The following is a 102689-nucleotide window of genomic DNA, read 5'->3' on the forward strand; positions in this document are numbered from 1 at the left end:
CAAGTTATATTTATTGTTGTCTTACTTCTGTTCATTTGTCTCATCTACTGCCATAAGTGGGAGTTCTCTAAAGGCAGGAAACTTTCCGAGGGTGGTAGGGTCTTCCGTGCTCAGTCTTAACCCTGCTGGTCAGGCTGCATCAGAATCTCTAGGGAGCTTGTTAGAAATGCAAGCTCCACCTCATTCCTGCAGAAATTGACCTGCATTTTAACAAGACATCCCAGTCATTTGTTTGCACATTACAGTCGAAAAGCACTGATCTAAACTATTCAGAATTGTCCACACTGATGCCACTAAATATTTGTGCTTATTAGAAAAATGGTAATCGGCTGGTCTTCAGCCAGTATTATATTTGGAGGGATATTTAAATCATTCGTGAAAAGCTCATCAATTGACTAATTAATCGTAATTTTATTTTATTTTCTTATTGACGTATAGTTGATTTACAATGTTGTGTTAGTTTCAGGTGTACAGCAAGGTGATTCAGCTATACATATATATGTATCATTTTTCAGATTCTTTTCCCATATAGGTTATCACAAGATATGGAATAGAGTTCCCTGTGCTATACAGTAGGTCCTTGTTGATTATCTATTTTATATATAGTAGTGTGTATGTTATTCTCAAACTCCTAATTTATCCGCTCTCCCAGCCCCTTCCCCCTTTGGTAACCATCAGTTTGTTTTCTATGTCCGTGAGTCTGTTTCTGTTTTGTAAATAAGTTCATTTGTCGTAATTTAAATTTGAGAAGTAGTGTATTGTTGTGAAAAGAGTGCTCCACTGAGACTAGAAAACCTGAATTTTTAATTCTTGATGCCATCCTTATTTTGTGCTAGAACTTTGGGCAAGCCATTCATTTTGTTAGGTTTCAGTTATTTTGTTTTTGTTGTTTCATTACTCTTCATCTAAATATATGAAACTAGGGTTTTCTACTTGTTGCTCTCAAACTGGGACCCACAGTCTCTTTGGAAGTTCACAAGAGTAGTGATCGGACCTCAAATGGTCTCTTGTATCTAAAGAGCTTGACGCTGAAGTCACACATCTAAGCCCAGTAGGGTCACCCAGAATTTACTCTTCGCCACAACATCTTCATGGCCTCCCAGGTTAATGTCAAGAGTTAAGCTGTCTCAGACATAGGAGAAATTCTCTCATTTTATAAGCCTTCTGGAATTACTATGGGACTGATATTTAACAGTCTCCACTGTAAAAGAACCTAAATCCTTCCATCCTTAAGCTGTAATTTGAGCCTGATTTCTCAGAGTCGTGGGGATTAGGGTCAGCAAGCCCCCTTCTCTGAACGGGGCCCTTCACAGATCCCTTACCCGGATTAGCTGGCCGTCAGGGGGCCAAGCCCTCGGGGACAGGCGCTTGCGGGGGGCGGGAGGTCACGGAAGGAGAACGGAGAATAAGACAAAAACGTGGTGCCCCACTTCACAGGGGTGCCCAAGGTCAGAGGCCTTCCAAATCAAAGACAAAAAGGAGGCTGGACCCAGGTCTTCTCGCTCCCGCTCTGTGGCTTGTCTGTCTTCCCTGGGATTTACCATGAATTGGAAGGCTTTTTTTTTTTTTTTTGGTCCAGCTTCAGTGATTTCATACAGTCACTACTTTGTAAAATCGAAAGCAGATCTGTCCCCAGTAGGGATACCTGAAAATGTTCCAGTCCCTCAGTGTTCTAGGGACTTGGGGCTATATTTAGACACCACACTGCATTTCAGAGAAAATGTGGTTTCCCTTGAAGGGTCTGTCACACAGCCTTTACTTAAAACAAACATACTTTCAAGTTAATAAAAGCTCTACCTGCCGAGGCAGCGAATCTGGCTATAATTAAAAGGGAGGAAGCATTTAACACAAGAAAATGTGTTATTTGGTTAAAGCATAAATACAAAAACCCATTAAAGGTGATAGCAAGATATAATTTGTATTGCTGTTTTTTATTTACCGAATAAGATGCTGGAAGAAAATTGTTTTAACTATTAACTTACTATATTCTAATAACTTTTTTAATGTTTCACATAGTGACTGCAGTGGAGCCTGTAAAAATAACTTTAAATTCCAATGTCAAGTGGAGCGTGAAGATTTGGTTTCATTTTCAAAACTGCTCTGTTGAGAAATACGCCCTAAAAAGCAATTCTCATTTTACCCCATCATAGCTCCGACAGCTGCAGGATGAATTATAAAATGTATTTAAACCAATCTGAAATTTAGAATTTTGATCTCTGAGGAAAGTATTTTTGAAGAATCTCACACATGCTAGAAAAAGGACTTAGAACTTTGATAAGGCTTCACAAAGAAAGAAGCACTGTGAAATTTTAACAAAGGGCACCTTTTTTATTTTACCAAGAATGCTTCAGATCTATACTATACAGTTTACTACTTTAGATACTGTATTCTATATGGATAAGTAATCCTTCATTCCTGAATCTGACACCCTCTGGACGCATTATATTATCATATACAAAAAGATACTTCACACAAACAAATTCAAACACTTGTTTGTTCACAAATAAGCAAATGTAACACACACACACACGCACACACACACACACACAGACTACATAGTCACATATATTTGTCTTCTGGCAATTCACCCATGAAAACCATGCTTTCAAACATCGTGTATCTTTTTGATGCTGCAGGCAGCTCTTTAAGGAGTTACCGTTAACAGGGACCCAGAGCCTTGGCGACTTTTCAGTGCCTACCCCAGGGGACATCACGGCCGTCCAAGGAATGAAGGAAGTGTCTGCAGCACCTCCTTTGTGTCCTGGCAGCCGTTACTCCAGCTGAGCATAGCTGCTGTTATGCCTGACATTGGCAGGTAGATACGGCTATTGTCAGACCTCGTCTTCACTCACTATGAAACTCATCATTGCCGTCATCTTTTTTGAAAAAAATCACAATGCAGCGTTTCAGCATCTGTTTCTCTGCAGCCGTTGTGCTCTTGATATTTGCACTAGGGGAAAATATACTTAAACAATTCTTACATTAATAAAAAATGTCCCACGTACTATCTCACTACTTTTCTCCTTTTACTTCATAAAAAGATATTTAATGAAATTTGTAAACACTACATTTCTGCCTGAATAAGTTATTATGCTTCTCAATATCTACATTTGAGTGAGAAACAAAATGTTTCTTACAAAAAGGTTGCAATACACACTGAGATCATTTGAACTGAAATATAGAAAAGCATATATGTCACAAAATACATGTGCACCATATAAATATACCTACAGTTTGTCTGATCTTTAATCATTTAATATTATAATATCCCTTTTCCTAACTTCTGTTCCATTTAGCCCATCTGATTCCATTTTAAATTTAACATTTTTAAATCAACACATATACTAACATCTTTATTAATCAATCAACCAAGAAATATGTATTATATGTTATTGGGAAAGCTACCAAAAACCTAGAAAACCTGTTACAAACTAGTCTATATTCTAACTGAAAAATAGGACAGATAACAGTAGAAGTCTCCATATTTCTTAATGTGTTCATATCAACTTCTTTACCAACAAGTATTTGAGGTATTTAAAGAAACATTAAAAGAGTGATTTATTTTTATTTTTTTTAGCAAGAAAGTATGGCTCACTGGCTCTCAACTCCTCAGCCCAGAGTAGACGCGAACCAGCTGCCCTGATGGAGCGCGGCCGGACCTGGTGGCCCAACGCCATCTCACCGCAGCTGCCTGCGTGCCCCCCGCAGAGGGAAACACTGGGGTCTGGCGGATCTATGAGGTTGTCTTTCCCACCACTGGGAACGCTAAGCTGGGAGGCTGGACTTGCTCCAAGATGCACCAGACCTGCTGTTCTCAAAGGAGAGGGTATACACCACGGATGACGCAGGAGCGAGATGTTAAAGCTCCCACGCGTCGTTTTATTTCAGTCCAACAAGAAGGTGGAAAGTCCCACAGTCCCTGTGAACGTGGTTCCGTGTTCCCCCTGCTTCTGCCTGGCTCTGCGATAAAAGCTGCCCTTCCCATCCCCCGGCGGCGGTGGGCTGGCTTTCTGGGCACGTGGGCGCAGAGCCGGGCTGGCTCGGTGACAGGTGGGACTCTACGTAAATGTCACGGTGGGAGTCCGGGCCACGCGGTCGGAAGGGCCGGTCGTGCGAGCTCCCCACTGTCTTCACGCCACCCCAGGCCCCAGCCGTGGGCTCACAGCTCAGCCACGCGGGACCGCGTGTAAGCAGCCGAGGGCAGCCACTGGCCCACAGAGACGCCACCAGCCAGCAGCCCTGCCAAGAGTCCGCCATCCTCACCGTCACCCCAGCAATCAGAGCAAACACGGCAGCCTCCGAGCCTTCCCGCCTGGGCTCAGCATTCACACCCTCTGTTTCCTGCTGCCTCTTCTCACTTGCCCCCCTGGCTCTGGACGGGTCTCCCACCCCAGCCCTCCTACTGAAGGCAAGTGGCCCTGCCAGCCCAGCCCTGAAAAACATCTCAGGCGCCCCAGGAGGCCCAGGGGACCCCCAAAGAGTAACGGCAAATCAGCCACTTGAGCTGGTGTGCAAGGTCAGAGGGCCCGGGGGAACCGGCAGGCCTGCCCCCCACCCCGTGGCTGTCTCCCTGAAGACAGGCCTCCACGGTCACCCCTTCCCCCAAGGAGCCCAGAAGCAGCCCCACCCTCCCCCTGTGTCAGCTCTTCTACAAACCAACGTCCCCGTCCTGAAGCCCACCCCCAAACAGGATGCTGCTCTGCACTTCTCTTCACACACTCGGGTTATTGGCTCAAATTCTGAAGCTGTCCCCCTGGCGTGGCCAGGGCTGCTGGCTCTCGAGAGCCACCCGGCTTCCGCCCAGCTCCTCTTAGCCTCGGTCAACAGCGTCCTGGCCCTACCCTCCCCCCAGCACCCAAAGGTCGCAGCTGAAGGCCTCACAACTGGCAGAGGTCACTGTGGTCACGGCCAGGAGGACATAGCCAGACGGAATCCCTCAAGGCCACCGGCGTCACATCCCTGCCTGCCAAGCAGGTCCCCGACATGCCCAGCCATCAGTCTGCTGTCTCACGGTGATTTACTGGAGGGTCACCTGTCCCCCAGACCCCACCCTCCCTGCCAGATCCGCAACAAGTCTCAGCACCTTGGGATCAGCATCATCTCGGGGGAACCACTGAATGGTGACCATCTCCGTGTGTTTTTCTGAGTCCCTGGAGCACAAAAGAAGCTCGGGAAACCACGACCGTTAGAGAGAGAAGCTTCTGGAGGGACCTGAGATTCCACTGTCAGATGACCGTCCTGCACCCTGCCGGCCTCCACTGGACAAGTCACCTTAGGCCACATGGTCACATAGCGTGGTAGCCTGAAGACAGAAAAAGAACAGATCTACCCTTGGGGGAAGGGAAAGCATAATGAAAATGAAATTTTTTTTATTGTGAAACAATGAAAGTAGTAAAGCTTTTGCACTAACTTAACGGCTTAGTTTTTTACACAGTTGAAGACATCTATGGTATTCTGGGTGCCTTGATCACATAAACAAATATCATGGACTTGGAAATTTCTGCTGAAATCTTGCGATCAAAGAACATCTCATTAGGTTTTTCATTCCATTTTCATTTCTTCCCTTGCTCATCTGGACAGACGTGCCATCTTCCTTAACTCTTCTCTAGTTACCATCTTTGATTTGCTTGAGATGTATGGTTTACAGTTGAAAAACGGCAGAGGAAAAAAAAGTGTTGATTTTCTTTCTTGGTGGAATATACAGAACTTTGGAGACATTATAAGTGATTTGAAAACAATCAAATATCCTGGACATGCACAGTCTGTTTCATAAATCTGCTCTCTGGAGAAAATCCTGCTTGCAACTTCAAACACTGTGCTATCACGCTTTCGTTAGTGCACTTCATCACACACACACAGCTCTCCCAGGGATGTGGAAGTGTGACACACGCTTGTACAACAAGACTTTTCACTCACTCTTCTTCTCTCCACTCCTTGGTGTCCCCTAACTTCCAAGCATTTTTTTCTCGGTGAAGTTTTGTGTGTTCATTGGATTACAAACATTATTAAGAAATACAAAACAGGGACTTCTCTGGTGGCGCAGTGGTTAAGAATCCACCTGCCAATGCAGGGGACACAGGTTTGAGCCCTGGTCCAGGAAGATACCACATGCCGCAGAGTAACTAAGCCCGTGCACCACGACTACTGAGCCTGCGCTCTAGAGCCCACGAGCCACAACTACTGAGCCCGCGTGCCACAACTACTGAAGCCTGCGTGCCTAGAGCCCGTGCTCCGCAACGAGAGAAGCCACTGCAATGAAAAGCCCGTGCACCACAACAAAGAGTAGTCCCCACTCGCTGCAACTAGAGAAAGCCTGCGCGCAGCAACGATGACCCAACACGGCCAAAAATAAATAAACAAAATTAATTTTTTTTAAAATTATTTTAAAAAAAGATTTTCTAAGTTAATGAAGCCAATTTAATCACACCGATCTCACTAAAATAATATTAACAGTTTTAGAGAGAGCAAAACATTCATTGCACCTTAAATAATAAAATTTAAATTTTATAAATACTATTTCATCTTTTATCTCACCATTTAAGTTTTTATTATGTGATTTTTAACATTTAGTTGTAAATGTGTAGATTTGGGAAAAAACATACACAAATGGGAGTAACACACTTTCACAAGTTCTAAGCGTAGGGGCACAATCCAATGTGTGGAGACCCCTGCCCATGACAGGGCACTGTGGCGGGGGGCTGTGTCTGCAACTCTAAGGGGTGGCACTCTGCTTGGCATGGATTCCACACTCAGTATTATTTGCCAAACGAAAAAAAAAAGCCACTCTGGAGTGGCATAGAGTGAGAATTTTAGAACTGGAAAAATAAACTGAAAGCAATCTCCTCATTTTCCAACCAGGAGACGGAGGTTTAGGAAGGTTAAATCGCACAGCTAATGGAAGTATGGTGAAAGAAATGTTTTAGGAAGATTGATCTGACATAGATCTATGGGCTGCTTCAGAGGAGAAAAAGAGTAGAAGCAACTGTCCGTGGTAAGAGACGACGGCGATCATCAAAGCCTGCAGTGACGAGAGCGTGAGCTGGGTGATGGGGAGGGAATGAGAAGCAGAGGAGGATCTGAAAGACGTTGAAAATGCAACTCTTGGCACTGCTTTTTCACTGTCAGGAAGATTTCATCTTGACCTATTTCTACACATGCTGGTATCAATCACGATACCCAGATATTTTTACCCATGGCCCCAAACTGCACAAAAAAGACATAATTAGCAATTCTTTTGACTCATCTAGGGCCTCTGAGGATGATTCATACCCTCTGCTACACAATTATCCACCATAAATATAGATTAACCTCTGTCTATTCCAAGCAATAGTTCTTTATAATGTCCATTCAAATACTGTTTATTACTACAGGACTGAGTCCAACATCTTTAATTTATCTTTTGAGACCCTCCATATTTTTTTCTCCTCCACCTAAGATAATCAATCTTAACACCCATTAATCTGTAATATAACAGTAAACAATCTTTCAGAATCAGGATAGCAATTTTTTTTACCTTCCCCACACATGCTAGGATTAAAGATGCATTTGAGTTAATAACTTCATCTTTTTAAATGGAGATACGATAGAATAAATGCCTTCAATAAGAAAAGCTAGGTGATCTCTTTTGTTCAAGACCAGCAACCCAGAGAAAATCAAAGTCAGGTTGTAGGCAGGAAGGAAGATAATTTAGAGAAGCCCATGGGACAGTGGGCGAGAAAGGCCAGGATAAAATCTGGACAGGTAGAAGACAATCACCGGGCAGAGAGGGTCTGAGCTGCAGAGGAGACCAGGCACGAGGTGGATGGGGATGCCAGAAAGGAGGCGTGAATACCCCAAAGACAAACGTGTAGAGGGGTCAAGAGAGCTGACAACCGGTCCATATATTGGTGGAGATCATTGCATGACCGTCTAGTGGCCCTCAAGCTACTCCAGGGCAGCCCTGAACCAGCCCTTTTGCTCCAAGCCATGGAAACACCCACCATATCTACCTCGCGCCCAGGCTGTCAACCCTAGTGTTCCTCCAGTCTTGGAGGATTCTACCTGTAGAAATCCTTCTGGCTTCCCAAGTTCTAGATCAAGTCTCCCTGCTTCCCTAGATGCCTTCCTCTCTATTCAAGCTCACCACACTCTTCCTCCTCTGTTCAGTACAATAGTTCAATGCCATCCTGCATTGTTTTGAAATTCAGGCTTGGTCTCTCCAGTGAAAGTAACACCCCTTGAGCACAGTTTTTCTTCCATATAACTTTTGTCCCTGCTACAGAAAAGGAGCACAGAGTAAGTGAACTAAGAATGATACTTTGAAACGATCAGTGTTTATATTCTGTCTTTCTCCAATCACCATTTAAAACAGCATAAATCTGATAGCTTTAGAAGCCGATCCTTATTTGGAGATTGGTTTATAAACTACATGGTTGAAAATACATCCCAGCCAGGGACTTTCTCTACAGCTGGTGAGGAAGAAATGAACAAAGCCGGAGCCTAAAAAGACCAATACATTCAATGTGTTCAGACAAATGTCAGCAGCTGCCAGGGAAGATTTCATACTTAGAATGGTTAGTCGGCTAGAGATTAGCTCTATTATAAGAATGTGTTTCCTTTGCAAAAGAAAAGTTGGAATGCATTAAGTCTTAATGAGAGTTCTAGAGGCCTGGGCACATAACGCAAAAAATAATAATAGTAATAATTACAAAGCACAGTTTTTCAAGTAGGTTCAAAGATTTTCAGCAAAAGAAAATAATTAAAAATGAGGCTTTTGTCTTGGAAAATAAATTACACAATAGTAATATTTCTGTATGTTTGATGCCCAGAGAATGGAAATCGGCACAGCAGTGCTTCATTTGTGCCGTCCCCACTTGGTGACATATTCACTCCTTCACTGAATGTCTAATATGTGCGGGGCATTGTGCTCAGAAAAATAAGATACCCTCGCCCACGAGGATGTCAAACTGTGGGAGAAATACAATGTTTTTAAAGACACCAAATGCTCTAATAGGAATATGCCCCTATTTGGGGCTTGGAACCATGACTACGTGATAGATGCCAGCTTTCATTAAATGCGTAGAGGAACTGTGAATTAGGCGGCATGTATACACACAACCACACAACTACATTTTGTAACTGTGGTTCCTGGAAATCAAGAATAAGCTTTGGGACTTTCCAGGTGGTCCAGTGGCTAAGACTCTGTGCTCCTAATGCAGGGAGCATGGGTTCGATCCCTGGTCGGGGAACCAAGATCCCGCATGCCAAAAAAAAAAAAAGAATAAGCTTTAAGGTAAGACATCCAGGATGTACAAACATGTCCTAGAAACCCTATAATCCCCAGGGACAGAAACGAGCTAGATGTCATTAACCCAGAAAAGCAGGACAGATGCCGAGAGCTACCAGAGTCAGCAGAGGTGGAAAACGGACCAGAGGTCTACAGGGTCAAGTCAGGTAGGAAAGAGCGGGAAGATCTCGGGTTAGACAGGCCAGCCTTCTGGACTCATTGGCATTCGGTCAAGCTCATCTGTGATCAGAAGGCAGCAGTGAGCCAAATCTTGAAGAGGGTAAGCTGACATCTGTGGTGAGTCTACAGGGCACTTGACTAGTCGCTTCCTGTGGGACATCTCATGTAATCCCCCAACCCCAAAGCCTGAGACAGTGTTTACAGTTGAGAAAATTCAGACTCGGAGAGTTTAAGTAATTTGCCCCTAATCACAGTGATCATCTCAGTAGAGGCAGGATGCAAACCCTGTGGTCTGGATCAGACAGCTGTGCACTGAGTCCCTCTACTTCCTGCCTGGGAAGGACACAGAAAGTGGTTCCAGCAGCTGGGAAAAGTGAGGAAGCTCCAACTGCAGATCAGTTTAGACAAGTTGGCTAAGGAAAGGGAGCAAGAACGAAGGGCGGATCATGACAAGAGGATCCAAGGGCTTAAGTGGTCAAAGCAGATTTAGTGTGGCACTTGTTCTTTGTTTTCGGTTTTTAGTTTGTTTTGCATAACTTCAAGATGGCAGTGATTATGTGATGAGGACTCTTGGCACCTTTGACATGGGCTGTAAGTTACTGCATGCCCCAGTAAAGCTTCTGATGGCTTAGGGAAATTTCAGAGGCTGAACCAAGTTTATTAAATAAATTTACTCTGAAAAGTAAAGACCAGCGAATGGAGGATCAGAGACTACAAAACAAAGCCAAGCCATCTGCCTCAGCTAAATCATTTCTTATAATCAGTGGAACGGCCAGGACTGAGGTGTTGCCCAAGCCTGCGCTGGGGAAAACACCTGGGTCCCTGATGCTAGAGACATGGGGAAGGTGTGCTGCTGCATCTGACTCGGGGCCAGGTGGGATAATAGACACCATCAAACACTTTATTAGAAGAGTTTAAAGCCAACACTCAGCAAATAGTGATTGCCTGAAATAAAGAGACTGAGTCGCTGAGTTCATTAAAAACTACTTCACAGGTTCAATCCCTGGTCCTGGAAGATCCCACATGCCACAGAGCAACTAAGCCCATGCACCACAACTACTGAGCCTGTGCCCTAAAGCCCGCGAGCCACAACTACTGAGCCCACGTGCCACAACTACTGAAGCCCACACGCCTAGAGCCCGTGCTCCGCAACAAGAGAAGCCACCGCAGTAAGAAGCCCACGCACTGCAACGAAGAGTAGCCCCCGCTCGCTGCAACTAGAGAAAGCCCGTGCACAGAAACGAGGACCCAATGCAGCCAAAAATTTAAAAAAATAAAAAATAAATAGAATAAATTTTTAAAAAACAGAAAATCTTATTTAAAAAAAAAAAACTACTTCGTCAAAGTTAGACGGCTGGGAGAGAACATGATTCAGCAAAAACCAAAGAGCAGCCGAGAATGTACGGACTGGAAGGATTTAAAAGACGGCGAAGACGCGTTTTTTTTTTAAGTTCGCCAGTTTTGCAAGACAAAAAACGTCCTGGAGATGATGGTGGTGATAGTTGCACAACGACGTGAATGTACTTGATGCCACCGAACTGTGAGCTAAAAAATGGTTAAGATGATAGTGTTATGTATATTTCACCACAATTGAAAAATACATTTTTAAAGAAGTTTGCTTAGCTGCCACAGTGAGACAATAGAATACAATTTTTTTAAACCAGGTTGTGTCCTCGAGGCCTGTGCGGAAGCCTGTAGAGCTTGAGCAGCTTTCTGACTCAGGTAAGTGATTCGGAACGCAGCCCGTAGGATGCAGAGCCGACCCGGTTCCTAGGACCCGCAGGGCGTGTCCGTCAGCGCCCAGCACCAGGGACCCGGTCGCACCGCCTTGATCACGCCCCCCGGGAAAGCGGCTCCCGGCTCACCGCGACCGCCGCCCGGCGCCAGCCAGCCAGCCGCCTCGCGCGACCCCGGCCCCAGGCCCTCGACCCCCGCCCGGCCCTGGCCCCACAGGCCACGCCCCCCTCACACGGCACGGCGATCCTCGTGCCATCCCCGGCGGCGTGCCCACTCTCTCCCGGCCACTGCATCCCGCCCCCGGCCAGGCCCCGCCCCCCGCCCCGAGGCCCCGCCCGCAGCACGGCGCGCGGGCTCGGGGGCGGGGCGGAGACCGCCCGGGTCTCGCGACACCGCGGCCGCGCGCGAGTTCTCGGGCCGCCGTGGGAAGCGACGCCGACGCGGCGACTGAACGCTTCCGCAAAAATGGCGGCGGCGGCGGCGGGCGGCGCGCGGCTGGCGGCCTGGGGCGGAAGGCTGCGGCGCGGGCTGGCTGCCGGCCGGCGGGCCTGGCCAAGCTCCGGGCCCGTGGCGGCGGCAGTGGTTGGCGTGGCCTTGGCGGGAGCAGGAGCAACGTGGTACCACGGCCGCGTGAACGTGGCGGCGCCCCAGGGCGGGCTCACCGTGGTAGCCCAGGTACGGGACGGGCCCCGTCCGGCAGCCCAGCCGTGCCCCTCAGTCCTCGGACGCCCGGGGGGTGGAGGGTGCGGGTGAGGAGTGGGGGACTGGGGCGGCCCCCGGCAGCCTGCGCCGCGGACCCGCGGGGACGGTAGGGGCGTGTCCCGTGCGCCCGGGCCCGCAGCTGCGCCCCGTGGTCCAGCTGTCCTAACAGGTGACCTTTTTAATAATAAACGAGGCAATCGGCTGGTCGATGCTTGCCAGGTTTGATGGTCAACTGTCAGGAACAGTATCACATGTCGTAAACCTTCATGTTTCCGCGGACTCTTGAGTACCACGCAAAAGACGTTTCTTTTAAAACTGTCGTGTTTGAAAGTAAAGGTCATGTTCCCTGGTTCAGTATCAAATTGTCACGTAAAACATTTGAACATTTGAAAAAGAGTACTACTTTTTAAATATTCAGAGGACATTTTAATTCTTTTAAGTTTGTGTATGAATATTTTTGAAAATTGAAAGCAGTATTCTTTTTCTGTTGGTTAGATTTACATTATGCTTTTCTAAGTGCCTTGAGTTCTGAAAAACTCAACGGTCAGATACAACAAAAGAGAGGAAAGCAGGCCTTGTGAATTAAAGTTAAGTATTGACATACAGTATTTTTACTTGTATTAATTTAAGATGCCACAAAGTTAAAACGGGCAATAACTCTCCCCCCATTCTCATACCATTTCTGATTACAGGTGGAAGGATCTATCTAACGGTGTTTTATAGTATTTTTGTTCATTTTGTGTGAAGCAGTTCAGTTTATTATCCATCTTTGGTTTCTCTGCCTCTGTTCTCAACCGCTTAATTCATCCTGTTTAGTTAATCTTCCCAAGAGTATCACTTTAACCACATAACGTACGCTTCTTCAGAAACCATTAGTGCCTCGTGCTCCTAGGATAAAATCCACATGTTTAAATTTTGTCATGCAGAGCCATCTGTAGTCACGCTCTGACCTAGTGCTACTCAGACACACCTTCTTTCAAAGGGGTTCACTCCGTGTGCCCAGAAATGGCTTCAGTTTTACCCCCTCAGCAATTTGTAGATTCCGGGTTCAGTCCATCTGTGTCACTGTGGTTTTGTGGCCCACTGCTAGCCTGTTTGTGTTTTCAATTCCTGACAGGACACTAAAACTTTACACCAGTGTGGTGTTGCCAGCTCCCTTCCCTCCCTGCAACCTTTGGTACTTTCAGACCAGCTAAAGTAATACAGAAACCATTGTATTATCAATGGGTTTACAAGGTCTGTTGACACAGCATTTGCTTGATCTGCTGTTGGACCACTTTTATTAAAACAGTGGTTTTCGTCCTTTTGCCACCCCAGTGGACTTGAAGATGACCTCACCTTCCTCTCAGCAGCAGTGGCTGAATCCAGCAGGAATTGAGGGGCCTGTAGTTTGAAAACTCCCTCCACCTCACTGACTGGGGTAACATTTCCCTAAGAGGGGGCCTGTCAATCCCGCCGCCGCCCCGGCCATCAGCACCACCGCCGCTTTGGAGTCATGTGTGCATGGTCGAGAACTACTGAGATAGATGTGCTCTTGATACACTTTTATGTATTATATAGTTATTTTACTTAGCATTTCAAGGTGGTACAGTCTTCCTGACACGGACTTAATAATAGTGATAATGTCCTTCATTTTCAGTCATCACAGTAAGTGATTTTTCCAATAAAAATAGTGAATTTATACTCACTGACTCATACACTTTTCAGATTTCCATTGTGACCAGTGCTTGCATTTGTGAGGGTCAGTCAGGAATTAAGGGTAGAATTCAAGGTCATGAAACAGCAAATATGTTGGCATTTCCCTTCTTTCTTTCTTTCTTCTTTCCACAATTATTGAAGTGCTACCTCTGTGCCAGGCAGTATGCAAGGAGTGGGGAATTCAAGACACGGTTCAAGTGCTTACAGTTCAGTGCGGGGGCAATTTTAATACAGGGCTATAGGGGTGGTAAGTGCTGGGTGCTCTGGGGGCACCTGGAAGAGCCCCTCCCACAAGCTTGGGTTCCTGAGCAATGACCTGTAAACTGACGCCTGTGGGATGAATGGAGTTTGCTGGGCAAAGAGAAGGGGAGGAATACTGCACGCCAGGGAACAATGTTGCAAAGGTCTGGAGGGAGGAGTTGGACTCAGTAGGATGAGAGCTGTACAAGATGAGGCTCAGAACGGGGAGGGGTGGCAGGGAATCGGGTCATGAAGAAGTTTTTATCCTGAGGACAGCAGGGAGCCATCGTAGGGCTTCTTAACCTTCATGGTCCCCCAAGAATACAGGCATAGAACTCAGGGAGTCTTTGAATTTAAATTGAAAAAGATTACATTTTTGTCTTCATTGACCTGTAACTTAACATTTTCTTTAATTGTGAATGTAAGCAACTAGCTACAGAAGTATTAACAGTAACCGACAGTATAACAACCTCAACCTCAGATCTTTTCCTATTCTGATACAGTTGTTACAGATATCTCAAAGTATCACTTCTTTGAAATTACAGTACTTATTAAACATGCCACCATATCATGTTATTTAAGGCATAAATCAAGAATTACACATATTACTATATTGCAGATTTGACTTGGACCTTTGGAAAGAGTATGGAGACTTTAGTGAAGGGAATGGATTGAAAGTGAGGTCGGGAGCTGTTGAAATAATTCAGGAGAGAGTTGGTGATGGCTAAATTAGTGGATGAATTTGAAAGAAGTTTAGAAGATAAATTTGCAGAGTCTAAGTTGCAGGAGTCTTGTGTAAAATGTAATTGTATTGTTTCAGAAAATATACAGGTTCTCCCCCCACTATCCAAAAGTAGAGCATTCCTATGAAACCTTTTGTAAGCCGAAATGGCATAAAGTGAAGGAGCAGTTAGGACGCGTCTTGCTAAGGGGAGCACAAAATAAATGGAGATGCAGCACAGATGCTCACAGACACAGTTCAGAGCTCTGGCATCTGATGCTGAGATGCTGAGTGCAGTTCCCGGGACCGCCCTTGCTGCCTGGGCTGTGCGCGGCCCCTGTGACGGCTCGCTGAAAAACAGAGGCTGAGCACTTTTGTCGATTTTTGCCTTTTTTCGTAAAAGCAAAAATCTTCTTCAGGTTTCTTTGGGTTAGCGGAAGGGGGTACTGTGTAGGTCTTTGGTGAACTTTGGTGAAAGCGAAGTGGCCTGAAGCGGGGGATCCCTACAGGAGTCCTGAACAAGTGATTACATCTGGACAACAACATCTTGCTCCTACAGATATCCTTTAGGGCGTGACTTGCTTTGGAGCATGTCAGCCTGTCAGTTACTTGTATGTAAGCTGCTTCCTCTGAAACACTTAAGTATATTTGAAAACTGTTCTAGATTTTAGTATTACTCTCTTTAAGTACTATTATATTTGATTCTGGCATAGTAAAATCAGATAAGAAATGATAGAAGGGAGAAGACAAAATTATTCTATTATTCCAGTCCATTCTGCTTTAAAAGGACAGCTGCATTCTTAATAAACCTTGATATATTAAAAAATATAGAAAGTTATTTCATGGAGAAACAGGAGCTCTAGAGTTTTCAAGTTGCAATGGCAAAATAATTTTCTTCCTGCAGGAATTTCAATACTGTGTAACAGTTTTTTTGCTATTGCTGTATTTTGTTATTGCAAGCTAGAAATAATATATTGGTAAACCAAAAACGGATGAAAACAAACATCTCCATATTACTAAGTAAATCCTCAATGGCATGGATGATCAGACTTAAAAGTAAAGCTTTTCTGAATCATTTTGATATTATAAATCCTTGTAAATAAGGCCTAAAACTGAGGGGGGGGAAAAGTAAAGAGAAAACCATAAAGCCAAAGTTAAATGCATTACAGTTTGCAGGTGACAGCAGCGATGATATTTTATTTGTTCTTATTAATTTGTTGAATGAGTATTTCATTTATTCTCTAAATTATTATAATTTTTGGCCTTATATTAATTTTCAAATTATATGTGATATTGAATATATGTTTCCCTGACTTCATAATAGGATTTTTTTGGTTTGCTTTTTAATGAAAAATTTGTCCACCATGTTTAAGGTAAAATTGTTTTGTATAACCTAGTCCATAATACTGTATAAATTTTTTATTTTATTTTATTTTATTTTATTTATTTATTTTTGGCTGCGTTGGGTCTTCGTTGCTGCACGTGGGCTTTCTCTAGTTGTGGCCAGCGGGGGCCACTCTTCGCTGCGGTGCACAGGCTTCTCATTGCGGTGGCCTCTCTTGTTGCGGAGCACAGGCTCTAGGCGCGCAGGCTTCAGTAGTTGTGGCACGTGGGCTCAGTAGTTGTGGCTCGCGGGCTCCAGAGCGCAGGCTCAGCAGCTGTGGCGCACGGGCTTAGCTGCTCTGTGGCATGTGGGATCTTCCCGGACCAGGGCTCGAACCCGTGTCCCCTGCATTGGCAGGCGGATTCCCAACCACTGCACCACCAGGGAAGTCCCTAAATGTTTTTTATTCTACATAAATCCAAATTTTTTATTCTGTAGATTCATAAGTATCAGATTCCCTTTGATATGTTTATTTATATTTGTATTTATAAATCTTTGGAAGCGTTTCTTAACATTTAATTTATTTTTCTTTTCTTTTGTAGAACTTATCACTCCCTGAAATTATTTTATCTACTTGTTTATTTTGTCTCCCCCCGAAGAATGGCCTCTTGTCTTTTTCATCTCATTCTTGGTGCCTGAAACATTCACAGTCACACAATGGCACATAATAAATGTTTATCCAAAGAGTAAATAAATGAACTGCACTATGTAATGAAGTGACCTTGTCTAACTTTGGTTTGATTAGTCTTCGTAGAAATAATAGACAGGCAGTTTCTAGAAATGTTCAGATTCAGCTCAGTTACTAAATGTCCTATGTATACTCGATTACACACTTAGAGTCATAGAGACATGCCATTTTCCCATTAGGAAACCTAAGTAAATAAGAAACCTTGCTCTTTTCTGCTATATCCCAAGAGCCTAGAAAAGTGTCTTGTGCATAGTAGGTGTACTAAGTATTTATTGAATGGGTAAATAAATTGATGAAATCTATAATGAAACAATAATTGGTATACCTTTGTCTCAGAAGTTTAAAGGTGGGTCCATTTCACCTATTACTGTGTATGAGATTTAATTTTTAATTCATATTCTTAATGTTTATATCTGTCTTTATGCAGCAAGCTTTTGTCCTGAGCTATCACATTAAAATATCAAAATTAATTTTAGAATAAAATTAATTGCATTTTCATTCCAATTATTGAGATTCTTCAACTTGTAAGCCTCAAGCCAATTAAATTATTTTTAAATTTGGAAAATAGTCCTGACATATGGCTAAAACCAACTGTATTAATAGACACTATGTTTTGATGTTGTAGTTAAATGCATGGCACACACTTTGTGTAGTATTGATTACACTGACTAAAGATTTAAATACAACAAGGTCTGTCTGTTAACAACTGGCTGAATTCCTCTTGGGGGAGAATGGTTTGGGTTTGCATGGCCAGTGTTTCCCGTGAAGAGTCAGCCCCCTAAGGACGTGAGTGTGGCTCGGGCTCCACCGGTGAGGGCCGGCTGCTTGCCTGAGGGCAGGAGAATTTGGAGCACGCAGGCAAGTCTGGGCGTAGAAACGGAAGGGAGAGAGGGGCGCGGGACTGCAAAGGATGTGTTCTCTTACAGCCTGTTGATCTCCCCACCTCCCACCCAGTCTAAAGTCTGGTATATTCTCAGGGCTTGGGCAGAGTTACACGCGGCTCCTGTGGTTTAAGCAGAGGTGGCATCGGATGGAGCGATGCCCAAGAGAGGCAGCTGGAGAATGCAGTCCCTCCCCTTCCCAGGTTTTTAGCAGCACTCCTGGAAGGGGTTTTTGTTTTGTTTATCCTTCGGTTTTATTGAGGTGTACTGTATATATTCAAGGTGTACAACTTGATGTTTTCTTTGTGTAACAAAGATCATCAACACAGTCAAGCTAATTAGCATCCATCACCTCATGAAGTTACCATTGTGGGGGGTGTGTGTGTGTGTATGTGTGTGTGGTTGGTGAGAACACCTAAGATCTACCCTCCTAGTAGACCTCAAGCATATGATATAGTATTGTATGTATGGTGTATATGTATAGTCATCGTGCTGTCCATTAGATCTCCAGGACTTAGTCATCCTGCGTAACTGACACTTCTACCCTTTGATCAGCATCTCCCCATGCCCCAGCCTCTGGCAACCACCATTCCACTTCGTTCTTCTGTGAGCTTGACTCTTCAGATTTCACAGATGAGTGAGCCATGTAGTATCTGTCTGTCTGTATCTGGCTTATTTCACTGAGCATAATGTCCTCCAGGTTCATCCATGTTGTTATAAATGGCAGAATTTCCTTTTTCAAGGCTGAATAGTGTTCCCTCTTGTGGGTAAGGGTGTGTATCGATATTGTCTTTATCCATTATCTGCTGATGGCAAACAGGTTCTTTCCATAGCTTGGCTCTTGTGAATAAAGCTGCAGTGGCCCTGGGAGTGCAGAGGTCTCCTAGAGATAGCGATTTCACTTCCTTTAGATACATACCCAGAAGCAGGACTGCTGGATCATACGGTAGTTGTAGTGTTAATTTTTTGAGGGATTTTCCACAGTGGCTTCACCAGTTTCCACTCCCACCAACAGTGCATGAAGGTTGCCTTTTCTCCACATCCTCACCAGCACTTATCTCTTGTCTTTTTGATAATAGCCATTCTGACAGGTGGGAGGTGATACCTCATTGTGGTCCTGATTTGCATTTCCCTGATGGTTCGTGATTGTCAGCACTGTTTCATATATCTGTTGGTCTTTTGTATGTCTTCTTTTTAAAAATGCTAATCAGATCCTTTGCCCATTTTTTAATCAGGGTTTTTTGGTTTTGTTTTTTGTTTTTTTGCCGTCAACTTGACTTCCCTATATATTTTGGATATTAACCTCTTATCAGATGTATGGTTTGTAAATATTTTCTCCCATTCCATAGGTTGTCTTTCACTCTGTTGATTGTTTCCTTTGCTGTGCAGAAGCTTTTTAGTTTGATGTAGTCTTGAGAATTTTTGCTTTTGTCCCCTGTGTTTTTGGTGTCATATCCAAAAAAAAAAAAAAAAGATCATTGCCCAGACCAATGTCAAGAAGCTTTCCCTATATTTTCATCTCATAGTTTTACTGTTTTGGTTCTTACATTTAAGTCTTTAACCCATTTTGAGTTAATTTTTGTATAAGGTGTGAGATGAGGGTCCAGTTCATTCTTCTGCATGTGGCTGTCCAGTTTTCCCAACACCATTTTTCGAAGAGACTGTCCTTTACCCATTGTGTGCTCTAGGCACCCTTATTGAAGATCAGTTGACTGTAAATGCATGAATTTACTTCTGGTCTCTTTTTCTGTTCCATTGGTCCGTATATCTGTTTTTATTCCAGTACCATACTTTTCAGCACCTGCTACTTCTGGTTTTATTACTGTAGCTTTGTAATAGATTTTGAAATCAGGAAGTGTGATGCCTCCAGATTTGTTCTTCTCACTCAAGATTGCTTTGACTCTTCAGGGTCTTTTGTGGCTCCATATGAATTTTAGGATTTTTTTTCTATTTCCATAAGAAAATGTCATTGGGATTTTGATAAGGATTGCTTCGAATCTGTAACTCACTTAAGTCTGTTGCTACTGAGAGGGTGAGGACAGACAGTTGAGCTTTGGGTGTGGCAGTAGGGGAGTTGTTGGTAACCTTGACAAAAGGCGTTTCAGTGAAATACTGGGGGCAAATTTAATTGGAATGTGTTGAGGAGAGGCTGAAGTAAGGAAGCAAAGAAAGCGAATAGAGATGCTTCTTTCTAGAAGTGTTGCTGTAAAGGGTATTAAAAGAGACACTGGCTGGGAGAATGATATAATAAGGAGGCAAAAATTGGTCCAGCTCTGTGGGGATGATTATAGGTGGAAGTCTTTGAGGAAGGAGGTTACCTGGAGTCAGACCCCAGGTAGAAGGTTGGGCTTTGAGACTAACAAGTTTTCCTCCTTCATCCTGACAGGAGTGAAAGCAGAGGGCATGGTTAACCCTAGCAGCTGGCTGTAGACAGGAGACCCTGATGGTGAGCTGCTCTGGAAAACTAGGAGGTAGAATCAGGGAAACGTGGGCGGGTCAGAAGGGTCAGAGCAGTAATGACTGCTGCCAGAGAGAAAACCCAGAGAGGGAGGTGGCGACGGGTTAATGCGTTCATGAAGAACGAGAGCTTCGAGACAGTAGTTAGGATGAATATAGGACCACTGGCCACAAACTTCTCATGGCTTGCTTTTGGTGAGTTTTTCCAACATAGCTAAAAAATATTACCTAACGAATTATTTTTAAGAAGCCTTGGGCTTCCCTGGTGGCGCAGTGGTTAAGAATCCGCCTGCCAATGCAGCGGACACGGGTTCGAGCCCTGGTCCGGGAAGATCCCACATGCCGCGGAGCAACTAAGCCTGTGTGCCACAACTACTGAGCCTGCACTCTAGAGCCCGCGAGCCACAACTACTGAGCCCACGTGCTGCAACTACTGAAGCCCACACGCCTAGAGCCCGTGCTCCGCAACAAGAGAAGCCACCACAATGAGAAGCCCGCGCACCGCAATGAAGAGTAGCCCCTGCTCGCCACAACTAGAGAAAGCCCGCGCACAGCAACGAAGACCCAATGCAGCCAAAGATTAATTAATTAATTAATTAATTTTTTTTAATGTCTAAAACAAAAGAAGCCTTGGTATTATGAATTTAATGAGAAGAATATATTGCATCGTGGCATTAAATTTTAAAATTCTAAAATAGTAAGAGAACATCAAATATGGTGTTTCTTTGATATTATTTAAATTCACATTTTGAACTCATATTTTGTGAGTACAACCTGACTAAAACAAGTGGTGGTCACAAATTTTAAATAAATAAAAGCAAGGAATGTGGATCATCATGTTTAAATAGTCAAACAGAAATATGTTAACTGGGAAAGCGATTTTGCAAGTGTCATTAGATGCAGGACTCTCTTTTTCTATTGCATATCAATGAATATTTTAAAAGCTCAAATAATGTATTTAATGAGATGGAGCTATTTTAATTTGCTATAAGAGCCCTAAACAATTCATAAAATTAAGTTGGCATTGCTTTCTTTCATTTCGAGTTATCTGAGTATATTTGTGGTCATTATTTCTGTGAAAAGGGGAGGAAAGGACATTAGTAAGACATTAGCAAGAGTAAAACAATAATATATTGGAGTCTACTTGGTTGCAGTGTATTTGTGTGCAGTGCATTGGGTTTAATGATAGTACATTTAAAATTGGTATGCCAAGGGCAATGAACTTTATAGCAACATACAGAAGTTTAATAACCGTGGAACATTGTAAGCCTAATGAAGACTAAAGCTTTCTTGCAGCAGTAAAGCAAGAATGCAAAGAAGTTTTTATACCTTATTGCCTCAGGTAAAAATGTCTCTAGAAACACGTAATTGATGACAAAGCTTTGATGTTAATAAACCCAAATGGAAGTCAAAAATCAAAGTGTGTAAATGGCCAGATTATGAAAAAAAAGATGACAAAGTTATACCCTCTAATTAGATGTAATTTGTGCTTTTGGCATAGCTATTTGTCCTGCATGAATGAGAGGTTGTCTTACTTTCCTTCCTTGTGTGATAGGACACTCTTTCTGTATCTTACTGCAAATCTGTGGAGGTGCTTTTTGGGGAGGGGGGACAAGGGGGCCAAGAAGGGAAGAAAAACAAATTGTAATGGAAAAGCAGAAGCATTTTTTAATCTGTCCTTTTGCAATTATATTTATTTAGCTGAACCTGAGTAAAAAATTACTCTTTACTCTTATTCTATAAAGCATATGTTCTGGTAGATAATGCATTCAAATTAATGGTTTTGTTACTGTGAGTTTTGGAGTTTTATGAATTATAACAGTGCATAAACATATCCTAAGCCATCAATAGTAGCAGTATATGAACTTAAAATTTACAGTTTAAAAAGTGGTAAATATTTGGTAAAGTAAGCCATAGCAGACATCTTCTCTTAATGTGCTCTCCATAAAAAAGATTGTTAAATGTTTCAGATTATAAATAATTTCAATATAGAAATAATACTTAATGGATCCTGTGTTTAAGCACAGCCTGGTCTGTACAGAAACTTTTCACTGACATCTGTGAAAGTTTCATGAATGTGTGGAATGCAGAATAAAAGTTGTGATTACTCTCCATTAAGAAATACAGCCTTATAAAATCTTCAGTTTATCCACATGTGTGCTGTATGGTTGATGTGCCTGTGCTAGCAGTTGCGCAGCTTCAGTGCTTCCTGCTACACAAGCATAGTTCCAGGCGGCTCCCTCCTCTGTCCTCATCGCTTGGCTGCTGTGTGCCCTAGGCATGCAAACCATTTTTAAAATTAGACAAAATGAACCTTAACTAAGAAAGCACAGTGTTTTTTCACAAATTGTTTTATCAGTAGATATTCCAAAGCAAAATATGATTGGCTTAGTCGATCTGCTATTTGGGAATATCAGTCATTTTTCTCATCTGCTAGTATGCACAATTAGAAGATTATACATAATAAGAAATTATAAATGGGTTAGTTTCTGTGTTTTTGAGTGTGTGCAGTGTATAAATACCAAGAGATTAAATCACACTATTAGGTGTTTTAAAGACAAAATCTTTTTCAGTTTAAATTTGGTCATAGTTGACCAATTAAGAGCCAGCTCAGATCGGAAGCAGATCCCTAGTAGGGCTTCTGCCTCTGTTCAGACCCACATTGGTGGGGAGTTCTGGAATGCTTGGATTTGCTCCAGGGCTGAAGTCAGGGTCAGGAGCCTGCTGCTGTGGTACATCCTGCTCTGAGTGTGTGGCTTCGGCAGCCGCCGAGGAGACACAGTGAACAGCTGAACGCCTCCTAACGCTCCTCCCGTGACAGTCGCGCTGGCGCTGAGGTATGATGTGAAGGGCTCAGCTCGTCTCGTGGTTCTCGCTCTCCGACTCCCCGAGTGGGCTACTTTAGTGTGCAGCAGGAGGGAGTGGTGATAAGGGCACGGTGCGCTTTAACCAGGAACTGCTGCAGCAGAAAGCCGACAGTGAGGGTTATCCTGTGAGCCAGACACACTTTTCGTTCTTAAAAACTTAATACTAACCATATTTTATTTGTAACTGAAGCTTGACTTTATTTAATACTGCAACTGTTTTGGTTTTAAATTAGGACTTTGTATTTTATTAGTACTGCCATTAGGCAGTGATTAAATCTGTCTTCAATTACAGTCATGAAAAGATTGCTCCTTAAAGCACTAAAGAAATGCTGTTTTATTATGGTTATTGAAATTTCTTGAAATATATTAGGAAGGGAGTTCCAGCTGTTGGCTCTTTCTTAATTCTTAAAGATTACTTACTTATGTTGGCTTTTTTCTTATGGAGATATGTGTATATTATAGAAAATTTAGGAAAAGTGGCAAAAAGAAACACATAAGAACCATTTTGCCTCTTCATGACTTGAAGAGACTAGCCACTGTTAAAGTTTTGGGTGTTGTATCTTGAGTGAGAAGGTTTTTATTAAAACTTACTTAAAACTTTGCAAGGCAATGTTAAGGTATTAACAACTATCGTTCTCTCATGTTACAGAAATAAAGCCAATGGCTGTGAAGTTAAGAAATAAGTGTGGGGACTTCCCTGGTGGTGCAGTGGTTAAGAATCTGCCTGCCAAGATGGGAATAAAGACACAGACCTACTAGAGAATGGACTTGAGGATATGGGGAGGGGGAAGGGTAAGCTGTGACAAAGTGAGAGAGTGGCATGGACATATATACACTACCAAACGTAAAATAGCTAGCTAGTGGGAAGCAGCCGCATAGCACAGGGAGATCAGCTCGGTGCTTTGTGACCACCTAGAGGGGTGGGATAGGGAGGGTGGGAGGGAGGGAGACGCAAGAGGGAAGAGATATGGGAACATATGTATATGTATAACTGATTCACTTTGTTATAAAGCAGAAACTAACACACCATTGTAAAGCAATTATACTCCAATAAAGATGTTAAAAAAAAAAAAAGAATCCGCCTGCCAATGCAGAGGACACAGGTGCGAGCCCTGGTCCAGGAAGATCCCACATGCCGCGGAGTAACTAAGCCCGTGCGCCACAACTACTGGGCCTGCGCTCTAGAGCCCACAAGCCACAACTACTGAGCCCATGTGCTACAACTACTGAAGCCCTCACGCCTAGAGCCCGTGCTCCACAACAAGAGAAGCCACCACAATGAGAAGCCCGCGCACCGCAACGAAGAGTAGACCCCACTCGCCGCAACTAGAGAAAGCCCGCGCACAGCACTGAAGACCCAATGCAGCCAAAAAATAAATTAAATAAATAAATTTTTTTAAAAAAAGAAAGAAATAGGTGTGGTTCCAGAGAGGTCATTCTAGTGACAGTGAGCTGTCGCTGCCCTCTTGGAGACCACCTCTTGCCCCTGTCTCCTCGCTCTCCAGGCTCTTTTCGTCTGTATTGCTCTTTAGTTATTTCTCTGTTAGAGGCTGTGAGTATTTATTATGCTTGCTTATATAGGGCAGTGCCTGGTTTGGGGAAGGCAGCCTACGTGGCTTTAGCCCATATCAGCGAAAAGAGAAAGTGATGTGAAAATCAGAATTGTGCAGATACACATATAAGACTTTATTAAGACCAAGCTTTTATTCGAATTTTTTATACAACGATGATGTCCTTTAGTACTTGCTTTATTCTGGCTACACAGAAGTTGTGTATTTTTTATTTTAATTAATATGCTTTAGCTGGTGGAAAATGTAAGACATTTTTAAAGGACTTGGAATTAATTGTTTTCTCATTTTATATTTAGTCCTGCTGGAGAAAACTTTTTCTGTTCAATTTTAAGAGTCCTCTACAGCCATGTGTTGAGAATGGATCATCTCAGTTATTTAGAGCTAATTAACTCTGCGCTGTTCTAACATGAGCAGTGCTTAGAATTGGAGCTTTTTTTTTTTTTACTAATTGTTATTGTATTTTACCATATTATTACTCACGTTTGCTGATTCATCTTTGTCATTTATTCTTTTTTTTTTTTTAGCACGTTTAATTATTTATTTATTTATTTATTTATTTATTTATTTATTTATTTATTTGGCTGTGTTGGGTCTTCGTTTCTGTGCGAGGGCTTCCTCCAGCCGCGGCAAGCGGGGGCCACTCTTCACTGCGGTGCGCGGGCCTCTCACTATCGTGGCCTTTCTTGTTGCGGAGCACAGGCTCCAGACGCGCAGGCTCAGTAATTGTGGCTCACGGGCCCAGTTGCTCCGCGGCATGTGGAATCCTCCCAGACCAGGGCTCGAACCCGTGTCCCCCGCACTAGCAGGCAGACTCTCAACCACTGCGCCACCAGGGAAGCCCCCTATTCTTTTTTTTGTATTTATTTTATTTATTTTTATTTTTGGCTGCATTGGGTCTTAGTTGTGGCATGTGGGATCTTTTTGTTGTGGCGCGTGGGCTCTTCATTGCAGCGTGTGGGCTTCTCTCTAGTTGTGGCGCACGGGTTCCAGAGTGTGAGGGCTCTATAGTTTGCAGCGCGTGGGCTTAGTTGCCCCGCAGCATGTGGGATCTTAGTTCCCCAACCAGGGATCGAACGCATGTCCCCTGCATTGGAAGGCGGATTCTTAACCACTGGACCGCCAGGGAAGTCCCCTGTCATTTATTCTTTGAATAGGTTGAGAATATGATAAAAGTTATGTACTCTTTCCCAAAAAGCTCATACAGTGTTTTCACCTATAATTTCCAGGAGTCACAAGCACCAGGAAGCATTGTAGTGTGGGGTTATGAGGCTCTGCTCTAAATTTTTAGGTTATATTCTTGTCCCTTCTAGGTTCTTAATATTTGTCCTTCTTTACATTACAAAATGTTTCAGGTGTTATATCTAAAATTATTTTCAAGTAAACTGTTTTGATCCTGTCACCGTGTTACTCTTCGGTTTTGGATATTACCCTCAGATCAGATCATTTACAATAGTTACCTTTACTTTATGGTATTTACTCTTCCCTTTTACCAGTACTTCACTTCTGTTCTGACTGTACGTTCTCTTTTCTAGCCCAGTGTGCCTTCTGTTAGCCCTGTTGTACTAGCTTATCCTGTTTACACCTTTATAAATGTCACAGATGCCTTGGTCTATTACCATATCCCTCTCCTTTAAATCATAAAGATCCATTATCCAAGAAAGTGTCTTCAGGTTTATTCTCTTTACCCTCTAGCATGCGAGTGAGGTGGGTCATTCAAGAACTCAGAGCCTAAACTATGATTTCATAGTAACATTTTTAATATTGGTAATAACTATATAAAGTTTTTTTATTATAAGTTAAAAGAGTATCTAAACAACAGCCATGAATATTTAGAAACTAATTTTACACTAAACAAAGTAACAAAGTTCATCCAAGTCTTTAAATATTCAGAGTAACTCTTTGGGACTTCACTAGCAATTCAAGTTTGGAGATTAGGGTTGCCTGAATCATTTCAGAACTTCAGGCTCTATTTTAGCCTACAAATATCTGTTCCTTCTTTTTCCCTACTTTCTTTCCTAATCCTAGTTAAGGTTTAACTAGGATTATTCTCTTGATTATAAAGAGCACAGGAGTAAATTCACCACCAAACAAATTTTAAAAGGGAAAGATTACCCAAGTTCTCGTTCTGTCCATGCCAACCCTTAAATATGTATGTTACAACTTATCATAAACTGTAAGTTTTCACTGGTTTTGTTTCTCATATAAGATTCTAAAATTCTCAGGGGTCAAGATAAGGATTTTTCTGAAACATGCACCCAAAAACTTCGTATTTGGTACAGGCCTCACTGTTGCCTGGGCAAATGCTAACAATTCTGCTCACTTAGTATATGATTCACTGGCACAGTTTTATCCTGCTTCTGCCCTGTACGTGAAGGCTAGATGTGGAAACTCGTGTATCCTCGTTGGATACCACCTGTCTTTAAAGGCAGAGAAGGGTGGTGAAGTTGAAGGGAAAAGGAGCTGAACACTAGCAGTGCTGGCAGTAGAAGTGGGAAAGTGGGGATTCTCTTCAGCTTGTTTATTTAGCGGTGGTTTACTTTAGTTATGTTTGGTGCTACCTTAAAGCAAACAAACAAGCACACACAGTCTGTTTGGTTTTTCAGCCATTATATAGCAAATTCTATTATAGAATCTTTTAAAATCTTCACTGTTAAAGTATCTTCAGAAATTACTAAATGAGAGCATAGATGTCTTATGAGCGTGAAATATGTCCAAAGAATCAGGAAAAAGCAAAAAGGGAGGTTTTGGCAAGTCCTTGCCAGGTCTTAAATGATTTGTTCTGTGTTCATGTTTTACAGATACAAAGCAGAGCTTTATTGAACAATAAATTAGTTTGCCAAAATATGTAATCATATATGTGCATTACTTTCCTTTTTGTATCGTGTAATCTATGTATTACTTTATTTACTGGTGATTTAATTTATAAACATCAACAGAAATGACATGCATCTTAGTACCTTTTTGGTAAAAGTAGTATCTTTATGTGTTTTGTCAATGCTTGGTAAAATGTTCAGCTCATCCCCTGCTCATTTGCTACAAATACATTTTAATCAAAACTTTATTTTAGACATATTGTATTGTTATGTCCACGAACTCCAAGCGGAAGCTGAAAAAATCCATTACAGCCCAAACCAAACATGATATAAGGCCTGAAATCCATCAGATCATTCAGATTTACAGACAAAGTGCTCAGCAGCTGGTGCAGCGCGGTTTCAGAGCATCTGTTTCTGAGATTCCATGGCTTGTGGAATAGGCGCAAAATAAGCAATATCCTTTTGCTACAGTTAACACTGCCACCCCCTGTCCACAGCTTTGCCTCTGTGCTCCTGTTATGAAGGCATTTTTAAAATCTGAAGTAATTAACAGTATGCAGTAATTTGTGGTTGTAATAAGAGGAAATAATTGTGTGCACACTTGGGTGCACTTGTACATACCTAGCTACCTAAAGATATTTTAATAAATTATTAATAGGGTTTAAAATACATAAGCACAAAACCCTTTCGCATGTTGGTTCAAGGACTGAAATCTATTTTTAAATTGTTAATTTTTTAATATCACACTTCAAGTTTGGAATTGGTTCCCATTCATAAAGATTCACTCATTCCTGGCACACTTTTTTAACCATTTAACATATTAACCAAAGGAAGGCATGCCGGGGGCAGACAGATGCAGTGCAGAGTCTCCAGGGCTTTGGTAAGCGTTTACTGAGCCCTGTACACTCGCTCTAGGACACCCTAACCCAGAATGGGCGCTGGGGGAGGGCTCTTAGAGGAGGGAGTACCGGAACCCTAACAAATGAAAGGGCCAGAAGCAGCTAACTATCACACGCTTAGCTTCGTGAGGTTTAATTACCATCAGAAGCGGTAAGTGGTTATTTAATCTGTCTTCTGGAAAGATGTGCAGCAAAGGTTTATTAAAGCTCATCAGAGGTAGCAAGGTGAAAACTGAAGCTAAGGACGCACCAGCAAACCCAGTCAGTTTCAGGAAAATTATGTTAGCAAAGACCAAAACTAAGGTTGACATTTAAAATTAGTACCATATTTGTTTCGTACAAGACCGATTCATAAAAATAATAGTAACAATGGAATTTTAAAATAGAAATGTAATTTTTGTTTTTAATAGGAAATTGCATATCTGCCCCTTCATTCAAGCTTTCATTATTTTTCCATTTATCTGAAGGTTTTCAAAAAATTTGTTCTATTTTTGGGATAAAATTTGTATGCAAGCAGCATGTTGCTGTTTGGGGTTTTTTGTTCTTGTTGTTTTTTAACTAATTCCAGTCTTTGACCAAATTTTGTGTAGGGTTAGGGTGTGGGGCTTAAGGGACTTGGTGGTAGAGAGGCAAACTGCCATCAGTATTCAGCCACAAGCTTTAAAAAGCCATCCTCACTATGTGCTTCCTGTAAACCGAGGAAGCCTGTAGCGGGGACAGTCTTTTGCTGGGGGCTGGGGGTATGGAAGCCTGAGCGGGTCACGGAGAATGTGGGAGCATGGGGCGAAAGCAGTGCAAAATACTGTATGGATGAATCACTTTCCTTCTGGAATCCGAAACTATAAAATACATACAGCTACAGACTGCAGCTGTTGCCCGTGGAGCGATGGGAGAAAGGCGAGAAGGGATCCTTTAATCCATCCCCTCTTCGCTCCACACTGTGTGTGTTGTAGGATATAATATCCTAAATGTTGTTAACCCTCGTGGTAGCCTCTGTTTATGACTCAGCCCTTTGATAGCAGCACTTTCCCCGGGCATGCTTGAAGTTCTCAGTTCTGAGGAGACTTTTTTGCATGGGTTTGTAAGGGTCCTGAAATTAGATCATAGCTTATATCACAAAAGGCTCCTTGTTATGCTCTGCTGTACTTCTCAGTTGCCCGAAGAAGAGAGATCACAACCGAGATAAATTTGCTGATACCAGACCTGTTAGGAGTCTTCTATTTAAATTTAATTATATAATAATGAAAAATATTAGTTTGGTGCATCTCTGTCTCTTTTTTTTTTTTTTTAGTTCCCTGTGCTATACAGTAAACACTTGTTGTTTATCTATTTTATATATAGTGGTGTGTATCTGTTAATCCCATACTCCTAATTTATCCCTGCCCCCTTTCCACTTTTGCAACCATAAGTTCGTTTTCTATGTCTGTGAGTCTGGTTTTTTGTTGTTGTTTTTGGTTTTGTTTTTTATTTATTTTTGACTGCGTTGGGTCTTTGTTGCTGCATGTGGGCTTTCTCTAGTTGCGGTGAGCAGGGGCTACTCTTCCTTGCGGTGCGCGGGCTTCTCATTACGGTGGCTTCTCTTGTTGCGGTGCACGGGCTCTAGGCGCGCAGGCTTCAGTAGTTGTGGCTCACGGGCTTAGTTGCTCCGCGGCATGTGGGATCTTCCCGGACCAGGGCTCAAATCCGTGTCCCCCGCATTGGCAGGTGGATTCCTAACCACTGCGCCACCAGGGAAGTCCCTGTTTCTGTTTTGTAAACAAGTTCATTTGTGTCATTTTTTTAAGATTCCACATATAAATGGTGTCATATGATATTTGTCTGTCTCTGTCTGGCTTACTTCACTTAGTATGATAATCTCTAGGTCCATCCATGTTGCTGCAAATGGCATTATTTCATTCTTTTTTATGGCTGAATAATATTCCATTGTGTATATATACCACATCTTCTTTATCCATTCATCTGTGGATGGACACTTGGGTTGCTCCCATGTCTTGACTGTTGTGAATAGTGCTTCTATGAACATTGGAGTACGTGTACATATCTCTCATTTTGAAAAGAAAGAAGTCAAAATGTCATGGTTGATAAGTAACATTGGAAAAGTAACTATCAGAGATTGGAATTTATCGTTGTAGGACTTTTCACGTTTGCTAAATGCTGAGTGCTCCTTTCATACTTCTGTCTAGCATTCACCCACTTGTGTTATGCCTCCCCCCACTAGAAAGTGGGTGTCTGTTCATGTATCACTTTATACAGTGCTTGGTCATAGGAGACATGTAATATTTATTAAATAAGTTGATGTTGAATGGTTGTAGGAGGAGTTCACAGAGTAGTATTTCCCTTGCGAGTAGGGCAGTAGGCTAAAGCAACTCCGTCATTTCCCAGGAAAAGCTTTACTTAGTTGTGATTGCAGTGAGTGATACTGATGAAGCTTTAGGAAGGTACTGAGATTTTAAGTTAGGGCTCTAGTCTTTTTTTTAATCACTTGAAACCTAATTTAAACTTTCTGGTTAGAACATAAACAATAATGTATGTAGTTATGAGGTACCTCCTGAAAGTAGTTATGGAGGAAGGGAAATGAGTATTCTGCTCAGCGATCTCATCTGGAGAGAGAAAGCTGTTACCAGAAGAGAAGATGCTTCTTTCTTTACTCATCAGCATCCCTAACAGTGGCCACTCCTCTTCAGACAGATTACTGTGGTCCTAGGGGCTATTTTTAAATTCATATAGAGAGAGGCATATGTCATTTCATTTTACCGTGCTCATTTAAGAAAAGCCACACTAGCTTTCTTCCCGTCTCTGGAAGTCTAGGCTAGGCCATCACTTGATGAAATGATATCCAGAAGCCACAGAGAATAGTTTCCAGAGCTCCCAGTTTTCCCAGGAATGACTTTTGTCTCCCTCACTAATGCTCTGTCATTTTGTAGAATTTATCGTGAAGCATAGCTTATGCAGTGAATAGTTCTAATTTACTCTGGTAGTATTTTGTTTCATGTACAATAAAAACTCCCTGATTCAGAGTGAAATGGAAAAGTTCTGTCTAATGACTGAAAATTTCCAGTTGTAAAGTTCTCTTTTAAGAAGAAAAGATATTCTTTAATTACACCACAGAAAGTTCAAAGACAACAAAACAATTACATTTTATCCAGATTACTGCAAATTCCAAAATAAAAACCCCAAATGAATAGGTTTTACTACATTTTGCCTGATGCAATGTATATCTATTGGACATACTGAAAGCATTGTAAAGAAGGCCTTTTCTTTTCCCACTTTTTTCATGAGAAATGTAGAGACCAAAGAATGTTCAACAAAGAACAGAACACTTTTTCCAATTTGTCACTTCATGGATAAAAAGTAGAGACAGAATGGTGAAGCACCTGTTGCTTTAAAGGCAATAAACTAGTGAAATGTTTTAACAGAAGTCATCAGCTTTCAAAGATCTCTTTTATCCAGTTCATATCACTCATTGCTCTTAATTCCTTTGTCACATTTTTTACTGCATTACAAGTAATCCTTGAAAGCCATGGAGCATTTTACATTTAACCAGAACCATGTGGACGGTTCTCACATGTTGAGGATAGCTCCAATCCTAGCTTTTATTCTGCCCCTCCTTTCCCGTACATTTAGCTTTAGATGCAGGTTTGAGAAGCAAATCGAGTGGTACTGGGAGGGACTCATCCCCGCTCCCATCACTTTCCACCCAGTCCCGGTAGGTTTAGGGGTCGAGCCCCCAGCAGACCCTCAGCAGTGCTTTGATCTCCACAAGCACATTCCATAGGCTCCTCTTCTTCCTGAGGCCGACAGGGTTGAGTCCAAGTAACTTAGGATATCTCATTCAGATAAACATTAAGATTGGTACCGTTTAGTCCATTTCTACTGGAATAGTTCTCCTGCACTGCAATAAATAAGTTGGAGTGAAGAGGGGCAAAAAAAATTCTCCCCAGCCTTTCGGGTTGAATAGCTTGAGTATGTTACCCCCTCACGCTGCTTTCATTTCCTCACTTAGTATACAACAGTGATGTGTGTCTTTTAAGAATTATCTTAGAACTACATCTTGCTCAATCATTTACTGTGTCATTTTTTTGTATTATCTTCTCTGAGAACAGCTTTTAAGAGGTTGAATCCAGCAATAAGGGCATCATAGTTCTAACCTTACTTAGATTTTCTAACATCTGCCTTATTTAGGTTTTCTGAAAGAACTAAAACTGACCAATCTCCCCCGAGGTCTTCTAGGATTATTCAAACCTGAGTATATTCACATAGGGCAGTGGCAGATAGGGTAGTAAATTCAGGTCTTTGAGGGTTTCAGTGAGGTTTTCCCACTCTGTTTTTGAAATGATTGCTGATTTGTTCTCTGTCTTCCTGAAGTACAGCAGTTTTCATGTTGAACCCTTGGTGTCTGTCACACATGTGGAAATTCTTTTCCCTAAATGCTTTTCTCTGTGCTTTTCTTCTGCCTTCTGTGTGATTTTTTTTTCCTATCAGTAGTTTGTATATTTTCTGCAGCGTTGGTTCTAGTCTTCCTGTTTCTTAAAGCTTTTCATTTCATACCGGCATCTTTCGTCTCTGCTTCTTTTGTGTAGCTGGGCTGGCTCCCTTTCAGATGCCTCTGTCATCTTGCATCTTATCTTTGCTCTCTGATGTTTAAAGTCCATCGATCATGTCTTTTGTTTTCTGTGATTTTTTTCTGCTTGCTTTCAGAATTTGATTTTCATTGTTGTTCCCTATTGCTCTTCATTTTCCCAGAGAATTTGGATAGGCACAACATCAGGTTTTAAACAGATGGTCTAGCCAGCTATGTTATTTGCCAAGGGCAGTGTGAATGTATAAGCTTGACCCCTTTCCATCTTGAACAGAGCACTCTTTACCTTCACATCAGAACATTAGCTGCAGAGCAGGCTGTTCGCAGTTTCCATGGACTGTCGGTCAGTCTGCTGCCTGAGGGACCGGAGGGGCAGCGAGGCTGTGTCCTATGTCCTGGCTCTCCTCTGGGCGTTCTGCCTTCCTGCCACGCTGGAGGTTAGCGCATCCCCAGGGGTGGCCTTTGCGATTCACTCTGTCCCCCTGTTTGGGGTGCCTGCCCCTTTGGAGAAATGCCCTTGGACATGGTTGCTGGCTTTGTGGTCAGCGTGGTTGTGGACGCAGTACTTTCCTCTGCCCAGCCGTGCCCGGCATCCTCTGCTGATGCCAGCCCTCCTTTGACGGGACGCAGGAGGGGAAAGAGGCACGTGCTGGGCCTCGAGTGACGGCAGCGAGTGACGGGGGTTTCCGGGGGGACTCCCCACGGTCCTCTCTGGCCTGCACATCCCTGCCCTTGGGAGCTCTCGGTGACAGCGTTACCCCTGCAGGTTAGAGGAGGTCACCTTCCGCAGTGCACCTTCCTGCCGTCTGCTCCACAGCTGTCTGACGATGCCAGTGTGAGGGGGCCCCCGGAGGCGTGCGGTGCACTCACCCAGGCCCGGCTGCCCCATCCGCAAGGGATTCCAGAATCTCCTCCTCTCGTTCCATCACACTCTCGGGGAGGAAACTAGTTTTCATTCCTAGTATTGTCGTGCAGGTGGGTCAGCATTATCAGTTTCTATCAATAGAAGATCTTTCTAGAACAAATTTAGAGTGGGAGGTTAGGAGCTAGCATCAGCATGGCTGTCCTTACTTTCTGGTTTTCATTCTGGTTCTTTGTCAGGTTTTGGGACGGAGATTTCAAGAAGTTTTACTTACTGCTTTCTCATCAATTTATGGTTTTGTTTTTTTTTGTTTTTGTTGTTTTTCTTTTTGTTTTTTTTAATGACCCTTTGATTTTATTAAGAGTTAACTCAGGAAGGTACATTATACCTTTTTTTAGCATAGAGAAAGGACCTTCCCAAATTTTATTTGCAAGTGAATTATCATATAGATTGAGAGTGAAAACCAAAAATCCAAAGGGAAAAAGAAAACTTGTTTTTTGTAGCAGAGCCTATAAAAGCTGGAGGTTCCGGGACTTCTCTGGTGGTCCAGTGGGTAAGACTCCATGCTCCCAGTGCCGGGGCCTGTGTTCAGTCCCTGGTCGGGGAACGAGATCCCACATGCATGCCGCAACCAAGAGTCTGCATTCTGCAATTAAAAAAAAAATCCCACGGGCCGCAACTAAAGATCCCATGTGCTGCAACGAAGATCCCGCGTGCTGCAACTAAGACCCGATGCAGCCTAAATAAATAAATAAATACTTTTTTAAATTTAAAAATAATAAAAGCTGGAGGTTCCGAGTTCCTCCAGTGCTGGTATTCTCACCATACCCTTGAAACGGCCCCTGGAACTTAACAGATTTTTAGACGTGAATAGCAACGTTTATTTATATCCCATATAAATTACTTAAAATTATGGTTTGCCTTATGATACCTTTTATCTTTGAAAGGAATTGATTTAGCCCTAGGAGATGTCATTCAGATTTCTCTTGACATCCTGAAACCTAGGTGTCAGCACACTGAATTGCTATTTGTATAGATGCTTTTCCTGTGAGAGCTCATCATGACTAAGAATACACTAGTAGTAAGTTTTTTTTAAAAGAGACTGTTAACAGTGTTGGAAAGATGAAAAGATTTGTATCCTGTGGTCTAATTTTATTTGACATGTAATAGTATTTATGACGAGCCCAAACTATGTCTACTTGTATTTTTCTGAAAGACACTGTGCTTTTACTCATAGTTCTAATCATTTTCAGTTTATATAAACGTGGCCCTGGTATTTTTATATAACATACATTCTACAAAGTGCTTTGGATATATATAGTAGATTAGAGAGTAATGCTGAGTTTATACAGCATCAGTGGGGTGTGAGTTATGCCCTGTAAGTGAATCTTCCAGACAACTAGAATTACCCTCATAAGTAATAAAACATCTTTTTTTAATGCAAGATTTACATTAAAAACAGTTAAGCTACATTATACATTTTCCTACATTTTTAACATAATGTTCCCTACATAATTAGCAATTTGTAAGTGACTGAAGATCATCATCACATAAATAGACCTAGTGGCTATTTATTGGTCGTCATAACATTGATTGATCCAGACTATTGTGGCCAGGTCTGGCTTGTTTAATTTTTCTCTCCTGTCTCACTTTCAGGCTGTTAGATCTCCCTTCTGCCATTAGTATACTTGACTCTAGCATTTGTAATGTAATGTTTTTAATATGCTGGGATTTTGAGACTGAAAAGCCAAGCGTATTGGATGGATGTATAGACTAAGTGCTGAATCACGGTATGAGATATCCTGCAGCGTCAGCCGTGTACATTCCAGTGTCTTACATCTACGCTGGCTCTGTGTGAATTAAAAGAAAATGCCCACATCCAAGACGGTCTTCCTGGCGCACTGTGGCTGCCCTTCTCCCCTTCTGTCCATTTTTGTCGCGTCCCCCAGAGACCCTCTGCGCCCCGGACCTGCTGCCCGGACCTCAGGACGCTGTAGCGTGCTTTGCTCTACTGTTGCTCCCGGTCTTGGCGACTCCTCGCCGTTTGCAGCCCAGGTCCCGTTTCTCCTGGCCTGGGATGCCTTTGTTAAGTCTTCCAATTAACAAGGCAGTTCATTGGTCCTCTCTCTGCCTTCTCCTACAATTTTTTACATATTTCTGTTAGAACATGTGTTTAAATTACGACGATCATGATAGTAATGGCTGACCTTCCAGAGCACGTAGTATGTGTATTATTTCATTGAACACACGGTTTATAAAAGACCCTTTAAGTAGATACTACTGTCTTCTTCATTTTACAGATTAGTTAGGGAGAAGTCACAGTAGGAACTTGGCCAAGTGACAGAGCTGGGATTTAAGTCCAGGCAGCTTGATTCCTGTTTCCTCACTGTTCGTGAGTCAGCTGATAACTGGTCCAAGGTCACATACCTAGTGAGTGACAACTGGAATTTGCATCCCGGGTAGTTTGTCCTTGGAGCCAGTGCTCTGGATTGTTTGTTTGCTCTCCAGCACTCCCTTTTGTGAGCTCCTTAAAGGCCGAGACCTCACAGTGTCCGTCTGTATATCTGCAGAACAGTGACACATAACAGGTTCTTAAATGTTTGAAGATGAATTTGTGAACTTTTTCACTGCCTGACATGGAACAGTACTAACGGTACTGAGCTGGGCATCTGCCCTGGTGTTGTCTCAGACAGAATTGTAATACTTTAACCTTCGTTACGCCTCCCCGTCCTCTTCATCCAAACTGACCCTCTAACTGCACTTAACCAAACTCAAAAAGCCGTTGCCTGTGCCCAGACTCAGTTTACCAAGCACAGCTGACCACAGATACGCCACATGTACACGTATCTGTGAGAGAGAGACAGGAGAAACGAGAGAGAAGAATGAGTGCCCGAAACCATATGGTCAGTTCAAGGAATACGCAGACAGCAGCAACAGAGAAAAGGCACCTGAAACGTACGCGGGAAGGAGGGGAGGGGCAGGAGGCTGTGGGCAGAGAGAGCGTGCTCACGGGGAGCCGGAGAGCACCAGGGGAGAGGGTGGAAGCGTTGGGGGCGGAGAGACGTTGTTCATTCTTGATGTTAAATCCATCCAGGAAATCGGAGCGTTGATCATAGTGGTCGTGCATGTGAAGTATGGCAAGAATAAACTTTATAGATAAACAAAAGATTCAAAATGCCAAATTGATCTTCCAGATTCTGTGAAGTAAGCATAAATATATAATACAGATCAATTTGTGGTCCTTTAAAATTCGACTACTGTATGACAAAGGGGACTTAAAGAAAATTGATTTGTTGGTTCGTCAACTTGGAATTAGAAAGGCTCTGGCAATTTCAGAACAATACTCTTCTTTCCTCTGCGTAAATTTTGCTGTAGCAAAGAAATGTGTTCATAACATCCTACTTATTTTACATTTTATCGAACAAGGGAAGTAATACATATCATTTAGGAAATGGACAACTCTTAGCCCAGGTCTTAAGAGTGGCTAATTCTAGTTCTATTCTTTGTTATTCTCTAGAGCCTAACTTAAATCCCACTCTTTTTATGAAAACTTTCTCAATTGTCATTACCCACACTGCTTTCTCTATTTTCCTAGTTTATGTAATCCTTAGAGGAGCTGGCATAGGATAGTGGTTGAGCTGAGGTTGTCATATTGCCTCTATGCTATCCGCTGACTTGCCATGTTAACCCAGGCAAGCTGGTTAACCTTGACAAGCTTTGGTTTCTTCTTTTGTAAAATGAAGCTGATAAAATGAAGTCTCCTGTTAGGGTCATTGTGAAGATTGAGTGAGACCATGTATGTAAAGATTTTAGCACCGTACGTTGCATGTGTTTAATTCACATTAGCTATATTGTTAGTGTTTATTACTGTACTGTTGCCCCTTTGATTAGTATGTGTCCTGTCTCTTCCTGGAGTGCCCTCACACTAGTAGATGCTCGATTACGTATTTACTTGGGAGGTCAGCGGGTAGGAGTTAGGATGAAGTGAAAGACTCTAGTAGTAAGAGGTGGTGACTTGGGGGCTTCCGCTGTATATTGCATAAGGGAAATGGTGGGATTAGTATCTACACAGGTGATGGCCTCCAACCGATAGCTGTGTCCTCAGTAAGCAGTGTGAGAGGTGGTGGAAAAGATTAGAAAAAGGAGAGACATTGCTAGTGCTGGCAAAGGGAGTTGCAGGATTTGGGGGTAGTAGAATAGGTTTATTTATACCATGAAGTAGCAGAAATTAAAGGTACGACACCAGGTTGAGTTGTGAGGATGTTAGTAGGGGGTCGTTAGATAGTTTTATGCCACATCGCCTACTGGTAGAGAATCATGGTGGTGGGCAAATGTGGAGGTCATTTGTTTGTAAGTGACCTTCTAAATTCATGGTCTACAATTCATATGGCAGTTTCAAGCTCAGAAATCAACCCAGGGAAGGGAGCTTTAGTTTCGCCTCCTCTGCCTTTTCTTGTTCATTGGGGAGGATATTTAACCAAAATTGGAAGGGATGACAACCCAATCAACCATTATCTAAAATGGCACTTCCCAGGGGACTTCCCTGGTGGTCCAGTGGTTGGAACTTCACCTTCCATTTCAGGGGGTGCGGGTTCAGTCCCTGGTCGGGGAGCTAAGGTCCCACATGCCTTGCGGCCAAATAACCAAAACATAAAACAGAAGCAATATTGTAACAAATTCAGTAAAGACTTTAAAAATATTTTTAAAATAAAAATAAATGACACTTCCCAGAATAATTGACTCTTCTCAAGAATCTTCAGAAATGTTATGCTTATGCAAGTTATAGACGCATACAAGTATATAGAATATGGTAACCATGAGGTGGAGGAGTAGTTTTCATATCTTGCTGCAAGAGAGTGGGAGGTTTGTGTTTTTACTTCTTGGTCATTTTCAGTATAGGTTAGGGCCAGGAAAGAGGAAGATTGCCACAAGATAGAGGACAGCATGAAAACCAAAAGAGACATAGAATAACGATCCATCCTGTTAGGAGAGCACTTGAGGAGGATAAATGAGTAATTGGCCCCTTTTAGTTGGTTGAAGTTTAGAAAGAAGAATATGTTTGTTTGCATAAAAGGGATTAAGTGGTTGGTAAAAGGTATTTTTTTAACTAGTCATGAACAACTTAGATACAAGGTAGTATAAAAGAGCCAACATTGGGACTTCCTGGCGGTCCAGTGGTTAAGACTCCGCACTTCGACTGCAGAGGGCACGGGTTCAGTCCCTGGTGGGGGAACTAAGATCCCAGATGCCGTGTGGCATGGCCAATAAATAAATAAATAAATTTTTTTTTTAAGAACCGACATTTATTTAAAGATTTGGAAATACATAGACCTATTTCTGTATAGATTATTTACTTTTTAAAATCAAATAGACTATAAACATTAGTATAATAAACATAAATATTCTTTAAGCTAAGAATGTATATATCCGTGTTTAACTTCTTTAGCTCTTCAATGCACTGTATTACTCTTGTTTCTAGGACTTTGCCAGTGCTGTGACATTTACTGAGAAGACTCCTACCCCTCTCCCTTCCCTGTCCCATCTGTACACTTTCTGTAAATTCACTGCCAAGGCACTTAGTACATTCTAGTAGGAATTATTGTTTGTCTTGTTTACCACTGTTTTCCTACAAATACTCACTATCCATTTGATAATATATCAAATGATAATGTATCTACTTCATGTATAAAATATTCAGAAAATATTAATAAAATTCAATTTTCTGATGACTAAGAGTATGGACTCATATAATTAAGACACGCCCCTTGAGTTTTTTGGTTTTTTTTTTAAATAAATTTATTTATTTATTTATTTATTTTTGTCTTTGTTGGGTTTTCGTTGCTGTGCGAGGGCTTTCTCTAGTTGCAGTGAGCGGGGACCACTCTTCATCGCGGTGCGCGGGCCTCTCACTGTCGCGGCCTCTCTTGTTGCGGAGCACAGGCTCCAGACGCACAGGCTCAGTAGTTGTGGCTCACGGGCCCAGTTGCTCCGCGGCATGTGGGATCTTCCCAGACCAGGGCTCGAACCCGTGTCCCCTGCATTGGCAGGCAGATTCTCAACCCCTGTGCCACCAGGGAAGCCCTTGAGTTATTTTTATAGTAGTAATTTAAGGGGAAAGAAAAGGAAAGACATGAACAGGCAAGATCTGGGCACCATCAGTGCAGTGTTATTGAGTGTTCTGTATACGACCAGTATTCTGGTAGGCACTCAAGGAAGCCGGTTGTCAAATTGGGGAGAGAGAATCAATACTGGTTAGAGGACTGAGATCAGCTAAAAGGAGCTGTTGACGGCTTTGAATTTGGAGGTTTAAGCAACTGGAATTGCTGTCTTTCCCCATTTCAGTTCCACTCAGCACTTACTGAACATGACTTGTGTGTCAGCATGGAAAGGAAGCGATGTGTCCAGGAAGGATGTCGTGGTCTGAGTTAGCGCGTTACCTTCAGGAAAGCGATACCGAGTGCCAGTGTGCTCTTGGATTTCACAGATGACACGTTCTGAGTCAGGGTTCCTATTTTGACCTTGGCACGTGTGCTGACTGGTATGTCGTCTTCTTCCAGTCTGCCTGGGGCACAGTGCCCAGCCATGGGTAGGAGGATAGTTGTGGTAGTTAAGAGATTGAAACACTTTTGAGTCAGACACACCTGGTTTTTTATCCTGGCTCTGCCATTTACTTTACGGTTTTCATATCTACTGTAGTATCTACTGTTCAGTTGTTGTGAGGATTAACTAAATAATCCATGGAGAGTACTTAACTAGTACAGTGCCTAGCACATAGTAAGTGCTCCGTGAAAGGTTAGCAATAAATATTTCCGTATCGTCTCTATCAGCATTTGGGTCAAGGCCCAGGTCCCATTGTCTAAGGTACAGACTCTGACAGTAACAATATCTTAGCCGTTCTTGTTCTCTTAGCACTGTGCACCCATGATGTCAATATATTCCTAAAAGCAGGGCCACTGATCAGAATGGATGTACTTCATCTTTACATGATCTGCTGCCGTCCTGTCTCCCTGAGCTTCTCTTCCGCCACACCACCCTTGAGCACACCACGCTTGTTCCTGTACCATGGGCTGTATTCTTTCTTTACCTCCTCCTTGGAATGCTCTCCCTCCAGAGCCCAAGCCCACAAGGTGTGCCTCATTTAGTCTCGTTGAATGTCACCTGTTCGGAAAGGCTCTCCTTGTCCATCCCATTGAAATATTACTTTTTTAAAAGATTTATTTATTTTATTTATTTATTTTTGGCTGCGTTGGGTGTTCGTTGCTGCGCGCGGGCTTTCTCTAGTTGCTGCGAGCGGGGGCTACTCTTCGTTGCGGTGCGCGGGCTTCTCGTTGTGGTGGCTTCTCTTGTTGTGGAGCATGGGCTCTAGGCGTGCGAGATTCAGTAGTTGTGGCACACGGGTTCAGTAGTTGTGGCTCAAGGGCTCTAGAGCGCAGGTGCAGTAGTTGTGGCGCACGGGCTTAGTTGCTTCGCGGCATGTGGGATCTTCCCGGACCAGGGCTTGAACCCGTGTCCCCTGCATTGGCAGGCGGATTCTTAACCACTGCGCCACCAGGGAAGCCCCGAAATGTTACTAATCACTTTCTTATCCTGCTTTATATCTCTTCATGGCACTTCTTAGTGTCTTACGTTATTTTATACATTTATTCATTAATTGTCATTCCCCTGTTTGGGAATGTAGGTTCCTCAGGTTAGCCTCATCACTGCTCTGTCTTCAGTGCCTGTGCACTCCGTAAATATCTGTTCAGTAAATGACTTCAAAGTTTGGAGGTTGTTATACCTAAACACTAAAATTACTCTTTAAAGATTATTGTAGAAGTAGCTAAGTTGGGGAATGATACTGAAAAAAATCTGAAATTGCAATTTTTTTTTCTTTTAGAAAAGTGTGGACTCTGGAGAGATGAAAGGGAAACCGTCTCCTCGTAAACAGCGCTTCATGCAGTTTTCCTCACTGGAACACGGGGGAGAGTATTACATGACACCACGGGACTTCCTCTTCTCAGTAATGTTTGACCAAATTGAACGTAAGTTGTGTTTTTGTTTTTTAAGTTAAAAAAAATCAAATATTAGGGCTGAAAAACCTGTTTAGAATTGGTAACAGCTTTTCTTCATTTTAATTATCATCATTCTTTGTACCATGTGTTTACTTAATTATTTAGACTTTCAACCCTTGTGACAGTAAACTTTTATTTATTTATTTATTTATCTAAGAAATAGTTGCTTTGTATGTGGGTTTTTCTAAAGAGAGGAAAAAATAGCTAAGTTTTTAAATGTCACTAAATAAGTTCTTAATAGGGTAACTAATTCATCCAAGATGTTATGTTTTGGTGGTGTTGATGTTTTAAATTGGGCAAAAAAAAAAAACTAGGTTAGAGCAGTTAGGAGGGTCACACAGGGGGTGGGGCGGTGGTGGGATGAACGGGGCGATTGGGATTGACATGTATACACTGATGTGGATAAAATGGATTACTAATGAGAACCTGCTGTATTAAAAAAAATGTGATCAAATGTACTCTATTGGAAAGAAGCAAAAATAGACCATATTTACTGTCTAAAAATATATATATATATATATATTTGATCTTTGAAAAAAAAAATCAACAGAAATTAAAAATTCACCTTTGACCTTACTCAGACCTAGATCCCTCTCCTGAGTTAACTACTGGTTTATTATGTAGCTTTTAAAGACCTTTTCTAAGGCATTCATATGCTTCTGAATGTTTGAAATATTAAATATTATTTTGTTTTATTGAGGTGGGTCTTTTCATATGTATGGATACTATATATATTTCTGGAAATTGTTGAACACAGTTTTACTCTGTCTCAGATTGTATTTTAATCAATGCAAAAAGTTGAAATATTATAAGGAACAATGCTTGGAATACCAAAAAAATAATAATAATAAAGTTGAGAGAGAGAGGGAGACATACAAAGAGGGAGAGAGAACAGGAATCTTGTGTGGTCAAACTGGCTAAAAATTGAATTATTATTATAACAGTTTTAAAAATAAGCTTTAATACCTATACTGTACTTATATAAAACTAAAACTTAATTTTCTTTCATCTGCTAAAAAGAGAAAGCTTCATTGGACTAATGGTCTGCTCTTGATAAACTATTGTGAAAGGTTTCCGTTTTTAAGTAATCTGCCTAGAAAGTAACAATTTTGTGTTTTATCAAAATAATTTCCTGTGCTTCGTGTTATCTTTATCACCAGGTCTTTGATTACTTGAAAAAACCTAGTTTTCTCAATATTAAAGTTTTGCTCAGAACTAAAAAAAAGGAGGGTCATACAATGGAGTCATGATACCACTGGTTTAAAAAAAACCCTGAAAAAATAGAATGAGAAGCAAAAATCCAAAAGCTATAATTAAATAATTTTATTTCATAAACTGTCTACTCCCAGTTATCCCAAATTGTCAGAAATTCTTAGTTTTATTTATCTAAATCAGTCCCTTTCACTTTGCAGAGAGTAGATATGGCCTCGTCCTCTGTGCCCTATATTGCAGAAGTGTTCTTTGAAAAGTCCTTGGCTTCCTGACACCTTTCAAAGTGTGCCGACAGTCTTGCCCTGTGGTAGCTGCATATGGAACAGGTGGAATGGGACAGGGCAAGGTGAGCTGGAAGAAGTGTAGATTGAATTTGGGAAGACATTATTGATACTGAGGGATGGCTTGAGCAAAAACGAATGATCATGATGTGTTCTAGGGACAGTAAGTTCACCAATCACTAGCACCAAAGCATGGCGTTGGGGGGTAGTGAGAGATCAAATTGAAAAACAATAAGGGCCAAATGTACAGAGGATTTCGGTGACCCTGTGCAACCACCAGAGAAATGTGTATTTGGTGGAGATAAGGGGACGTCATCTTGAACCAGTGAGGGATCAGTGAAGGTTTATGAGAAGGAAAATAAGGTGGTAAAAATATATTTAGATTATTTTGGTACAGCTTCTGTTAATCTAAAACGCTGAAACAACCAGTTATTTTACCAGCAAAATGGTTTATTTGGGAGGAGCAAAGAATTGCAGTTCAGAACGTGCATCAGTGACAAACCACGTGCAAGTCCCTTAAAGCAAAGGAGAGAAAACTCTTTCATAAAAGAGAAGGGGAAATTGGGAGGGGCTGTTATAAATGAAAAGTGCACTGGAGGGAAGTGGGAGTTTGAAGTAGTGGCTTTTCATTGCCCGGCAAGGAGCACATGTTTCTCCCTCTTGCTGGAGATGCAGGGTGTGTCTCCCTGGGGGTCGCATTGAGCGCTGGAGGTGTGTGCACGAGCGCTGCCCTCCTGGCCTCCCAACTCCCTTGCAGTAACGTCTCCCTTTATTAGCTTTCACACTGTTTTGGAGGGAAGCTTAACAGTATATATCAGAAACCTTGAAAATATTTACTTATTTTGATGCAATAAGTTCCCTCCTAGAAAATTAGTCTAAGTAAATAATTGGAGAGATACAAAAAATTTTCTTTTAAAAAGTAGTTTAGGGCTTCCCTGATGGTGCAGTGGTTAAGAATCCGCCTGCCAGGGCTTCCCTGGTGGCGCAGTGGTTGAGAATCTGCCTGCCAATGCAGGGGACATGGGTTCAAGCCCTGGTCTGGGAAGATCCCACATGCCGCGGAGCAACTAGGCCCGTGAGCCACAACTACTGAGCCTGCGCGTTTGGAGCCTGTGCTCCGCAACAAGAGAGGCCGCGATAGTGAGAGGCCCGCGCACCGGCATGAAGAGTGGCCCCCACTCACCGCAACTAGAGAAAGCCCTTGCACAGAAACGAAGACCCAACACAGCCATAAATAAATAAATAAATAAATAAATTTATAAAAAAAAGAATCCGCCTGCCAATGCAGGGGATATGGGTTTGATCCCAGGCCTGGGAAGATCCCACATGCCATGGAGCAGCTAAACCCATGCGCCACAACTACTGAGCCTGCGCTCTAGAGCCCGCGAGCCACAGCTACTGAAGCCCACGTGCCTAGAGCCCGTGCTCTGCAACAAGAGAAGCCACGGCAATGAGAAGTCTGTGCACCGCAACAAAAAGTAGCCCCCGCTCTCAGCAATTAAAGAAAGCCCGCACGCAGCAACAAAGACCCAATGCAGCCAAAAATAAAAACAAATAAATAAACTTATTAAAAAAAAAAAAAAGTAGTTTAGCCTCTTCTGCATGTGAAGAGCTTGGACATTGTCACTCCTGTTCTCACAGCACAAAAGAAGCTGAAAGATTGAAAATCAACAGCTCTTCTCAGATCCATGAGAGAATTGAGACCACAGGGCACACAGAGTGAAAACTGGAGAAGGTAGACACAGAGGGAAGCCACCACTGGAGCCACCATCTGGCAGGAGTGTTTCAGGAGTTGCTAGAGCCTGAGCATGGGCTACCTTCAGAGATAAAAATTTGTGAAAATCCACCCTGAGGGCCCCACCAGTCCTCACAGTGAAGGTCTGAGAAAAATCCTCTCCTGCTTCCCCTCAAGGGGAGGAGAAAAGTAACCATTTTGAAATTCCCAGAGCCTTCTGTTCTCCTTAACAAAGGCCTGCACAAAAAGGAAGCTGTGTTACCGAAGTCTAACCCACAGCCTAACCAACCTGGGGAAATGGAAGAACCCAACTCCAGCCCCATATACCCCTCCTGCCTCACTTAAGGGGGAAAAACAAAAACAAAAAACTGAAAGCACTTGCGGAGATCACAGCCTAGGGACACGGGCTCACTAACAGACTGAGACCCATCATAGGATCTCCCCACACGTCACCACACACCATCAGTAGGGCTCCTATATAGCACGCAGATACAGCTGAAAGAACTATGCCTCTCAGACCTTACTTAAGAAGGCTCTAGGGAGGGCTTCCCTGGTGGCGCAGTGGTTGAGAATCTGCCTGCCAATGCAGGGAACACGGGTTCGACCCCTGGTCTGGGAAGATCCCACATGCCGCGGAGCAACTGGGCCCGTGAGCCACAACTACTGAGCCTGCGCGCCTGGAGCCTGTGCTCCGCAACAAGAGAGGCCGCGATAGTGAGAGGCCTGCGCACCGCGATGAAGAGTGGCCCCCGCTCGCCGCAACTACAGAAAGCCCTCGCACAGAAACGAAGATCCAACACAGCCAAAAATAAATAAATAAATAAATAAATAAATTTAAAATTGAAAAAAAAAAAAAAAGAAGGCTCTAGGGAGACAAAAACACAGCAGAGGAGACAAACCAGGACATTAGGAAATTTTAGCCGCTGACATCTACAACTACAGCAAACAGTGAACACAGCCTAATGCTAGCCAAGTAAACATAGAACCTCACACCAAAAGCCTATTTACTGCAGTAATGTTTACCCAGCACATCATATCTGGCTCTCAACAGTAAAATCAAGTGGCATGCTAAATGGCAAAAAGCGTCATGTGAAGAGGCAAAAGCAAACATCAGAACCTGATTCAAATATAGCAGATATTTTGGAATTGTCAGACCAGGAATTCTGAATAAACATAATTAATATACTGATGACTCTAAAAGAAAGGGTTCACAACATATAATAACAGATGGGTAATGTAAACCGAGATAGGGGAACTCTTAAAGTCAAAAGGAAATGTTAGAAATAAAAAACTCTGTAACAGAGATGAATAATGCCTTTGATGGTGTCATCAGAATAATCCTCTGGGCCCAGGAAATAATTGGTGATCTTGAAGATATGTCAGTCAAAACTTCCCAAACTGAAAAGAAAAAAGACTGGAAAAAACAATATTCAGAAACTGTGGGATAATTCAAAAAGTGTAACGTGCCTGTAATGGCAATACCAGAAAGAGAAGAAAGAACAGAAGAAATATTTGCAGTATTAACAGCTGAGAATTTTCCAAAATTATTAACAAACACCAAACCACAGATTCAAGAAACTCACAGAATACCAAGCAGGATTAATATAAAAATAAACTCAAAATGGATACCAAGCAGGATGAATACAAAAATAAACTCAAAAGACCTAAATGTGGGATTGATACTATGAAATTCCTAGAGGAAAATGTAGGCAGAACACTCTTTGACATAAATCACAGCAATATCTTTTTGGATTTGTCTCCTAGAGTAATGGAAATAAAAACAAAAATAAACAAATGGGACGTAATTAAACTTAATAGCTTTTGCACAGCAAAGGAAACCATAAACAAAAAAACAACCTACAGAATGAGAGAAGATATTTGCAAACAATATGACCGACAAGGAATTAATCTCCAAAATATACAAGCAGCTCATGCAGCTCAATATCAAAAAAACAAACAACCCAATCAAAAAATGGGCAGAAGATCTAAATAAACATTTCTCCAAAGAAGATATACAGATTGCCAACAAACACATGAAAAGATGCTCAACATCACTAGTCATTAGAGAAATGCAAATCAAAACTACAATGAGGTATCACCTCACACCAGTCAGAATAGCCATCATCAAAAAATCTACAAACAATAAATGCTGGAGAGGGTGTGGAGAAAAGGGAACCCTCTTGCACTGTTGGTGGGAATGTAAATTGGTGCAGCCACTATGGAGAACAGTAGGGAGGTTCCTCAGAAAACTGAAAATAGAGTTACCATATGATCCAGCAATTCCACTACTGGGCATACATCTGGAGAAAACTCTAATTCGAAAAGATACATGCACTCCAATGTTCATAGCAGCACTATATACAACAGCCAAGACATGGCAGCAACCCAAGTGTCCATCCACAGATGAATGGATAAAGATGTGGTCTATATATACAATGGAGTCTTAGCCATAAAAAAGAAAGAAATAATGCCATTTGCAGCAACATGGATGGACCTAGAGATTATCATACTAAGTGAAGTAAGCCAGACGAAGACAAATATCATATGATACCACTTACAGATGGAACCAAAAAAAAAAAAAAATACAAATGAACTTACATACAAAACAGAAATGGACCCACAGACATAGAAAACAAACTTTACCAGAGGGGAAAGTGGAGGGGAGGGATAAATTAGGAGTTTTAGATTAGCATATACACACTATTATATATAAAATAAATAACCAACAGGGACCTACTGTATAGCACAGGGAACTATACTCAGTATTTTGTATTAACCTATAAGGGAAAAGAATCTGAAAAAGAGCAGATATATATATGTGTAACCGAATCACTTTGCTGTGCACCTGAAACTAACACAACATTGTAAATCAACTATACTTCAATTTCTTAAAAAAGAAAGAAAAAGAAAATACTTTGAGATGAATGAAAATGAAGACATAATACATCAAAAGTTATAGAATGCAGCTAAAAGAGTGCTTAGAGGGCAGTTTACAGGTGTAAATACCTATATTAATAAAGAAAAAGGTCTCAAATCAGTAACCTAACCTGTCATCTTAAGGCACTGGAAAAAGAAGAGCAAACTAAACCTAAAGCAAGCAAAAGAAAGGAAATAACAAAGATTATAGATAAAGAAAATAGAGGCTAGAAAAAGTAGAGGAAAATCAGTGAAACTAAAAACTGATTCTTTGAAAAGAGGTGTCAAAAGTTGAAAAAAACTTTAGCTAAATTGACCAAGGAAGAAAAAAAAAAAACTCAAACTATTAGAAAACGGTGAAAGAGGGAGCATTACTAACAACATTAACAGAAGTCAAAAGGATCATAAAGGAATACATAAAGGATCATAAAGGAATCATAAGGATCCTAAAAGATCATAAAGGAACACAGTGAACAATTGTGTGCAAATAACTTAGATCATAAAGGATCATAAAGGAATACAGTGAACAATTGTATGCAAATAACTTAGATGAAATGGGCAAATTCCATTTTTCTCTCATTCTATGGATTATCGTTTCACTCTCTTCATAGCGTCCTTTGATGCACAAAAGTTTTTAATTTTGATGAAGTCATATGTATTTGTTTTACTTTTGTTGCCTATATTTTTAGTGTCATAGTTGAGAAAATATTGCCAAATACAAAGTCATAAAGATTTGCCCCTGTTTTATAGCTTTAACTATTGAGGTTAGGTCTTTGATTCATTTTAAGTTAATTTTTGTAAATGGTGTAAAGTAAAAGGGTGCAACCTCATTCTTTTGCATGTGGCTCTCTGTTTATTATTTATTATCTAATTATTTTTATCTATTATCTATTATCTAATTATCTAATGATCTAATTATTCATTTGTTGAAAAGAGTGTTGTTTCCCCCATTGAATTGTCCTGGCTTCCTTGTCAATATCCAACTGAGTATAAATGTACAGGTTTATTTCCAAACTCTCAATTCTGTTTTGTTGTTCTGTATGTGTATCCTTTGCTAGTACCACACAGGCCTGATTACTGTAGCTTTGTATTAGGGTTTGAAATCAGGAAGTCTGAATCCTCCAACTTTGTTCTTCTTTTTCAAGATTCTTTTGGCTATTCAAGGTCTCTTGAAATTCCATATGAATTTTAGGATGGCCTTTTCTGTTTCTTCAAAAAGCACCATTGGAATTGTGATAGGGATTGCAATGAATAGAAAGATTGCTTTTTGTGGTATTGTCATCCTAACAATATTAGGTCTTCCACTCCATTAACACAAGATGTCTTTCCATGTATCTAAATCTTTCATTCTTCCATCAAGTTTTATAGTTTTCACTGTGCAAGTTTTACACCTCTTTGGTTAAATTTATTCCCCAATATTTAATTCTTAGTGATGCTATTGCAAATGGAATTGTTTTCTTAATTTCATTTTGGGATTACTCATTGCTAGTATATAGAAATACAGCTGATTTATGTGTGTTGATTTTGTATGCTATAACTTTGATAAATTCACTCATTAGCTCTAACAGTTTTTTGTGAATTTCTTAAGATTTCCTGCATAATGAGATCATGTTTTCTATGAGCAGATTTAACTGGACTTGTTCCTTTCCTATTTGGAAGCTTTGTATTTCTTTTTCCTGCCTAATTACTCTGGCTAGAAGTTCTAGTCACATGTTAAATAGAAGTGGCGAAAGCAGCATCCTTTTCTTGTTCCTAATGTTTCTGTTAAAGCTCTCAGTCTTCATCATTGAGTATGATGTTAGCTCTCATATTACATATGTGTGTCCTTTATAATGTTAAGGAAGGTCTCTTCTATTCCTAGTTTATTGGGTGTTTTTACCATGAAAGGGTGTTAGATTTTGTCAGATGCTTCTTTTGCATCCATTGAGATGATCTTGTGGGGTTTTTCTTTCATTCTATTAATGTGGTCTATTGCATGGATTGATTTTCATATCTTGAACCACCCTTGCATTCCAGTGATAAATCCCATTTGCTCATGGTGTATAATGCTTTTAATGGGCTGTTGGATTCTGTTTGCTAGTATTTTTTTGAGAAATTTTACACCAATATTAATAAGAGATAGTAGCCTGTAGTAGTTTTCTTTCCTTGTTTGTGTCTAGCTTTGGTATCAGAGTAGTGCCGGTCTCTTAGAATGAGTTCACACATGTTACCTCCTCTTCAGATTTTGGAAGAGTTTGAGGAGGATTGGTGTTAATTCTTTAAATGTTTGGTAGGATTCACTAGTGAGACCATTGGCCCTGGGCTTTTCTTTGTTGGGAAGTTTTTGATTACTGATTCACACTCCATACCTGTTTGGATACATTCACATTTCCTATTTTTTACTGTGTTCCATAAGTTTCAGCATGTTGGTTTACAGTGTTGTTCGCATTCTCTAGTTGTTTACTAATCTTCTCTGTGGTGGTTCTGTCCATTGTTGAAAGTAGAGTAGTGAAATGTATTATTGTCGAACTGTCTTTTTTCCCTTCAAGTCTGTCAGTTAGGCAACTTTTTAAAAGCATATGAAGAGTGAGATCCCATTTTTTCCTTGTTTATATATATGTATAAGTAAAATACAGTCTGCGAGGATATTCACCACATTGCTAATAGTTCACTCTTTTGGAATTAACAGTTTTTGTATTTTCTTTTTGTCTTGTAATTTTCTAATTCATCAGCAACAAATATTTATTATTTGCATTAAAAAGAAAAAGTTAAAAATACTTCTTAAAGAAATCTACATTTAGAAGGTGAGTGAAGCAAGAAGAGCCAGCTACAGAGATTTTTTAAATAAGACCATTGGCCACGGATGAGAGTGCAGTGTCATGGGAACAGGAAGTGTTTGGTCAGTAGTGTGGGTGTCCAGAAAGATCCAGTAGGATGGGAATTGGGGAGAGGCTGTTGGATTTGGTCATCAGCATGGGTCACCAGGACCTTTGGTAGATCGGTGTCAAGAGAGTGGTGGACAGTTAAAGAAAGAATTAGAAAGAAATGAAAATGACAGGTACAGATTGCTTTTTCTAAAAATTTTTATCTGAAAGGTACAAAACAGAGAGGATGATATTATGAAAGAAAACAAAGGATAATGAAAGAATTTTTTAGAAATACTTAATAGCCAAACACTTCTTGTTTATCAGAAATGTCTGTGCTGTGACCTATATTGTAATTTGTTCTAATTTTTTCATTTAGGGTTTCAAGTGGAGGTTGTAAAAGCTTGATTAGCAGAATATTAACATATCATATACTTGTAAACAGTATGTGTTAATGTGTGTTTTCTCTTTACCTGACTCAGTGGTTCACTCCTTTGACTTCCTCTCACAAACATTTGTATTTTCTTCCTCATGTAACATGAGCTGTTTACTCTTGTGCTCAGTGTCATCAAAGAATTTTCCCCCGTTTTATGTTCTTTCAAGAATTTTCCTGGGAGTTCCCTGGTGACCTAGCGGTTAGGATTCTGGGCTTTCACTGCCATGGCCCAGGTTCAGTCCCTCATTGGGGAACTGAGATCCCACAAGCCATGCAGCACAGCCAAAAAAAAAAAAAAAAGAATTTTCTCCCATTTTATGTTCTTTCAATTGAATCTAAGTTTTACTTCGCTCTACTTTGTTTTAGCCATAGGCCCAGGTTCTTCTAATCAAGTTCAGAGTTTACATGGCTTTTTCTTTCTTTCATTGTTGTTGTTTTTATGCAACCCTTGATTCAACCAATTTAGGTTCTTACAATGTTTCCACTTTATTATTCATTGGAATGCAGTTAAACTCTATCAGAAGGCATTTAGCTAAATCAAGAATTGAGTAATTTTGAAGGCTGAATAATACATCCTTTATGCATATGATGTCCTTCATCTTCATTTTTCATCATGGATAAGAAGAAGAAGAATCTTGGTTGCATTCCTACGGATCATGATGAACAGCAAAACAAGGAAGAACGGAGCCAACCCAATGACCCGTGATCCTCAATGTGTAAACAGAAAGAAACAAAGCAGTCTGAAATGTATTAGCTCCTAAACTCATTTTTACCTGGTATTTATCTTCCTGGACTTTTTACAAATAATATACTTTATTAATAGTAATTGATGGGGCTTATTTGAACCGTTTCCCCACGCCTCTTTCAGGTGGATGCTGGCTGCTTGTTCTCCTTCATTATTTGTTAGGTTTGGGGGAGATCAGTGTCATCCTAATCCCTTATTGCACACTCAGAAAACCATAAAAACGTGCTCCTTTCAGAATTAGGTTATCTAGCTAAAACACCATCTTCCCTTATTTAAGTTCTTTTTATTGAATTCCAAGCTTTGATGCTGTTTTCTACTAAATGTCGTTAGCCTTACAGTCCTTAGTTCTCAATTTTAGTGACCTTTGTTCTTATCATTCACCTCCCATGTCCATTACCTAGAACTGCTCCAGTTTTGAAATCCCAAATGACAGAATCCCACTCTCTTGCAACAATTTAATTATCTTTCCACTTTACCCACTTTCTCAAACCCGGCATACCTATTCTTGACCTCATAAAAGCTTCTGCTCTCAGTTATCCCATTTTTCCCAAGTTCTCAGCTCCTTCTGGACCTTCTTCCTTCCCTGTAGCCGCATGGTTTGTCATTTTGTCACTCTTTAATAATTGCTTTCCAGTATCTTTCCCCTTTGTCCTTGTTGAACCTAGACTGCTGTGAACTGTTGGAGAAAATCCCATGATTATGCAGATTGGAGCCACTAAATTCACGTTCTTCAACTTGGCCTAGATTCTCCAAGGCATTTCCACATCGCTGCCTAGCCTTCTGCCAGTGGGGCTCCCTGCCCCGCTAAGACTCGTTCCTCCACCACCTGCTCTGCATCTCCTTCTGCCGTTCTCTCTGCCTCTGCCGTCCCGGTCTCTGAAGCTCACACATCCTCTGGTGTCTTCACTGCCTTGACGACCCCGGAACAGTCAGCCCCTCCAGCTGCACGCTTCCCGGCGGGCGGCCCCTGCGCTCGCGGCCCACGTGCTGCTCTCAGGTGCACCGCAGTCTGGCTTCCTGCCTCCCCTCTCTGCTGACTGTTCTCTCTGGAACGTCAGCGGTGGCCCCCAGATGGCCAAGGCGGGCGGCTGCTGTTCGCCTGACTCTTGACTGACCCTCTAGCAGCACTTGCTGCTGTGGATGTCTCTCCCTGGGCGCCTGTGGTTTTGTTCTCACCGATGTGTTCCTGCCGTCTGTTTCCTTCGTGCTTCCTCTTCCTACCAGCGCCTAAATGCTTCCTCCCTTCAGCGCCGCTCCCGTTAGACACAGTCCCGCAGGGGTTTATTGCTGCTCACGGCTTCACCGGCTTCGTGGTTGTCGCTTCAGGGTCGTTTTCGCGCTGTCTCAAGCTCTCCACTGGCCCTTAGAAGCTCTGGTCTCGCTGTGCATCAGGCACTTACACTCGTGCGTTATCCCCACAGGCATCTGGAACTCAGCGCATCCGAAACTGAAGCCCGCTTCCTCCCCATCATACCCTTTCCGGTGTTCTCTTTCCCTGCGGTGGCACTCCCCCAGCTCATCAGGCTGTGGGGAGTTTTCGTGGACATGTCCAGCTGCCTCATGTTTTGTATCTGCTCCGTCACCAAGAGCAGCTTGTTCTCCCTCCTCCACTTCTCTTCTCTGTCCTTCTCTGTGTCCTCTGTGTCTTTTGCTCAGGGTAGGCCCTCAGCACTTCTCCCCGGATTATTGCGATGGACTCCTTTCCTTCAGGCTGGACTCTTCAGTGGATTCATGAGAGCTGAGACTTCATGAGGTTGCAAAAGCGAGTTTAGATGGGAAAGGCGGGGGGAAGGAATGAGCTCTGGGATGACCCAGCATTTACAAGTTGGGGAGAGTAAGTGGGAGCAGCTAAAAGGTAGTGTGATTCCATTTATATGAAGTGTCCATCATAGGCAGATCTGTAGAGACAGAAAGTAGATTCGTGGTTGCCCACAAGTAGGGGAAGAGGAGTGACTGCTAATGGGTTTTCCGTTCTTTCGGCGGGTGATGAAAATGTTCTGAAAGTAGATGGTGGTGATGGTTGTACCACTCTGAATATACTAAAAACCATTGAACTATACAGTTTCAATGGACGGATTTTGTGATATATGAAGTATATCGCAATAAAGCTATAAAAACGTGTAAAAATACCAATCCTTGTTCCCAGTTGAAAATATTAATTTTAAAATTATTTTCATGGAAAAGACTCTGACAAGTACAGATTTCTGGTAACTGACTATACTGCTGAACTGAATGAATAAGCATTTTCAGAACTCTAATGGAAAACTGATGAATTCATAGAAGTGCTAACAAAAGATCAAGATAAAAAAAAATTAATTACATGGGACTGAGTGAACTGATGAGGATGATTATAATTTTTGTGACTTTCTGTTTGAATAAAAAAAAAAAAAATCCCACAAGGACTCAGAGGCAAAAAATATGCAAATCAGTTTTCACTGCAAAGTAAAGGAGCTGTTACAGTGGAGGATTACTGGACTGAATGTCAATATTATGACATAGTATGAGTGTGTTTCGTGCTTGGTAATTGCAATCATTGTTGCTTTTGTTGTGGTCATCCATTTACAGTGCTTGGTGTCAGTTTATCTCTTGTAAAAATAAAATACAGTGTGTGTGTGTGAAAAAAATGAATACAGTAAAAAAATAAATAAATAAATAAAATTATTATACTTTACAAAAAATAAATGGAGATGCTAAAATAATAAAAACATGACTCTTTATATGCATTTCCAACATCAGAGAACTCATTGTGGGTCTAAACCGAAACATATTCATCTAGGTCAATTCTAACAGAAAAGTGAACTGATTTGTAGGAGCCAACTCAGAAGTTTTAAAAGCACAGGTTGCTGATAAATTCATTTGCCAAAAAAATTAGCTGCTTAGGCTTCCAAGGACTCACTAAGCAGTCTCCTTCCCATCCCTGCAGTGAAACAGAAAATCAGTACGTGGGTAAGAGTGGGCCGTGAGCACACTCTGCCCTGGCAGCATCTGAGTGCTGACCCATCTCCACACGTAAATACTTTCTGCTCTCCCGGCCTTCTTGTAAACACACACATGCACACACGTACCTAAGATGGGGCGTGGTGAGCATATCCATAGTCGTCAGACTGCAGGGTGGCAAATACTTTGTCTGTCCCCTAGCTCATGACCCCGCACACTGACTGGGGAGGATGGATTTTCCTGTGTGAGAAGCACAGGTTTAAAGCCCACGGGCCATGCTTTTATTTCTTAAAGACAGATTTCTCCTCCTTGGAAGGATATTCAGGATGGTCAGTTTCCCTCTATCCTTATATTCTTTAGACATTCTTATGCTTTTAATCAGCTTACTTATTGTTGTTCTCTGAATGATATAAAAAGGAATCATTAAAAAGAAGGGATGAGTTAGAAATGAAATAAGATAATGAAATGAAATGATTAAAACATGGTTCTTTTCATAATCCAAACCCAAAGCACATTATTACTCTTCTGATAGCCTCTATAAAATCATTCTAAATATGAGATTCTTTGGAATTACATCCAATGTAAGCCTACTTTACGGGGCTTGTATACAACAAATAAAAAGTAAAACAAGATAAATTAAGACATTTAATTCTAAAATGATTCAACTTTTCATTCAGCATCCTGAGAAAAAAATTAAAACTTGGATTCTGTTTTCTAACATTCATATACATATGACTTCTGGCTTATTTTTGTGATTGTTGTCATAAGAAACTGGAAGAACTGTTCACTGTATGTATTTCAAAGGCCATTTATCAGCAGTTTGTGCGGTTTTGGGCTGTGGCGTCAAGAAGCATCAGCCTGAAAGGTTTATTCCCCAGTGCCAGGCCCGCGGTCCACACTGAAGCGCTGAGCTCTGGTCCCAGCTTCGTCCTGTGGCGTCTTGATCAAGTGGAGGCTGTGGCACGAGGAGCAACTTTAATCCCTCGTAAGGACAGCTGGTTTCCATGGTGTTTGGGGACATGGGGAACCTGACACACGGAGCAGCCCAGATCGGAACAGTCTGGTGTTTAACTTCACACCAAAATGAAAATCCTGGAGGATGTAAACAATAAATGTGACATGCACCCTCAGAGAGTCTCCGGTCTAGTCGTGGGGACAAAACTGATGCCCCCCTTAGGAGTTCTTCTTAAGCTTCCATCTTCAAGTCATCTTCTCTCCTCCTTGCCTTCTTCCTCGAGGACCTTGCCCCCATCAGTGACTTAGCTGTTCCCTGAACAGTGACTTTCATGTGTGTGTCTCCAGACCAGACCTCTCACCTGACCAGTTTCTCCTCTAGGAAGTGCCAGAGGCATCTCAAGTCAGCAACGGTAAACATGCTGCAGATGCTCTGCTCCTCCCCACACACCCTCCCAAGCCCACCCCACCCGCCGTCCCTCTGCTGATGAACAGCACCATCACGGTCTCGTGTTCGACCGTGTTCCCTGACTAGCACAGTGCCCTGCACAAATACTTATTAAATAGATTAATAAGTAAATATATCAACAAGTATTATACAATGAAATGATGAGTTATAATCCACACCTTTATTAAAAATTTTATTGGCTACACCTCATGTAAGAGGCACTGTGTTAGGCCTTGGGGATATAGTGGTAAATAAAACAGATATTAATAGAATTCACAATCTAGTGTAGAGTTGGGGTGATAGACTATCTAATGTGGTAGCTTCATCGGAGAGGTCAGGGAGGGCTGGAGGAATCATGACTTCACAAAGGGTGTGAGAAAAATGGATACATTTCCTTAAGCAAAAAACAAAAGGGAGAATATTCCCTATGAGGGGATAAATCTGTTAAGATGCTGCAGCAGGTTGTATTTCCAAAAATGGCTGCAACGGTATTTCTGGTCCCATATGCTCTTCCAGAACTTTGTCAGCCCCCATCAAGAGGTGGGACCTGTATCCCCTCTCCGTGACCTTTGCGACCTCCACTCCTAGAGATGCATGGATGTGACAGTGTGGCACTTTGAAGGCTAGGTCCTAAAAGGCCACGTGGACCTACAGCCAGTTGCTAGTATCGTTCTTTATAGTAAAAGATTAGATGCTTTGCCTCTGAGACCAGGGAGTAGGCAAGGCTGTCCACTCTCACGGCTTTTATTCACCATGCTACCGGAAGTAGCGGCCAGTGCAAAAAGGCAAGAAAAAGAAGTGAGACGTACAGATTTAAAAGGGAAAGGGAAGTTGTCTTTGTTCAGAGACATGATTATGTAGAAAATCCCAAAGCATCCACAAATAATAAGACTACTAAACTAGTAGGGGAGTTGTCAAGGTCATAGGACACAGCACCTCTGTATGAAAATCAGTTGTATTTCTGTACACCAGCATCTCTGCTGTGTCGTGGCCTTACACTTTGTCCTACACACTCCAGCAAAGGACCTGATCGCTGCTTGAAGAGAAAGTAGAGGTCATGAGATAGTAATACCCCCGCCACAACCATTGCGCTCTTCCTCCTCCTTATGGCGGGGGGACCGCAGGGCCTGCTGTGTTGGCAGAGGGTTCCAGCCCTTCCATCTCAGGCCCGATTCACCTGCTAGACCCGGAACGCTTTCAGCCCCACTTTTCTGGGCTAATTCCTGCTAATCTGTCAGGTCTTAACTTAAGCAGCTCTCATTTGGAAAAGCTTTTCCTCACCTTCCCTGCTCCCCATTGTTTAGTTTCTTAGCTTTCTATTTCCCCCTTTATATCAGTTTTCAAGCTGTAATTAAATAATTTGTTATGTATAATGTTCTTATTAATTATTTCACAGTGCTTAAGGTTGCAAAAAAGAAAGTCACATTTCTCGTTTTTCCATTCAAAAATGATGTAAATGTATTTCAAGAAGCGATTTAGCAAAGTTGGCAAGGAGGCCAGTTTTAGGCATTTTAGGACATCACATTTGTCTTCCTCTAGAAGAAATGCCAACCAGGGGTCATCTCTGGCTGTCACTATTTAAATATTCCAGCAAAATAAACAAGCCATATGCTTTGTTGAAAGAAAATAGCACCACTGAATTTGCCTTCCTTTTTTTCCTCCAGTTATCACTTTTATTAGTGATATTCGGGAGCTTAGTTGCTTTGCTAATGTGCTATTTTCTGCCTTGGTTTCCATCATACCTGAGACTGAATTCATGCAAGTGTATAATCAGCTCTTATACCAATTCTAATATTGATGCTAAGTTGTTCCATATATTTATGTAAGACGTGAAATGATGTAAATGTCTCTATTGTCTAATTTTTATGTGTCAGAAGTCCACTTATCTCTAGCAAAATGAAGTTGAATTAGATACTATTAGCAATGTTCTTATAGTTATGGTTATCAAATAACTTTATTTTGGCTACAGGCAAAGATTTATTTGACCTGTAACAACACTTTATATGTATTGTTGCAGTTTTACTTACTTTAAGTATTAAAATGGCTGTTTGCCTGTAACAAGATGTGCTTGTTCCTGGTTTTTAACTTCAGAAATCCTCTGTAAACAGTGAAAACCACGTGGTGGAATCTCCAGAGTAGGTGGAGACCTTTTAAAACACTCTACTTCTTGAGCCAAAATTCCATCATATTGTTGAAGATTTATCCCTTCCCCTACTGAGAAAAGCTACAATGTATTTTCCATCCTTTCATACTGGCACAGTGAAGCAAGGCAGCCTCAACTCTAGATCTGCCTTTTTTGCTGTTAAGTTTTTCCCGTTCTGTTATTTTTATATGACAGCATGAATGTATATGAAATAGCTATGAAAACAGTAAGAATGCATTTCTTATGTGTGTGAAAATATTTACAAATAATATGGCTGATTAGGGGTTAATACCCAAAATATATAAACAGCTCATTCAACTCAATCTCAAGAAAACAAAAGACACAATTAAAAAATGGGCAGGAGACCTGAATAGACATTTTTCCAGAGAAGACATACAGATGGCCAACAGGCACATGAAAAGATGCTTAACATTGCTAATCACCAGAGAAATGCAAACCAAAACTACAATGAGGTATCACCTTACACCAATCAGAGTGGCCATCCTCAAAAAGAACACAAATAACAAGTGTTGGTGGGGATATGGAGAAAAGGGAACCCTCCTACACTGTTGGTGGGAATGTAAATTGATGCAGACACTGTGGAAGACAGTATAGAGGTTCCTCAAAAAAATAAAAGAGGAACTACCATATGATCCAGCAATTCCACTCCTGGGTATGTATCCAAAGAAAACATTTGAAAAGATACATGCATCCAGATGTTCATAGCAGCACTATTTACAGTTGCCAAGATACGGAAGCAACCCAGGTGTCCATCAATAGATGAATGGATAAAGAAGATGTGGTTTATACATACAGTGGCATAGTACTCAGCCATAAAAGAGAATGAATTTTTGCCATTTGCAGCAATATAGATGGACCCAGAGGGCATTATGCTAAGTGAAGTAAGTCAGACAGAGAAAGACAAACACTATGTTATCACGTACATGTGGAATCTAAACAATACAACAAATGAATATAACAAAAAAGGGACAGACTCACAGATACAGAGAAAAAACTAGTGGTTACCAGTGGGGAAAGAGAAGAAGGGGAGGGGCAATATAGGGATAGGGGATTAAGAGATACAAACTACTCTGTGTAAAATAACCTACAACGATATACTCTACAGCAGTGGTCCCCAGCCCTTTTGGCACCAGGAACTGGTTTCGAGGAAGACAGTTTTTCCACGGACCGGGAGTGAGGGAGGGGGGGAATGGTTCAGGCGGTGACGCGAGCGGTGGGGGACGGCAGATGAAGCTTCGCGCCCTCACCCGCCGCTCACGTCCTGCCCTGCGGCCCGGTTCCTAACAGGCCGCGGGCCGATACCGGTCCGCAGCCCGGGGTTTGGGGACCCCTGCTACAGCACAGGGAATATAGCCAATATCTTATAATAACTATAAATGGAGTATAACCTATCAAAATTATTAATCACTATGTTTTGTATCTGAGACTAATATTGTACATCAACTCTACCTCAGTTTTTTAAAAAGTGGGGGGAAGAGGACTGGCAAAAAATGAATACATATATTTAAGTATATTTAATGTGTCTTTGTGTTGTTACTGTTGTCGGATGGACACAGGTCATGCCCCTCGTGTAGCCGACCAGACCGCACCCCTTTTAAATCTGACACTTGGGATCTCTCTCTCCTTGGGGTCTCTCTCCTTGGGGGAGCCCATAAACGTGTGGTCTAAAACCAGGGAGCCTGGGTGAGAGGCACTAGGAAACCCCAGCAGAGCATTCTGGGTTGGAAACACCACAATCCCCTCTCTTACTGAGAGAAGGGAAGTAAGAAAGACGAGGTGTTCTCCTAGGAGCTCTGCCTTGTCTTTTTTTTTAAACCTAAAAATGAATTTTCTGTAACAGAGGTACCCCAGACTTTATCAGCAAAGATAATTTATCATTTTCTAATTATTGATTCCATTTTGAAAAAAATTTTTTACAAGACAAGTTCATTAAGTACATGGTTTCTCCATTTTTGATAATCAAATACATATACAGGTGCCAGGCAGAACTTGTAGTCAACATGAAATAACCGGGTTACTTCTATCTATTTGATGATCTCATGTTATAATAGCACCTAACATTAGAATCGAGTTATTTGTCATTGGGTAACACTTAATAGTTTATCAGTGACAAACAATTTTTCCAAAATAGTAACCCCCAAGCTTACAAACATGGTCATAGATGTTTCTAAAAATTATATAGTCATGTTCACAATTAATGTTTTAATTATTAAAGCAAAAATAAAATCTTGATAATTTATTGACAGTAAATAATAGAATTTGTCCCCAGTAGATTTATAATCCAAATTTAAGCATCCCAAACTACAAAAAGCCACATCTAAAAGTATTCTTTTTTTTCAACCTGTCACCTGAATGTTCACACACCATGTAATTGCACTGAACGAACTTTATGGCTAATTTTGAGAGCAAGAAGGGAAGTTTGTGATGCATATGGCTTACATAAGAAATAAAATTTACAAAATATTTCTCAGTGTTCTAGATGTGTAAATGGCTTGAGGCTGTCTTCAGAAAAAGTCTCAACAAAAGAAGCAAGGTGATTGCTTTAGAATTACAGTGGATAAGAGGAAAATGAGGTCAGCCTAAAGAAGATGGCGGAAAGCCTGAAAGAATTTTAATCTGTTATCCAGTAGGAAATTGTTAAAAGTAACATCACTTTAGAATGAACAGCCATCTTGGCCAGCCTTTACTTTTATTTTTTTTTATTTATTTATTTGTTTATTTTATTTATTTTTGGCTGCATTGGGTCTTCGTTGCTGCGCACGGGCTTTCTCTAGTTGCGGCGAGCGGGGGCTACTCTTCGTTGCGGTGCGCGGGCTTCTCATTGCGGTGGCTTCTCTTGTTGGGGAGCATGGGGTCTAGGCGCCCGGGCTTCAGTAGTTGTGGCACATGAGCTCAGTAGTTGTGGCTCTCAGGCTCTAGCGCAGGCTCAGTAATTGTGGCTCGCGGGCTTAGTTGCTCCGCGGCATGTGGGATCTTCCCGTACCAGGGCTCGAACCCGTGTCCCCTGCATTGGCAGGCAGATTCTTAACCACTGCGCCACCAGGGAAGCCCCTGACCAGCCTTTTAGATCTGACTGCAGAGCTGTGACCTTAAGAACTTCTCAGGGTTAAAAAGGTAGCTTTCTGAAACATGAAAGCAAAAGGAGACAGATTTTAATAATCATGTAAAGAAAGAAATAATGTTTGGCACAAATTTATTTCTCTTAGACAGCTATGATGAGTCAGAGATGGTTAGAAGGTTCCATATTTCTGAAAGGGAGTGAGTGAAAGTGAAAATAGGTCTTACAAAGAACTACAGTGTTTGTGTTTACACTTAGAATTCTCTGGCTCATAACTTTTGTTTAAAGATATTAGCTAAAATTGCCAGACTTCTATTTTTTATAAATATTTAGTTATTTGTTTTGTCTTTTAAGTGATTTTCTTCTTAATGGAAGTTGAATTTTACCAAGGTATGTGGGTACTAAATAATATTTCTTCTTTGCTATAGGTAAAACTTCAGTCAAGAGGCTGACAAATAAGGTAAGCAATGGAGGTGAAGGTCTTTTTTCTTTTTCTTTTTTTTTAAGATAGAAAATCAACTATTATAAGTTAAATTGAAAGATTTTAATATGTGTATTCAAAGGATATTGAGGACATACTGGCAGGAATCAAAAGAGCTGGTTGTGGATCAACTTTTTTCAGAGACCTTGGCGATAAAGGTAATTTTTATTTGTTTTACTTGTGTCTTATTTAACCAAAGTATTATTAAGGAATTAAGTTATGAGGTTTGCAGCTGCATATTGAAGAACATACGTTAGAGAATCTACAGAGAGAATGTTATAACAGTACGTTATTTAATAGATGTTTTTAAATCATAATAAAATACTCATTACATTTGAAGCAACTTTTTCTTAAACTCTTTGAGCAATCACAGAAAAATTATTTAAACATTGATTTCAGTAAGCTTGGAGAGAAGGGTGAGGCAGAGCGTCTAGAATAAGGAGAGATGGGCTTCCTTGGTGGTGCAATGGTTGGGAATCCGCCTGCCAGTGCAGGGGGCGCGGGTTCAATCCCTCGTCCGGGAACTAAGATCCCACATGCTGCGGAGCAACTAAGCCCGTGTGCCACAACTACTGAGCCCGCGTGCCGCAACTACTGAAGCCCGTGCACCTAGAGCCCGTGCTCTGCAACAAAAGAAGCCACCACAGTGAGAAGCCCACACACCGCAACGAAGAGTAGCCCCCGCTCGCCACAACTAGAGAAAGCCCACGCGTAGCAACGAAGACCCAATGCAGCCATAAATAAATAAATAAATAAATTTATTTATAAAAGAAAAAAAAGAGAAGAGAAAGGACTTGGGACTTCCCTGGTGGTCCAGTGGTTAAGAATCCGCCTTCCAATGCAAGGGACTCAGGTTCGATGCCTGGTTGTGGAACTAAGATTCCACATGCTGCAGGGCAGCTAAGCCCACGCACCGCAACTAAGAGCCTGCACACTGAAACAAAAGATCCCGAGTGCCGCAACTAAGACCCGACGCAGCCAAATAAATAAATATTTTTAAAAAAAGAAGAAGAAGAGACAGGACTTCCCTGGCGGTCCGGTGGTTAAGACTCTGTGCTTCCACTGCAGGGGGCGCGGGTTTGATCCCTGGTCAGGGAAGTTCTGCATGCCGAGGGGTGCAGCCAAATAAGTAAGTAAGTAAGTAAAGTGATTATTCTAAAGTAAGAAGACAAAGCCTCAGAGATAACGCAGAGGACCCCAGCATTCACGGGAGCAGAGGAGGAGGAGGTGCCCGTGGAGGAGGGGAGGCAGAGGCAACAGCGGAGGCGAGGGAGTCACGGGAGCCTGGGAGGGAGGGAGCATCTGTGTACAGGGCCCGAGAAGGAAGGGGTCCGAACGTGGCTAGGACTGGCGGTGGGGAGGTGCTTCCGCGCATCAGCACGGGCAGGTGCGGTGCAGGGCGGGGCGGGTGTGAGCTGGAGGCCGGTCCTGTCGGTCTGTGTTGCACGAGGGGCTTTGAGCGCGCGTGTGGGTGTGAGGGGGCGGGGGGCGCACCCCTCAGCGGGGAGCTTTGCGTGGTACCGTGGGGAGGGGTGACGTGTGGGAGTTCACCGCACATGTTTGCAGAGGAGGGCTGAGAAGTTGAGGCGGGTTTGGGGGGTGGCTCTGATTCCTTCGTGAAGTGGAGGGTGTGGAGAGTAGGTGTGAAGTGGCGTCTGTGACCACTAAAGAGAGCCGACAGAGAAACGCAGGAAGATTTCTGGGAAGGCCAGAGGTCAGAAGAGAATGTGGGTGGTGAGGGAACGGCCAGCAGCTGCTTCTCCCCCGGCCGCGGGCAGGCGGGGCAGCGCACAGAGGCGTGCGGTTAGGGTGTTACTAGGCAAACGCAGGGAAGAAAGTCGTGCGCTAGGGGGTTAACGGTGTCGAGGGCAGCAGTTTTACTTAAAAACACGAGAGGCTTTAAGTAACAAGCCTTGGCGAGAAGAAAGTAAGATGGGAAGAGCGATGGAAAGAAAGTGGGACGTCAGGAGGGAGCGGCCAGTGAGGGTGGGGGCAGGCGAGCTGGGAACCCAGGAGCGGGGCCCACCGTGCGCTCAGAGCCGGGTCCGCGCTCCGGTTTGGAGCGGAAGCCGCTGCAGGTGCGCTCGGCCTCCGGTGCCGTCGTGGAATCGGCCGGCTGGAGCCGAGTGGGTGGCAGCGTGAACGTGCCAGAGGTGACCCCAGGTCTGAGAGTAGAGTGTGGCCCTGTGTGCTGGACGATGGACCAGGCGCTCAGGCCTCCAGCGACGGAAGGCTGAAGAGAGGGAGCTGGGTAGGTGACCGGGAAGAAAGTCGGAGGGGGTCAGCTCGACGGCATCAGCCTCGGAGTAACAGGTTTCTACGAGAGGTTGGGAGAGCAAAGGTCTGGGGTGAGCGTGGCGTGGGGAGAGGAGCCACCACCTGAGCCGTCTGCAAGGGTGCCGGCGTCCCGAGCGGAGAAGCCGCCGTCAGGTGCGGCAGGGCTCGGCCCACGGCGACTAGTGAGGAAGGGGATTCCGGAGAGCGTCGCAGAGCGTCGGGGAGAAGCAGAGGCATGGAGGTTGGTTGGCTCCGGAAGGATGAAGTGCAGACCAGCTGCGGGCGTGTCAACAGAGAGGACAGAGGCCGTTGGGAAAGCGGGCTGTGGCCGCTGAGGGCGGCTGGACGGAAGCCAGAGAGGTGAGCAGAGCCTCAGCCGAACGCACGCAGCGCGGAGGGCGTGTGCAGGAGCGCGGGCCGCGTCCTGAGAGCGGCGGGTTGCCGTGGGAGGGTTGTAAGAAGGCGACAGGTCAGATGAGAGAAACCCCCCACCCCCGGGCAGAGGGGGCCGAGGCGCCCGAGGAGGGCGCAGAAGAGGAGACGGCGGGCGGTTCCGCAGGGACTGCAGGGGCCACGCGCTGGGCGGCGCAGTGGACAGAGGCAGAGCGCACGCCACTCGTCAGCCCGGAAAAGCCGGGGGACACTCTGGTCTCACAGGAGACACCGAGGTTTAACAGCAAGATTTAACGAACTCTGAAGCAGGTGGGAGGCTCCCTGGCAAGTGCAGGGCAGTGTTTTTGAGGCCTCCTGTACGACGCGGGAGTGGAGGTTTCAGAGCAGCGAGCGGACCGTCGTGTCCTCGGCACGGAGATGACAGCGTGGAGTGGCCAGGCTTCCGGGCTCCGGGTTCGTGGAGCCCTGAATGCAGCGCTTCGACCTGAGGGGAAGTAGACAGTTAGTGCAGCTTCCAGAGCTGTGTCAGTTACAGCCGCAGCGCTTCAGACGGGCTGGGGGGCGGGGGCGGGGTTGTCCCTGGAGCTGCTCAGTTAGAGGCTCTGCTGGGCCGGGGCCATGTCCGCAGTCACGGTCTGGTCTCGGGAAGGAGGGTTGTGAATCTGTGTCGTTACCAGCTGTGCTGCTTCCATACCATAGGAGATACAGAGGATACTGAGAAAGATGGTTAGTAACTTCTTTTCTATTTACTGTCTTTAACTTTCAGTAACAGACACATATATGTCTCTGTATCTCTAGCTCTGTCTCTCCATCTGTATGTACCGCTGTCTAACCATAAGGAGACAAATCCGTCAGCCTACTCACACACTTTTCTCACTCGATAGTTCTCGTTCCCTGTTCTTTATGTAACTGGAGGACTATTTATATTCTCAAAATGAACAGGGGCATCACACAGATTTCTTAAAGAATAAAAGGTCAGTATTTCTGGATGACGGGGGAGAAGGCCCTTAGTGACGGACTGTTCGAAAAATAAACAGAAGATGGAAGTCCACAGCAGAAAGTTGATTTTTTTCCCCCTCTTTAGGCAAATCTATAAGGATATTAGTAGGAGAAATAGAGGAAAGAGAGACTTTAAGGGGAACTAGAAGGAAGAAGTGACTGCAGGGGGAGAGACCATGATAGCATTCACTTCAGAGTCAGAGAGGACGAATAAAAATGTGCGCTGGGCAGCGGCAGGAGGAGAATTCAGCCTAACTTCCTGCCATTCGCACGGGGGTGTATTAAAAACAGCCGTCACTAATTAGGACTGGTAAGGAAATCGGGACTTAACGGTAGAACTTACTGGTGACAAGGAAATTAAGCCACTGACAGGGAAATGCAGGAGAACAGCAGAGCCACATGGTGGTGCGGGATCAGAAGCAGAGAGTGAAAAGGCCAAGGAGGAGCTACTGCGGCCTCCCCAGGTGCTGCCGCTTCCCCAGACGCCGCTGCCCTTGACCCAGGCTTTGTTTGTGTCTTACTGCGTCGTGGTACTTTTCACCCGGCTCACTGAAACCCGGAAAGAGCTTTGAACCCTTTCTCTTTGCCCCTCCATCCTTCCTATGCAGCCAAACACGGATCTTTCTAACTTTGCCTCCTAAATATTTATTGAATTCATCCTCTCTTCTCCCACCTCTAGAGAACTTACAGGACAAGAAAAAATCTTGAGGAAGGACTTAACAAGACTTATTTTTTTAGTTTTTCTCTGAAATACGTGAGTTGAAATGTACATTCCAGCTTAAAGAAAAAACACTGGATATTTTATAGGAAAGATTCAAGATACACTTTTTTCCAGATATACTCCTTTGTTGATATTAATGAAGTCGTTTGAAAAAAAAGAATGTAAAATTTAGCTACATTTGGAACAATTTAAAATATTCTACTTTACCACCTAAAAGAACTATCAAAATGTATATTATATCATAACTAACAAAAGGGTAGTATACTCTTGAAATAAGGAAATAATCCACCTCCATGCATTATTATAAAGAAAAGTAAATTATAAGTCATAACTATTATGTATTTTTTGAAACTGAGCAGAGTTCTCAACATAATGCCATCCTCAAGGATACACTGAATATAAATCATGACATATACTGTAAGATATGAATCATGACATATACTGTAAGATATGAATGTGCTCTTACGACACATGTAGTAATTTCTCTCTGGAGAACGGAATCCTCAAAACTGCATTTAGTAGCAAGTCATATTTTTCAACAGTTCCAAATTTAAAATATTTCTAGAGAAGCATAGTAACTAACAGAATTTAATCATCTCTTCTAGCGGCCCTTAAGGACTCTCTAATAAATTTTTAAATATAGGGACTTTTCTGGTGGTCCAGTGGTTAAGATTCCACGCTTCCACTGCAGGGGGTTCAGTCCCTGGTCGGGGAAGTTCTGCATGCCGTGCGGTGCAGCCAAAAAAAATTTTTTTTTTAAATATAAATTATTTAAAATACTTTCCTATTTGACATGCAGTTTTGAAACATTGACATTTAACAGCATTTATTTTACAATTCAGTGCAACAAATATGTATTAAACTGTTTCTCCTATAAATATTCGGAAGTGTCAGTTTCCTTTAAAAGCATTTTCAGGGCTTCCCTGGTGGCGCAGTGGTTGAGAATCTGCCTGCTAATGCAGGGGACACGGGTTCGAGCCCTGGTCTGGGAGGATCCCATATGCCGTGGAGCAACTGGGCCCATGAGCCACAACTGCTGAGCCTGCGCGCCTGGAGCCTGTGCCCTGCAACGGGAGGGGCCGCGATAGTGAGAGGCCTGCGTACCGCGATGAAGAGTGGCCCCCGCTTGCTGCAACTGGAGAAAGCCCTCGCACGAAACGAAGACCCAACACAGCTAAAAATAAATAAATAAATAAATAAATAGAGCAGCTATTAATTTATAATAAAAAAAAGCATTTTCAGAGACAGGTGCCTAGAATGCTGTTGGAGAGCTGTATTGTCTGTCTATAATCTATCTTGAGAGTGTAGGGTGCTGTTTTTACACTGTCTCAACTGTGTTTATTCAAGCATTTTATTTAAGTCAGTATTTCAAAGAATTTTGTTTTTCAGAAAGTTCCCCTGTGCACAGGACATGTACCTATGTCTCGAGAAAAGAAAAGTGAGGTCTCCTTTGGCACCAAGCCCAGTTCAGTCCAGCAGTTTGGCCATTTTTTCACATTGCTGTATTCCTTTGAAAATTAGAAAAAAACTGTTCACTTTTTTGAGGCTGCCAAGATATGAAATACTTTGATCCTTCAACTAACGTTAGAGCATTTCTCTCAGGTATGAGATATGACAAAACACATTTACTTTATTCTCCCTTCATATAAACACTGAATATTTCTAGGAAAAAATACCTGAAGACTTACTCTAGGCTTTTTATTAAAGGGAAGCACAGCTGCTCCAAAGTAAAAATGACAGAAAAATTGCTGGTGTAAAAAACTGTAAGTCATTAAGAGCATTTAAATACATACTTGAAGTTGCCTGTTAGCTGAAGCACTGAACTACCTGGGTGTCAAACCCTTCCCTGCCTTGTTTGCTCTGCACTGCTTTCGGCCGTGCGTCGCTGCTGTATCTGACCGGGGGCCCATAGGGACTGGTTCTCCTTCACAGCAGGATGGTGCAGGTCCGCTGCCGTCACCCTCTGCCAGGCTTTCTTCCTCATCTCTGAGCCAGCACGTAGCTGTGCTTCCCACTGACTCTTCCACAGGAACATCCTTGCAGACAAACACTCGCTTTTCAGTGTTCACATGCAGCTTCATCTCTCCTATACATACGGCTTTCCCACTTATACCACCCCTGCTTCATTGCAGTTTTCACCCATCATTCAAAGACCATTTTTTAATTAATTTTTATTGGAGTATAGTTATTCAACCATAAAAAGGGACAAAGACCATTTTTAGAACTACTTGCTCTGAGACATCTTCGGTCATCTAAACTCTGGAAGACTTCACCTTTTTTTAAGTCCTGGAACTCTTACTATCAGTATCTCAGTGGTATTTAGCATTTTTGGTAAACATTTACATTTTGACCTCCTGGTGAAAGTATGCAGCACCATCTATTAAGAATTCTTGGGACTTCCCTGGTGGTCTAGTGGTTAAGACTCTGCGCTCTCAATGCAGGGGGCACAGGTTTGACCCCTGGTTGGAGAACTAAGATCCCGCATGCCGCACGGCACAGCCAAAAAAAAGAATTCTTGCCAAAAACTAAACTTGAATCTGAGCACAGCTCTGGATCTAAGTAAGTACCAGTTTGTAGAAAATATAGACATAGAGGAACATGTGAAATGACACCAAAAAGATGCAGTTAGCAAAGTCTTCTACACTCTTAAACTTTACCGGACAAATGACCAGGCTTCTTCAACAATTAAGTTGAAACTGAGGGGAAGAAAGACCAGGGAGAACCTATAGATTAAAATCAAGTCACTGCTACAGAAATTTAATTCCTTCATTTTAAATAACATGGTTTGACCTTTGGTATATCCAAATCTCTGTCACTCTATTGAATTTATAAGTTTGCTTCACTTGAGATGTTATGAATAGTAAAATTTGAGGTGAAATTACACAAAATGCCATGCAGATAAAACCTCTAGTGGACACTTGTACTTGCTGACCAATGACCATTCCCCTTCCTTCCTAGTAATAGTGACCTAATAAAAGTCTCCTTTTTTCTGAAGTATTAGTACTGTACTTAACTCTCTTATGAAAACTTTCTGCTATACCAGAGAGGTAATTTAAAGTAAAAATGTGTATGTTTTTAATTAGGTGAAGGTTCCATATAGTATGTATATTATTACTTCTAAACCATCTAAAATTTACTTTCTGATGTCTTTATCTCTTTCAGGGCTGGTTTCATATACCGAGTATCTTTTCTTGCTTACAATCCTCACTAGTAAGTATTCCACAGTTTTTCTCATCGATCATGTGGAATTCTCTCGTCTTACCAGACAGGGTGTTGGAAGTTTGGTGTTTATATCTTTATCATGAAGAATGTTATTGGTGCCTTGCTTTCTGTACCTACAGAATGATGCTGTTGGGTGAGATTATCCCTGAAGTCTCACCACCTCCCCTGCACTCGGGCTCCCCACAACTTTGTCTCCTTAATTGAAGGCTTATTGAACTGAAGAGTCAGACGCAGCCTTCACTTAGGAATATTAAAAATCCCTCACGTGACATTCTGCAAAATTCCTGACCAGTAACTCTCTGTAAACTGTCCAGGTCATGAGAATCAAGGAAAGACTGAGAAACTTTCACAGCTCTGAGGAGATAAGGAGACATAGCAATTAAACGCAACAGGCTTCCTTGTGTTTGACCCTAGAATAGAAAAACCATGGAATCCAAATAAAGTCTGTAGTTTAGTTAAAGATGCTAATTTCTTAGTTTTCGTAAAGGTACTGTGGTTACATAAGATGCTGCCATGAGAGAAGGCTGGGTGAAGGGCCTGTGGGAACTCAACGTACCAGCTTTGCAGTATTTCTGTAAGCCTAAAATTATTTCAAAATAATTTTTACAAAACCCTACTCTTGGGAAAGGGAAATAAAGAGTAGTAATCAATGTGAAAATAGAGAACGTACTGTAAGAATATAGCAAAGCCCCTAGTAGAGCGGAAGAAATATGTTAAGTTCTCAAATGAATTTTGCTTTGAAGGGCAGAACACTTAATAGCAGAACAGCACACCATGGAAACATATCAGCCTTTGAAAATTGTTATCCTGAGAAGAGATTGTTTTTCCTCTACTTTAGGCACTTACTCTTGTTGTTTCTGGTGGCTTATTTCAAGTTTGAAGACCTATAGATCTTCAGGTAACTTGCATTCCACCAACATTTACATAATTATTCATTTTTCACTTGCAGAACCCCATACTGGGTTTCATGTTGCATTTAAAATGTTGGATGCAGATGGTGATGAGATGGTTGAGAAAAAGGAATTTTTTAAGGTAAGTAGATTCTAGTTATTTTTGGTTTATTATAAAACACCTGGATGTTTGTGTGATAATTTTACATTTCCATTAAAATGAAAATTATATCTACTGCTTACATATGAAATGTCAAGAAATCATTTATACATTCAAAAATACTAAATTTTCTATAATACAGCCTTGAGAAAACAGTTACAGAACAGAGCATGAGATTCCAAAAGGAGAAATGAGCTTAAGCATCTGCATGTTTTAGAGTTTTATTTTTATGATTTCAGCAAATGATAATACAACAGAAAGCTCTTTATAGATGGGTTAAAAATTATTGATACACCCCCACCAAAAAAAGAATAAGGAAAATAAAACCTTAAGCCTTCAGGAAGAATAGGGAGGGAAAATGAAAAAGCCACAAAAGGTATCAGTTGGTTCAAATTCTCTAGGAATTTGTGAAGGCTCACAATTGAAAAGGTGAAATATGTTTAAATGATATTTCCCAAGACATAACTCTGTAACACGCCAGCAGTACATTTTACTCCATTCCAAGGAAGTCGATGGTACTGTTAAAAGTACGTCAGTGCATGTAAACAGCGGGGAGTGTGCCAGGCAGAGCTCACTGTTCCCGATCTCGAGGAGCGCTTTACGGAGAAGATAAGTCAGTTCTGTCCTCTGTGTCTTTCTCCCAGTCCCCAGTGTACTGGGGAGACAGACCACAAGGCTTGTTGAAATTATATTTAAAACGAGTCGTACTTGGACTGTTCGGTCAAGTAACCAGTAGCCACATGTGTCTGTTAAATATAACTTGTGACTAAGAAACTTGAGTTTCCAAATTTTAATTAATTTTAAATTTAAATTTAAAAACTGACATTCACTTCAGGTATTGGCAGATTTTCAAATATATTTGAAACAACTTGAGTATGGGAATATACTTTTTAATTTTTACTTTTATTTACTTTTGTAAATTTTACAAAATTTAAATATGGATCAAGTACAGGTACACCTTGGAGAAGTTGTGGGTTTGGTTCCAGACCACCACAATAAAGCAAGTCACACAAATGTTTTACTTTCTCAGGGCAGATAAAAGTTATGTTTTTACTATCCTGTAGTCTATTAAGTGTGGAATAGCATTATGTCTTTAAAAAACAATGTCTGTGCCTTAATTTAAAAATATTTTATTGCTAACAAATGCCAGCCACCATCTGACAATGCAGGGTTGCCACAAACCTTCAGTTTGTAAAAAAACACAAAATCTGCAGAGCACAATAAAACGATGTGTGCCTGTATTTCCAATGAAATACATTATCTAAATGTCTTGTAATGTAAAATACGCACTGGATTTTGAAGAAAAAAGAAAGGAATGTAAAATATCTTGATTTTTGTATTGAGTACGTGATAAAGTCATCATTTTGAGATATTAATTTCACCTGTTTCTTTATATTTTTTGCTGCACTTTAACAAAAATGAAACTGGATACTACAAATGATAAATTATCTTTTATATACTTAGGCAAGAAAAATAACCAGTAATTTCAATCAGTGGCTTCACTCCAAAGAAAAAAGGCTTTGGTTCTAAAATGGATGTTACTTCTTTAAGTTAATTTAAATGTTTCTTATGTAGGTATCTTTATTTTTTCAAATGACTCCCCAGATTAACTTTTTTTTTTTTTTTTTGGTTGCGTTGGGTCTTCGTTGCTGCACACAGGCTTTCTCTAGCTGCGGCGAGCGGGGGCTACTCTTCATTGCGGCGCGCGGACTTGTCATTGCAGTGGCTTCTCTTGTTGCAGAGCACGGGCTCTAGGTGCATGGGCTTCAGTAGTTGTGGCACATGGGCTCAGTAGTTGTGGCTCGCAGGCTCTAGAGCGCAGGCTCAGTAGTTGTGGTGCACGGGCTTAGTTGCTCCACGGCATGTGGGATCTTCCCGTACTAGGACTCGAACCCGTGTCCCCTGCATTGGCTGGTGGATTCTTAACCACTGTGCCACCAGGGAAGTCCCTAACAAACTTTTTAAAATAATTGAACAACTACCGACACTGGCCGCAGTAAATGATTTCTGCTACACTTCAAGCTGAAACACTGAGAATTTCACCTGCTGCTTTACTGCCCACTCACATATGTGTTCTTGTCATTTACTTTATGCTTAGATTTATACACTATACACCCTCTTCCAGATAATTTCTAAAGATGTTAAATATTTATAAACCTAATTTTTGTAGGATCCCACTGATTTATAAATGTATTCCCTACTTAAGACCTTTTTTGCTATATTGTTTGTTTCTAATCTTTGATAGTTTCCTACATATAAAACCAAATATTTTAGTAATTAAATTTGCAAAACCTGTGGATGGATCCTCATCAAAGGGATCTGAGGGATCCTTTATATACAATCAGATGCACCTGTTTAAGGAGCCCACTTGCTCATGTCACCACCATCCCAGTCAAGATCTAAAACATTTCCACACTCCACAAAGTCCTCCTGTATCCTTACACTCAGTTCCTCCCCTCTCCTGGCCCCAGGAGACCAGCCAGTGGTCTGCTTTCTTCCAGCATAGATGTGTTCCTTTCCTGGAGTTTCGTATGAATGGAACCAGAAAGTATTGTTATGTACTCTTTGTTTCACTCAGATTCATCTGTGTGTTGCGTTTGTCAGTAGTTTGCTCCTTTTTATTGCTGAGTAGTATTTTATTGTGTGGATGTGATCTGTTTATCTAGTCACTTGATGAACATTTTGGTTGTTTTCGGGTTGGGGCTGTTATAAATAAAGCTGCTGTGAATATTCATACACAGGTCTTGGGTGAACATATGTTTTCTTTGACTAAATATGTGGGAGTGGAGTTTCTGGGTCATATGCTAAGTATAAAGTAAGAAGTTGCCAATTTTGTTTTCCGAAATCTGTGTTCCATTTTGCATCCCCACCAGCAATGTAAGAGAGTTCCATTTGTTTCATATCTCAAAGGCTTTTTTAAAAAGTCATAAATTAGTCATTTATGTGAGTACTCAATAATTCATCAGTGATTTGTCTAAGTAGTTAGTATGTGCTAAGCACCGTGATATAGATTTGTCTTTTTACTTTTTTTAATGTAAAATCACTGTGTGGCTCCATTGTATTACTGTTGGTCAGTCAGCACTGCTTTAGAACATACGAGTCTATAGATTGTGAGAAACTTTTTAGTATATTTTATTACATGCTCTTTATGACAGTTGTCTCAAATGCTGAAAAGGTTTTTCTTACTTCTGGGTTTTCAGCTTAAGTAAGAAAGCTGGAGGATTCCCAAGTATTGGAGTTGCCTGAAGTATTCCTCTAGATACATGAGGTTTCACTGTACTGTTCAGAGAAACAGGTCGTGATCTTGTGGAATTCATTTTCTCAAAGTGGGAGAAGTTAAAAGTAATAGAGGGGCTTCCCTGGTGGTGCAGTGGTTTAAGAATCTGCCTGCCAATGCAGGGAACACAGGTTCAAGCCCTGGTCCTGGAAGATCCCACATGCCGCAGAGCAACTAAGCCCGTGTGCCACAACTACTAAGCTGGCGCTCTAGAGCCCACGAGCCACAACTCCTGAAGCCTGCGTGTTCTAGAGCCCGTGCTCTGCAACAAGAGAAGCCACCGCAATGAGAAGCCCGCACACCGCAACGAAGAGAAGCCCCCACTCGCCGCAACTAGAGAAAGCCTGCATGCAGCAACGAAGACCCAATGCAGCCAAAAATAAATAAATAAAATAAATAATAATAATTTTTTTTTTTAAATGTAATAGAAAAGCTATAGAGAAAACCATACCATTTAACTGCTTAAAGAATCTTTGGAATGTTTCATGTATTCAAAATATGTTATATGTAAGAGATATGGATTTGAAAAAAAAAAATGTGTTTCATTAGGTCATTGTGAACAAACGTTACCAAATCTGTCTGTTTCCAAAGAAGCAGTGTGGGTAAAGTTTATCACTGTTAACCAGTTACCAACTGGTTTATGAAAGCAGCCTGGAATTCCACCAAGAAGTTGAAGGTACTTGTAAGCAGACAAAATGGAAAGAACCAAGAATTTCCAGATATCATACATAGCTCTTAACTCAGACAGGACCTTGGGTTAAAAATACTCGAAAAGCACGAAAGAAGGGAAATACTAGATAGTCATCATAAATTTATCTTTGAAATCAGTTCCATTCAGGTGAAGGAAAGCAGAAACAACATTGCTCTGTTTGGCACAAACAGTGATTAAGTGACCGTCATTAGTGTTCCCTTGGGGAAGTAATACCTATAGGCCGCTGTCTGAAACCGTGGTTGAAGCTGTGCAGCTGAAATGTGCACAGACACGTAGGATGTGAATTGCACACTCTGCCGGGGAGACCAGCCGGCTCGTCAGTGTTCCAGATTCATCTCTGGCCGCAGTGTGAAAGGCAAACCAGAAGTGGAGTGACCGGAGGCCAGGAGGCCCTTAGGCTGTTGTCATCGTCCAGTTTTCAGCTGGGAGTGAGAAGTGGGAAGTCCCCCAAGAGGTGCTGCACGCAGGCTCTGTGGGGCCCGGCTTCCAGCACATGAGGAAGAAATCAACGGTGGTCACTGCTTTTTCCGGCCAGCCTGACCAGGAGTCATGATAGTGCTAGCTGACCAAAGGGCACAGAGGACTCATTCTCTTGCGGATTGGTTATGACATCTGTGCTATATTATTAGATCTTCACAGCAGCCTACAAAGTCAGTAGTAGTATCCCCATCTTAAAGATGAGGAAATTGATGTGCAGCACGTGATTTGATTCTAAGTCTGTCCAGCCCTGGAGCTTGCTCTTTCTTCATGTTACCCTGCCTCATATGAGGGAGAACTCAGAGAGGAGTGGGCTGAGAAAGGGCTTAACTCTGAGCTTGGAAACATGAGCCTGATAAACTGGTAGGACATCCCTGCTGGCAGCTGTCTGCAGACCAGGAGCGGGGCTGGGATTAGGAAGCGTCCTGGAAGAGGGGACCGTTAAGTCCTGAGCGCGTGTGACCTCAGAGGGGAGAATGTAGAGTGAGGTGGGTAAACCAGAGTCTAGGGAACAGGTTCACTTAAGGGACCAAGCTGAGGGTGAGAAGCCAGGGACTGAAAGAAGGAGAAGCGCGGCAGAGTGCGGGCGGCGGGCTCAGGGCGGAGCACTCAGCATCCAGCTCTTTGAGGCGTCTTCAGGTGGCACAGAGGCCGCGGGGAGCCCCTTAAACTTGCAGGTCACTGGGGACCGAGGCCGCGGAACAGAAGGCGTGAATGGGAAAGGCAGAGTTGGTGGCAGCAGAGGAAGATTGCTCTTCCGGGATGTCTGATGATTAAGGAAGGAAATTGGTTTGGGGTTAGCTTGAGGGTGAAAATGTGTCTGTCTGCACAAGTAGGACCTGAAATACCAGTGTCGGAAGTCACGGAGCCCCCTCACATTCCAGCACCTCAGTCTGCCTCAGGTCCGGGAGAAGGATGTGTTTGAGATGGTTGTTATTATTCAAGTAGAGGTTAATAACCATGAAGGCTGGGCTAGGTCAGGGTGAGTTCACGCAGACCGTAGCCCCTCAGCCCGGGGAGGACCTTCTGCTCTCATCCTTCCTGGGAGTCACAAGAGGGGGCCAGGTTTCAGAAGCGCTGTCCCCACTGTCCGCCCCCCCAGAACGGGAAAGCTGAGGTGGCGGCATGAAGTGGACACAGTGGGGCCCCTGGTGACCTCACTGTCACACATGCAGCGCCAAGGCTCCGGTGCTCTGCAGCGCGGTCACGTGGTGGCCCCGACCGACACTGAACGTCCTCGTCCCCTTTCCTTCTTCAGGCCTCTTCTCGGGGAGACTCAGAGCCGCCCAGCAGACTCCTTTCCGTGTGGGCAGCCTCTCCTCCTGAAACTGTTGAGCAACCCTGCCTCAAAAGCTTTTCAAGTACTTGTTTTAACGTAATAGTTGAACACTCTGAATTTACAGAACACTTTCTAAATACTACAGTTTTTTCCTTAAATGTTTGGGAAATTCTTAGATGACCAATCCATGAATTAAGGAAACAAGAAAAAGAATGTTAGGATACATCACTGATTTTTTTTTTTAAGTTTAAGTTTATAAAGCTCAACCTTCTAAGCCTATAAAGGGTTCTTTGTGCTGATCTTACGAATAAAACACTAAACTTGATAACCCATGAGCATGATGCAGTTTGTCGATTTAAAATAACAGCATAGGGGACTTCCCTGGTGGCACAGTGGTTAAGAATCCGCCTGCCAATGCAGGGGACACGGGTTCGATCCCTGGTCCGGGAAGATCCCACATGCCGCGGAGCAACTAAGCCCATGTGTCACAACTACTGAGCCTGCGCGCCTAGAGCCCGTGCTCCACAACAAGAGAAGTCACCGCAATGAGAAGCCCGCGCACTGCAACGAAGAGTAGCCCCCACTCGCCGCAACTAGAGAAAACCTGCGCACAGCAACGAAGACCCAACGCAGCCAAAAATAAATAAATAAATAAGGTTTTTTTTTTAATATAAAATAAAATAAAATAACAGCATAGAGGAGAAAAAGCTATGCTTACATTAATTATTTAAATAATTATTTCATTTCCATGGTCATTGTGTTAGGAAACCTAAGTTTGTAGCATCTTCTATTTGAAAGTTTATTGAAAGCACCAAACAGTTCTTTTCAGATCAGAAAAGCATATTTAAAAGGCAGGGTTTTGTGGGTTTGTTCTTTTTTTTCAGCTTATTTGAATGTTTCCCCTGTGCATTTTATTTGTTGCTAGAAAAGTAGTGAGAGTTACTTTAATACCCAAAACATAGATATAACAAAGTGATTTGAACAGCAAATGCAAAAGTAATGAAGAAATGTATTAATATAAAGTCTTGTAAAAATGTCCTAAAATATAAATTGCCTTAGTTTATTACTTTTGTGTTTTGTGGTACATTCCTGTCTTATTAATATCCAGATCTACAAACTGTGTTGTTAAGTGTATTGCTTACTTCTTTATCCCAAGAACAGGTAAAATAGCAACTAAGTGTATAAGCCATTCTCTGTCAGATAATAACAAACAATACCAGCAATGATCAAAGCCAGTAATAGTAAATCCATTTAATTTTTACCTTGATAGATAGTACATCTGCTTATTGGGATAAGTGCCAGGGTTTTAGTGCAACTTCTTTAAACAATAAATAGATAGACTGACAAGTCTGTTTACTAGTATAAATTTCTCCTTAGGTGGTCCTCTGGTTTCACATTGTTTCCATACTGGTAGGAAGGACTGCTCTTAATGCAGTCAGGTTATAATTTTATCATGCTAGATACACCTGCTAGAGTTATTATTAAATATAAAGGCCTTCAGTAGATTTTATCCTTCTTGATTTTGGAACAGTGTTCTTATTCCAGAATTTAAACTATTATGATCCATCCTGAAAGCAAAAATAAGTTAAATTGACCCTATGTACTTTTCTTCATTTTCAGCCTGAAATTGAAAATATGGATCAATATAAAGTTAGTCAATTTGTTGGTAGTTTTTTAGACATTCAGAATTTGTATTTGAATGTGTCTTCCTGCTTCTTTTACCACTTACGTATAAAAGCTTTACCTTTTTTTGTTTCTCTAAGAAAGCACACCTGTTTCTGCCAGACTTTGCTCTTACCTCCACCTAGAATGCCCTTTCCCCCACCTAGAATGCCCTTTCCCCATTCCTTTGGTAGCTTTTAGTTATTCAGATCTCCACCCAAATGTCACATCCTCAAAGAGAACTACCCAGAATAAGCCTATCTAACAGAAACCCCTCCCCAGCAGTCTCTGAATCCTGTCACCCTACTTTATTTTTTCTAGTCATAGCACTTGACACTATCTGAAATTCTCCTATTTATGTGTTCACTTGTTTGTTACCTCTGGCCCATTAGAATGTAAGTTAACAACAGCAAGGATGTTATCTTTCCGTAACCACTATATGCCAGCACTTAGAATGGTCGCAGGAGAGGCACTTAGTCCGTTGCTATCATGAATCAGCATCATGCACAAGCCATCTTAGAAAGTATCTTGGTAGACCAGAGAGACCTTTTGGCTTAAGAGGATACCTGGATACAAAATAGTTTCAAATGGGGCTATTATACAGAACTAAATATACAGCACTGTAATTTCAACGTGCACCAGAACCTGGGTAACACTCTCCCTGAGTCCAGACCAAAATGTTCTAGATACGACTCTGACAGGACAAGCTTTATGTGGCACTAAACCCACATGGGTAGACTTTAGGACAGACCCTTGTTCTAAATTACACAAAATTGGAATAAGCCAGTACTGTAATAAGCCTCCTAAAAAATTCTTATTTCAGTGAACTAATCCTATTTGCTTTTTTGTTTTGTTTGTTTGTTTTTAACTATTTATAGTAACTATGTGAAGATTATTATAACAATATTAAGTGTCTTATAATAAAAAAAGATGTTTTGAATTTTCTATAAAAATTTATCTTTTACGACTAACATCTGTTGTTTTTTTAATTATATGATGAATTTTGACTAATTTTCAGTACTTGATCTAGCAAAAACAAACAACAAAAGGAGATCCATATTACCAATATTAGCAATGAAAAGAGAGAAATCACCAGAGATCCTAGAGGTATCAGAAGGACAAAAATGGAATATTGTGAACAACTGATTCATATGTGACTATTAACCTGATAACCCAGATGACTGGACAAGTGCCTTAAAAAAGCAAAACTTACCAAAAACAAGAGGTGGGATAGAAATCTGAATAGTCCTGTATCAAAGGATTGGGTTTGTTATCAAAAACTTTCCCACAAAGAAATGTCCAGGCTCAGATGGTTTCACTGGTGAAATCTGTCAAACTGTGCCCAGTTTGCACAGTTTCTTTCAGAAAATACAAGAAAAAGGAACATTTCCCTCATGTTATGAGACCAGCATATCCCTGATAACTAAAACTTGGCAAAAACCTAACAGGAGTAGTAAATTATAGACCAACTTTCCTCATGAACAGAGGTATGAAAATACTTAACCAGATAGAACAAAACACATCAAGCACCATATAAAATAATACATCACAACCAAGTGAGATTTATCCAAGGAATACAAAATTCATTTCATGGTTGAAAATCAGTCAGTGCAGTCCATCGTATTAACAGAATAAAGGAGAAACCAACATGATCATATCAGAACATGCAGACAGAGCATCTAACAAAATAAGCATTTTTGTGGTAAAACTCAGAGTAGGAATAGGAGAGAACTTCTTCAAACTGATAAAGGGCATTTACAAAAAATTTTTTAAAAATATCGTCATGCTACAGCACAAAATATTGAATGCTTTCCCCTTAATCAGGAACAAGGCAAAGGATGTCTTTTCTTACCTGTGCTGTTTAACAGTTTACTGGAGATTCTAGAGATAACAGCAATACAGGAAAAGAAAATAGAGAGATAAAAATATTAGAAAGGAAGAAGTAAATTTGACTTTATTCACAGATAATATGACTAAGGAACCAACAACAAAATCAAAGCATAGAAGATCAGTATGGAAAAATCAATTGTATTTCCATATAATTAGTAGCAAACATTTGGAAAATGAAATTAAGATCAGTTCTTTTTTGGATGGTATAAAATAAGTAGAAATAAATTTAACAAAAAACATACACCAAAAACTTCAGACATCGCTGGTAGAAATTCAAGGAGGCCTCAGTAAATGGAGGAATATACCATGTTAATGGATTAGAAGATTTAATTCTTCCCAAATTGGTCTAGAGATTCAACTTTGCCAAGCAAAATCCCAGCAGTCTTTTTTTATAGAAGTTGACAAGCCGATTTTAAAGCGTTTGTTAATTTATTTTTGGCTGCATTGGGTCTTCGTGTCTGTGCACAGGCTTTCTCTAGTTGAGGCGAGTGGGGGCTACTCTTCGTTGCAGTGCGCGGGCTTCTCCTTGCAGTGGCTTCTCTTGTTGCGGAGCACGGGCTCTAGGTGCACAGGCTTCAGTAGTTGTGGCACACGGGCTTAGTTGCTCCGCGGCATGTGGGATCTTCCCGGACCAGGGCTCGAACCCGTGTCCCCTGCATTGGCAGGGAGATTTTTAACCACTGCGCCACCAGGGAAGCCCCTAAAGTGTATATTTAAAAGCAGAGGACCTGGGACTTGCCTGGTGGTGCAATGTTAAGAATCCACCTGCCAATGCAGGGGACAAGGGTTCGAGCCCAGGTCCGGGAAGATCCCACATGTCGCGGAGCAGCTTAGCCCGTGCGCCACAACTACTGAGCCTGCGCTCTAGAGCCCACGAGCCACAACTACTGCAGCCCACGTGCCTAGAGCCTGTGCTCCGCAACAAAGAGAAGCCTCTGCAAGGAGAAGCCTGCGCGCTGCAACGAAGAGTAGCCCCCGCTCGCCACAACTAGAGAAAGCCCGCGCGCAGCAACAAAGACCCAACGCAGCCAAAAAATAAATAAATAAATAAATTTATTTTTTAAAAAACGAAAGAAAAAAGCAGAGGACCTGGGAATTCCCTGGCGGTCCAGTGGTTAGGACTCTGCACTTCCACTGCAGGGAGCCTAAGACCCCTGGTTGGGGAACTGAGATCCAGCAAGCCACGAGGCGTGGCCCAAATAAATAAATAAATAAAAGCAAAGGAACTAAAATACTCAAATCGATCTTGAGAAACAAGAACAAATCTGGTTGACTCTCACACTACCTGACTTTAAGGCACTACAAAGCTGTCGTAACAGTGACACTGTGATATCGCCCACAGGATGGACAAGTAGACAGTGGGGGATAGTGAAGAGTCCACACTTACGTGGTCACTTAATTTTCAATAAAGACACCAAATCAGTTAATGGGAAAAGTCTTCTCAACAAATGACACTAGAACAAACGGATGGGATATATATATGAAAAAGACTAGTCATAACCTCTGCCTCACACCACATACAAAAATGTATTTGAAAAAAAATGTATTTGAGATGTATTGTATATCTAAACATAAAAACTAAAACCACTAAGCTTCTGGGAAAAAATATAAGAGAATATCTTCAGAATCTAGGGTAGGCAGAGTTGCTTAGGGCACTAAAAGCAGTAACCATAAAAGAAAAAACTGATAAAGTAGTCATCAAAATTAATAACTTCTGTTTATTAAGAAAATGAATAGGCAAATTGTAGGATAAGAGAAAATATTTTCCAAACATATCTAACAAGACTTGTATCCAGAATATATAACAAATGCTTACAACTTAATAGTTTTTAAAAATTTTTTTAAGTAAGCAAAAGACTACAACAGAAACTTCACGAGAGAAAATGTACAAATGGGAGATAGCACTTGAAAAAGTGCTCCACGTGAGTTCTCGGGGAAATGCAAGTTAAAACCACAGTGAAGTAGTACAGTACTTCCAACAGAATGGCTGAAATTAAAAAGACTGATCACACCAAATGGTGAGGATGTGAAGGAACGAGAATTCACTTTGGAAAAGGGTTTGGCGGTTTCTTGTAAAGTTGCACAGACCTAACTGTTCCCCTCCTGGGTATTTATTCAAGAGAAATATTAAAACATGTCAAAAAACAAAGAGTTGCACAGGAAAGTTGATGGCAGAGCTGTGCTGTACGACATAGTGGGTGTAGTTAGCAATACGGTGCCCTGCGCTTGAAACTCCGTTAAGAGGCTGAGTCTCATGCCAAGTGTTCTTACCACCCAAAAAAACCCAAACAAACAAAAACAGAGGTGCTCGATATGTTTATTACCTCGATTGTGGTGATGTATCATGGGTGTATGCCTAGGTACAAATTCATCAAAACGTATACATTATTGTGTGCAATGTTCTGTATATTAAGTATACCTCAGTAAAGCTGGGAAAACGGAAAGTTTATGGCAGCTTGATTCACAATAGCCAAAAACTGGAGACAGCAATGCAAACATCTATCAGTGAGTGAATGGATAAATAGTGGTGTATTTATACAAATGGGATACAACTCAGCAATAAATGAGAACAAACTACTGATATGCAAACAACATGGATAAATCACAAAATCATTATACTGAGTGAAAAGAGACACAAAGGAACACATACTACTTGATACCATTTATTGGAATTTGTAAACTAAGTGAGACTAATTTGATTCTGCCTCTGTGGGGATGCAGCTAGAATGCATGGCCTGGGAATAGACACAAGAAGCGTCCTGAGGAATGGAAATGTTCTGCTCTGTGACAGAGGATTGGTTACTCAGGTTAAAACTGTATGGCTAAGATGTGTACGTTTCAGTGTATAAAAATTTTTCCAGAAGAGATATAAATAATAATAATTGAGACGGGAACCGGGAGTAGGTAGTAGAAGTATAGCTGGACCGAGAATGGCAGGATACTGTGAACTGTGGAAGCTGAATAATGTATATATGGTGGGTTATTATAGGAGTCTCTTTGCTATGTCTGAAATTTCCATATTAAAAATTTTAAGAGGAGGTGTGGAAAGCAAAGCAAGAAATGTTTGGGTATTGAACTTGGCAGTATGTTGATGGTCAATTTAAAAATAAAGGATAAAACAAATGGAAGCTTTTCAACTTTATTCCCCAAAATAAGTGGGGGTGGGAGAATGTTGAAAAGTTTGAGGGCTTTAGAGAACTAGAGATAAACCATATGCCTAAAACAAATAAAATAAAAGCAGCTACTTTATTAATTTGGAATTTAGTGGCAGCAGTTTTCAAACTATTAAGAAAGAAGTAGCCTAGGAAAAAATGGGTGAAGGTTTGTCTCCTAATTGATTTGAATCCATAGTTTGAGATTTTGTCTACATTTAATTTTTTTTTTAAACTTTTTTTTAAATTTGCTTTCCATGTGAGGATTGGTACAAATGGCTCTGAAAGGTAGGTAGGTTTTTTAATATACTGTCTGAAGGTACTGTTTTTTTTGTTTTTTGGGGGTTTTTTTGAAGGTACTATTGACAGTTTATAATTAGGAGAAATGTAGGCCTTTAAATTATTTTAATGCTTTGTAAATGCATAAGGAGAAAAGGGAAGAACATTTATATGATATGAATAGCTTTTTAAGAGCTAGGTACTTGAAATGTGGCCATAAAGCACCAGAGATAGAAAAAGAAGAGAAGAGATAGAGAAAAAAAAGAAGGGAATAAAAATTCTCTTGAAGAATGAGGGTAATCATGAAGTTTTTATACAATGATGCCTTTAGAATATATATGTGTGTGTGTGTGTGTATATATATATATATATATATATATATATATATATACACACACACACACACATACATATATATATATATATAAAGTAAGCCAGCTTTCTTAGGAGAACAAATGATCCAAATCATAATAATGTTAATACTTGCATATCTGTTTTCTCCTTTGATTCTTATATGATCTAAGGATTAAAAACTAATATTAGGAGTTATAATGCAAAAATAATTTAATATTTAACAAATAACTAGTAAACATTTTATAATAAAAACTTAGCATCTGTTTTTTAGGTTGTTTTTTAAAATCCACTAGACATGCATCTAAATTCATGTTTGCGTTCTTTCTAGCTGCAGAAGATCATAAGTAAACAGGATGACTTGAAGACAACAATAACTAATGAAACAGGATGCCAGGTATGTGCAAATAAACTAAATATTTCCAAGCAGATGTTATTTACAGTAGCTTCTCTATTCTGTTTGCTCAAATAAGTATTCCCAAATAGTTGGGGAAACTAACAGTAACTTAATTTTTCTAAATATTTTAAATAGATTTTCTACATTCACATGATCCAGACCTCAAAAGACTCACAAGAGGATGTATGCAGGGCAGAACTTTCCTCCCCATGACCCAGGTCCTGGGCATTCTTCCAGAGATATTTCATGTGTATATAAGCATGTATGTAAATAAGCAACTAAACATTTCCATGTGTTCTTTTTACCATTTTTATACAAGCAATAGCATACTATACACTGTTCCATACCCTCCCATTTTTTCTTAGCATATCCGAGTATCTCATTCTTTTTAATGGCTCCGTAGTACTTTGCTGTATGGATGGATGTACCAGTTGATGTAACCATTCCCCCTTTGAAAGATATTTAACATGTATCCAGTCTTTTGATATTGCAAATAATGCAGTTAATAATCCTGTAATCATATCACTTTATATATATGTGAATATATCCAAGGGGTAACTTCCCAGAAATTCACTTGCTGGGTCAAAAGATATGAACATTTCTAAGGTTGCTGATAAACTTTGATAAATATTGGCAAATACCTTCTGTAGAAAATGAACCAACTTTCATTCCCACCAGTAACATATATCCTTAAATTTTCCGTTGATAATCTTTTAATCAATTGTAATTCCACAATTTGCTTTCTGTGAGATTTTCTTAAATTTCCAAATCATTTCATCTTTTAGAGCATGTCTGCTTCAAATTTTGAAAATTATTAAAATCACAATTTTTTTATATTTCACTCCCTTTGAGCAGCCCTGTGCTGGACTTGTTTCACCTGTGTCCGGGTCCTCTGATGGTGCCCCGTCTCCCGGGTGTGCACCTCCCCTGTGTCCTCAGCTCCCTGCGTGTCCTGTCACACCACCTGCCCCTCCTTTGGGTAATTGTTTAATCGTCTGTGTCCTCTGGAGCGTGAGCATCCTTCTTCTTTCTGAGGTCATGTGAGGTTAGGGAGCAGGCCACACGACCACCCCTACCTCTGATGCCAGTTGGAGGTTCAGGGGGCCCCCAGTATCACCTTGGGTCTGATAATTCATTGGAAGGACTCATAGTACTACCCGAAAGTTGTTAGGTCCGTGGCTACGGTTTATTACAGTGAGAGGATGCAGGTTAAAATCAGCCAAGGGGAGAGACTCGTAGGCAGAATCCAGAGGTTCTGGTCATCCTCTCCCAGGGGAGTGTGGAAAGCGCTGACTTTCCCAGCAGTGACTGTGACAGCACACACGGAGTAGTGCCAGCCAGGGCCTTGGTGTCCAGAGACTGTTGGGGTCAGCCATGGAAACCTGGTTGGCTGTCCTCGTGGCCGACCTCAGACTCTAGCCCTTCCAGAGGTCAAGCTGATACCCCATGGCCCAAAGCCTCCACCCCAAATCTCATTGTTGGACTACCTGTTGTGGCCCAAGGCCCCCAGATAAACAAAGACACCTTCTCTTAGGGACCACCTCCTAGCAGCCCAGGGCAAAGGCCAGATGTCTGGGTAAGGTTAATTCCTGACTACACAAGTTGTATCTACATAGCCTGGTAAAGCACCAGGCATACCCTATATACTCCGTAAATATTTTTTAATGAATGAACAAATACCTAATCTTATGGATATAACACTTTTTTTAACTTTTTTTTTTTAATAGATTTATTTTATTTATTTATTTTTGGCTGCATTGGGTCTTCGTTGCTGCGCGCAGGCTTTCTCTAGTTGTGGTGAGCGGGGGCTACTCTTCATTGCCGTGCGCGGGCTTCTCATTGCGGTGGCTTCTCTTGTTGCAGAGCACAGGCTCTAGGCGCACGGGCTTCAGTAATTGTGGCATGTGGGCTCAGTAGTTGTGGCTCACGGGCTCTAGAGGGCAGGCTCAGCAGTTGTGGGCACAGGCTTACTTGCTCCGCAGCATGTGGGATCTTCCCGGACCAGGGCTCGAACCCATGTCCCCCTGCATTGGCAGGTGGATTCTTAACCACTGCGCCACCAGGGAAGCCCTGGATATAACACTTTTAACCATTGACCTGTTCTTGGTCGTTAAGACTGTTTCCACATCTTTGCTGTTAGAAGACACGATGCAGTAAATAGCTACACGTGTAAATTTTAGAGATCTAAGAGTCAGGTTGTTGGGTGAAGACATGACTACTTGTAAGGCTTTGACCCATATTGTCAGGCTGCCTTCCACAAAGGTTGTAACAGTTTATGGGCCTGCGGGCAGTCTTTCAGGGTTGGTATCTTTTTTGTTTTGTTTCTTAATCTGTGTCAGTATGACAGGGGAAAAGGTATCACAGATTGTTTTTTAAGATAGTTATGTACACCATTCATGTTTCTTATTTTATAAATTTTGTTTCTTTTTTTTAACATTTTTATTGGAGTGTAATTGCTTTACAATGGTGTGTTAGTTTCTGCTTTATAACAAAGTGAATCAGATATACGTATACATATATCCCCATATCCCCTCCCTCTTGTATCTCCCTCACACCCAAATTTTCTGTTTCTGTTCTTTGGGAATTTCTTTAGGGTTTTTCTTCATATACTTGAGAATATTAACCTAGTGTCTGTCAAAATTATTGAAATATTTTTCAGATTTGTTTTTGTTTATGATGTTTTGGTTATAGATGTTTTTATTTTTAATGTAGTCATGTTTAGCTGTCTTTTTATTTATTCAGTTACTTTCATTCTTTAAAATGCCTTCCCCACATCAAAATCAGTTGTTAAATACTAACCTATATTATCCTCTGATTTAGTTGTGGTTTTATTTTCTTACATATAATTTTTTCATTCATCTGAAATTTGTTTCTTAAGGGCATCCCTAGGGATATTTCATTACTTAACTTTTTTACTATTATAAATGGACTCTTTACCCTCAAGGGAAAAATTATTGCTGTTAAGCAGGAAATTTATTTAATTTTTAATGTTTTTGTACCAGTCTGTCTTACTGAATTTTCTTCTTATTTTTTCTGTTGATTTTCCTGGTGGTTCTAAGTATAAAATTATCTCTAAATAATATTAATCTTAGTTTATTCCTTTATGTATTGGACAAAACTACCCCCCAAAATGTTTAGTAATAGTGTTCTTGGTAGACATCCTGATCATATTCTAACCTTAACGAGAATACAGCCGGTTTTGTGTTTTAGTGTATCTCCTGGGCATTTATATGGGAATTAAGGAAAAACTCCAGGCATGACTTCCTGCCCACGCTGGTGTGGAAGTCCAGTTAAAATCCACATTTGGGGCTTCCCTGGTGACGCAGTGGTTGAGAAACTGCCTGCTAATGCAGGGGACACGGGTTCGAGCCCTGGTCTGGGAGGATCCCACATGCCGCGGAGCGACTAGGCCCGTGAGCCACAACTACTGAGCCTGCGCGTCTGGAGCCTGTGCTCTGCAATGGGAGAGGCCGTGATAGTGAGAGGCCCGCGCACCGCGATGAAGAGTGACCCCCGCTTGCCACAACTAGAGAAAGCCCTCGCACAGAAACGAAGCCCCAACACAGCCAAAAATAAATAAATTAAAAAAAAAAAAAAAAAGTGAGTCCGGCTGGAAAGATTCCTTTAAAAAAAAAAAAAAAAAAAATCCACATTTGTATTTATAGTGGCTATTTTATAAAATTAGTAGACACAAAGTCAAGTCTTTAAGAGTCAGTACTATGGAAGGCTCTGTGTCAGCCCCGCTGGGACCACCGCTTCCTCCCCATGAGCCGACCCCGTGGCGGGGGGGTGAGGTGCGGGCGAGCCCCCTGCGGCCCCAGGGCCGTGGCCGGCTGGTTGCTGGATGGGTGGGTGACTTGCCTGCGCTGAATGTCTGCAGTCTGTCCCCTCCAGAACCTGAGGCTGCACTCGTCTCTGCCTGGCCTCCCGGGAGCTGTGCCTGTGTCCGCACGGCCGGTGTCGAGCAGAGACTGAGCAGGGAGTCCGCTTGCGGATGCAGCCCTGCTCACAGGCTGGGAGGCTGGGCCCCCGTCCCACCTCAGGCTCTTTTCAAGTCTGTCGCTGCCTTCCCCGGGCCAGCTCTGGTTCTGAGCTGCAGGTGGTCACGTTTTGATGCCGTGCCCTGCAGCCCTTGCTGGAGGACTAAACTGTGCTCCCTTTCCTGTGCTCCCATAAAGGCCCTAGACCACAGCCCACTCCACCCTCCAAGGGGCATTCCCCTCTCTGGGCTCCCGATCATCCTTCAGTTGAACAGTGCCCAGAAGGTTCGAAGTCCGGAAGCCGGTCCGCCCTCTGCCTGAGCCCACACGCTGTCTCGGAGCCTCGCCTGTCCCAGCCACCTTCTCGCCCACTACACGCAGGCTTTCATGAGTTCTCACCATGTGACAGCCACCCCACCTGCTGCTGTATCCGGGAAGTGGGGGCAGGATTGGGGAGCAGGCCGGACCGTCCAGTGCCTGAATTTCTTTCTCCAGATGCTCTTCTTCAAATTATTTGGTTTACGTTTGTACCCCCATTTGTTGTTTAGTTGCTGCTGATAGTCTTTTTAGCAGTTCTGTTTTGTTATTATTTTTGTTTATTTTATTGGAGATTTGAAGGAGGAAGAGTCTATGAGTCTGCTTCTGTCATAACCTTGAATGGAATCCTCACCTGGTAACTTTATAATTAGGAAAAGCTAGTGCTTCTCAGATTTCTAGCATTCAACAAAAGGTCCAAGACTTCCCTGCTTTAATTCTCTCAGTCCTGCTTTATTAGAAAATGCCTAAGGGTCACATTTTTAAATAACTCATCTCACTATTCTAAGCTCTCTTTCTGGCCTGATCCAAAATGTCCTTCACTGCTGAAGTCCACCTTGGGTCCTTTGAGTATTTTAGCCCTTGTTGTTTTCCTCCTGCTTGAACCAGGATGTAGAATAGTGTTATGCAGAGTAACAGACAGAATGGCTACATCTGTTCTGGCTCTCTTGTTGTTGTTACAAGAATCTTTTGTGGGTATTGTCCTAAGAATTCCAGGCTACAGGATCCATTTTTTGTTCTTGGTTATATAATTACTTGAAATTATTGTATCATTTTTTTATAGGAACCAACAGTGAAAGAACCTGAAATTAACACAACCCTTCAGATACATTTCTTTGGAAAAAGAGGAGAAAGAAAACTTCACTATAAAGAATTTCGAAGGTAAATGCAAATATTTATATTCATTTAGGGAAATTTTATAGGTAGGAGATAAAGAAACAACTGAATACATTTATTTATGTCCCAGAACTGCAGGCCATAAAACCAGATACAGTATCTCTGAGAGGAAAAACCTATGAAATGTAAACTAAAGTTACTATGCTCAAAAATACCTCTAACCTATTATGAAAAGTAGTATTCATTTTACAGACTACAATAATTATTCTTAGTAACTTACTGTTTGCAGCTAAAAGAGAGAGATGCCCCTCGTATCAGTTAGTTCTTAATTCACGACAAACCAGCCCAACTTAAAACAGTGACTATTCGTTATTGCTATGAGTCTTTGGGTCAGCTGGGTGCTTCTCCAGCGGGGGCCAGAATCAGGCCTTCTAGACTGGACAGGCCCCTGCTGTTGCCGTCCGCTGAAGGTTGGCTGAAGCTGGAGCTGGGGCCGACTCTGCTGAGACGGCACAGCTGGGACAGCCCAGCTCTGCTCCCGCCGCCCCCGCCCCCAGCCCAGGGGTCGGCAGCCCTTCTTTGTAAAGGGCCAGGCAGTGAGTACGGTCTCTGTCCTGGCTGCGCAGCTCAGCCGTCACAGCGTGAAAGCGGCTGTGAACAGTACGGGCGTGTTGATGCGTTGGTATGTGGTGGGCGTGTCCGTGGTCCAGTCCAGCTTGCGGACCTCGCTGCGCTCACGTCTTCATCTGCAGGGAGGGAATCGCACTTACAGTCTGTGGCATTGTAAGCACCGCAGTGTCGTGTCCTGTTTACCTCCTCCCCGGCAAGAACAACTCCATGCGGAACCAGACCCTGTGCTCGCGGGCCTCCCCACTAACCAGAGTCTTAGAACAAATACCAGAAAGCAGTTCAGAATGGTGGAAAAGCACTGATTTGGGAGGAAGGAGACGCCTCTTGTCAACTCAGTGCCGCTAACTAAAGACTGACTGAGTGCATTCCATGTGCTGCTATGTGCCGGGCTGTGCCTCAGACGCAGGGCTGGTCCCTCCTGGGAACCATCTAGTAAACGTGCAGAGAACATTTGAACGCATTTGGTCAGTGCTGTCACAGGTGGGCAGGGCTTTGGGCGGCACAGAAGGTCACCTCTGGAGTGGGAGGTCAGGAAGCTTTCTGGAGGAAACACCCCTACGCCGACCTTGACAGACGAGCAGGAATCAGCCAGGGAGAGAGGGTCGGGGAGGGAGGGACGGAGACCAGCGCGAGGAAGGACACACGGGAGAACGTATGGCTCGTCCAGGAATCAGAGAGGGCAGGCATGGTAGAGAAATAAACAAGCATAAGGGGTGGGCCGAGGTGAGGGTGGAGGCCCCGGAGGCGTATGCGTCCTGTGCGAGGGCTCACGCGCCAGAAGGTCCAGCCTGAGTTACGCCGTGAGGGAGGCCCCGCTGAGGGCCCGCGCTGGGTGCCTGGTCAGATGGGCATCACTCTGGCGGGATGGTGGGCAACGACAAGGGGGATCCGATGCGACACGAGGCGCTGGGCTACTGCAGATGAGGAGTGACAGGAGCCCTGAACCAGTGGGGTGACGATAAAGACTTTGGACTGGGGGTTTTCAAGACACATTTAGGAGATAAAATTGTAGGGCTTAGTGATTGTTTAAAGTTGCTTCTAACTTTAATTTTCCTTAAAGGGAATAATTTCATTTAGAATTCTTACTTTAAAGTTTTTCTTAAAGTTTCTGTAATTAATGGGCCCTGTGAAATTTGTAATACCATTATGCAATTTAAAAAAAAAGATCCAATTAACAAAGAATGCTTTAAATGCAGTTTTTCAGGGACTTGTCTCTTGGATGGAGCAGGCCGCCCCTAAAGTTAATGTTACAGGTATACTGGGCTAGAATTCGGTCATCATAACACGTCTTTTAACATTTTGCGTAAGTCGTAAAGTAACAGAAAATAGCTTCCATATATTATATTATATTATATTATGTATATATAATATAATATAATATAAAATTATATATATAATTTTTAACTGGTCACCATTATAGTGGCCAAATTAATCATTGAAATTGCACAAGAAGTTCTTTCAGTATGTGTTATGTGGAGCTTATAGTTTTGTTTTTATGGAAGTATAACGTATAATCCTTCCTTATAAAAAGATGTTTGCCTTTTCTCTTCTGACCTTTGTCTTAGCATCCTCTTTACAGCTTGTCTGATAAAGGATATTGTTTTATAAAGTACAGCTTATAAGTCTCAAGGAAGGGCAGGGAAGGTGATACAGAGTTAGTGTTGTGGTAGCTAACTATGGTATTTGCCTAGAGATACTAGTTTTCTCATTTAGAGAAACAATATTATATTTTGAAAAAAAAACATGATTTAGACAAACCTGGGTTCCAGTGCGGAACTTGACAGTTTGCTAAGTGTGATTTGATGGACAAGCGATTGGACCTGAGTGTCGGGTCTGTTCCTTCACCAGTGAGATGGTGATGATGAGACCCACTCTGTGAGGCTGTTCACAAGCTTATATGTGATGCGGGTATAACTATTATAATACGTCATGTAACTAGACATTGGAGAGGTGAAATTCAGAGCCAAGTTTGTCTTTAAGTTTCGAGCAGTCACACAGTTTCTGAACGAGGTGGTCCTGCATTTGCCTGCTAGGTGGCTGGGGGCATTGGGTGGGCTTTCAAGGAAGTAGTCCCCCCAGGTGACCAGAGGGACAGACGGACTTAGTAGATGCCATCAGGTGTCAAGAGAAACTTACCAGTGACTGAGGGAACATGTGGATAAATTGGTGGCTTGTTTGGGTTTTTTTGTTTTTTTGTTTTTACTTATACAACTAGTCAGATTCTCCAGCTGAAATACCACTTAGCCATTTCAGTAAAAGCTAAAGTATAATTTAAGTTCTATCTCCTGGAATTTTGGTGTCTATGCATTGTTATGAAATCAACAGGTAATTTAATGGTGAGAATTCAGTTCTTGATCAGCATATATATAGTTCAGGGGAAAAAATACTGATGCTCAGACTATGCAGGCAGCTGGCAATGGTGTTTACCCGCTCTGTGCCGGTGCCTGTTTGTCTTGTTTGTTTTCCTGTCTCTTCCTCCCTGTCCTCTTACTCTACCGGGGACTTGTCTTCTGCGTTTCTTTTCTCTTCTTCTAAACTCAACGGTTAGCCCTAAAACTAGTGACCAGAAATAACCCCTGTGTTTATTTCCTGTGTGGTATGTTTGACCTCATTTTTTATTCCAATAAATAGTTAAAACTTAAAATAACTTTGTGACTGAAGATAGGGAAGTGGTTGGAAAGGGAAGAAAATTGGTCTCAAGTTTTCTCATCAGGAAAAATTAGGAGGATATTGATGCAGATGTACTTTTTAGGACTGGGATTTTTTTAAATTCTGAAATACCAATTATTAGTTGAGGATGTTCTAAATTCATGAAGAGCTTTTATAAATTCAGAGGTGTCTGTAAGCAGTGCTGTGCTGGTAAATATATTCCGCGATCAGCTCTCGGGAAGAACGGCCTTGATTGGTAAACTTGCAAATTAGTAGTAAATACTCTACAAGACACCGTGGCCTAAAAAACCCAGATAAGCAAAACAGATTTCTCCGGTTGTTTGCAATTATGACACTGTCTTCCAATTAAGACACTGATTTATAAACTATTTAATTTGTTCAGGATGCATTTGGTGGCCTTTTGTACTGTAAATTCTTCAATTCAGCTATTTATGTCCAGTATCATGTCCCAGACTCTCATGTCATGACAAGACGTATAATTTGAGACAAGATTTTATCATTAAGCATATTTAATGTTCTTCAAAAGTAGTATAATTAGTTAAGATGAAAGAGCTTAAACCAGACAATGGATAGTTTAACAACAATTAAGTTTATAATATTTCAGCCTCAGGTAGAGCCCAAAGAAAAAGAAAAAGGAAAGGAACAGTTAGTAATGTTTTTATACCATATTTTCTACTTCCCTTATCACTGTACACTCATTTGCAAGTAAAACACCCTTTTAACAATCCTTATAAGAATCAATTGATGCCATCACAGTACCCAGTACAGTAAAACTCAGTAAAACGGAGGACAAAGCATATCAGTAAAAGAGTTAGTTGATCAGCCCAAACATTGAAATGCTTCAAATTTTAGATAAAATTCTGCTTTGACCCAAAGACACACGGCATTGATAAATAAATTCATGTATCCAGTACATTCAGAAAATGTTGTAGGAAACCGATTCTTAACCTATCACATAGGTAGAAGCCTGAAATCAGACTCCCCCTTCGTATTTTTAAGGTCTGCGGAATAAATGCAGGCTCTAAAGCAAGTAAAGTTTTCACAGTGACAGTTCTTCTCCCATTGAACGAGAATATCCCTCTTTTGCTCCCCATGTATATTTCTGTTAAATTGTGACATGACATGTAGGACGGATCTTTCAACACGTGGAAGGTACGTAAGGGGATCTGCGACGTACTGAAACTCATGGAGGTGCTGCGTAAGGTGACTGCAATCCGTTTACAGCACTAAGGCGAAGCCATGAGTTCCTGACATCCATCTCATACTTTAACATTTAGATTTATGGAAAACTTACAGACGGAGGTCCAAGAAATGGAGTTCCTTCAGTTCTCTAAAGGTTTGAGTTTCATGAGAAAAGAAGACTTTGCAGAATGGCTCCTTTTTTTCACCAACACTGAAAATAAAGACGTTTACTGGAAAAATGTGAGCGAGAAGCTGTCCGCAGGAGAGGTTGGTGCACCTTTGTATTATGCTCATGATGAAAATGAAACAACAAGTTAGATGTGTTTATATAATTCAGTAAAGTAACTTCCAAATTAATCAAGACTAACCTACTCTCTATTATATTGTGTGATGCATGAAATGATGATTGCCAAACTGTTAATAATGATTAATGGACAGTGGTGAGATTTTGAGTGATTTTTTACTTTATTCCAAAACAATTTTTTTTTGAAATGGGCATGTGTTTTTTTTGTCTGTTTGTTTTTTTTTTAATTTCCCTCATTATGTGTCCCACTACCCCAAATTAAAACCCAGACCTTGGGCTTCCCTGGTGGCGCAGTGGTTGAGAATCTACCTGCCAATGCAGGAGACACGGGTTCGAGCCCTGGTCTGGGAAGATCCCACATGCCGCGGAGCAACTGGGCCCGTGAGCCACAACTACTGAGCCTGCGCGTCTGGAGCCTGTGCTCCGCAAGAAGAGAGGCCGCGATAGTGAGAGGCCCGTGCACCGCGACGAAGAGTGGCCCCCGCTTGCCGCAACGAGAGAAAGCCCTCGCGCAGAAATGAAGACCCAACGCAGCCAAAAATTAATTAATTAATTAATTAATTTTAAAAAAACCAAAAATACTGTATTTGAATCATGGAAATGTCCTGAGAATGAAATGAGACAATGTGAAATACTTAGCACATATAGTAAATGCTCAATGAAGTCTGGAAAAAAAAAACAAAAAAACCCAGACCTCGGGACTTCCCTGGTGGCGCAGTGGTTAAGAATCCGCCTGCCAATGCAGGGGACACGGGTTCGAGCCCTGGTCCGGGAAGATCCCACATGCCGCGGAGCAACTAGGCCCGTGAGCCACAACTACTGAGCCTGCGCTCTAGAGCCCGAGAGCCACAACTACTGAGCCCGCTCACCTGGAGCCCGTGCTCCACAACAAGAGAAGCCACCGCAATGAGAAGCCCGCGCTCCGCAACAAAGAGTAGCCCCCGCTCACCACAGCTAGAGAAAGCCTGCGCAGCAATGAAGACCCAACGCAGCCAAAAATAAATAAATAAATACATTTATTTTTTTTAAAAAACCCAGACCTTATTTTACCTCTTAGTGGGCATGTGTTTTTATATAATTTTTTTAAAGCTATCTCTATAATGAGGAAAAAGATAATAAAATATAATGAAGATCTCATTTATAATTGCACTAGAGATATAACAATTAGAAATAAATTTAACAAGAAATATATAGAAAAAACTTTAAAGCCTTGACGGATAGAAAACTTATCTAACTGTAGAGACATCCCCTGGTATTGACTAGAATGTCTTAGTATTATAAACATAGCAGTTGTCCCTTAAATCAGTCTGTAAATGTAATGTTGTACAGTCTGAACAGCCTAGGTTTGCTGCACTTTCACATTAGCCCTGGAAGCCCAAGGCTGACACGGGAGAGCTTCCTTCTCAGTCATGCTGCACATCCCTTGTGGGCTGGTGGGAGACCCTGCCCACGCAGTTGCTTGGGGACCCACACTCTCCGAGGCTCCGCCCCTTTGGAGCCCCCCCATCTGCTAGAAACACCAGCCTCAGAGGCAGGAAAAGAAAGGAGTGAGTCACATTCCAGCAATTAAATCTTTAGGCCTGGAAGCATCACACTCGGCCACTGGCCGGACTGATCGTATGACCACACGTTACTGCAAGGAAGCCAAGCAGCGTGGTCCTGACATGTGCAGGTCTCAGGAGAGCACCAGATACTGGTGACCACCAACAGGCATCCATAAAAAGGCCTTGGATTCTTGAGAGGGAGCCAGACAAGCCACAGGTCTGTGTGAAACTGCTGATGAGGGGGCAGGGGGTACATGGAAATCTCTGCACCTTCCCCGTACTTTTGCTGTGAACCTAAAACTGCTCTAAAAAAACGAAGTCTTTAAAAAAAAGAAAGCTGAGATATTAAAATGCATCACCAAACGTTGGAACTAAAACAGTGTTACTGACAATGAACTTGACAAATCAGTTGAATGGAATATTAAGTCAGAAATAGATTACAAATACAGAAATTGAGTATGTGTAACCTCAGATTGCAAGTTGGTTGGGTAAAAGAAGAACTATGAGTAAACGGCACAGGGGTAGCAATTCACTGGCCCTCTGAGGGAGAAAGTGAAGGTAACCTCTACCTCACTCATCACTCTGAAATAAATTCTAGATGCATCAAAGAATTAAATGTTAAAGAGAAAACTGAAACTGAGTATAGAAGAAAACTTGGAAACAATGTTTTAGAGTGATGTATATATACTAAGCAAACACCTAGAAGCTTTCAATGAAATTGATTAAGTTACTACCTAAAATGTAGAAGTCTGTTGCCTCCCTCATCCCCCCAAATTATAATCAAAGTCAAAAGAAAAAAATTAACAAAATGGGGGGAAATACTGGCATCACATGTAATAGACCAATTTCTTTAATTTATAATGAGATCTTAAAAAATCAAGAACGTTGAAGGGTCTGACATTCTACCCTACCTAATATAGAAAATGGGATCTCAGATATCAATGCGTTAATTACTAAAGTGTCTGAGATTTTTGTCATTTGCAAGTTAGCCTGTGCCACTTGACGGGTGCCGGCAGAAGACACAAGCCCGTTGGCTCAGAGCCAGAGAAGCTCATCATTTGCAGCTTAGAGGCAGCACAAGCACCACGTCTGCGTCCGCCCCCCTGCCCCCAAGGCTCACGAAGTGGGTTCATGCTGCAGCCGAGGAGCCTGGGTCTTTCATGACGGACAGTAGGCAAGGCTGCCCTCTGCTCCGAGGGAGACGCCATCTCTGTTCAAGGCTGTTCACTCTACAGACGTCCTGGAAAGGCCGTCTGGAGCGGAAGGGTGGTTGGGCCTCTGTTCACAAGATGCGCAGAAACGCCAAAGACCCTGGAGAGTTGCCTCCTAGTAACAGGTCACCCGCCAGCCCCTCAAGCCCCGGAGCAGAAATCCACAGATGACGGATGCACATAGAAGTGCAAAGTGCTTGCTTACCTTCACTCACAATTACAGACATGCAGGTTGCAGCATTGACGACAAACCATTTCTCACCAGCAGTGAAGCCAAAATCAGAAAGGTGGCCCCGTGCCTGCTTTGAGACCACGACGTAGAGAAACAGCCACCCTCCGACGTGTGCTGCTGAGAGAGTACGGTGGGAAGGAGACGTGCAGGGGGCGCCCGCCGCGGATGACAGGCGCCTGTGCGTGTTTGGCACGAGGAGCGCATCTCTGGAAGGAGACACAAGGGGTGTGTCACACGGGTGACAGAGGAAAGAAGGCTTTTCATTTTTTACTTACTGAATTGCTGGATTTTTTTTTTACCATGTATGCATATTACCTCTTCAAAAAATTAAATTTAAAAAAATAAAAATTCGACAAATTCACAAAATCTGAAAGCAGTGAAACTTGAACCAGCCTCACATGTGCAGAGGGCATGGTCCCGAAGGTCTCCACAAAGAGAAAGTTTTTCAGGCAGGGAAGAATCTACTTTCAAAATAAGAATTTTCATACTTTTATTTTTTTTTCAGTGGAAAAACTAGGTTCTTTAACTTATTTTTTGTTTAAGTGCATAGGTTTTAAAATCAGATGGGGCAAGGGTCAAGTCCTGACCGTTGTGTTCAGTAGCCTTAGAGGATGAACTTCTCCCCGAGAGGCCCCTGGAGGCTCAGCGAGGCCCGGACTGTGCACAGAGGAAAGGGCAGGTCCCTCTCACCCCAGAGCCCCGAGCTCCCCGGGCGGAAGAGCAAGGAGGCGGCCACGCGACAGGATGCATTCGTCTCCTCGGGCTGCCACAGACCGGGGGCTTAACAGCAGTTCGAGGCGGTTGGGTGCCAGCGTGGTCAGTGTCTGGTTTGCTGCAGACGCAGCCTTTCCTCTGCTCACAGTCAGACCAGAGGCCCTGCTGTCTCTCCCTCTTCTCATCAGGACCCCAGCCCTCTCAGAACAGGGCCCACCCCTGAGACCTCGCTCAGCTCTAGTGACCCCTGTCAAGGCCCCCTCCACGCACGGCCACGCTGGGGGTTAAGGCTTCACGTAGGACCTTTGAGGAGATAGAGCGGGGCTGTAACAGACGCCCCCAGCCCCACGCTCGCAGCCCCGGGGCCCCCAGCCGTGCACTCACGCTCACACAGTGCTCAGTCCGCACGGTCACACCCAGGGGCCCTGCACTTAACCTCTTGGGGTTCCTCCTAATCTCTAGAATCTATAGTTCTATTGTTATTCTGCATCTCAGATTTTTCAATAGACTTGCTTAGAAAGATGTAAGTGCACAGGCTTTATGACAGAAAAGAGGACTCACGGGTGTATTCGTAAAATTATTTAATGTGTTTACAAGATTGTAATAAAAACTCACTTTGTTATTTTATTAGAGCATTAGTTTGGATGAGTTCAAGTCATTTTGTCACTTTGCGACCCACTTGGAAGACTTCGCTATTGCCATGCAGATGTTTAGTTTAGCTCATCGCCCTGTCAGACTAGGTAAGTTATATGAATCACTTAATTTTTATCATCTGTAAACAGTATCACTCTGTTCTTCACCTGGTTGATACCAATCAAGGGACCACTTACCAGAAAAAACAGTTGATTGGCCTTTCAGTGAATTCAATGTGGTTGTTCCAGATTTACAACAATTTATTTAACAATTACTTTTTTGCTTTTACTTTACCTTTCCCCTGAGAAGTAGAAGGAAATATTTAAATATCTGTGTTCCAAACACTGGTTACATTAAAATAGCCTGCCGACATTTCTCAGCCAAGTTTATCATTTGAGCACATTCTTGATGAGAATTTTTGTTCTTGTTTTACTTCCCAAATGATAAATATATAGATTTGTGTTTACTTCTCAAACAATAAACACTTAGACTATTTTACATTGTTGATGAGTGTTTATATTTTCTCCTTGTAGCGGAGTTTAAGAGAGCTGTGAAGGTAGCAACAGGACAAGAGCTCTCCAACAATATTTTGGACGCCGTCTTCAAGATCTTTGATTTGGATGGTGATGAGTGTCTCAGTCATGAAGAGTTTCTTGGGGTGTTAAAAAACAGGATGCATCGAGGTTTATGGGTAACAGATTTTGAGTTTTTAAATAGTTACATGTTTATATGTAGTTAAATGAATGGAAGTAAACCTAGAATTTGAGCAAATGTATAGTCTTAAATGGAGTTTTCATCATTTTTAAAGAGATTATAAGCTATAGTTACAACACTGAAGTATCTCCTACAGATGGGATCCCCCGTTTTTCTTTGCTTCTTTTTAAAATAGTCTGAATCAGGAAGCACTACTCAGAAGTCATAGCCTAGAATTTTACTTTGGGCTTTGTAGTTAGACACCTAGACTCAAACCCCAGCCCTATCACGTATTAACTGCCAAATCTTGCAAAGCCACTTGATTTTTCTGAGCCTCAGATTCCTCATCTGTAACGGTGAGAAACTAACAGAATCTACCAGAAAGAATTATTATGAGAGTTAAGCGTAAAATATTTAATGTAGTGGCTGAGACACTTGAAGTAAATGTTAGCTCTTATCATTATTCACTCAAATTCACATATTGGTCTATAACTGAGGGACAAATCAAACTCAAAATTTTGTTTAGATTAGAATCTGCTAGAAACACTCATGAAAGCCGTCCGCAGGTTGAAAACAAGGTTCTAGGAGATGATAAGTAGGTAATGAGTCCAGAAGAAAGGCAGGAGGGAGAACAGGAGAGAGACTGCGGTGGGTTCATGTAAACAGAGCTGTTCATTTACAGCTTAGAAGAGCACATTCATTTTCCTGCTGCAGACATTATTTACGGAAAATGAACAAGTATGATTTCCACCAGCAGACGTGATTTACAAGCTTGTGATTATCCAGCACCTCATAGTTAATGATCATATTCCTGGAAATTAAACCAGCCTTTCCAGTTAACAGTTTCACACATCCGGCAGCCTCTTTGCCGTTTCTCAAAAACATATTAAAGAGAAGAGCTTCAAATCAATGATAGGAAAAGGACATAAATATAATCTGAAATCGACTTTTGCTTCCACTTGGTGGATTTCCAGCAATGCTGTGCATATGGTCACCAGGAGCCAAATGTTTTCTAACCTTTGCTTTCTCCTTTAACTGAGAGAAATAATAGCCACACAGTACTTGTGTGAATTATATTATATATCACTATATTATTGGGTTGGCCAAAGAGTTCATTCGTGTTTCCCCAGACGAACTCTTTGGCCAGCCCACTGTTTCTTCTTAAGGCTTCTCATCAAGTAGATTGTGACTTATGGTTTCTTTCTTTTTAATTTAGCCAAGGTTAGGTCAAAGTTTTAGGCTTATAATTTTTGTTCCACATAGCTAACTGAAGTTCACCAGAAAACCAGAAACATTATAAAATATTATAAAAGGAAAACATTATGAAATAATTACATTTTAAAACCAACATATGAAAGAAAGCCACACGAAGTCTTTGTTACCTTGTTGGGGAGGAGCCTCCATTCTCTTGGTACCCTGGGGTACCCGTACTCACGTTCACTTCTCATCCTTTACCTTGAGTTTACAGTCTCCTGCAGTCACCTTCACAGCGTCATCACCTCCAGCCCTTTCTGGAGGAACGTGGGGCTGTGCAGCGACAAGCGCGTGTGAACCGGGTTTAACTCGCAGACCATGACCCTTAGTTTTCATTTTTGGTTAACAGGTGCCGCAACAGCTCAGTATACAAGAATACTGGAAATGTGTGAAAAAAGAAAGCATTAAAGGAGTGAAAGAAGTCTGGAAACAAGCAGGAAGAGGTCTTTTATAGAAAAACATAATGTGGGAATTACATTGCTCCAAGTGTCGGAACTTGGGATTTCTTAAAGTACTAGATGGTTATCTTCTTAAGTCTTCATTGATTTCCTTTGTAATATAAAGGTACCTTGTATTTGCTTTCTGATTCAATAATTTCTTAGTAAGATTTCATTACAGAACTTCGTAAAAAGAAAGTATTCTTTTACGAAAACAGACAGTGGACTCTGTCCAAAGCCTAGGATTGAAGTAACGCTTTGACTGTGATAAGATGGAAAACCTGGTCATTCACCGGTGTCAACACAGCAGCACAGCACGTTCTCTGGAGCAGTCAGCAGGTGCACAGGAAGAGTCACTGACGTGAGGCCAGGATCAATTCTGCAGTCCTGATGCTCCTAGTAGGGCAAATTAAGTTAAAACATTTGTCTGTACCTTACATCTCATAGACTTCTTGTACATTTTATTTCAGTGAGCTGTATGTTAGTTGTCTTTAAAATAATATGTAAATTTCAGTGTTCTGGAATATTCTGGAAACAGAATAAAGTATTTATAAAGACAAAAAAATTACTGAGGTGCATTTTGTTTTATATGTACTGTTTAAAACTACATTTTGGGGGGCTTCCCTGGTGGCACAGTGGTTAAGAATCCACCTGCCAATGCAGGAGACACAGGTTTGAGCCCTGGTCCTGGAAGATCCCACATGCCACGGAGCAACTAAGCCCGTGTGCCACAACTACTGAGCCTGCGCTCTAGAGCTTGTGAGCCACAACTGCTGAGCCCGTGTGCCACAACTACTGAAGCCCAGGCGCCTAGAGCCTGTGCTCCGCAACAAGAGAAGCCACTGCAATGAGAAGCCTGTGCACCGCAACAAAGATCCATTGCGGCCAAAAATAAATAAATAAAACAAATAAAAATTTTAAAAAATAGTGTGATCGGGAGAAGCTTGATCACATGATAAGGGTCTCTTGGGATACAGTGGTTTATGGGCGAATCTTTAAAATGGTACTAGAAATTAATTGGCATTAAATATAAGATGGCATATTTTAAATATGGCAAATAAAAATTATTTTTTAATATGCTTCTCAAGAATAGTGCAGGGCTTCCCTGGTGGCGCAGTGGTTGAGAGTCTGCCTGCCAGTGCAGGGGACGCGGGTTCGAGCCCTGGTCTGGGAAGATCCCACATGCCGCGGAGCAACTGGGCCCGTGAGCCGCAATTACTGAGCCTGCGCGTCTGGAGCCTGTGCTCCGCAACAAGAGAGGCCGCGATAGTGAGAGGCCCGCGCACCGCGATGAGGAGTGGCCTCCGCTTGCCACAACTGGAGAAGGCCCTCGCGCAGAAGCGAAGACCCAACACAGCCATAAATAAGAATAAATAAATAAATAAAATTAAAAAAAAAAAAGAATAGTGCAAATATTTAAAACATGTTCCACTCTCTGGATAAACAGCTGATTCCAAGACAGGTGCAGGCAAACCTTGGAAACATTATGCTAAGTAAAATAAGCCAGACACAAAGGGACTAGTATTGTGTGATTCCGCTTACGTAGGTCCCTAGAATAGGCAACTTCATAGAGACAGAAAGTGGCCTAGAGGTTTTGGCCTAGGGGATTGCTGCTTAATGGTTACATAATTTTGGTTTAAGGTGATGAAAATTATGGAAATGCATAATGGTGATGTTTGCACATTTAATAAATGCCACTGAATTGTGCACTTAAAATGGTTAAAATGGCAGTCTTTATGTTTTGTGTGTATATACATATATGTATCCTTTTTAACATAATTTTTTAAAATAAGTATTGTAATACACGACTAGACGCTGAATTGTTTATGTGGGTAAACTATATGGTATGTGAATTATATCTTAAGCTGTTTTTTAAAAAAAATATTTATTTTTGGCTGCGTTGGGTCTTCGTTGCTGCGCGCGGGCTTTCTCTAGTTGCAGCAAGCAGGGGCTACTCTTCATGGCGGTGCATGGGCTTCTCATTGTGGTGGCTTCTCGTTGCGGAGCACAGGCCCTAGAGTGCAGGCTCAGTAGTTGCAGCACGCAGGCTCAATAGTTGTGGCTTGTGGGCTCAGTAGTTGTGGCGCACGGGCTTAGTTGCTCCATGGCA

General features: G+C 41.9%; 1 protein-coding gene across 1 annotated transcript; it reads left to right on the forward strand.

Moving 5' to 3' along the window:
• The first annotated feature begins 11612 nt into the window (after window positions 1–11612).
• MICU2 (mitochondrial calcium uptake 2) lies at window positions 11613–101105 on the forward strand. The gene is made up of 12 exons (XM_061170781.1): window positions 11613–11857; window positions 41421–41565; window positions 61753–61784; window positions 61888–61963; window positions 69358–69405; window positions 70367–70449; window positions 83878–83943; window positions 89023–89120; window positions 93653–93824; window positions 98194–98302; window positions 98729–98886; window positions 100492–101105. The coding sequence occupies exons 1-12, from the start codon at window positions 11648–11650 to the stop codon at window positions 100594–100596; spliced, it is 1302 nt and encodes a 433-aa protein (XP_061026764.1). The 5' UTR covers window positions 11613–11647; the 3' UTR covers window positions 100597–101105.
• The last annotated feature ends 1584 nt before the right edge of the window (window positions 101106–102689 follow it).

This window comes from Eubalaena glacialis, chromosome 16, assembly GCF_028564815.1.
Source record: "Eubalaena glacialis isolate mEubGla1 chromosome 16, mEubGla1.1.hap2.+ XY, whole genome shotgun sequence".
NCBI lineage: Eukaryota > Metazoa > Chordata > Mammalia > Artiodactyla > Balaenidae > Eubalaena > Eubalaena glacialis.

Excerpts from the sequence above, each read along its gene's own strand:
- MICU2 (XM_061170781.1), top strand. The coding sequence starts at position 11,648 with ATGGCGGCGGCGGCGGCGGGCGGCGCGCGGCTGGCGGCCTGGGGCGGA. Across the intron at positions 61,964-69,357 it reads CAGAGACCTTGGCGATAAAG|GGCTGGTTTCATATACCGAG; the intron begins GTAATTTTTATT and ends TATCTCTTTCAG. Across the intron at positions 98,303-98,728 it reads TCATCGCCCTGTCAGACTAG|CGGAGTTTAAGAGAGCTGTG; the intron begins GTAAGTTATATG and ends TTCTCCTTGTAG.